Source organism: Scomber scombrus, chromosome 15, assembly GCF_963691925.1.
Source record: "Scomber scombrus chromosome 15, fScoSco1.1, whole genome shotgun sequence".
In the NCBI taxonomy this organism is placed as follows: Eukaryota; Metazoa; Chordata; class Actinopteri; order Scombriformes; family Scombridae; genus Scomber; species Scomber scombrus.
In genome coordinates this window covers 7,831,902-7,933,495 of record NC_084984.1, presented here as the reverse complement: position 1 = coordinate 7,933,495, position 101,594 = coordinate 7,831,902, and the positions used below count along the sequence as shown (strand labels likewise).

The 101,594-nt window shown below is 38.7% G+C and overlaps 4 protein-coding genes across 8 annotated transcripts in view; 1 reads left to right on the top strand and 3 right to left on the bottom strand.

Moving 5' to 3' along the window:
- tmem174 (transmembrane protein 174) overlaps positions 1–1,287 on the bottom strand; it is a 17,242-nt gene extending 15,955 nt beyond the window's left edge. The window contains exon 1 of the mRNA XM_062435181.1: positions 629–1,287. Coding sequence (XP_062291165.1) covers positions 629–1,287 — 659 coding nt within the window. The remainder of the gene's footprint in view (positions 1–628) is intronic.
- A 9,080-nt stretch (positions 1,288–10,367) lies between these two features.
- Positions 10,368–58,253, bottom strand: fcho2 (FCH and mu domain containing endocytic adaptor 2). 3 transcript variants are annotated; one of them, XM_062434229.1, is made up of 27 exons: positions 58,116–58,253; positions 46,055–46,146; positions 40,970–41,044; positions 40,718–40,859; positions 38,202–38,354; positions 36,890–36,994; positions 35,525–35,623; positions 31,160–31,256; positions 27,736–27,780; positions 27,505–27,574; positions 27,373–27,397; positions 27,113–27,169; positions 25,814–25,871; positions 25,438–25,613; positions 22,736–22,760; positions 21,263–21,302; positions 21,004–21,089; positions 18,080–18,195; positions 17,845–17,974; positions 17,241–17,300; positions 16,594–16,705; positions 15,402–15,557; positions 14,454–14,586; positions 13,490–13,689; positions 13,331–13,395; positions 13,040–13,204; positions 10,368–12,949 (listed from the first exon to the last, which is right to left on the bottom strand). In XM_062434229.1, the coding sequence occupies exons 1-27, from the start codon at positions 58,146–58,148 to the stop codon at positions 12,927–12,929; spliced, it is 2,538 nt and encodes an 845-aa protein (XP_062290213.1). In that variant the 5' UTR covers positions 58,149–58,253; the 3' UTR covers positions 10,368–12,926. The 3 variants fall into 3 exon arrangements, with proteins under 3 accessions (XP_062290213.1, XP_062290216.1, XP_062290215.1); XM_062434232.1 differs by having other exon boundaries at positions 58,111–58,213; XM_062434231.1 differs by lacking the exon at positions 17,241–17,300.
- Positions 58,254–61,490: 3,237 nt separating this feature from the next.
- tnpo1 (transportin 1) lies at positions 61,491–83,916 on the bottom strand. Of its 2 annotated transcripts, XM_062434105.1 has the most exons (25): positions 83,806–83,916; positions 83,508–83,630; positions 81,802–81,877; positions 80,944–81,093; positions 80,005–80,111; positions 74,916–75,049; positions 74,164–74,245; positions 73,113–73,235; positions 72,860–72,978; positions 72,468–72,528; positions 71,445–71,613; positions 71,049–71,201; positions 70,718–70,943; positions 70,394–70,565; positions 70,063–70,149; positions 69,850–69,957; positions 69,172–69,330; positions 68,986–69,073; positions 68,800–68,898; positions 68,601–68,696; positions 66,626–66,701; positions 65,548–65,647; positions 65,376–65,450; positions 64,936–65,075; positions 61,491–64,805 (listed from the first exon to the last, which is right to left on the bottom strand). In XM_062434105.1, exons 2-24 carry the CDS (start codon positions 83,610–83,612, stop codon positions 64,968–64,970), a joined length of 2,673 nt encoding a protein of 890 aa, XP_062290089.1. In that variant the 5' UTR covers positions 83,613–83,630; positions 83,806–83,916; the 3' UTR covers positions 61,491–64,805; positions 64,936–64,967. The 2 variants fall into 2 exon arrangements, with proteins under 2 accessions (XP_062290089.1, XP_062290090.1); XM_062434106.1 differs by lacking the exons at positions 81,802–81,877; positions 83,508–83,630; positions 83,806–83,916 and adding an exon at positions 80,626–80,736 and having other exon boundaries at positions 80,944–81,048.
- A 4,294-nt stretch (positions 83,917–88,210) lies between these two features.
- On the top strand, positions 88,211–100,359 carry LOC133995380 (MOB kinase activator 1B). Of its 2 annotated transcripts, XM_062434752.1 has the most exons (7): positions 88,211–88,438; positions 88,816–88,848; positions 90,387–90,553; positions 93,263–93,356; positions 95,273–95,406; positions 97,935–98,098; positions 98,196–100,359. In XM_062434752.1, exons 1-7 carry the CDS (start codon positions 88,425–88,427, stop codon positions 98,271–98,273), a joined length of 684 nt encoding a protein of 227 aa, XP_062290736.1. In that variant the 5' UTR covers positions 88,211–88,424; the 3' UTR covers positions 98,274–100,359. The 2 variants fall into 2 exon arrangements, with proteins under 2 accessions (XP_062290736.1, XP_062290737.1); XM_062434753.1 differs by lacking the exon at positions 88,816–88,848.
- Positions 100,360–101,594: the final 1,235 nt, after the last annotated feature.

The following is a 101,594-nucleotide window of genomic DNA, read 5'->3' as shown; positions in this document are numbered from 1 at the left end:
AGGAGACTTATTTGGATAAAAGGTTAAATTGATTATTGATTTTGACCTCTTTATTACAAAAATCAAGGTATATTCTGCGATTTTTAAAGTGACAATAGTGAGAGCTTTTCTCACAGTACAATAGTGATTTGCGTGAATCCATCCAAGTGTGTTTACTATTATGGAGAGATTCATTGCACCATAATTGGCTGAGAGAGTATTGACGGCCAAAAACACTTTGGGCCTAAGTGTGATCTTGTGGCTAATAAGAAACGAACTCTGGCACACTTTGACTGTTTTAATGAGCGCTGTGTGAAGCCGAGAGTCTTTAACACACTCAAATCTGATTTAAGATTAAGTCTCTCCCAATGCTGGCTTTATCTGCTCTAGTGTCAACATGTTGCATGCTGGGTAAAGAGCAAAAACCCGGCCTCGCAGGGATCTATCGCCTGTAGATGACAGCTGTTTTTTATCTTCGGGAATAAAAAGTGATGCATGTACCTGATCCTCTGTCCTCCAAAAACCACATGCTCATCATAACAGCATGTTTAAGTAATGGGCGACCCCAGCAGGACTAAAACACTGCTTGTCATATTTATGCGTTCACAAAAGTTGGGGCAATGTCAGTCGTGTAAGCGTCGTTCCCTACCTGCTTCCTCTAAGGTCTGAGCCGTCTGCTTCATCTGCTGTGAACGCTGCGTTATCCGCACAGCACGCAGCGTCAAGTGGAGGAAGGGCTGCACTCACAGAGCTGCCAGGCTGGAAGTCACAGTGCTGGCTCGATTCCTGGGTTATAAAGTTATACGGAGGTGGAATACACAGCATCGCCGTGCCACCACGTAACATGATTGGTTGATTTATGCCGCTCAGCGTAAAAGAATGTCCCGCCGAGGTTTGCTCCATGACAGGCATCACCAGCACGTCCTCATCCCACTGTCTGGAGCGCCAGCAGGAGATGATTCCAAATTTGCAGATGCTTGTTAACACAAAAGTGCATCCGACTGAAATCAGGATGGGGCCCAGCAGTTGGGGCCACTCAAAGCTGAGGTTGTCTTGATAGCGTTGCCATCCCATGGTGGTGAAGGTGATACCAACCAGAGTGATGAAGACTCCAGAGAACAGCAAGGTGGCTCCAGTCTTCTCGCCATCCAGCAAACTGTCTGACTGACGAGGGAGCGGAGGAGGTGGACCCAGGTGATCATGAGGCCCACTGAGGATTACTGTAGGATTTCTAGCACCGTTAGTGTCCACTACAGACCTTTGTCCCAAAATGTTAGTCCAGAAACCTTGGGGTACTTGTTGGTCCATGAGTTCCTCTGGGTGTCACATGTGTGTAGACACTCAAACTGAGCCTCTTACTGTGAAGTCAAACTGACTGAACATTGAATAACTATGAAGACAGTCACGAGACAAGAGGACAAGTTATAAATTAACCTGCACTTGCTGGGCACTGTGTTCAAATGGCAACTCCTCTGTTTCAGCATGTGTGAATCAACTCATGTGGACAACAAGATTACTATTATAGTCTAAAGTGGTGCTTGGTGCAGAGTACAGCAGGAAAGGTCAAATTACATAACAATTTTGATGTAATAAAAAATGAAAATTTAACGATGCAGTCAAATATTAACAATGAGAACTAAATGGTTAAAGTTTTGGTCAGATGTCACCAACCCTGAGCGTGATATATTAAAATCAAGAGAGAAGATTTCGTGTGTTTAAGGTCAGTCTAAAGAGACAAAGAAATGGGACATAAGTGAGATTCCTGCATGCACAGAACGTGACCCGAAATCCAAACTGTCACATGTCATTTCACACGGACACGTCTCCCAACTACAGTGTCATGCATAACTTATCAGAGACGCCTCATGCTGCAATAGTTGAACAATCAGTCTAGCATGTTAAGTGGAAGGCCTTAAAAACACATCACGCCATACGTTTTACAGTCAGAGGCGAAATGAGCTGCACACAGAGTGAAACCCAAACGTAACACGCAGGCGGCGTGCTGAAAGAGCCTCAACACTCAAACCAGGGTGTCGGTGAAGTCTGCTGAAGGCAACTGGTCCCGCCATGAAATCCTGTAAGGTGTGGACTTTATGCACATGGTGCTTAACATGTTAAAGGATAGGTTCAATTTTTTTTAAATGTCTGTCATAAAACAACAGTCAGGTGTACATATGAACCTTAAAACAGATTTTGCTTGCTTTAATCATTCCTCCTGTTACTATAGATGTAAATGATGGGGGACAAAAGGTGTTTTCAGCATAAATGTATTTAAGAGTTTATCTTAAGATAATATGAGACTTCAGGTGCCTGAGTTAGCCAAATAAAGGGGATATTTTCCACAGTCGCAGTCTTTTTAGAAAACAATTCCCTCATTGTGTCTCGATGGGTTGTGTTTTCCTGTTCATCCTCAGTGGTAGGATAGTAACAAAAAAAGGGAATCTGGCTCTAAAAACACTGAGACTTGAAAATATGTTAACTTGATTTGACTAATTTGGATGGCTGAAGCCTCATATTATCTTCAAGTAAACTTTTTTTTGTTAATACATTTTGTGCAGAAAGAGGATTATGGGCTGTGTGCCCCATCATTTACTTACAATAAGAATGGATCTTTTAATGGCCAGTAAAGGAGGAACAGGAGGCATTTGATTATTGTTTTAGGACAGACTTGCAAAATTGTGAACATATCCTTTAAGACTGACATAATTATTCTCACCTGTCAAACTGTATTTAATTCTTTTCACATGAAAAACTACAAGTAACCAAGGTAATTTTTGTTTGTATCTACAGTGTGTTTGGCATATTTTACTCTCTATGTCTGTATTTTTTAGTTTAATTCTCTTTTTATTGTTGTGAGACAAAGCAAACATTTCTTTTGACAGTGTGTTTCCTCCAAAGGCTGCAGCAGAGCAGCCTGCAAAAACAGCAAGACATATGTGTGTGTATGTGTTTGTATGCTACAGTGAAGAAACACCTATGTTCATGAATTTTTCATCCTGAATGCAAACACAGTGACATGCAAACATGTTTTTCAGTTGCATTTTATAGCAGTCTGCTCTTCTCCCAGCAGACAGCTTGCATCCGCCTACATAAAAAGCACATCCACACTGCAATGCAATGCGTGTAACAAGCCCGCCAATCGGAAAGAAAGAATCAGGCGCTGCTTATGGCAAAGCAAAACAAAAGTTTTCAGAGGGGGAAACAACTAAACTGCTGCCCTGGTTGCCAATGGCTGATCAAACCTATAACCGGTGTGGTGTGTGTGTGTGTGTGTGTGTGTGTGTGTGTGTGTGTGTGTGTGTGTGTGTGTGTGTGTGTGTCTCAGTGTCTCAGTGTCTCAGTGTCCTTGCATGTGTGCATCTGTCTGTCTTTATGTTTACCATAGCCTCAGCCTCATTTCACTTGGCACTAATGAACAAAGGGACAGATAACTATACAAAGAATCCATATGAGCACAGTGTTTAAAGAACCCCCCAGAATTGAAGCTGCACATATTCTTTCAATTAGAAAACTCCAAATATTTATGGACTGAACATTTCCTCTCTGGAAGGAAGGAGAGCTCTGTATATATGTGTGTGTGTGTGTGTGTGTGTGTGTGTGTGTGTGTGTGTGTGTGTGTGTGTGTGTGTGTGTGTGTGTGTGTGTGTGTGTGTGTGTGTGTGTGTGTGTGTGTCTCCTGTTGACTCACACTATGGGTGTATTGATCCCTAGGGCTTATGCTTCATTTCACTTCAGCTCTGCCACTATCCTGTAAAAGTACATCTGTCCAACATCTATACAATATACTGTGCTTTTAAAAAATAATAAAAATCAGGAATAGTCACAAAGCAGCGACCTGTCAAACATCCAGCAGAAGAGATTATAAAATGACTCTTTTAAACAATGATGCCACTTCACGGATGATGTCATTTAATATCTTTTAAATGCTAACAGATTTGGAGAGGCCAAACTCCTCCTAAATCCGCCTAAATTTATTTCATGCACCAAAGTAGAGCTGCAATGAGTATGAGTCGAGGAATGAGTCGATTAATCAAGAGAAATATAATCTGATATCAATTATTTTAGTTGTTTTTTAAGTAAAAATGCCAAACATTTCCCAGTTGCAGACAATTATTTGTGAGGATTTGCTGCTTTTTATAGTCTCGTGCAATAATAAATTCAATATTTTTGGATTTTGGACTGTTGGGTGAACAAATCAGGTAATTTGAGGACATCTCCTTGGCTTAAAACAATACATTGATTAACTGAGAAAGCAATCTGCAGATGAATCAATCATAAAAATAATTATTAGTTGCAGCCCTACATTAAAGCATCAAAGCTGTACACTCTGCTCCCAGATTTATCCCTCTTTTCATCTGGTGGAGACTGGAGCATGCAGAGGATGATTTTTTTCCCCCATGTATCATTACAGGCTGTTATCCCAAATTCTTAAGAAGTGCTCCAGTATCATATCACCCGTGACAGATGACTAATTTTAATGGCAGAATCTGTCGGGCCAATACAGAAGGACCAAAGGACCATCATAGGAATTAAGATGTGACCATTTCTCAGTCATCCCCTCCCCCCAAACATACACACTTCCCCACACACGCACACACACACACATGCTTACCATGACAAATAGCCTGTGACGTGCCTCTGTGAACATGGCACGAAAGGGTCCACTCCCTTTCCCCAGGGCTGATAGGGCGGTGGAGTCTGAGTGTGTCTTCACTGGATCTTTTTAAAAATTTCTTCCGGTGAATCATTTCTAGCAGCGGTCAGGAAAAAAACCAAAACTACTCTTAAGTAAAAACAGTATACTATTCATGTATCTGTCTGTTTGCAGTTTCCAGGTACCAGCCATACAGTTCCTGCAGTTCGTCATGTCTCCCTGACCTCAGGCTTAGCACACCACCTGACTCAGTGTCTTAATGTGTAAAAAGGAGCAGAAGGGTGAAGGGTTGGAAAAATGTAAATCAGACTGCATGATTTAATTACTTTAAGCTATGATTCAAGCCCAAGAAATGACTTTTAAAATTTAAAATTCGTTTTATGTTAGAAGACAGAAGACAGAAATTTAAATGACAGCCTCCCTATGGAGAGCAGGCTTAGTGTGTGAACATTTTATTGCAAAGGTCAGCTGTTTCTCTCTCCAGGGGACTTTGGAAGATTTAGATTCCTTTTTTTCCACAAACAGGCTCAATTATTGAAATGTGCCATTTTCTGATTTATCAACAAGATTTCACATTATTTGATTTCTTGCCAAGAGTTATATGAAAAAATGGATGCCAATCATTCACTCTAAATTTGTAGCTGTAGTCAGTAACTGATTAGCTTAGCTTAGTATGAAAACTGGAGAGATGGTGAAACAGCAATCTTAATTCTGTCCAAAGGTAAGAAGAATCTACTAGCACCTCTGTGGCTTACCTGGTGAGGACAACATCACAGTGGAAAGAGGTCACTGCTCCCGGCCAAGAGGTAGTCTAGCACATAAAACTGCAACTTGTTTTCAGAGTTCAGTTTTTGTACAGATTACACACATAAGATATAATGTGTTAGTAAACTTTACAAGTGGATTTTATTTACCTTGACGTAGTCGGGTTAGCTATTTCCCCTTTTTTCCAGTCATTATGACAAGGTCTTCTAGCTTTAACTTCACATTTAGCCTCATTTTTAACTTCATATTTAGCTTCATTTTTAACTTCATATTTAGCTTCATATTTAGTGTACAGACATGAGAGACACTGGTATCAATCTTCTAATCAAACTCTTCTAGAAAGTTTAATTCATTTAAAATGCTGTTGAGAGTTTTACACAGGATAAGATAGAAATTTTACCATCACTTCATTGGCTTTTTCTTAGCATTAATATCAAGCTCTAGATTTGTTTCTACATTTATTTAAAGAACAGCACCTGAGATACATTTAGGAAATATTTCAAAAATGCATATCAGGCAGACAACTCAAGGCCTCTCATGACTTACTTACTATATGCTCAAAAAGCCAAAAACTTTAAGCTATGGTGAGACAAACTGTAGGTTGCCTGGTCTCTGGCTCTTTAATCAGGTGTTTGGATGTTTTACTTGTACAGTTTATTACAATTTGAAGCTATTGTGTTCCCTGTCCCAAACTGCTTACAAAATACTCACATGTTCCACTTTTTAAAATATGTACAATTTTTCTGCCTGTTTATGAATTAAATACTGTTATGACATGAGCTGTGTGAGTGACCTAGAAAGTTGGATTGCTTTTAGAATACAGTGCAGCTATGTAATATGTCCTCTATCATCATTTCTCACTTTTTATTTAAAAATCAGGAAATAGCAGAAAGAAACCAAGCTGATACTGTGTTTGCATGACTATGTCCAATTAAAATGTTCTTTTCCCCCATGGTGCTTGTGGATTGCCAAAACCTTTTAAAACATTTGAAATATATCTTATCAGCCTGACTTTAATAGATATTTGTGTTAGGTACAGTCGTCTTATTGTACTCTCATTGTGCTGTCATTTTTCACTTTTATATTTCTCCATTTCAACATTGCTTGTGTTGTAAGTTTGTCGTTGTTTTCTATTTTATCAGATTTTTCACGTGATTGTAACACCACATAACATTGTTCTAATTAAAGATTGATTGATTGGTTGGTTGGTTTGTTGATTGGTTGATTGGTTGGTTGGTTGGTTGGTTGGTTGATTAATTGATTGATTGATTGATTGATAGAAGCTGGTGATCTGCTGATGTCAGGCGGTTAAAGCCATTCAGTCCTTATATGGTAATAAATCCCTTGTCAGTTTTGTTAACAGTGAATTGTGTTCATATTTTTATTGCCAGGGGGGAAAAGTTGTCAAAGTTCTGCTTGCTGAGTGGAAAATGTGACAGATGCCGCTGGATGTGAGTCTGACATGTTCAGGGTTTGAGTTATTCTAAAGAGGTCTTCTGGGTTTTGGAATGAGCGGGAGAAGCAGAGGACAGGAATCCATATTAATGCAATAAACTTACACCATCATTGTTTGTTCAGATGGTTTTCCTCGTGGTGAGAAGCGAGATCAAATGGGCACATCAATTATAAATTGTCCATAAATGTTACTGATGTGGGGCTCGCTCTCTGGATTGTAGAATAACTCAACTCTATGGCTCCTGTGGGCCTTTGAACAAACATAACTATGATGGTGGACAACAAAGACTGAATGCTCCCTCTGCTCCGACTGTTTCACGGAGCTGATTATGACGTCCAGGATCTCTCAATCGATACCAGGCACAGATGGCTCAACCAGCCTAGAAACCATAATTTCCCCCATTTAAGAGAAATTGTTTGGCATTTTGGGTAAATACACTTATTCTTACTTTCTTACCCTCTAAAGCTCAATTATTAACACAACAGTTAAAACTCTTTTGTTAAATCCACACAAAAACCAAAAATGTAAAAGCTACAATTTGTGGTAAATTGAGTTATGTGCAGGACTATTTCTTGGCCGAGTACGGTGTATCTCAGCTGGTTGCCTGGCAACATCACAGTAACAACAAAACTCCAGGACGTCAATGCCCCCGGCCAAGAAATGGTCCTGCACATAACCCCCCAGTAAAATCACAACATGTAGTTTTTACACTTTTGTTTTTTTGACAGATTAAACAAACAAGATTTAACATTTTAATTAATGAGCTTTAGAGGTGCTGGTAGGCAGAGTTTGTTACCTTTGGACCGAACAATGATAGCTGTTTCCCCATGTTTCCAGTCTTTCGGCTAAGCTAAGCTAAACAGCAGCTGGCTGTCGCTTTATATTTGGCGTTTAAAATGAGAGTGGTGTCAATCTTCTCCCTTCACTTCAGAAAGTAAATAAGTGTATTTCCCAAAATGGTGAACACCAGCTAATCTTATCTAATGACAGTAAAGGTAATAAATAATGTTGCCATAAAAGCAACCTATAGTTGCGGGACAGCCGCAGAAGAGACGCAGTTCAGATGACGTCTATATAAGGTGGCAAATTTCCATATTTGGCAATGGTGGATTGGGTGGATAGATAGATAGATAGATAGATAGATAGATAGATAGATAGATAGATAGATAGATAGATAGATAGATAGATAGATAGATAGATAGATAGATAGATAGATAGATAGATAGATAGATAGATAGATAGATAGATAGATAGATAGATAGATAGATAGATAGATAGATAGATTGGACTTGCAGGAGACCACTGTTTGCTTCGTTTCCAACCACAAATCAGGCCAGTTTTTGTAAAAACCATAGCTATGATTGTCTTTCACTGTAGACATAATATCAAAGGTTGCCTAACTTTAGTAGTATAAGAAGTAACTTTAACCCACACCACATTTCAAGTGGTTATTTTAACCCAAATCATGATCTCTCCGTAACCCTAACCAGGTGTTTTTTGTGCCTAAACCTAACCAGGCCTGAACCACAGTGTTGTTACATCATAAAACATCATTATTTTTCAATTATTTGTAATTTGGTTTTGCAAAAGCAAAGACAAATGATGTTGTCCTGCTGATTACGGTCCACTGGGTCGCTCTGGAGTGTATGATACAATCAGCCTTTATATACGGTGTTAATTATGATGACGTATTGTCTAAAACTGAGGAAATCCTGGGTTCTGAGTTTTAACAGGAAGTTATTTGAGGGACTATTACTTCTTGGAGTTTTGTCATTACTGCAAAAAGTCCAGCCAATGAGGGGAGATACATTGTGCCCAGACAAGAAATAGTCCAGTAAAAACCACAACACATTTTGTACAAACAAGATACAGTATAATCACAACTTGTCATTTTTACTTGTACAAATAAAATAAGTGAGATAAAATGTATTCATTAGAATACATGAATTTCTTTTACCTTTCAGATGGAACTTGTTGTTTTGAGTCTTTCTGCAATTACTGCTGGTTGTTAATTAATATTTATTGTACAGACATTTTATCTTCTCATCTAACTCTGAATAAAAAGCCTCCCAAAATTCCTTCAAGCGCTCTCAATCATACCTCATACCTGTACAGCTCTCATACTCAAACTCCCAAATCCTCTCAAGTTGTATAAAGTGCTTGGCCACACACAAGAGTCTTCATATGGCTCAACACAGTTTCTGGATATGACTTCAGCTCACATATCTTACTTTGGTTTTGCAGAGAATAACATCACACACCAGAGACCCTAAGATCTCCTCCTCTTCATCTGAGTGAGGCGGACAGGGAAAAGTAGAGTCAACACTGATGGCTCACACATGTGGCTGTGAACAGGCAGCTCAGACGGTGTATTTCAAACAGCGTGGAGGAGGTTTTGAGGCAGAGGGACACAAGGCATGACTGAGTGTGTAAATATGCACAAGGTGTTGATGTAGTGCTGAGCGCGTACGCACAGTCATGCATACATCCTCCACAGCAAAGCACTGTATGGGCTTCTCTCAGTGCAAACAGTACATTAGTAACACATGTGTGATGGTGTCTTCGAGCTTTGTTTTCATGCTCTATCATTCTGCAAGTCAGTAGAAAGTTTAATACAAACCTTTTGATGTGGATCATAGCCTTTTTATTTAATGTAAAACTGACAATGGAAAGTACAATGAAAAATATAGTTGTCATCTTGCAATATCACAACTTTTGACCTCTACAGTCTACGTTGTGTCTGTGATGAATATTGGTGAGATTTCAAGGTTTTAAAAGCCTCTAACAACTTGGTTTAAAATCAATAAAGAATCATGACTAAATCAGCAATCTGTCATCAGATTTTGATTTTTAAAAATCCTGATTAATGCACAAAAGCAAAGTCAACTGCTCTAACTTTGGTGGAAATTCCTGTTGTATTTTGTCTACGTAGTATGAAGCTGGGTGAGAAAGAGCCAGTTGCCTTTTTGCTATCCCTAAACTATCAAGCAATCCACATTATTGAATCATTGCACTAATTTCTACAAAAACACACACACAACTATCTGTCTCCACACAAAAAATGAAAAAAATGTTCTCATAAGGTTTGCCAAACAGGGCCGGGCTGCAGCTGATGATTATTTTCATTCTCAACTAATCTGCCAGTTAGTGATTATCCACTTGGTCTATGATAAGACAGAAAACAGAAAAATGTCAGTTTCCTAAAAGCGAATGTGATCTTCTACACTATGACTATATATTTGTGTCAAGCTCAAAGAAATCACACAGAACACAGTTAAAGTAGTCATTTTCATATATTTGTATATATTCATATATTACACATTTAATACAGGCACAATGAGAAATCATAAAGTAGAGACAAAAAGTGGCTGATACTGGTAAAAATGTACAATTTATGAGAATCATTTACACAATTTTGCTCTTTTTAAAACTCTGTTTAATACAACAAAAAAGGAAAAAAAAAAGAATGTGAAAGTGACCAAACAAGGAGCCTTGTAAATTCATTTTGAAAGGTTTCTTCTTTCTTTTTCTTTTTTTAGGGACAGCAAGAACCAGCTTGCTAATACTGAATACAATTACACAATCTGCTTGCTTTTCTTAAATGCATTCGGCTCATCTTACCCAAAACATTGGCATAATTATTAATGAATAAAACACTGAGCGACGTGTTGATTTCTCACAGTACAAATGTCTGGTGCTACATTTGAGGATTTTATGTAAACTCAACATTTCAACATTTGGCTGATTTAAGTTCAGTGTGAGATACAAAATTTAAGTTAGACAGACTCAACTTAAATTAACTTTTTCTATTCATTCATTTAAGGTAAGTGTCTCTAAATTATCATTAAAGGCTTTAGTCTTAAACCAGGTACAGATGTCCACTTTAAGTATAAAACATTGTAAAAACTGATGATTACATGTAATTACACTGTCTGGACATGATGACTGAAATCAGATAAATCATCAGTTTCCAGGTGAGACAATGAATCAAGTCGTCACCTGTTATCCAATCATTGAAAACCTACAAGGAGCCATGTTTTATAGTAAAAAAAAAAAAAAAAAATTAGCCTGATATGAAAGATTATTTCCTAAAATCTTATCAGAGAGGTCAGTTGGCCAAGTCATGCACAGTGTATGAAACTCCAGTCCTAAAAAAAAGTTTCATCAGTTTTCAATCACAGCTTCCGAGCAATTAATCACATCATTGAATGATCGTTGCAAGGACGTGGTCAATGAAAAAAAAAAAAAAAAAAAAAAGTCCTACACAACAAAACATACTCCATCAAGAAGTACAACAGCCTCTACAGCAGCAGCCCTCCATTAGTAAATAGACACGAATGGAAACACCAAGAGTCAAACGTGGCAATTTTTCCACCCATCCATCCATGTTCCATTCACCCACTTGTGCTGTTAATAGTTTCGAGGGGCTAAAGCCTTTCCCAGCATGCAACGGGGTGTGAGAGGCAGGACAGTTCGCCAGTCTATCACAGGGGCAATGGCAGTACTGTGATACAATATCTAACCACAGTCAACAACACCGGATTACTCAGTGTCGAGTAGTTGTAATAAGGCATTTCAATCATTAATTTGGCCTTATTGTGCTGCTGACACTAACGTTGTCTACTGCACAGCGAGCGAATGAGAGGTTAAGATCAACCCGATGAGTATTGAATAGAAAAAAGTTATATAAAAAGAGTTCAATGATCAAACCCAATCGCAGAAAGAAAACATAAGTTAATCATTTCTGGAAGACAGTCGGGTTGTAAAAACAGGAAGCCTTTTCCCTTCAGTATCCAAATAAAAGGAGTAAAAAACACAACTGGCACAATGTTGTTGCTATTCTCATTAACTGTGCTGTAGTATATATTAAAAAAAGTAGAGAGAGAGAGTAGAGAAAAGTTAGATTTAGGCACATTTCTCTATTAAGAGGGCACAAATGTGTGATTAAAAAAATGCTTTCTTTTTTTTAATAAAAGGTTTTTAAAAAAACTTAAGTGTGGGGTAACGTCCCTTGAATCTTTTAAAGCATTTTACATTTGACACAATGTTTTACAGTCAAGATCACTGAGCTTTCTTTTTCTTTTTTTTTTTACATGATGATTAAAAATGAAGGGTTTAAAAAAAGTACAAGCCTTGACTGAAAAGGGAATTTGCAAAGACAAATAGTTGAGTTTTAAAAAGACCACACTGATCATAGACCCCATTAAAGGGTGATTGTTTAAAAAAACAACAACTAAAAACTCCATACAGAGAAATGCAGATTAAATCTGGAGACCCAAATCTGGGTAAAAACATTGATGCACTTTTGATGCCTATTGATCCACTGTATAAGAGGAGGCACTGAGGTCGGATATTTTTTTTTTTTTTTTTTGCATTTGTTTGAAAGCACTTCAATGTTGTGCTAAAAGATCAAGCTTGTGCTACGAGTGTGTGAGACAGATTCTACCTTCATTGCTTCATTGCACATGATCAAAAAAAAGAAAAGAGAAAAAAAAGACAATTTGCGAGGAACGGGGGAAAAAAGAAGAAGAGAAACAGAAGACAGAACTGATTTGAGAGTCGAGTCAGAGCTGGTCGAGTGTTAGTATTTACAGTGCGGAGGGACAGAGGGAGAAACCACAAGGTTATTCTTCTCTTCCACGCAGAAATTCATTTGTTTTAGATTCTTTACAGACTCTTGAAAAACGAATATAAAAAAGGGAAGAAGAGCGTCTGAAAGATTTTTAGTGCACTTTTTTTTTCTCTTTTTATGATTTCAAATACAATATAGATTTATATCTAGTCATAAATTGTTTCTGACTATACAAAAGTGAATTGATCAGAAAGCATTATTAGACTTCATATCTACACATTTCCTGAAAGCTCGTCTTAGTTTTCTTTTATTTGTCTTTTTTTCTTTTCTTTTTTCTTTTAACAGTGTTCAATACTCAGTGCTGTTTTATTGTAGTGAGATTCTCGCTTTCCTGGCAAAAGCACAACCGAGTTCAGATGGATCCAGAGGTTCAAAGTTGACGACTTCTGTTTCTAGCGAGATTTTTTTTTTTTTTTTAAGAACCAGAGTGGTTGGTCACCTCAGAAATCTGCCATATAACGACCTAAAGAAATAAACAAATGAGACATAATTTGAGTTAATGGTGCACTAATGAACATCTGATAAGTCTGGTTGATGAAGCTCACATGCATACCTGTGGCAAATCTCTTCTTATTGAGAGAAAGTCTGTATCCTGTCCCCTGCAGCTCCATGTCCACTCCTGACAGGGTGCTCCCCTCATTCATGAACTGCACTGCTAGAGTGGAAGGGTTTGACGGGCCATTTGACAGCTCAAATTTGGCCCTCAGAGACCCAGCGCCTGCAAATCAAACACAAACACACACACACACTCACTCGCCACTGAGTCTACAAGTATGCTTTTAAACAAGCTGTCTCTTGTGGCAAACAAATTTATGTAAACGGAGGGAGAAAAAAAAATCTTTACCTTCATTTTCAGACTTTTCTGAGATGTCACTCAGCTTCCACAGACACTTATTCTGCTCTGAATTCCTAAAAAGGAGAGTATGAACACCGTAAGTTGTTTCTATATACATAAAAAAGAACTATTCTTCAGCGGCTGATAAAACAAAGCTCCACAGCTCACCAGATGGAGTTGGGTAGGGACTGCATGTTGGTGACTCCTCCATCGACAGGCACTAAGATTTGTATGTTGGTGAGCGGCCCAGGGGAAGCCATGGACTCCGGGTTGTAGCGGTAGTCCACCCTCAGGTCTGTTGTGCTCGGTGTACACTTCCAGTAGACGGCCAGGTTGAGAGGAGTGGAATGAATCCCGTCAGAGAGCACCTGAACGCAGCAGCACAACCTCATTATCAAACTTTAAATATGGACAAGACTGCACTGAATTTGAGCAATTACAGCGAATTCAGCTAAAATTACACTATGAATCCCAACTAAGAAGGTTAATTTCACTCTTATACTTCTGACACAACATATTTAGTTGATTTGCTGCGATGAAAAAACACAAATGCAAGCTAAAAATGAAACTCATATTACTTCAAAGCTTCCTGGAAAGCTCAAAAGTTGAAATTTGGCCATTTCTTGGATTGTTTGTTTTACACCTCTCTGATTATTATATTCCTATATTTCTTGATCCATCATACACAAACAAAGTCTTTTTTTTGTGTCAAGAAAAAAAGAAAAGCAGGGCATGATTATGGGGTGGCAGGATGGCCTTAGTGGTTTGTGAGGTTGTCCGCCAACTAGAGGGCCGAGGCTTGATGTTTGATGTCAGTGCGGCTGAAGCAGCTGAAGAATCCCTTGACAAGTTATTTAACCCTTACCTACTCTGGCGCCATAGCATTTGCCGGCTAATAAGAGGAAGGGCAACTTATACACACATACACATAAATATATTCATTGATCAGCTATAATATAGCAAATCTACGACCCTTCTAACTGCTCTATCCTCATTTTCATTTTCTTTTTTTGCTTCTTTCTCAGACGTGCCCGGATTGTGAAGCACTTTGGGAAATATGTTTTTAGAAGCATTCTTTAAATACAGTCATTTTATCTGGATTATGTTCTCAGCTCGCCGTTGGCTGACTGACCTGGTATTTTAGGATGTCCACGTTATAGTAGGAAGCTGAAGGATTCTGATCCAAGGCTTTTCTGAGGTAGGACGTCAGTGCTTGCATGTTGAACCAGAAGTCCTTGGAATTTGAGTCACTTTGGGAAGGATCACTGAATACATTTTTTTTTTAAAAAGCACAGACAAAAGAAGTCAGAAGGATACACACGAATGCACGCTCGTACACACACAAGGAATAATCAGAGGCTCAATTATTCATTGCTCTTCTTGGCTTTGTGTGCAAAGCTCCAATAGCTTGGAAAAAATGACCTTGTTATATCCAACCAGCTACTAAATCATGAATTCCATTTGATTCAATTAGTCCAGCCGTGTGGTCTTGGGATAACCGAGATGAACCAGAGCAAGAAACATTACCCAAAAAAAAGAAAAAAAAAAAGAAAAAAACTTTTTTTTTAGTTTTAAACTGTTCACATAAAGTCAACCAGACCAACCTGACACATTTAGAGCCGTATTTGAAGTTTGCACAGCATGTGAGGTATAATATACTTTCAGCACCTCTCACTGAGACAAAAGAGGTGAGAGGTAAAATTATGTATGTTGAGTGAAGCAGTTGTTATAAGAAGCTCGCTGTCCTTTTTTTTTTTTTTTTTGCTGTTTTAGGGTGTGAAGTGTTTCAGAAGAGACATGGGCTGTTGAGAACCTGGCTGTTAAAGTCTGGTGGAAAATACTTCTCTGACAGCTTAATGATAGGTTTATGTCAGATTACTAATTGAATTTCCTCTCACTGACGCACTCTATATTTCCTCGATTCTCACTCATATCATCAAGTCCAAATCCCTCTTTCGTTTAACCGCAGCTCGTACAAGTCATAAACTCATCAGCTCTGCAAAGTTCTTCACTCGCAAACCTGCATGTTTGTATTTTAGTCGTTTTTTAACGATCGACTTTCCCCCTCCGGACGTCTCACCTGAATAGTAGCTGCTGGTTGGGAATGATCGGCTCCAACCTGCTGGTGTTCTTCAGTTTAAAGGTGAGCACGGCTGGGGAAGGGTTGGTGGTGAACACCTTGATGATGCCCACGGGGAACGAGAAGGTCATGTCTCCCGTGATCTTCACAATACACCTGCAGAAGTGAAGCCATATGGAAATAAATGCATCTGTTGATCATTTCAAACAGTCAATCAATATTTAGGTAATAAAAATGTCAGAAAACTGAACCAAAAGTTATAATTTGCCTAAACTGACATCTTCAAATCAGATGTTTGGTCTGACCAAGAGTCCAAACCCCAAAAAGATATGGAGGAAGCAAGATATTATCACATTTGAAAAGCTTGGCCAGCAGAATATCTGGCATTTTTGACTGAGAAATAAGTTAAATAATTATTAAATTATCAAATGTATTCATTTTCACCAGTATAACGTTGTTCAACGGTACATTTGAAATATTTGGTCTTACTTCAGCCCACTAATCCACCTTTTATATGAAGATCTAATAAGGCCTTAGACTCGATATTCACCCTGTTGTAGTCTTGTGTTTAACATTGGCTTTAGTTTGAAGGTTTAACACATGCCCATATTCACTCATGCCAATCTTAATATAAAGTATATGTACGTGCGTCTGTAGTCTAATGTAGATCCAGACTCTAAACAATTTCTGGGGCAGGAGGAGTCTTGCTTCAGTTGGGGTCCTGCCTTGGCTGCAGTGGCAAAGGCCCACAGCGGGTCTCAACCTTGCACCGTGCGTCTGCTGCATTGCTTATGAAATGTTCCATTTGCTAATCCCTGCAAAAATAAGCCTTTTGCACAGCAGCAATTTAACAGCAGTTAACCAATAAAAGGCTGTATGTTTTCTCTGCCCCAGACTATAATCTGCCCCATGTAGGTTATCCAGTCTGAAAGAATGGTGTCAGACTTAACACAAAACATTCCACTCATACACAGCGCCTGAGAGATACACTCTGCAAAACGCACAACCAACGCACAACCAAGTGTGTGTGTGTGTGTGTGTGTGTGTGTGTGTGTGCAGTGCAGAAACCATACAGCATGTACTGTATAACTCATAACGTCATAAGTGTTATAGTTCAAGTATAAGCAAAAATGTGTATGCGTGCAGGTCCATGTTGGGGCCTTTGAGCCGCAGGAGGTCATGTGAGACTCACTTAGTGGGATCAGCCCCTTTGAAGTAAGCATTAACCGACTCTGTGAAGGCCACGGCAATGGGCAAAGCATCTTGGGATGCCAGGGTCACAGGGCTGGGACCGCGAGACGTTCCTGAGAATGAGAAAGGAGAAAGAGTTGTGGGTTTGTTGACTCAGCTGCAGATCAGACTTTCATAACAGCGAGGTCCTCACGTCAGAGTTAGGAAGGTTTGATCATGCAAAGATATGTTACATAATTAAGAACATTTCTATTATTGCATATTCATTGAGTCAGTCATTCATACGTTGCAAATCAGTACATTGTTATTTCTCAAATGAACAGAAACAGGATATGTTTTAGAGCAGTTTGTGCTGCAGCTGCTTTACCTAAAATTAAGCACTATTAGAAAGTCAGAGTGACCTAAGAGAGCATATTAAAACAAGAGTACAAGTCAAATCATTCATTACTTAATCGTGTTAGGAGTTGATGCTGTTCAAAAGTAAGATAATGTGAGAAACAAGTGAACATATGGATAGCGCGCAAGACAAAGGAATGCAATCACTGCAAAGCATAAAAATGCAATTCTCCATCCGGCCCAACCAACAGGCTGGTGTTAGTTTTAGTTAAATATAGAGGAGAGTCCTCTTATATGAACCAGAACCCATACCTGCTGGTGTTTCACACCGCTTCTCAAAGGTAGGCAGCTTTGCTATGAACACATCATCCTCTTTACACCAAATTAGAGGCGTAAAGGAGAAAAGGAGGAGATAAACAGACCCAGAGAGCACAAAATGAGAGGAGAGATGACACTGATCACAGTTGTAAGCCAGCTCCTACATGTGTGATGGTGGCAGGTGAGCCCTAAGCTGACAAGGCTGATATGATTGCACAGAGATGAACAAAGAGCTAACAGGCCCTAACGATGACATTCTTAGCATCAGCGAAAAATGTATGTATGCAGAGAAGAGATGATAACTATAAGCAACGCGAGTTTGGAAAGGCAGACTCACTTTGGCTTAGCAGAAAGAAAGGAGAGGGGGAGAGCAGCTCTGTCTCTGGAGAGGAGAGGAGGAGAGCAAAGTTGTGCTCAGCTACTGTAAGGAGAGGAGAGGAGTGAAGGAAGGGAGGAGAGTGAGGGGGAAGTGGGAAGCATGGTGGCACACTGTGGTGCAGATACAAAGGCATGTGACAGTTTGGTGAATAGCTGAAGAAAAAAGGAGAATAAAAAAAGATGCCATTTTAATGGTGAGAAGCTGAGGAAGCATTCTTACCAACAGTAGGGGTGTTGCCAGCGCTGAGCGAGGCATTCGAGGACAAGGAGGAGGAGCTCTCTGCCCGGGCGAGTGGTGCTGCAGGAGGCGGGCTGGCGTTGGATGTCTTGGGTGGGCTGAACGGTCGTACCTGCGTGAGATGATATCACAATGTCGAAAAAAAAATCTTTGCATCATTTAATCTATTTTTTAAAAAAAACAATCAATAGTGTTGCTACTGCACATATTTACTCACAATCTCATTGATTCCTGTGAGTTTCCCGGTGGGGAGTTTGGGCCTGGAAGAGGGTCGTGGAGGGGGCACCAAGGCTCCAGCTGTCAAAGGGGTGGTAGGTCTGTTCGGTACTGGCACTGCACGGGAGGAAACAAAAGAAAATGTGACTGGTTGGTGACAGTTAAATAGCACAGAGATTGGGAAGAAATAACATGTCTGTTCATGTTAGAACTTAACTGAAGTAGATTCAAAACCATCATGCATCAAGACCTCTAATATAAAAAAAACCACAGCAGCAAAATTATACATCGACAGTCATAACAAGGAACAAGTAAAAACACATTCCAAAGAAAATATCGCAAAACAGAAAAACAAGGAAAAACAAACCAGGCTGTGAGTTAAATAAGCATATGCCAGTCAAATAAAATAGTGAAAAAACAAACAAACAACAGAAAAAGTTTTTTTTTTTTAAATGTGTCAACTTCAACTATGAAACAAATGCACAAAACTTAAAACAAAACTCCAAACCTCAGGCAAAATGTCTCTAGCAGCGGTAAAGATGTTACCATTGAATATTTTGCTTGATGGAGCAGCTGCCATCGCCCTATCTGTAATCCCAGAGAAGACATCACCGAAACAAGAGCTGCTGTCCTCCCTGCTGCCCGCTGCTTTACAGTCGCCGTCAGCAGAGTCATCAGAGAGGAAGCGACTAGGCCTGCCAGAGGTGGACTGGGTCCTCTGGAGCTCCTTCACGGACGACCCCGAGCCCTGACGACGAGGTGGAGCGAAATTATCATTGAAGGCGATCCACTGACTCTGAGACCAGGACACGGAGGAGAAGGCGTCGACGCTCTTTGGAGGGCTGGCGGCGGCCGGGCTTTTGATGGGGTCAACCGGCTCGGTTGGCAGGGTGATGGGGGCGCTCTGGGCCCGCGCCGGCACAGGCTTGAGTGCTTGGAAAGGGTTTTCTGGCGAGTCCCAGGGGGAGGATGTGGACGAAGAGAAAGAGGAGACATCTTTGGATTGTTGGCTCTCTGCCAAGGGAGGAGAGCGCTCCCGTTGTACCACCGTCTCAGCTGAGGAGGGTGACGCGTGTGATGGTGGAGGGAAAACAAAGAGTATAGAAGGTAGACATGAAGACACACATCTGTACAGATGCTGACATCACAGAGAGCTGCACCGCATCATCTTAAACTGTCGCATAACACTTTTACAACTTTATTACAACACAATTAAGATTTTTTATTGGTAAGGACAGCCATGTGACTCAGTATGAACTTTAAGGATATATGACTTAGTTACATTTTATATTACAGTCGGTTGAGCTTTGGCAAACATCAATAAAACTTCAATTAGTTTCTACAGTTATGACATATTTTCTTCTTTTTAACAGGAAAAAATAGACTGATTGATATAATGGAGATAACAGACTACTGAAATTCTAGTTTTGGTTTCAAGCCCAAGAAAATACTGAGCATATTTGAAACCAATATGCTCGGTTATCAGCAACAAACATGCAAAGCCATGGCCCTGATTTTAAACAAGCATCACAATCCTAATAATCAAAGCCTAATTTAGTCTGACTACACAGTTTATAGTTAAGTTCAATCACACTTTGTCACATGCATCTGAAGTGAGGCTTAAGCAGTAGCCGATGAATGCCTCAAGTTTCTTCAAAAGCTTTAATCTACATCGCTGTCACACACGTTTTACCTGACGTCTCCGGCAGAAACACCGAGTCTGAGTCAATCATCAGAAAAGATGGAGACGGAGGGATTGAGAGGAAAATAGAGGCAAGGTCTAACAGGAGCAGGTAAAAATCATAAAGTCAAAAATCAAACCAATAATACAATACAAAGTAATGAAAACTCAGAGGATGACAATGTAATAAAACAAAAAGTAAAGTAAAACAATGTGTAAAACAAGTAAAAATGTGCAAAAAAAAATATACATGAACATAAAATAAATACATATAATACATGATAAAAAATAAATAAAATCATCCATACATGTTTGAATCGTTTTGATAGCTCACATATTAGACTTCCGTGCATTTTGAGCTGGTATTACTGTTACACTGTACACAGAGATTTAACAGGGTGCAAGCAGGGACTTAATTCCCATCACAGTATCTTAATCGGGGCACTTTGCGCTGCTCTTTTGACTTTTAAGCCGAGACCTTTGACAGTAACGAGACACTGTTTCACAACATACGTGCCAGCGGGCTTTATAGCCAACCTTCTGACCTCAACTAGGTGCCAATTAACTGTGGATTACGCTTAGCCTAGGCTATGGGTCAGTGCTAATGTCACTCTGTTTAAACACTGGTGTCATGCATGCAAAGCCATGAGAATCCCTCTATCAACGCTGCACGCTTCGAAAACCTCAAAAGTCAAGTAAAACAAGCTGAACTGAACTCTTAGTGGAAGTGTGAAACTTGGAAATTTTTTATGAAAGGAGATAGGTATACCTCAAATAACTGGTGCTATTTAAACATAAAGAAAAGGCTGAACAGTGAAAACTTTTAAAAAACAGACTAGCAGCACTAAGCCTGGCATTATATTTCCCTAAAGTCAAGTATTCAGTTGACTTCAGGGGTCAGTTCCTCCATCTGGGAGGAAAAGGGGGCCAACTGAGTAGCTTGGAAAAAAAGAGAGGGAGAGAGGGAGAGAGAGAGAGAGAGAGAGAGAGAGAGAGAGAGAGAGAGAGAGAGAGGGACACTACACGGTGCACAGAGAGATGATGAGATCAAGGAGAGAGCAAAGATGACTGAATCTCTAGCTCAAGTTAATGAATGAATAAAAAAAAAACAGAATACTTGTAGCCCGGTTGCTCCTTTAAGGAATTATAGTAACCTCTTGATGCTGAGAGATACTGTGCAATATAAAAGGAAAGATAAAGTTCAAATCGGAAGTTGTGGGGAAAGATATGTCCACAGTGGTTACCTGTTGATGAGGACACAGAGGAGGAGGAGCCTGCTGCTACAGTCGGGCCGAAGGGGTCCAGAGACAGAAGGTCGCTGTTAGTCAGACTGCAACGAGAGAGAGAGAGGGAGAAAGAGAAAGAGTCAAACTTTATTACATTTGAAGCAGAGATGCATCAGAGTTCAGTGAATAAAAACATGCACATGAAGGGTACTTTCAGTCTTGGCAGACGTTTAAAAAAATGCAGAAAAAGCTTTAAAGTTTTTGCTCTCGTACTTACTCGTACGACGCTGGCACTCTGGGTTTTGCCAGTTCATCACCTGCAGTGGGAGAAAAACAAACAGAAAAAAGTGAAGACCTGCAGACCTGCGGAGAGTGATGACAGCAAATACATGTTCACAGCAAGGAAAAAATAAAATGAAAAAAAAAAAAAAAGCACACAAGAGATTTTTTGACCGGACAGCATTCCAACACATTTGCCAAAAGTAATGTTTTAAATAAATCACACCTTAAACCAGAATATAAACTGAGGTTATGACTGAACCAAGTGAGAACCACCATCTACCACGAGTCATAGAAGTCAAAAAATATATATTTGCAGTAAGAGTTTCAACTCAGGCCATGATATTTTTCTTATGTCTGCCTCACAAAAGTTAAAATCTTACTGCAACCTTTTAGTCTGTTTTTAAACATGGTGGTAGCACTTTAAAAAACAAAGGGATGGGAGTGATTTCGCAACTCAAAAATGAGAATCAGGGTATTATTTTGTTAATTTTGTGCCCCTTCCTAAATTTGCAAAGATCGACAACCTGAAGCAGCACCAGATTTAAGAGGACAGAAACTGAGAGGACCCCGAATATAAAAACACCACACATGTAAGTTAACTTGTTTTTTTTGGTTTAAAAATGAGATACTGAAAGTTTGCGGTGAGAGAACACAGTGTCAGTGATGTTAGCTGGCTGCAGCAGCTGTGTGAAAGGCTCCTATGAAAGGGGGGAGAGCGAGAGATGAGGGGCTGTGGCAGATATTTTGAGCGGAGGGGAAGGAAGGGTTGGAGGCTTACTACTGTAGTGAAAACATACTCACCAGGACCCTGAGCCTTAGAGCTTAATGTAGATACTCCTGTGATCCCTGAGCGTATGTAGAGTATACATCTATCAATGCAATTACCCTTTGTAGATTAATCTAAACTCTATTAACGGTTTAGCTGCAGAATGTGGATATTATTACTATTTAGTGACATACAAACAGTGTGTTTGAAAGACTTTCTAAATGCTTTTTAAAACCTGTGATAAGACCTCATGGAGCATGATACATGACCTGTAGGTTACACCTATGCTTTAAGTATTTCTCAAGCACAGAAAAACACAAAAAACTGTGTCAGTTTGCAGAAAGGAAAAAAGATCATTTCTGACATGTCAAAATATAAACAGCTAATTAAGCAATTAATCTTATTTGTACCATGGGGGGGGGGGTATCCTTCAAACTCACATTCACAGAAAAGAACAGTTATTTACTTTTGCTCGGGATATGTTGGTTTTGGCTTGGTTTCCGAATTTTCCTTCTTAAAGACAAACTTCTTTTAAAAACAACGCCGGCCAAGAAAAACGTAGTTGAGAGGTTGTACAGTCGACCCTCACTCACCCCCCCCACACACACACACCGGCCCCCCTGCACCCCCCACGCCCCCGCTTTTACAGTCCGTCCAGTAACACACAGATAGAGAGGTCAGAGAGACAGAGAAAATACTCACTGGACTGGTTCCTCCGCATCTGCCCCTGAAAACAAAAACAGACATTAATTAATCGGAGACGCATACGGCCCACCAGGACTTTTCAGCTGTTGCTCGGCAGGACTTTGTCAACTTGTAAAACCCCCCCACCCCCAAAAAAACCCCTAACCCTAAGACATAAATGATCATCCTTCATACGTGACCCATAAATCTGACTTTTTCGCAACTTTTTAAAGAGGGTCATTATGCTCCTCTCTGCTTGCACTACTCTCAGAAGCTTGAACCCCTCTCCTTTAATTTTTACATGTCTGACAGGTTGAAACTTTAAGCCTTAAATTGGTTATGTGAATAAATATACAATCTCAAATACATGAAAGCACAATGAAAGTAAAAAAATAAAAAAAAACGTTTAAAAAGGTTGAACACTATATTATTAATTATTCCCAGTGGTAAAGGGAATTTTCCACTTCAGAGTTAAAGACAGTAAATCACAGGGCTACTCTGGACTCACACATACCAGACGTTAAACCTAGGGTGAAAAACTCAGCAGCTCAAAACCGTGCATCTAAGCCCGTACAACGATCAGTCAGGGACAACAGAGAGCGTGCCCCCAACACTTCACCAGCTTCCTTCACACAACCTCTCTTTTTTTCCCCCTCTCCGACCCATAAATCTGCTGTGTCATGCTGCGTAACACAAGATATGCAAGATATGCTCTTGAGGGCCACCAACCCAAATGGAAACTTAGAACATCAATTTCAATAAAGAATGTATTCGCACAAGGAGAAAGGTTGGTGGGGGTGATGAGGAGAGAGAGTGGATGAGGAGTGGGAGGTGGGTGGGGGGGTGGGGGGGTTGTCAAGGGAGGAGGGGGAGAAAGAGAAACAAAATGGGTTTAAGGAACATAGCAAAAGCGTTTAACCACGGTAGAGCTGTGAGGCCAGGGTTTAGTCCCACAGGCGCTAAGCGGCAAATGGGTTCAATTACGGCTCTTGCTGGCCACACACACACGACTTCCATTGCTATTTCAATAAAGGAACACCGCGGAGGGAGAACCAAACAGGAGGAGAAATGAAAAAGACAGAAAAATGAGCGCTGCGAAAAAAAAAAAGAAAAAAAAAAAAAGAAAATCTCTCAATAATTCACCCCAGATGATGCAACGTTCTTCATCACCTTGGATGTATGTTTTAACTTTAATCCAGAACATTTCTGTAAATATTAATAGGAACAGGGTGTGAAAAATAAATCTGAACAGACAGCGAAGAAGGCAAGAATACTGCTATTTAGATGCTAATCAGAGTTGAACACACAAACTGTGGTCTGTGTTTCTTTTTTTTTTTTGTACTTTTAGTATGAGAAAGTAATTGTGGGTTTGAGTCTCAACAACAAGCGAAACCAAACTGCAATGAACAAAGTCAAAGGTTTAAAAGAGAACATCTTTCCTCCTCAATCTTGTCATATTAAATAGAACAAAAAACATCCTCTATAAACTTGTAACTTATCTTTACCATTAATTCCTAGAGTGGAAAAAAGAAAACATTTGTAAAAAACTAGGCAACTAAGCCCATAAAGTATTCATAAATAACCACAACAGAGTCCTGTCTAGAACAAGTGGGCTCCAATAAAATCGAAAGAGTGAAAGCAAACAAAGAAAAGAGAGAGAGAAAAAAAAGAGAAGACTGGAGGTACAACACAAACAGTGAAGAGGAACAGTGGTGAAAGCAGAGGGAGAGAGAGAGAGAGAGAGAGAGAGAGAGAGAGAGAGAGAGAGAGAGAGAGAGAGAGAGAGAGAGAGAGAGAGAGAGAGAGAGAAGATGCCGTGACATTCGTTTAATGTGCAGCCGGGGAGTGTGGCGGGTGAAACCCACTAGACCCCCTTTAGCGACACTGAGTGTGCCCTCTCAGCCGCTGCACAGCAACATTAACAACAACAACAGCTTGGTGCGCATACACACACACACACAACGCATGTTTGCACACAAGCAGTAGTGGTTTTAAATTTTAATGGCGGCGACTATTTTCATAGAGCGGTCGGAGAATGATTCAGAGATTTAGTGATGGTGAGGGACAAGGAGCTGAATGAAAGACTCCACGACTGAGGCCACGGATCAGACCGGGCAGTGTGAGAGTGTGTGTGAGTGAGTGTGTGTGTGTGTGTGTGTGTGTGTGTGTGTGTGTGTGTGTGTGTGTGTCTGTGTGTGTGTGTGTGCCGCAAAGCCTTTTCTTAAGTGCCTGCAAAGGAGTGAGAGAGTGTGTATGTATATGTGTATGTATATGTGTGTGTGTGTGTGTGTGTGTGTGTGAGAGTCTAAAGAAAAGGCAAACAACATCAGATACTTAGCTCACAAATTATTGTTTTATATCTTTTTTTTTTTTTTTAAACAGACATGAAACTGAATTCTGAGGGAAAGCAAAACCCGACATGTGTGCAAACAGGATCTTTACTGAATCAGAAGCTAATCTGGCATATGAAATAAATTAGACATAACACATGTGACTTTCCAATGTAAATAAAATAAGCTTCAAGAAAGAGTGACTAATGGCGTTCATCCACAGGACGTGTACTACAGTTAGATGGCATTCACATCTACTCTAACAGAGGTTAGACATTCTCCTGTTGCCCTCTGGTGTTGCAGAGGCAGAGCAGACATCTGCTGCTGCAGCAGCGCAGGGGCAGCAACAGGTTTGGGATTTTCAAGTGTGCGTGTTAAATCCATACGTACCGAGGTGGAGGGCGACAGGATGATGTTGCCGATGGAGGCTTTGAGCTCGTCGATGGTGGCTCGGTTCTGATGCGTGCCGTTGTTTGGCTGAACGGGCTTGATTTCTACGTGGAACTTCCTGGGTTCGTCTTCATCTTCAGAGTCGCTGGATGAATAGAAGGAATTCTCTTTGGCATGTGAGCAAAAAGAAGAAGTTAAGGAGACAACAAGACAACAGCTACGGTTTTCTTTAGGCCATCAGGGCAACAGAAAAGTACAAATGCAGGTGGGTGTGACGATATAAGAAATCATGATAAATCCTAGATGTCCTACGAGGCGAACTGAGCACTGATTAACTGCTGAATGCACACAGAGTGGAGATAAATGTAAAGGATATCGTTTTCATTTGCTTCTGGTCGGATGCAGAAACCCTCCGCATCAACCTGGGGAACGTTCTGCAAAACACAAGCAGAAAAACAAAAAGTTATGTTTAAAATCAAACTTTTTTTTGCACAGTGTTAAATGTATTATATGTGTATCCTTTACACATTAATTTTAAAAGCAGCTAAATGGAAACCAAATCATATTTATAAATTATTACACATCAAATTTTAACATCATTCATTATGCTTAGTTTTAATGCCACTGTTGCCATTGTCTGCACTTTATTCTTACACACATACTACACGCGCACTTTATATTAATATTGTGTTGTATTCTTTATTTTATTATATATAGTTATATATCTTATTATATTTTTAATCTTATTTAGACTCATGCTCAGCTGCTGTAACACCTGCATTTAACCTACAGGGATCAATAAGTATAAAATCTAATTTTATCAAAAAGAAAAAAAGTTTGCTTTTTTTTCTCAAATTGCATATAAAGTAACATGTAAAAATCAAATTTAGGTGAGGAATTTGTTCAAAATGTTTTAAAGTGCTCAACACATTTTTTTTTTTAAATTATACTTTTTAAAAGTTACACACTAACGTGTGTAATAGTTTAATCAGACTTCCTCCTTACGCTATATTTTAAGATGGTCAAAACGTTCAGAATTCGTCAAAATTGTGTATATTTTCATAAATTCATCAAAGTCAATTAGTTAATTAAGTGTGGATCATGCAGTCTATTAACAGCTGGAAAGTTCTTTTTCATTTACTGCATTCTGTTTCTAACATTTTACATAGAAAAAAAACAATATGACTAACTCAGTATGTTAAGATGGGTACAAATTGGGAACATTTGTAACAACTTATAACCCACTGAGTTAATTTAATTCCAGTCTCCTAGCCGAGATCCCCCAAAGAGAACACAGTGGTAACGGTCCCTCGATATGTCCACACGTCATATATGACCGACAACAAACACGTCATCAACTGCACCGAGAGCTTAGAGGCACCAGCTGACATTTTTACAACTTCTGATCTTTAAGATTTGCTATTTTAATACATACACAACTGTGAAATGTCTTTTGCTGACATTAATTGTTGATACAATTTACAATTTGCTTCCTATTATGGCTAATTGGTTCAATTTTGAATAAGTACATTCTTGCAAGGAAGTAATAAAGCAGCCTTTATGAATATTTATGAAATATATTTTCTCACCATGATTTACAAAAAAAAACACCGAAGGTCTGGACATGAATATTTAGTTTGTGTGTGTTTATGTCTATGTGTATTAACTTGCTTACAGCATTCTGGATGTCTATGGCCCCATAGTATCCAGGGGGAGCGCCATTGGCAGAGTTCTACAAGCATAAATAGAGAGGAATGAATGAATGAGCAAATCTACAAAACAAACAAGAGGAAACAGAGAGAGTGAGAGAGTCACATGTTCCAATAGTGAAATACTGAGCAGAATAAAAACCAACGAGGATCTTTTCCACCTCCTGCTGTTTGAAATAAAAATTACATACAAAGCTGAAATAAAAGAAATGGCAAAGATACTCACAGCAGCTTCAACTTCTGTGGACTCCCTAGAAAACAAAATGTTCATATGATGATGAGAAATTCTTTAAAAAAAGGAAGTTGTATTAAATGTGTTGGTGGACTAAAGATGTAAAAAAAAAAAGTTTTTACTCACGTGGAGTCTGTGTCTTTGTCCTTCCTCCGACCTGGGATGCCAAATGGTTTTCTCTTCCTGGGTTTGGCACCTTAATACAAAAACAAGAAATTTTAAGAAATGACATTATATCTGTTCCAAATCACAATTCAAATTTTTGCAGTGCATATTTAAGATTTTAACACCACTTGCAGTTTATTTGTTACTTTTCTAGTTGTGCATCTTAAACATTGCAAAAGAAAACAAACTTGCCTTCAGTAGCAATGGCTGCATTGCACTCCTCAAACTCAATGGGTCCTAATGAGACAAAAAATAATCATTTAGGTTCATTTGGCACAGAAAGGGTCAATGACCCACTGCTGAGAATGCTGTGAACGAACATCACGCCATAATTACACACTCACACACACACATACACATACATTTGGGGAAGCACACAACATGCAGTCTGGCGTGCCATATAGAGTGTGTATACAAACAGGGTTAGGCTGGTCCCAGAGGGTAGATAGGGTCAATAGCGGAGTCAACTGTGTGTCTGGTGGCCTTCAGAGATATGACACGCCCTCCTACAGTCCCAAAAACCTACTCTACAACATTTAGTCCTTCCTGACAGATAAACACCACCCCCCCCCCCCCCAACCTGGGATGCATAAATTGCAAGTTATAAACCAATTAATCAACTCAGGAGGAGTCTCGGTGCTCACAGCAAACAGCAGGTATGAAGACTAAACCGAGCTGAAACTAACCCTGCCCGCACGGTGCACGCAAAGTCGCTAACCCTATTACAATAAGACAAACAAGTCCGAGATTACATGCAATGAAGTGTTTAAATCCACATGGACAAATCTGCTCTCAGGCTTCAGAGATGCCCTTTTCTGCTTTTCTCTGGCATGTACAAACTGTCCAGAAAAAAAAGAACAGACCTTAAAATAAACAAATAAACATTATCACGCAAACACAACCCTGGTCAATGGATGGAAGTAACACATTTTCATATCTGTTCCAGCCAATGACTGCAATATCACTTGGAGCACAACCAGCCATGGATTTAGATCAAACCACAAAAAAAAAAAAAAGGAAAAAAAGAAAGAAAAAAGAAAACATAGCTTTTGGTTATTCAGATGCATCATTCATGTGATGAGAAAACAGTGAAAAATAACAAAGTTTACACTTAATTTAATGCTCATCAATTAAACACATTTACCTCCAAGGCCCTGCACTTTGGATTGTCACGCTTCGATCGTTCCTCCAGAAACATTTACAGAGGCTTCTTCTAACGGTCTGCGCTTTGATGTACACTACGCTTACACAAACACACACAAACTCACAGGCAAGACGTGCAATGCGTTTATGTGTGAAGTCCGGGTGGTTGGGCTGTGATTTTATTATCTATTACAAAAAGTGACATCTCAGCTGTATAGTGAAACAAATTGAAATGTTATATTACATTAGTGTAATATAACATTAGTGGATATGATCTGATTTTTCAATTATACATGTGGACATGTGCTTCATTTTTTCAGCATGTGACTAGAAGCAACTAGAACTGCCCACTTAACAGAAAACACATCAATACTTTACTGTCATTTTAAGTATTTCTACCTATTTTCTTTTATGACATGACCTCAAAGACATGCAGTCTGTGTTTGCTAACAGACCAGATTGACTGCATATAACTAGAAACCTAATAGCTTTTGTAAGATGAGCAGAAGAGAGAGAGAGAAAGATGGGGCAAGACCCTCTGGCAGTATTTCCGATACACTAACATGCCTTGACCTGAAAACAACAAAGCTAATGATATTTTAACTCTAAACGTATACGGTAGCAGCGGCCCAATACAGCCTCCCCAGAGGATGCCAGTCGCGAGCAGCATTGACGCATTGTTTGGCGTGTGCAATGCTGAGTGAAGCGCAGGGAAGCGGCGAGTCACGAGAGGCATGCATCACGCCAAGTGAAGTGGATAAAGTACACCAATGACCGATCTACTCTACTGTGCAATATCAGGCCTCTTCACCGCCGGCAAATACACAACGGCAGCACGAACCACTTGGCATGCTCATTCAAGAACTTTCTCTCATGGGAGGAAGGGAGAGAGGCGCACGCAGACACTGTAATTTCATCGTCCTCATCGCTGTATTGACATGAAACAGGTAAAGAGTATTAGAGCTTGGATGGTGCGTCTTTTCCTGGAGAGGAAACTCATCGTCATTATCTCATCATCAGCCATCATATTTTGTTAGCTGCATCGGTTGGAGAAACTGTCAAACAAGAGTAATACAAAAGAGCCAGAATGCGGGAAATTAATGGAAAATTACACATTGCGTTTTTTTTAATTCGAGCTCTGGGATGTTTAACAAAAGCTGCTGCGAACCTACGTCAGGACCAGGCAGAGCAGGAACCCTTTGCCGCTAGCATCCTGCTATTGCATCTGACAATATTTATGCACACCAACTGCAAAAAAAGTCTAAACACCAGACACATGAATATTACCTAAATCTGGACAGACATTAGGAACTGTTTAAACATCTCCTAAACAGACAGACGACTTTGTTTATACAGGGGAAGATGTTTCTTTTCTTTCTACTCTCTGTGAGGGAAGCATGCAGTCACGCATGAGCGAAGAATGGTTTTTTAAATTGCATATGCTTCACATGGCACTGGGAGTGGGAGAGGGGCGGAGGGGGGGGGTTTGCGTGTCTGGCCCACCGCCAGTTGACAGCTCAGCTGGATATCGTTGAACACATTTCGAACCCCCCTGCCTCGCAGCGTGTCACTTTGGGATTGTTTCCGCAATAGAAAGTTTATTCAACCTCTCTCTCTCTAAAGGCACTGGATCGGCCATCCGTTCAGCTATTTAATCAGGGGACAGACAGGTTATTTTTCTGACAGGGCCAGGGCTGCTGTGCAATCCCTAATGAACAGCTTGATACAAGAGGAATTTTCTGACCGTTTTTTTAGCCTCAATTAATTCTGCTGTCCAAACAAATGAAGGCCACCACTTCTTGGACGCAGCGTCTGGACACAGGGGTCACCGTTTGTGTACACACAAACACAGCAGAGGTGAACCCTTTATGCCTGTGACCTGACGTAATGTAGTACAAGTACAGAAGACTAGCGAAGTAATTGGATATTTATGACCAGCCATTAAAAACTATTCACATGCTTCACAGACTAATCAATATTTATTAAGCTATGAAAAATCAGAAGCCTAATATCAATGAATGAGCTGGGCGTGTGTGTGTGACTAAGTGTGCGTGTGTTTTTGTGTGTGTCAGAAAGAGGGAGGTGAGGGGGGGTAGAGCCAAAAGGAGTCTGAGGAGTATTCCCTTGATTATTGTGGCATGGCAAAGTTTACACAAGAGTCATTGTTGAGCTCTGACCTCCTGAAAAGGTTGGTTCTGCCTGCTTAGCCTGCGAGCACAGCAAAGCCCCCTGTGTGTCACATGCTTACTGGAATGCCAAGCCTGCCTACCTTTACAGCAGATTACTATGATTGACTCTGATGGTCCTCTCCGACTTCTAATTGCCCCTCTCTATACACCCCTCCCCTCCCCACAAGGCATGAAACGGATGGAGGGCCCATTCTTCGGACCGCTAGTTTGTTTACGCACAACTCAGACGTGGACAAGCGTGTATTTTCAGAATAAAAAAAACATACAAGGCCGAGGCGGCTCACCTGGTCTCTCCTTGCCCGTTCCTTTGCTCTCGGCCAGTTTCTGTATTAAACTCTCCACTGAGGTGTTGTCGACGTTCCTCACAAATTCACTGTGGACCTACGAAATGGAAAAAACAATAACTCATATTTAATGACAATTAAATTAGTTGGAATTCACGAAAACTGATGGAGAGAAAGCACATGGTAGAGAAAAAAGGGTCAACTGCAGCAGACGCTCATATGAAATCCACATTTGTTGCTAGGATTTAAATGTATTTAGTGTTTATTTGTCATTTACATTCACTTTAATCAATTATTTAAAAAGGAAAAGGGGTCAAATTCTCTCAGAAAACGCCAGTACTTTCACTTGACAAAGGCGTATAGCCAAGTGCATTTAACTAGATACCCGAGTACTGGCAACTCAAGCATGTTCAAACTCACCAGCAAATACAGTACATATTGTGGTCGGGTTTGCAGAGCTCTGGGCTCTGACTGAAGTATGATACATTTTCATTTTAAGTACTTCAAATGTGCCTAACCCTTCTCCTGACTGTGCTACTGACATTTTAGCCTATCAATGCTCACTCTACATTGCTTGTTGGTGGTTTTTTGGTAACATCAATTTATTAAAAAAGTGTATAATAATTCTATTTTTAGCTACATATAGTATATACTGGGTTTGTAAATCATTTAAAGCACCATTAAGTGAAATTATTTGATCTGTAGAAGACGTAAAATGACTATGCTGTGTTAAAGCTTATCACATATCTACTGTAGTCAGGACATGAATTTCCAGTTGCCTGTTTTCTGTTTGTTTTGGTAAACTGGAATAGGACTGACATTATCAATCATCACCATAATCACCAGTAATTGAAGGAAGTTCAGTTACATACACCAGTGTCAAGTAAGCTGACATTGAACTTATTTTTCAGAGATTGTTTTAGACTTTTATGTTTTCAGTCCATGTCATAATGTTCGAGTATTTCAAAGACTGAAGAAAAACAGAGGATTAGTGTCACAGGTTGATGGAGAGGTGAGATCTCTGGGCGTTTGTTTTGTGATATACAGGACAGGAGACAAACACAATCTGCTGCTGCTGGCTCTCCCTGTAATTCACACTGCTTAGCCTTTAGTTGATATTTATAACATTTACTTTGTATTTGGCCCGTGGAGAGATACTATTCTTTACTGTCATTCTATTGAGTCAAGTTGAATCATTGTTGTTGGCACTGCAGACTGCTGATGCCCTTTGGGCAGTATCAGAGGAAGCATAGTGTTTGTTTGCTTGTTTGTTTTGAATGTGCATGTGTGCTTGTGTGTTTACTGAGGGGGAAGTGAAAGTGATGTACGTATAGGGATGGGGATGAAGAGCAGCGGCTGATTCTGTGCCATCTCACCAAACCATTTAGATGTGCGTGATACTGTAAACGCATACACACATAAATGTGTCTCTCCCCCTTCCCACAGGCCCCTGTGGCGAGGTGGAGTGCATTAGCCTTCGGTGTCCTGGCAGGAAAGGATGTTGTGAGGGAGAGAGGGTGGTGGGGGTGGTGGGGGTGGGGGGGTTTGATGTGGGTGGGTGGGTGGGGGGCATGGAGGTTGCCGCGGTGAGGAAGTATGCTCACTGCAGCACACGCGATCTGTCAGGTGCTGCTGCCATGACGGCGGGCACTAACACTGGACTCAACCTGGCCTCTCTCTCTCACACACACACACACAAACACACACACAAACCTCATCCCGTCGAGCCTTTTCGCCCACATCCCTGAAACATGCATCTGCTTTCAAGGGATCCTCACTCACACACACAAACGCTCACATATTACAAAAACAAACACGGCACGCACACTGACACGTACACCTGCCTTTATGTGAGTTTAAAGCTCTCTCTACACGGGAGAACAACACTCTGCACTCCTCTCAACTTCAAATGTGAACTGAATACACCTATATAAGGTATTTTCCTCTTTACACTGCTTACTTCCCCCCCCCTCTCATCCTTTCAATCTAACCCTCTTATACTTCACGCCTAGTGAGCTGAGCCTTTTCTGTAAATACCTGCCAGGTCGACATGATTGCTCCTTGATTTTCAGTTACAGGTGCTCTTTGCTTTTACTTTCATGCACTTCAATTCTCTGCAGTCGCTCGTCTCTGGTAGTTTAATGTCTCTGCACAGACAGCAGCTCCAAAACTGAACTCTTCTCTTGGATGAGCTACATATAAGGCAAGAATTTAGTTTAGTATTGCATTTTCTCCCCAATTTCCATTGTACACAGGTAAAAGTCACTGCCAAATCCACTGTTGGCCTCGTGTGTGCATAAACAGTCACGTCACCTCTGATACACCAGTACACAATCCCATTCACCTGCCAGCACGGAGCTTCACTGAGAGAGTGTAACACATGCAGAGATTCATACTATCCCAACCCAGATGGGCAGGAAGACTCTTTGAAGAGCGCTCTGACCATCTATTATAGAACACGCACCAAGAACATGTTCCTTTACCAGCTTCCTACCCAATAAGCACTTCTGGTTTTGCTCACAGCTGTGGTGCAACCAGTTGGAAAGTTGAAAACACCACAGCTGCTGACTTTATTCAGGCCCTCTGGTTTTGGGTGATTGTTTTTCCTCTCTGCACCACAAAGGGAAAACACCAGATTTTATGATAAAGTTCCTGTCTGTACATTCAGTAATGCTACATTCTATACATCAAATATAGTTAAAGAAAAACCCTGATTTCTTACAGTCATTTTATCAATGAGTAGGTGTTTTGACTTGCTAACATAAGGGTGAATATATTATTTTATCAGCCCTAGATTTTATCAGCCCCAGATTCACTATGAATCTCACTTTAAGAATATTCTAAGATCAAGTTTAAATTGTTCAAATACATAACTTAAGCCTAACAATTTATTACACTATAAAAAAAGGAATTTAGGCTCTTTAGTAGAGTCTGTAAATACACTTCTGAGCTAATGCACATTGTAATGTTAGGATGAATGATACTTCTGTGACCTCCTCTGCTGTAATGAACTTGTTTACCTTCCGCTTCCCTACACTCCCTTAGCACACATAACATATTCAACCATTTAAAGGCTTGGATGATTAGGTTCTGTTTACTTTTGGTTTTGTCTTGTGTGGGAAAAACTAACTCACTCTATTCTTGTATGTCGTACAAATCTGAATACAGAGGGAACATTTAACATTAACAGTTGGAGAAGGTCTTGACAGTTGATACCAATGAAAAATTTCCTTGTTGGGGTGTTTCACTTATTGCTTTGATAGTATTTTCACAATGGCTGAAACTCCTCATTTGAATAAAATAATATTATTGACGCAAATGCATGAAATACGTCAGGCACAGCGTCTTTCTCAAAGAAAAAAGAGGCTGAAATCCACAAACATCAACACTATTACTACACAGTATAAAGTTTACATGTCTTCAGTGTGTGTGTGTGTGTGAGACACTGTGTGTGCTGGTGGTTGCTTAACTGAAACAGCACTCATAATATTTGATATTTCAAATTTAAGTATATGCAAATGTATGATGTGGTCAGTGTGTTTGCTTGTCAGCATGAATACCAGTAGACTCGGTGACTAAGCACAATCCTGGCCCTGCTCTCTCCCTCCCCCCTCTCCTCCCTCCCTTTTACCTTACCCGCACAGTCCCTCACAACCTGGTTTTGAGGAGTATTTATCACCAAATTACAATTTCATAAACTGCTTATGATTTGATGGTTTGGTGAGAGTGGTCACTTGTCTTCAAAGCTGTATTTTAATTTGGCTCAGCAACAGGCAGCAGCACTGCCCATCTCCCGCTCAGAGGCACAGGAACTGAGGGGCTGAATAACCTGTGGTAGCCTGTCGCTACACATTCTTTCCAACTTGCCGCACGAGCTGCAGGCAGGACCGAGACGTTCTCACGGTGGAGCAGCGTCGCCCTCTACGGACAATACGGGAACTACAGCGGCAGCAAATGAGGAAGAAAATCTGTAGTTAATGTTGGAAAACTGATTAATATATTCGAGAATGGTGTTTGAAAACCTTCACAATTGAACTTGATGTCATTTTCTAAAATCTAAACATGCTTTTCCAGAAACAAACAGGCCTGTACATGCGCTTTTAACTCGTCAGACACGCTATTTGGCCAGTGTTTGGACTTATGGAGGTGTTTTAGATAGGCCGAGAGGGAGTTTTGATCAGTTTTTAATTGCTTGGCATAAAGGGCTGAATGGACCATTTCCTGGTTCTCAGTTAAATGATTAGTGAGATCAAAGATGACACTAATTGATATGACACACAGTGAACCCAATGAGCACAGCCTCAGGTCAACAAGACACCTACTCCACCCACAGGAATGTTTGAGAGTATGTATGCGCGCACTTACCTCTTCTATTTGAACGTGTGTTTCGTTGACGGACTGCGAGTACGAGTTAATGATCACCTTCATGTGGATAATGTGGCTTTCTTCGATGTCTTGGAATTTCTGGAAACAGCAGGGAGAGGGGGGGGGGGGGGGGGGGAGTTAACGGCACTCACGATGCAACTAATCATCCAGTCGCTTAAATCAAATTAACTGCACGGCAACAAATCTGCATCCTGGTGTCGGCCCAATTAAACAGGCATGATAACAAAAATAAGTCTGGGACAAAATGCAGCAAAGGAAACAGCACTTCCTTATTGTGTCACTGCCACTTCCCATGAGTCTGGGTGGTCTATGGCGCACACACACACACACACACACACACACACACACACACACACACACACACACACACACACACACACACACACACACACACACACACACACACACACACACACACACACACACACACACACACACACACACACACACACACACACACACACGCAGACACAGACAGTTATAGGTCCCTTCCAAGAGATGTCAATTATTGTGTTCGTGAGATGCACTGATGGGAAAACACAACCTTAAATGCTAGTATATACTTCCATGCAAAATCTAACCCGGGGCTTTTGGGGTGAACCATGGAGAATGAGTGTAAATAATCATAAACTGGAAAATCACAGTGGGGATGGAGAGGAAGATGAGCCATTCCTCACCGCAAACACACGGAGATAAAGAGCCATTCGCTCACTGCATACAGAGACAGAGACCCACACGCATTACAATATAACTTTTGTCATTTGCGACGATAACCGCTAGCATACGCTCATACGCAGACACACCCACCCACCCACCCACAGACACGCTCAGACAAAGAGAACACACATGTAGGAGCCCCGGTAATGTCAAGAGAGCACATGTGTTCAGTGTTTATAACTCATATCCACATGTGCGGCGTTTGAGATGAGCCGTAGACTGTGATCCCGGGGAAGGAAATCTGCAACGGCCGCTTTCTCTGGGGGAAAACAAAAACGCCAGGGCTAACTGGAACCTTTTATGGTGGCGGAGCTTCTGCGGTGCAGGAGGATATGGGGGCCAAATTCTGTTGATCTGATTTTAATTTGGAGTTTATCTAATCAGTCCTTCAGATGGATCCAATCAGGCTCTTTCCACAATGATTCCGTTACAGAGGAAAAAACACAATCTGGAGATAATACAGGGCACGAAATGTGGAACACACACACATGGGACTGACAGATTACACAAGGAAAGTGTTGCATAGCACGCGGACAGACAATAGACATAGTTTGTGAGTGCTTTTTTTTTTTTTTTTTGTAAATAGAAAGCACACACATACACAGAGAAACTCTCACATCACAATACCTGTGCAGTTTCTGCCATCTTCTGTTCAAACTCTGACTTCGCTGTGGCATATTTCTCCACATATGACTTGTAGGTCTCTGTGGCTTTTTTGGCTTTCACTCCAGCCTGCAAATTATAAACAGACAGATGAATGGTTATAATTGGTTTATGCACTGTAATGATAATAATAATAATAACTTTATTTATGTAGCGCTTTTCAAAAACAAGTTACAAAAGTGCTTTAAAAATACATAAAAACAAGATAATTTGCCATAAATACCGCATAAAAGTAGAATTGATACAGTAATAATGTCAAGCGAGGTATGAATAAATGAAACACAGTAAAAAACATGTACAAATTGAAGAAATTTAACAAATTCAAGGGAAAGCATCTGTGAAAAAGCGCATTTTTAAGAGACATTTAAAAGAAGACAGCTCCAGCAGGTCGTGGAGCCCTGATGCTCCTCTGGCTTTAAGCCTTGACCTGGGAATTACTAACAGACCTGCTGCTGGAGGATCTCAAGCTGCATTCAGGCTCGTAAGTGGTTAACAAGTCAGTGATATAACGAGGGGCCAACCGCAAATGTGCTTTAAAAGTAATTTTGAAAACCAATCTTAAAAACGTGCAGGTAACCAGTGTAGAGATGGTAAAATAGGCCTTGTGTGGACTCTTTTGTTAGATTTTGTGAGTAGTCTTGCTGCAGCATTTTGAACTACTTAAAGTTTGGAGAGGTTGTATTAATAAAGACGGGAATACAGTGAGCTACAGTGAGCTACAGCAGTCTAAGCGGGATGTAATGAAAGTATGGATGATGGTTTCCAGATTCTTAGCGGATAAAGAAAAAAGATAACATTTTCGAGATATTATAAGTTGCATAAAACATGATCTGACCTGACCTGTTGGTCAAAGTTAAATTTGTTATGAAGGATAACACCCAGATTTCTGCGTTGGGTTTTAGATGTAACAAGATAGAGAACTTAAACCAGAGAAGTGATCGCTGGAGGGGGTCTGGACTTATGACAATGGTTTCTGATTCATTGGAGTTTAACTGAAAAAGGTTTTAATTGAGTCCGTTTTTAACATCTGTAAGACAGGATTGTATTTTGACCAGTTGTGTCGCTGCAGCTGTATACAATAGCTCTCTGTTTTCAGAGGATCAGCTGACGAGGAAACCAAACTCCACTTAACATCTAACAGCAAGAGGCATTTGGGGTTAAAGTTTCTGTATAGACTGGGGTGTTAAAGCACTTCATCATGCCCTATTACCATACCATGATTATGTGGGTGTGGGTGTGGGTGTGAGTGTGTGTATGTGCCAGTGTGACCTCCCACCTTGTCCACATCTCTCTGGGTGGCCCCCTCTTTGCGGAGGCGCTCCTGCTCCACAGTTTTGGCATTGTAGATCTCCTTGGACTTCTGCAGCGCCTGAGACGTGGTCTGGATGTTCTGGACGGCCTCCAGTGTGGACGCCACCTCTTCTTTTGTCTAACAACACACACACACACACACACACACACGTCTTGTATAGTAACTCAGCTAACAATAGGTTGAATATGTGCCAGTGTCACCCATTACTCTGCTATGTATGCAGTTGTTTCTTGTATTGTTTCACATTAGCATGATACACAGAGAACAGTACACTTGTCCTTGAATACCCTTAATTATGTGTAGGGCTGTAACAGACTCGGCTAGACTCAGCTTTGGCTGTTCAATAGGATGATTTGACTACTCTGTTCTGTTTTTTTCCCCCGCATAGACTATCTGGCAATCCAAAAAATCAACTGGCGTGACTTTCAGTGATGATTTCAACCAGATTAATGTAGCCAAATGCAACAGAGTCATGGGAACATGAGCATTTAAAAAGAAAATCAATAAAAGACAGCTGCATATGATGCAAGATTTGAATTGCGGTCTGTCTGAATTCCCAACATATAATGTCAGGGTACCATATGGATTTGTCAGAACAATAAGACGGCCAACACATATGTATTTCTGTTTAAGTCAAGCTAATGTGGACTTCTTTAAATGTCATTTTAAACATTTAACAACATGTAAATTAATGAATGAAACTGCTAAAAAATAATTTATGGCATTGCCAGCTATGAAATAACTAATAATAATAATGATATCTCTCCTTCAACAGGATGGGCCCACTTCTTCATTTCTCTTTAAGCATAAAAAAACAAATAAATAAATCTAAAAAAAAAAAAAGAATAATTTAACAAATGAAATTATTTAAGATGTAATTATTTTTAGATGAAAATAAAAACAGTAGGCCTGAAAATCTTTAATAAATTCACAACAATGTCCGCTTTGAAATAATAAGTTATTGTTTTAAAATGTATTCATGACTTTTATTTATAACCTCATCAACCCCTGAAATGTTATCCCTGCATATTTGTAAGTTTCTACCTGTTTTATCATGTTACTCTAATGCATTCTGACAACCAATAAATGACTGGACTTGAAAAATGTCAGTCAGCTGAGGGATCTCCGACAGATAATCTGACTCATCGACTTTCAGGGTGCGGCACTAATTATGTGATTTTAAAACAAAACATAACAGATACAATCTCAGTGTACATGGACGTCCCTCAACTGCTTCAGTTAAACACTACTGCATTTTCTGTTGGACTCTCCAGCATGTGACACACACACAGGGAACAATTAAAGCTGCTATAAAGTGGCATCTGTTCTACTTCTACAGCTCCTCACATGAACTTTACTTAAAGACATAAAAAGAGAAATATGATGAAGCTGTAATGATTTACAAAGAAAGTGTACACACAGCACTCATCATCATGACTCACTCTCTATATTTTGACATGGTAACTGTGTAATATAAATGATAAAATAAGGAAAACAAAACTGGTAATAGCTTAACTTATGCACATATTTTTAAGTACAATATGCACCATATCTGAGCGTTAGCACCAGGAGGAGAGGTGCAGGGAGTGCAGGGAGGTGACTGAGAGAAACCGACAGCGTTTTTGTCCCACTCCACTAACTCCAAGCTCTTCTTTTACTGTGTTTATTGTGGCTTCATGCATGAGATATGAGCTAATGTTGTGTTTTAGCAGGGGGGAGAGATAGAGGAGTGAAGAGTAGAAAAAATAAAGCTTCATAAAATAATACTGCAGGCTGTGTTTTCTCAAGAGGGAATCAACTATTAAATGAAGTCCTGTTTCTTTAGGATGGTTAACACTGTCAACTTCTTTCAATCTAAGGATGATAACTAGAGTGAGAAACATCTGATAACAGAGAAAAAAAGTGGTGAGGATGAGTTTATATTTAACAGTTAACTCTCTTAAATGAAACTAAAGTGAGGCAACGCTGGAGCGGAAAACTACTTGTGACAATAAGAAGAAAAACTGCTCCATGAAAGGAGTGTCATGAGTAGGTTTTTTTTTTGTCTATTAAATGTCAGAAAAAATGGTGAAAAATGTCAACTGCTGTCTTCCAAAGCACAAGGAGGCATCCTCAAATGCCTTGTTTTGTACACAATCCAAAAGATACTATCAGTGAAGTCTACAGAAACAAGAAAATATTCACATATTTATTCTTTTTGGAGGCTGGAACCAGAGAATTGTGATTTTCTTTCTTGAAAAGTGACTCAAAATGATTACTTAATTATTGAAATAGTTAATTTTCTGTTGATTAAGTCATTAATTAATCGACTAGTTGTTGCAGCTCTACATCAAACCTCAAAGTAAGCTAAAGTACTGAAAGCTGGAATCAAATGGTTGCTCCAGTTTGTTCTTTTCTTTTCTTTTCTTCAATCAGACAGCGCTAGTGACCTTGCCCCAACTTCTACACGTGTGCTCCAGTTTTATTCTACACCTCCTTACCTTTTTGTGTGCTTTGGCCTGCTCCTCCACATACTTCTGAACTTCTTTTATAAGCTCCTGCAGCTTCCTCACCAGCTCCATGTGACAGCTGGCCAGCTTCTCTGTCGAGGTCTTGAACACATCCCAGACTGGAGCGAACGTCCTGGGATAAAGTGCGACAGACACTTCAGAAGCCAGGACAGGACATGGCTTTCATAGCCATTAATTCACACTGTTTTTTCCTCCCTCCTTTAGAAAGCTGTTTATACTCACCCAAGCTGAGAAAAGTTGCCAGCTGACTTGGCAAGTTTGGTCATCGACCTGGCATAGGCCTCTTCAATGGTACTCCTGGGACAGAGCAAAAAGAAACAACAGGCGCACAGATTATTTATTAAATCAATAAAAATTATTTTAAAATAACAGTTCATATTCTCAAGATTATAGTATCATGCACCAATAGTGTCAAGATAACAATTATGTCTTTAAAAACCCTGCTATTGTACGGTATGACACAGTTTTTCCTAAGTATTTTCAGCTAGGTTATGGCTCAGATCGGCCAAGATTGCTGCCAAAAATACCCACACAGAACTTGCAACATAAATGTTTGACCACATGCACTGCGTGTGGGCAAATAAGTGTGGTTTTGGCTTGTGATTAGTTCTTAAACCCCATGTTGAGGCTGACAGAGTGTGAAAGCTGGTGTTTGAATCCGCTGCTTCTCTCAATTTCCTTTTTTCATTTTTATTCTTTCATTCTGCAGCAAAGTGACAGGAGTAAAAAAACAAAGCAAAAAAAAATGTAGGCGTGTTATAATGAAAGGCTAAATTATGCATGTTTCATTTAGCCAGACTCTCTCTGAAGTCACGTCATAGGAATAAGGTCAGCCAAGGGGAAACGGGACAAACATGCACACACACATATACACAAACAAACTCACTTATAGCACAACAACAACAACAACAACAGCAGCAGCACAGAGGATGGGACAGGCTAAAAAAAGACGAGCACTATAGGCTGCATTCACACTCCCACAACCCTGTGTGAGTTCACAACCTCACAATGGCAGCTTGTTTTGTTATTTTTATCATGTCATACATACTGCCACAGTGACAGCAGTACCTTCTACTTTTAAAAAAACGATCAAATCTGAAAAGTTGTCCATGGAAACTGTTCTAAAAAAAAAAAAGAACTTGGCAGGTTTCTGTGGTGTTTTATTTATTTTTCCTCTTTCTGGTGTTTTTTTTTCTGTATGCTTTGAATATATATTGTTACTTTCTTGCATGTTCTCATTTTCTTTCATCTTTTTTCATTGTATTGTATTTTTATATAATGTTTTGGGTTTTTATAACCGTATTGTTTTTCTTTTGTGGACCCCAAGAAGAGTAGCTGTTGCCCAGTGCAATTGCTAATAGGGATCCTATTAAAGTAAAGTAAACTAAACTGGATGAACCGTCTGTCTATCAGCATCTTACCTTGAGAGGCAGCTGGATTCGTGACACTGATTAGTCCGAACCATCGGTGGTTCAGACACAAGCACGTAATTTATATCCCGATGGATTCTAGCGTGATATAGTGATCTTGTGAATCCAGCTGCCTCACAAGGTAAAACAATTAATGCAAGAAAAACTTTAAAGTCCCTTAGAAGGAACAAGTGTCTCTTACTTCAAGCTGTATTGTAGTTCATACCAGTAGTTAATGATGTGCATAGTATCATAAACCAGTCTGTCCCAGTTCAGAGATTTTATGAGGACTTTTTTTTTAAAGCCAACATGCTCTGTGGACTGGTGTCATGGTTATTATAGCTCTGAGCTCAACTAAAGATGTTAAATAACTGAAGACACAGTGATAACCATCTATTCTTCTCATGCAACTCAGTTATAATTGCCTGCTGTAATGAATCAAATGACACTGTGTATATAGCATTCAGAGGTTTAAGGGTGGAGGAAGCAATATGAGCATACAGGATATCTCCATAAACCAATGTGAACATTATGCTTGTTTGTATAATGTGGTTTCTACTTTAAAAAGAGAAAAGAGCTTCCATTTGAATTTTTAGTTTTTTTTGTTAAATATTTGACAACTTTGTAGAACAATCTGCTGTCTAACCCAAGTCCTAAGTATGTATAATGCTTGCTTATATAATTTTAGCCTCTATAATTATAGGGCCTATAAAATTATAGGGCCCTATTTGACAGAATAGCAAAGATGCTGGGAATGTATTAATACCGTGCACAGAGCTGTTTCTGCCACCAGAGGGAGCCCTTATGTCATTTTTTCCAGCTATAAAACATCAGCACTACTCAGCCTGTGAACTTAAAACCTTGAGGCTGACACACTGTGATTGAACTCATGATACCCCAGAACAATATAAACACAATGAATTAAAACCTGACCATGTGTGTCCAGCCAGAAATGACCTTCCTTATAATACATGATAGTAGTATAAACAATTGTATGCCTGCAGGCGGTGAAGTCTAATGTCAAAAGCTAATATTTAAGCAAAGTGAAAAGCTAAAAGATGATTTATTACACAACATATACGAGTGTGAACAGTTAAGCAGTGGTAATCTTTACAAGTGGTGCACCAGCAACGTCATTCAGCGATAGAAAGTCTTAGTTTTTAAGTATCTTTCCTTTCATTTAAGTGTTTAACCCTTAAATATCAGATCAGGTCAAATTTGACCCATTTTTACATTTGATAGCAGTAAAAACGCCCTGAACCTCATCTTAAGTGACGTATAACATAGAAAAGAGAACAATAAAAGCTGTATTTATTTTTTTTAAATATTTGAAAATCCCCATTCAAAACTGTTACTGCATTCTTCACATTCAATAACATTGATTACAATCATGATAGCTATTTTAGGACCATAATAACATGTGGTTGTGAATGGGGTTTGTTTCTCCATTACACTCTCTCTGCTTCATTAAAGATTACTCAACCATTAACAATGAATGATAAAAGCAATTGTGAATGAAACATAGATTTGTGGTTCAGAAGTTTGGAAATTATGAGGGAAGGGTCAGAATATGGATGGTACATAAGGGTTAAGTAGGTGACAATTTACAGGTTAAAACAACTATCAAATGGTAAAAGAAGATGATTTTACATTGTATCAATAAGACTTAATAAGACACAGGTGATTGAACATGTTAAATCTTACACCGAGTCTAACATGAAGCTGTATGAGTGACTAAGTGCATTCCTCAGAGTTGGGATCAGACAAAGGAATCCGGTGCTGAATACCAGTGGTAGAATGTCTATCATGTGGCAGGTAATAAACACACCTCTCACACAGTGAAGCTAATCTTTACAGAGGTGGCAGGAATTTGAAAAGGAGCTATTATTATGGTATTATCAAGCTGCGGGAGGAGGCAGGAGGTGTGTAAAATAATGCCAGGTTACTGGATGGGCTCTGGATTAAGCTCCTGCCACAACAAAGGTAAAGTTTATGTAACATTCACACTTTGCTTTAATTTTACTGGTTCATTTTCATGAGAAATATGGAGACTCTGTCAGATTTTGTCGTTAAAATTAATCCATTAAATCAAAGATATATAAGATAAGTGAAGAATTAAAGGAAAAACCTGAATAAATGAACAAAACAAATGCAGATGCTTCCACACAGGTGACAGGTGCACTGCATGGGACAATTAAGAAATTACCATTGAATCATGCTCTGTGAAGTGTATAAAACTCGTCCTCAGGTGAGTGAGAATGTCAACGCAGGACATGATCAGACTGTGTCATCAACAACAGTCCACTACACAGATAGCGGTATTACAGTAGGGCTGCAATGCATAAACACCTAATTTCATACTTCAATGAGTTAAAAACTATAGGTACTACTCTACAGAGATGTGGAAAAAAGGGATATGGCCAGATGAGCCATCCTTCATCTTATTCTCAACAAGTGGACGAGGGCATGTCGGTACAGGTCTGAATGGTTGACCCCTACAGTGAGGGGATCTGGTGGCTCTGTTGTGCTGTGGGGGCATTTCTCTGGCATGTTTGGGTCCACTTGTCTCCTTAGATGGAAGGGTCACTACAAATCAATACAAAGTTTTTCTGATTCATCACCTTTATCCTATGATGAAACATTTCTATCCTGATGGGAGTGGTCTCTTCAAGGATGTCAATGCCCCCCATCCATAGGGAACGAGGGGTCACTGAGTGCTTTGAGGAGTATAAAAACAATGTGAGTCATATGCTATGATCTTCAAAGTCACCAGATCTCGACCCAATTGAACACCTATGGGAGATGTTGGACCATGTCAGACAGCGCTCTCCACCACCATCATCAAAACAACAAATGAGGGAATACGTTTTGGAAAATTGTGTTCACCCCTCCAGTAGAGTTCAGAGACTTGACGAATCAATGTCAAGGTTCCTACTTCATGTGGTGGTCCAACACGTTACTAAGACACTTCAGAACTCATTATATAAAACAGTAAAGATTTAATGCAGCTAATGATTATTATTGGAAAATGGTCTAGATGGTTGATGATTTTAAATACCTTGGTCCGTACATCAACAGTAATCTTACCTTCAAGAACAATACTGACCACATTTTTAAGAAACGCTCACAACGCAAATGCAGAGATTGGAGTGAGGCAAAATATTCTGGAAACCTTGTTTAAGAACTTTGTGGAAAGGATCCTATCTTTTAACATGATCATGTGGTACAGTAAACTGAACATTAAGAGGAGGAACAAGCTACAGAAAAATAGTGATCATGGCCTCCAAAATCTTAAGGAAGCCACAAAAGCAGCTGAGTAGTATATGTGATAAACTCTTAAGAAGTAAAGCTGACAGAATTATTATTGATTCTTCTCACTGACTGTACGGTGAATTTGAACCTTTACCCTCTGGGAGACGTTATCGATTATTGATAGATAATAGAAACATCTAAAAGAAATCCTTTGTCCCAAGTACTGTCAAGGTAATAAATGAAGCTAAGCTTGTAGTGAATCAAGTCCTAACATCCCTCCTTGCAACTATGCTGAAATGATGTATTGTCATATGTGTGTTTTTATGTTTTTATGACACGTCTTAAGGTGAAACCAAAGGCAAGTTTCCACAATGTAGACAATAAAGTTTTCCTATTCGTATTTTCCTTTAATTTGTCTTCAGTCTGTAGCAGCTAAGCAAATTGAGAGTGGATTAGCTTTATTGGACTGGATTAGTCTTATTCAAGCACAACACAAGGACCTGAACCTGCAGGTGCTGACTGATTTAAATACCAAGAAAACCAAGACAGGTAAGACATTCATTCAAGCACTTTATAACAGGTTAATGAGTAATATATATGTAATAGATTAACTAAGACTAGATGTGTTGCTTTGTACTTGACTCACCTTTCTCTAATGAAGTCTGTCAGCTCCTTGGAGGAAATTTGGCCATGTTTCATGTTATGGTACAGCACATCAAAGCCATTATTTTTTTCACCCTGTATTACAGAGACAAAAAAAGGAATGAAGACAGATTAGTAAACAAGCACCGCCAACAAAAACAACATCTCAGTTATTGATTGTACATTACCGTGAAGGCTCTCTCTACAAGCAGTAATCTCATTGTCTGCATGGCTTCCAGCTGCATTTGAAGCAGCTTCTGGTCAACCATACTCATCTTGGCCATGTTTTAGAGTAATGAATGTAAAATAATATCTTAATTTGTTGTAGATTGGTTGAAAATTTGAGCAAATAATGTCAGAGATGGCCGGACAAGTGTCTGTCTGTGTTGCCGTAACCATGCCACTAGGTGTCTGGTTGCACTGATGCTTTAAAAATGCAAACATACCTCTGAATAATTAATATTTAAAGGAAAAACGTTAGGTTTAGGTTTAATAAAATGTTTGATAAACTAATAATGATACATTAATAGTAATTTAAATACTCAACAATGGTCTACATTGTAAATGAAAGGTAAAATAGATAAGAAAATGGATAAAACTTCATTTGAATTAGTTATAGCGACCACAATAATCCCAATATCATACAAAAACATTGGAATATAAAAGGGACTGACCTACATCCTGTATAATAAAAGACTGATATCATCTGCAGCAGGAAGTTTGCTCAGTATAATCAATCACTTCGACAAACAGACGGCAGAATCAGATAATGATCTTCATTTATAGACTTTACCACTGGACACATTTGAATGTCCTTTGTTAGCGTGACTTTCAAAGCTAGAATCAATAAGTTCATCAACAGAAAATTAACCTTCGATTGTTTCGATAACTCATTCATGATTTAGATCCTTTTTAAGCAAAAACTCCACAAATTCACCATATTTCTAAGGTAAATTTAGTATTTTTCATTTTTTGATGGACACAAAACTAGCAAAATTAAAACACTTGGATTAGCTACAATTGCACTTATTATGTGAATTGCGTGTTGATTAAATGTTTTGATTAATAGACTTGTCAGTTTATAACATGTTAGAAAATCCAAGGTAAGGTTTTCCAATGCCATGTTTTGTCTGACCAACAGTCTCAAAGATCTTCAGTTAACTAAACAAACAAAACAAAGAAAAGCATCAACTCCTCATATTTGAGATGGCAATATTTTGTAATGGAGTTACAAAAATGTCTTTATTGATTATCAGGAAAGTTGCTGATTTATTTGATTTATTTTTCACTTGATTAATCAAATAATCAAGTGATTATTAGCAATAATAATCAAAAGCTCTGGTTGTTGCCCTAAAGGGTTTGTAAGAATTCTATAATTTTATCTGTGTGTTTATTTGGAAAATATGAAATGAATTATCCTAACCCAGCCTCAGAGATACTTCAGTTTCCAGTCTGCAGTCTAGTACAGCTGACAAGTCAGACTTATTGGTCATCTGAGCAGCATCAATTTTTATATCATCTTGTTCTTGACATGACTTCGATCCAAAATGTTCTTGTGACCTCTGAGAAGAGAACAAGAGTCCCTTTACTTCACTTTACTTCCTCATTCCTCAGGCTGTGTCTCCAGTGAAAGGAGGAAACATACAAATCATGACTGGAAGCTAGAAAGCATCCTTCTGTTGAAACATAAATCATCTGAGAGGAGAGGCCCAACAGATTACAATAATAATCCCAATAATCGATTGGGATAATTTGAGACATCTGGTTAGGCAAATGCTTAAACATAATAAACCCTTTAAATCAACATCTGGAGAAATGACACATTAGTTCTACCAGATGGTCTCAAATGGAGAGTTTAAAGAAGACGTACTGTATCAAGCACATTTCCAGGTTGATATTTATATTTTGGGGCTCTATTAGAATATCTCTGCATCAGTTACAGTTTAAAAAAAAACTAATTTATCTTATACTGGCACTTTATGCAGCTCCTCAGTTCAACCTCTGTCTGAACAGGCCGTTTTAGCTCCTGTCTCCTTAATGCTGCGTCCCATTTTACTCAGAAGTTGCAAGTTGGAGCTGGGAATCAATCAATCAATCAATCAATCTTTATTTATTTAGTGCCAAATCACAACAAAAGTCATCTCAAGGCACTTTACACATAAAGCAGGTCTAGACCGTACTCTTTAATTTAATTTAAAGAGACCCAACATTCCCACATGAGCAAGCACTTGGCCACACAGTAGTAGGCATGTGTAGGCCACTGGTAGCAATACCAGTTGATAAAAACCCATTTCGCTGTATTTTACTCATACAAACACACGTAGCAACATGTCCGCAGATAGAAGTCGGACAGTGCTGTTTTAACTGATTTAATGACACACATAAGGCAAAACTGCTAATAATCAGAATATTAATACAACTTTCGCACTGTTGATGCATGGATCTACCATCTTGGATTTTGAGGTCGGGGCTGGTGGAGTGCGACCAGGAACTCGGAAATTCCGACTTCCGAGTACAACTTAAAATGCACCATAAGGCTCCGTAACTAAAGCGCCCACTCTGTCCTGTTTGGTTAGTTTCTGGGAGCTACAAATTAGCAGACATTTGGCATCTTGGGAGGCTACATGAACACACAATAGTAGTAGGATTTCACTTCTTTTTCATGTTCTCTACTCACAATAAAAACGTCTCTCACTTCTAATGGAGCAGTACATGTTTGAGCCTAAATCTATTTTGAAATATAGGAGGGGACAACGCAAAAAACCTGTGGAACAACCTTATCAACAAAGGCTACATGTTATTGTGAAGTCATCACTAGAAGGAAGCAGAGGTAACTTTACAAAACAAATCGATCAGCACAGGTTGAAGCTCGCAAGGAATCTTTTAACATACATTTACCTCAGGTTTTGGAGCTTTGACCATGTTTAACATAGGTATCCAACATCATAACAGTATAAAAATAACAGAAAGCATGATATGTAACCTTTAGGAAACTGTCATTATTTCATGAAAATGTAAGCGGAAGTGAGTATGGTAAGCAAAACCACTGTTCACACCGCATTACTTCCACATTCTTGTCTGATTCTGCACGTCAACCTTTTTTCTTCTTTTCACTTCAACCCAACCATCAAACAGATATTTCCTGGTTCCTGGAGAGATCCACACTCAGCAGTTTGGTAAAACAGGCTACAACATCAGTGCAGCTGTGCAAGTAGTGTGCAGCTTTAAAACACATCGGTTTAGCCTTGTTTTTCTCCCCTTTGACAAAGATGAAAGGTCAGAGGGTTTGTGTGAAAATGAAGCTCAGAGGTAGATTCAATAGGACTATATTTACAGAACAAACAGAGACACTGAAATGAAAGCATCCCTCTCTACGCTGCAGCTCACTGCCGTACATTTTACTCCAATGAACAGACTGCTGAGACGTGTTTCCTGTCGCAATAAGATAAATATAAAAGGTACACGTGTAGCAGTTACCCTGCATCAAACAGTGTGACACACAATCTGCTGAACGACAGCTTCAGATATCAAGATGGGAAGGTGAGACACGGGCCATTACGTTAAGCTTACATAATACTTATACTCAAACTGCCAACGCAGTAAGAAAAACAAAAGTGAGAGACAAACTGACAATTGGCCAATCGTTCCACAAAACAGGGAAGTGACAAAAGTGAGTGAAAACACACCCAAGCTCAAACTGAGCAGAACAGCAACAGGAAGAAAGTCCATTCTGTTCAACAACTGCGCTCACGTGGAATGTGATATCAATGAATACATGAGAAAAATATAAACAAACACAGGAAAAAGTTCTGGGCGTTTTTGACATTTCACCAGGTTACAATAATGGAATTGATTCTAGAAAAAAACTAAAACTTAGAAAGCAGTAGCCAAGAATATAAAATCTTCACCTTAAAAAAAAAAGAAAAAAAGACAAAAGACATGTCTGACATTTAAAGGATAAGTTCACCAGTTTTCAAGTCTGTCTTAAATCTATATTCTGGTGTCTGCATGAATATTGCTTTAATATTTCCTATTGTTCATGGGTCAGTGATAAGGGCTGGCAAGATGAGCAATCAAAAAATATCTTTTGAAAGCTGTCTTAAAATCATGAATCAGGTTATGTACATTTTGTATTTTAGTAGGTTTTATGTAATTTGAAATGACGTTTGCAATATTTTTTTTAATGTGTGCAGTGTAAGTGTAATTATTTGGTTCAAGTTTTTATGGTTACACCACTTAGACATTTTTGCCATAATCCTCTAATATATTCTCCCAAAATGGATTAAAAGCAGAAATTGTATGCTGGGTCCACAAAAAGAATGTGTGCAAGTTATAAATGCATTTTATTTTCAATTTTTAACCCTTTTAAATTTGACTAAAGCACATGGAAACAAAAGAAGTAGCATCACATCATTGACCCTCATACTGACCATTAAAAGAACCCTTCATAATACACTTACAATGTAATTGATGGAGGGAAAAATCCACAGTCCTCCTGCTGTGTAACCTGAAGCTAATATGAGGCATCAACTGTCCAAATTAGTCAAATCAAGTGAATATGTTTCAAAGTTGGTGTTTTTTTTGTACTAAATGCCCTCTTTAGTAACTATTTTTTCTGTTCATGACGCCTGGGGAAACACAAACAAGGACTTTTATAGTAAAAAGATTGTAAATTTGTCAGATACACCTTTGAATACATTTTTGCACAGCTAAGAACTGTGTATTTTGTCCCCATACACTTACATTGTAATCACATTTGTAAGGTATCTTTAATTTTTTAGCAGGAGGAATGATTACAACCTCTTTCAGTGTTCATATGGGCACCAGACGATTGTTACAAGAGAGACTTGATAAACTGTGAAACTCTCCTTTAAACTTAACTACAAATCTCTAATTATTCTATGAGCTAGTTTACATCTACTGGTGCAGCAGCAGGGAGGGGAGGGGTGATACCGGAGTCCCGCACAGTTCCTCAATGTCCTCGTCTGGAGACTCATTGATGAAAGCCGTCGTGAGGCCTGTTTAATATTCCAACCACACATTGTGAAATTCAGAAGGACTTATTATGCTTGGATTTAGATGGAGAGGTTTTTTAGCGCTCCGCCCCACCCCAAAGGAGAATAACATGCTGAGGGGTTAGCACACGTGTCAATCACGGTTTGTTTGTGCAACAGCGCAGTTTGAAAGCTTACAGACCGCTTCCAACAACAAGACTGATAGAGTTCATTAAAAAAAAAAGGATGAGAGTGAACGGTGTCAACTGTCCGATATTCTCTTTGTGCAAATATTATCACAGATTCCAACATGAACCTTCAATACTGGCTGTGAAATATTGCACTATATCACTAAGACTCACAGACTAGAGGAGACTCAGCTTCTTTGTATGCTTTAGGCTGACAAAAAGAAAAAAAAGATGTAAGGTAAGGGCCCCGCAAGTAGACGGCTTACGTCATGGTTGAATGTGCCCTAAAGCTTTTGCTGGGTAGACTGGTTTCACTCAGATGGAGGGAGAGAGAAGGGGAGCTTCGACGGAAATAACAGTCACTTCATCTGCTATTAAATGAAGAATTTAAAATAAAACAGCAGTAAACTATAGCTCCAGGTTATACAGTATTTAGACTAACAGTGGTCTGTTTTTTCCGGGGAGAAAAAAAGACAAATACCAGGACTCAGGTCTTTGAACGCTAACTGAGAAATGTTGAGGTTTCAAGGAACTCTCAACTAATTATTAAGCAAACAATTAACCCTTTAAATTCTGATAATTCCACAACATAAGACTACAACTGGATGTAATATTTAATCTAAACTATGAGTGGGTTACATGGTGTCTGATAAAGTCTCATAAAGAAAGAAAGAAAGAGATGAAAGAAATGATGAGAAAATGAATTATCTAAATGTTTATCAGCCTTTTAGCCCAGAAGAACACACAGTGCTAAAGTGCAAAACACACACTACACCATATTGCTTTAAGTTTGGCATTAGAGCTACAACGAGCATTCAATCCTCTCAGTCAAATGTGAGAATGTACAACCCGTCTTCTCAGTCTACAGGAAGTTAAACTGGCTTTTCCCCACTAATTTCTGACATTTTAAGGATCAAACCATTAATAGACTAAATAAATGGCAGATTACGATAATGAAAATAGGGCTGCTGTTTTCAATCATTTATCAATTTGCCAATTATTTTCTTGATTAATCATCTGGTCTGTAAAATGTTAGAAGATTGTTCCTTACAATTCACAATAATCACATTTTCCCCAGACTCCTTAGTGATGCCTTCAATTGTCCTGCTTTGAACAACCACCAGTCAAAACCCCAGACATATTTAATGTTCAGTGATGTAAAACAGAGAAATTCCCACGTTGGAGAGGCTGGAACCAGATAACGTTTGAAAAAAGAAAAAAAAATACTGAAATGATTAACTGATTATCAAAATAGTTGCAGATGAATTTCCTGGCGATCAAGTAAGTGATTAATGGACTAATCACTGTTCTAAATGAAAATAATTATCTGTTACAAGCCTATTTGGCATGTTAAAGCTTTGAATTTTGCCTTTCAGTAAAAAAAAAACCCATTTAAGATATATCACATAACCAAAATCCCACAGAACAATATCCGCTCTTGTATTAAGATATTACTGTATATTGTTATATTCCTTACTGTTCTCATCAGCACACAGATTCCTAAGTCAATAAGAGACATTAATGAGCAGGATGTGGTATAATCAAGTGGCTTTGTTCTATCTATGGCTGGAAAACACACAGACAACCTCTATTAAAATAATTACTGTACTGTTTTCAGACACAACAATAATATTAATGTAATATCAGCGTTATTACAGAGTATAATCAACATTGAAAAAAAAACTGTAACTGTTAGAATCCATCCCTAATCTGAAATACCACCTTAGAGGACAGATAAACCAAACCACAATGCTGCAGTTTATCATGTAACATCTGCTAGGCAGAAGAGGACAGGAATTCACTCTTTTCAGTTTAGACAGCAATAGCAGTTTCAATATCCTGTGTGTAGGGAATCAAACGTTTTATTGCCTGACAGGCGGTAATGCAACACATGACACAGAAAGAGCCCTGCTTATCTCTCAGTATCACACTGTCCTCTTCAAACGACAAACCACAACACCGAAATGAACTCAGCCTCGAGCCACTTACACTGTTTTACTCATTCATTTGTATTTGTTTGATTTCCAAGTAGCCTACTATATATGGGTCAATGATGTTATTTTGTGTCCATGTGGTTTAGTCAAATTTAAAAGGGGTTGAAGTTTGAAAATAAACGTATGAATAACTTGCACACATTCTGTCTAAGTGGTGTAACCATAAAAACTAAAACACTAAATTCTCAAGAAAACACCATATCAACTACTTTGGCATGATTTAAGATTATAACTTTTTATATTTAATAAAGGCAATGGAATACAATTGTTCTAAATATAAAATTTAATCTGGGGAATCATGTCAATCAGGAACCACTTCTTTTCTTTTTTTTTAATGAAGTAATTATTTGTATAAGTGCACTTATACTGTAGGTGGATAACATATTTAATATTTATCATTCTTTTGTGGTTACACCATTTGACATTTTCAGGAGCATCCAGTCTTACTTTTGATTTCAAAAAATGGTGCATATGTCATTTCAAATGACACAAAACAAACAAAAATACAAAATGTACATTTTAACAAACCTGATGCTGCTTTTAAGACCATTTTTTAAGATATTTTTGAACTTGCCAACCCTTATTTGTCACTGACCCATATGCTTTCCCTCTCTAACACAGCATATGCATAGAAAGGACACTGAATATGATTCTGTAATTAACACTGGTGTGTTATTGTCTAATTTGTACTGAAAATATATGCTGATTATACAGGGGGAAAAAAGAAAAATACCTCAAAAACAGACCTCTTATAGGAGAACTAACAGAGATGACTGTGGTGTATATAGTATATGCATTCATTACATCACGGTGCAAAATGTATCACAGGAAGGCGAAGTGTGTTTTAGGAAGTCATGGTCATATAATTTCCACTTGCAAATGAAAAAAGGGGGGGTATCAGGTGATTTAAAGAGTGCTACATGTTCTGAATGAATGTTAAAGTGAAAGCAGAGGAGAGTGACTGCAGGCAAATAAACAAGACTCCCCTCTCTCCAGACAGGGCTGTAAAATGCTGGCGTGGCCTGGTGTGGCCTGTAGACCCCCAGAGCCTTGAGCATAGAGCGGGCAGACAGCAAGAATGACATCAGAGTGTCTGCCCTCGGTCATGTGACCAGGGAGGTCTGGGAGCGGTGCACTGAGCTGTCGCAACTCATCAGACCAACAGCAACACACGGCGGGCCTTGTTTGTGGTATAAACACAAAGAGCTTGACCGCTGCTCATGGTTAGGGATGTGAGATCAAGTGCACGGCCACCGGATGAATCCCAGAAGAGCTTAGCTTTTTTGTCACAGCTTTACGCCCCTATTATAACCCCCTCTCTCTCTCTCTGAACCTAGTTTGCATGTAGGAATTTATGAGAGCTGAAACGCGAGCAGAAAAAAGCGAAAGACAACAACCACCATGAGGCAGGATTTTTGTTTCAGGCTAAACTGAAAGTCAGTGTTGACCAAAATCTTTTCGCCCTCGGGGAGCGACACACAAAACCAAAACAAAACACACATACACAAAAAAAAGGTCAATCTTTCTCATTCTCATGGCTCCCCGTTCGCCAAAACACAGCTAGACCTTCCTCTAAAAAGACAAAGATGTGAAGCAATGCGGTAGCTTGTGTTTGTGTGTGTAAGGCTCAGCCGGAGAGGAAATGTGTCACTATTGTCCGTCTCTTCTTCTTCTCATTTTCAGTCTTCGCTGTGTTATTGCGACACTTCATATGCCGGTCTGTCACTTTTGGGAGTGCAACTGTGTGAGAACCTATTAGACCACACACACACACACAACACAACACAGACAGCGGGGAGAAAAGAGGCATGTCCTGGGGCTCTTGGCTGTATCAACACTGTTTGCTTATTACACTGTTTGCTTATTTTCCCATGACACGCCATAAGTTCATCATAAATGGGCTATGACTTAAGCACTGTGTTGACTACCTGCTGCCTTTTTAACCTACTGCCTAAGACCTTTTTAGCACATGTGGGAACGATCATGAAAATGTTCAACTACAGACCACAGTAAACGCACCTAGCCATACATATTTCACCCATAGCAACAAAAAAAAAAGGGGAAATAGCTATTAGAGACGGGCAAATAAATCTAGTGAGCGGAAATGTTGCAGCAAGAGATGACCAATCAAGTGCTGCAACTCTGACAAGAAGAAGCAACACAGCAGTAGCATGTCTGTCCTGATTCCTAAAGAACTTGTTTATTCAACTGAGGGGAGATACTGTCTGATTCAGATACTTTAAGATTACATACAAGGAAGAGATCTCTAAAAAAGACTAAAGTGACAGAGAATGGTATGGAACAAATCTATTTGTGTGTCTGCTTGTGCAGGCTGTGCAAAAGTGAAATAAATCAGTTTTAAATCAGACATCCCAATGTGTGTGTATGTGTGTGTGTGTGTGTGTGCTTGCGTTGATGATTTGTAGTCAGGTCAAAAGGAAAATGGACGCATCCCCTAATGCCATGTGTGTGTGTGTGTGTGTGTGTGTGTGTGTGTGTGTGTGTGTGTGTGTGTGTGTGTGTGTGTGTGTGTGTGTGTGTTTGTGTGTGTCCTGCATGTTAAACACACAGCTGATCTTTGCCATCACTGGATGCTCTTGTGGCTCGCAGCGGGGCACAAAGGGTAGATTGAAGAATCAGGAGTGCCTTGGCTCCCCCTCTTTTCCATTTAGTTAATGATGAAGTCCCCTTTATAAAAAATAAATAAATAAATAAATAAATGAAAAAGTCTTTGAGAGGTTGACAGCACTGTACCCTCCAAACTGCTTCGTTTCAGACGCTTCCCTAAAGGTAGTTTTTGCTTAACAAAGTTCATTTTTATTGGCTTTTGTCAGCAGCAGATTCCCAGCTGCCTTCACCACCTGGAACTGAGGTCAACTGAGGCTAAAAATCTACGGTTGGCTTTTCCCACCACAGGGCAAACAGGGATACAATATGAATGGAAGCTAGACCTGCGATAATTATTCAATTAATCCTAGTGACCAACTATTTTGATCAATTAATCATTTTAAGTCAAAATTATCTGATTCCAGCTTCTCAAATGTGAATATTTTGGGGTTTCTTTATTCTTTAGTCTTTATCTTTAAGTTGTAGACTGTGGACAAAACGAGACATTTGAAGACATCAAAAGTGGGCTTTGGGCAAAAATAGTAGATATTTTTCTGACATTTTATGGACCAAACAACTAATAATTAATCCAGAAAATAATAAGATTCATCAATAATCAGAATACTGGTTAGTTGCAGCCTTTATGGAGGTTATTTAAGGACTGGTTGTTAAATACACAAACTAAATATGTATGAACTTATGTTTCAACATATCAGCACAACAGTCATACAGTATGTAGAATATATGTTCTATCAACATGCAATTTGAGTGAAGTTTTTATGTTTTTTATGAAGCTGTAATCATTGAAAAACAGTACAGCAAATCAATAAAGCATTTATCTCTCATAATCTGCCATCGTATGTACCTATGGCTTTTGTCTGAAACACCTCATTCTCAAAAGGGAGATGATGCCACAACCACAGACAACTTAACATTTACAACAGTTCAGATATGACTCTATATATGACTAAAAACCAAAACAAACATGACCGAGTCACGCCGCAGTGATTAAAATACAAGCAATACATGACTTTAGCTTGGAGCAATAGGCCTAATGAAGCTGTAGCCTGGGTTGTTTTCACTTTTAATAATGATGTTGTTAAAGGGTAGGTTCACCGTTTTTCTAGTCTGGTTCACATATGAACAGTGAACGCTGTAGTCATTCCTCCTGTTCATACATACACAAAAATACACCTGAAACTTAATCTGAAGCTTATATGAGGCTTCAGCAGTCTGAGTGAGTGATGTCAAGTGGATATGTGCCACATTTACAGCCTTTTTAGCATCAAATTACCTCTTTGTGTTCCTCTTTTGAGCTGCAGTGAAAGTAGGTAAGCTATAGCAACAAAAAGTAACACTGAAAGAGTTTCATATTAGAAAGTCTTGTGTGTATTTTGGCCCCGTCACTTATATTATAAGTGAATTATGAAGGAATCTAATGGCCAGTATGTACAAGAGGAATGATTACCGCAAGAAAAACACATTTCAGTGCTCATTTGTGCATCTGACTGTTGTTTTAAGTAGACTTGAATAATTGTGAACTCTTCCTTTAGGGTTATACGTGCTTTGCAAAGAACAACAAACCACAAAAAACAGGTCAGGCAGACCAAATTGCAAACAGTAATGAATGTAGTTTCCTAAACTTGCTATAACATAGCCACGTCGAGAGTGAAGTGACCTTTAAGCAGGGGGAAAGATAACACTATAACCTGTGAAATTAGCCTTACACACACAACAACACTGGCCTGTCCATAAGCTTTAAATGTTCAACACAGTATCAGGCTGTATTTGTAGTTCCTTAAAAAAACCTGTTCGCTAACTTACTAATAAAACATCTGGCATCTCACTGAAACTTTGTAACGTACGGAAGGAAAAATGACGCGTACGTCCGAAGCGAAACATGATTGACAGCCGCGGCGTCCAATCGCATTCATGGAACTGACCATAAACATTCCAAGCGAGCCTGGATCAGCCAATTAGCGGAGGCCGAGGGGTGTGTTCTTTTTTTTTAAGGTTTCAAGTTAGATGGGTTTACACGGTAACAGAGGCCCCAAACCCCCGGGGGTGGCAAAATAATAATCGCCGAAGAAAATGAAGCGATGGCCGGGCTGCTGACCAGTCAAGTCTGGCGGCCACATGTAAAAGCCGACGACTGGCTCAATAAAGTGTATAATACGTGGTTGCAGCCTGACATGAACATGGCAGGGAGGGAGCACAAGCAAAGAGAATAATAAAGGGAATAGCACCGGTGAATATATAAAAAAAAAAGCACACAACCTTACCCAGAAATTCTCTAGGAAGTAGGGCGTTATCATCTTGTTTTATTCCTCTTCGCCGCAACTCTCAAATTGGTTGTAATGCAACTTTTTTTAAAAGCGTAATTCATCCGCCGTCCTTCCCCCCCAGTTTCTGTTGTATCTGCCTTTCCCCGTTTTCCTCCTCTCTCTCTCTCTCTCCCCTTTCTTCTTCCCTCCCCACCTTTGAGACTCCACCTCCACTCTGTTGTAGGGCTATATGCTGCGTCTCTCTCTCGCTGTGTGTGTGTGTGTGTGTGTGTGTGTATGTGTGCTGCTTTCTTCCAGTAGAAATTCAGTTTTTTTTTCTTTTAGTGGACGAAACAGCGCCACCGATGGCTGAAAGAATTACACCACACACCGGCTCAACCAACCTATGAGCCGTCACTGGGTGAAAGTGTATGGAGGACCAGCAGTGTCACATAATAATAATAATAATAATAATAATAATAATAATAATAATAATAATAATAATAATAATAATAATAATAATAATAATAATAATAATAATAAAGCATTTCATTAATTAATAACTAATGGAGTATGCGGAGGACCAGAAATATCACAAAATAATCATTTAAAAAAAGCATTTCATTAATTAATAACTAATTGAGAGTGTGGTGGAACAGAAATGTCACAAAATAATAATAATATTAATAATAAAGCATTTCATTAACTAATAACTAATTGAGAGTATGGAGGACCAGCAGTGTCAAAAAATAATAATAATTAAGCATTTCATTAACTAATAACTAATTGAGAGTATGGAGGACCAGATGTGTCACAAAATTGTAATAAAACATTTAATTAATTAATAGCTAATTGATCATATGGAGGACCAGAAGTGTCACACAAATAGTATTAATAATAATAGAGAATTGCATGAATTAATAACCAATTGTACAATAAAACCAGGAATTAATTAACTGGTTTTAAAATGAATTCGCCTAATTAATCCATAAATAAATGATGATGGATTCATTAATTGATATTTTAAACTGCATACAAGGAACTTTCCTTTTGTGTTGATTTGGCGGCCCCCCGTGGACAAAATGGTAATCAACATAAAATTAACGTAAAAGATAAGGTAAGATATTCCTTTATTAGTCCAACGGTGGGAAAATTTACATTATTGCAGCAAGAAAGTGGTTAATAAAAATATAAAGAGTAATGATAAAAAAAAATATAAAGAACAATAAATAATAAGTAAGTACAAAATCAACAAAAACAATAGTAGTAAAACATATAGTTAAAAAATATTAACATTATGTTCAAAAGTAATATTGGTGTTAAATTGGTGAAGACTACATTTCCCATGAGCACCACCATTACAATTTAAAAAGACAAAAGGGCAACTCAGTTTCCCATTTGAATTTGCATTTCCTTCTCCTGTTAACATATTAGGTAATCTATTTGCTGAGTTTTTCCATTTGGCTTCTCAATTTAGCCCAGGGGTGTCAAACTCATTTCAATTCAAGGGCCACATACAGCCCAATTTCATTTCAGGTGGGCCGGACCAATAAAACCATTGCATAATAACCTACAAATAATATATAATATGTATATATATTATAATTTTACTATAATAATTTTACTATTGTATTGTGGAAAAAACCTCCAAAGCAGCAGAAAAATTGGAACTTACGTTTCTGTAATTTTCATACTTGTGGACCTGATTGAACCCCTTGGTGGGCCAGTGGTAGCCCACCAAGGGGTTCAATCATGCTTGACACCCCTGATTTAGCCTCTTCGTAACACTTGTGGTCATCTATAAACGTGTTGCGTTCAAGTGTGCCGTGAAAATTCCTGTACTTATGTAGACTTGAAATGTTACAGCAGCAGATTGAGGATGATAATTTAAAAAATGTCAAACTATGTTGCAGTTTTCTGCTGTTTTGACCTAGACTATATGTTATTATTTACTCATTTAATGACCATAGGGTCTCAATATATAGATGATCTATGATACAGAGGGTATTTTTAGTTATGTAATAAAATCTAATTGAAACTTGATGCATTGACTGCTGTCATGTAAAGATATTTTTGCCTGTAAGTCCCCCTCCACTCAAAAATTAGTTGTTCTTTCTTTTTCTTTCTTCCTTTCGTAGGATGTTAAAGCTTCACCAATGATGTATGTTTGTTTTCACATTCCTCCGCCCAAGGTGGAAAGTTTCTCTGCACTCATTGACAATCTTAGTTAAAGTGGCGTACCCCACATGCTTGATTTATGACATCACATCTTTTTTGGAAGCTGATCCTGGTCCAGTATGTAACTCACAAGCGTGATGTGGAAACTTGAATCCTCCAGTGCACATACATTGAGAATTTACTCATCAGGGGAGTAGGAGTCTGCATGTGTCCATCGGTTAAACATTTTTAATGATGTAATGTAATTTTAAGGATTTATAACTACGTAACAACTATTTTGTGGAACAACCACATCAGACACAAATTATTATTCAACGTACATATTAATTATGTCTGGAGGGGACCTTTAAGATCATTTATTTTAATTTTATAAATGCATAATCAATATTCCTACAAGTTTTGTACATACTGTATTGTATAATTCTAAATAATTTAAAAAGTGAATTTTAAAACACTGATAAGAAACATTATTATTATCATTATTGTTATTATTATTAAGACATTAATCATATGTTTACAATTTTTACCTGTTGAAATCAGTTTTCCTGACAGGGTTCTGGTACTTTAATGTAGCACAGATTCCACAAATAGTGCTACAATAAACAATTTATTTACAATATATTAGTATTGTTACACTTTAATTGACTCATCGTTAGAGTGAAATCAGTGAGTGTGTAATGGATTATTTTTCCTACTATCTAATAAAAATGCTATTTAGCTTCTTGCACGTATATAACCTGTAATGTCAAAATATATGGATTTTTTGATTACTGCACAATGATGTGCCTAACTCCTGATTACGATTTATCTCGAGATAATCCAATTTTGAAAAAAATGCTTTAATTGTAATTTCCCATAAAATATCTAATATTAGTCCTTCTATTATGATGATGCAGGGGAAGGAGCACCAGGGTGGCTCCAGTTAAAGCCAATAACATTTGATTATAATCATGCAGTGTGAAATGTGACGTGTATGCAAAGTCAAATGCAGATATAAAATCTAGGGCTGGAATCTGTGATTCATCCTCGTCAGGTGATCTGAGCCTCAGCCACTGTCTGAACTGATAAACAGTTACGAGACAGCATTTCACAGGAAGACTTGAGAGATGCTACTCAACATCAACATCTTGCATGTTTCTTTGTATGTCAATGTTGTGAAGCTGTAGTGTGAAAATGATCTGCAAAATTTGATAAAGTAGAAGACAAAGGCCCTAATAATGTAAACAATTTATTGGAACAATGTACAGATTCAAGCAATGGTAACCAGTCACACCCACTATATCATCTTACAAATATTACAAAATTACTACAGTACAATATAGATTCTTTGCATGATCCAAAATATTTGGTGGCCCCAAAAGTATTACTTTTTTTTTTAAATTCAGCAGCTTATTTAAAAAAAAAAGAAAATCAAACTGTGTCTATCAAAATTATGTTTTTGCTTTTATTAGCAAAAAAGATGAAGGCAGATAGTCTAATCAAGTTTGAAGGCTAAATGAGGATGAGAATACAGGAGTTCTTTGACTAGACATTCCTTAATATTGGTGGGTGCTTTATAAAATACAAATTTTTCAATAAAGCTTCATAGAAAGTCAAACTTATATTTGCAAACATTATGTTTATATCAAGTTGTTGAACTATTTCTTTGCTTTTAAATTAGGCATTACCTGTCTCTTCAGATACAGTATACTGTATAACTATTGCAAAACACCAACAAAACCTCAAAGTATTTGCTCTCAAGGCATTGTATACATTATACTATATATTAACCATAGTCTGATAACAATCATTGTTTTGAAAAAAGGTACATGAAGTTGGTACAAGTCAGCACAATTTCTTCTCCCCCCTTGCTTTTCAGCTGTAAGTGTTTGATCATACCTTCACATTTGAGAGCTAGCAGTGTTGCACACATATAACACTAATGTCAATTAACACCCATGGGCATCCATTTCTAATATAAAGGGCGAAATTTTACTAATCTCAGTTTTCTCTTTTAAAAGGAGATGCATAAAGGCGTACACATCGGGCAAATGATAAAAACAAATAAGAACAACACTTAACACGGACAACCTGAGGTTAACACATAGAAAACACATATTCAAGTAGTGAAACACACCTACAATGTATAGCAGCAGTCAAGTCAGAAATACAGCACAGTAATGGTGGGGACTATTTCATGTGTGTTCTATAGACCTACACTCTTTCAATGAAAGAATAACAGGACTGTGTACACGCACACACCCCATCAAGCCGTGATCACTCCATTTTTTTGCATGCCAAACAGCTGGAATGTGACAGACAAAATCACCTCAAAACACAAAATGATGTGGCACATACAAGTATTTGCCTCTGTATTCCATGATGCATTAAAATCTATATCTGTATTCAACATCGTTTACCTCATTAAATGCTTAATCTAAGAGACCTGTTATACATTTCATATTGTGGAATACATCAATTTATCCAAGACACTCAACGACTTTTACAGTCTAGTGACCCAATTGCATCACGATTTTCTTTTTTATTGCATTCATTAAATACATTTTTTAGCAGCAATACATTATTATTGATTCGTGTTAACACTAAGGTCATATTCTGAAGGGTTTGGCTACATTGTTAAACTCGAGCACTTGTTATTAAAATGTTAAGTGCCTTTCATGTGCATTGCAAGGGGTTAAAATACTGCAATTGTTACTCTGGCCAGCAGAGAAGTGACTGGCAGGGCATTAAAAAAAACCTTAACAATATTAAAAAATAATCTTCCAATCTCTCCAACCCATCATGGAATACATTCAGGCTATCTGTAACTTATACACTTTAAAAAAACATAATACAACAGCGCAAAACAACCAGAGACAATTAACATTGTTGTGGTTTCACAGTATTTAAAAACTATACATCCAGCTATGGGGTAAAAGTTTAGGGAGAACACTCCAGCAAGATTTATGTGAAGTTAAAAAAGTCTCAGTGCTGCAATACATAAACGGTCACTATGTACTTTTTAAACCTTTAATTGAAGCTACCCTCCCTCCCTTAAATCCCCCTCCCACTATATGTTGGGGTGTGAGGGGCCACCAACATGCAAGAGATGAAAGCATCCAAGTACCCCACAAAACACAACCACCCAAAAACATTACAGTCATCCTCAAGATCATGCTTTTAGCACAAGAAGCCAAACAGCCGATAACAAAAAGAACTTCAGTACATCGTAAAAAGAAACATATCTAACATTGATTCGATGGTTTTGCATGGTTCTGACAGCCAAAGTCACAAAAAATCACCAAGACAGGATTTGCATCGTAGTTGTGCGAGTCCCAAGAAACAGGACCGGTGATGACCGACTCACAGGATGTTTAACCTGCGTGCTTCTCCTTCATTTTATCCCTTCGCGAGAGGCTCAGACAATGTTAAGGATTGTAAGCATCTAAAGCTCTTGATATGCTTGCTGATGAATGTCCATGTCACATTCACGCCACAAGACCAAACTGAGAGATTCACTCCGACGTTACATCACAGCCAAGATTTTGACACATTTTCCTAAAATTTTGGTGTGTAAACCCAGTCATGCTACATTACAGCTGATTGCCGTAATTATCTGGTAGAGGAAACAAAACGAACAAAAGAAGTACTGTAAATAGATAAATTACAAGGTCAAAGAAGAACCTTATCACAGGGCAATGACAGCTGTTAAACGCAACATACATCACTAAAATGTTCTACAGCTTTCCACAATGATACAAGCATGCTACCTATTCCCAGAAAAGCTGCTCTTAAAAAGAAAATCTTGTGCCTCCAGTGACATAATTAACAGCCTTTGCCCTGCTAAGGAATAGGAACACTGAAATAATCTGGTAACTATATGGATGATAACTTAAAATTCTTGGTGATATGCAGCATTATAAAACTATATTCTCCAGGGTCGGCTCCAACTGGATGCATTCTTAGCATCGGCTGCTATCCGTTAGCTTTAAGCTGTTAAATATCTTTCGATGAACCTTCGACTTCACATCGTGTTTCAACAACAGTCTTCCACTGGTAGAATTCAGTTTCATTTTACTGCCACATGCCATCTACATGGCTGAAATGATTACTCTGAAGACCATTTAATGCACTAACCTTTCAATATGTGCAAACTCCTTATCTAACCAAAATTTTTTAAAAAGAGCAAATGCTATAGTGTTTTGCAAAGTTTTTCTCCATTCTTTTTCAGTAGTTCGGGTGACAGAAAATTATTTTTGAGGAATAAATGGAGAGAAAAAAGGTAATAAATTTCATTATTTCTGATTGAGATGTGATTACATGAATTTTCCTCCCATGATAAGGTTGTTCTGCCAGTCCCGTTCCCCCCTTTGCCTGTGCATTGGGGCACTGGGCTCTGCAGGTACCACCTCCCTCCCACCCCGTCCACCAGGTCGGGGAGGGGTTCGCACCCCTTCCCTCCCCTTATCAGGCAGACCCTTCCCCCCAGTAAAGGGTAACATGTTCCCTGGGTAAAAGAGGTTCCCTATATTGTCTCCCATCATGAATGACCTGTGCAGAAAAAGAGAGACCGGCATCAGATGGGAACAGATTCACACAACAATGTTTCTTTCACGTCACTGGAAAAAAGTAGCAAGTGAAGTATTTCCTACAATAACAAATCACGAGATAAGAAACTGACCCCAGTGATGAGGCACACTGCTGTGGAAACAGTTACACCCCGTAAAAGGTTGCCAGCCGCTCTTTCAGTGGCATGGGGAACTGATCCGAGAAGCGCATCCAGTTCTCCTCTCCCACCTGGTTCTTAAACCCGTGAAGGATCTGAAATTAAACACCGGGAGAAGTTCATACCAAGTTAAAACCCGAGCCTTTCAAAATAGATCTAGTGCATGACAGGATTATTGCAAACACTGTTATTCTTCCAGTTGGCCACTAGGGGGCAGGAAGGGTGACTAAGTTAGTGAAAGAACAAATCTTTGTCTGAAACCAAGATGTGCTTTGCATCCTAAACATGGATTTTCTAATGTCAGTTTTTAAAATGTTTTAGTTTGAACAGAATAAGTAAAATCTAAAATAATATAATTTGATTAATTTGTCTAAAGACAGCATTTCAGCTTTTACCTTGTAGAACATGTCTCGCAGATCATCCTTTGGATTTACCCAGGAGGCCACTGCGTCACAGAAGAATATAAAATCCTGTTCCAGAAAAGAGAGGTGAGGCAACTTTTCAACTTCCAGAGCGATTAACAAACACATTGACCACGCACTCTACCATCTTATTGCTGGACCTCACCTGCACTACACCTCCCGGATTCACACTGATCATAGTGCAAATTCCTCTGAACGCAGAGTCTTTCTCCTCATTGTCTCTTATATTTCGTAGAGAGGTGCACCTGACAACAGGGACGGCCAAATTTAACATCAGACATACCAAAAGAATCAAGTAACAATTGTAGAAACTGCTACTATGAATGACTAAAGCAAATACACTCACATTAATATCTCTATAAGAAATATCAACATATTTGTAAGAAATGTAAGAGATATGTAACAAATACAGCTTATTGCTACCCTTAAATGTAACATTTAGGTGTTTTCTTATCATCAGTACTCATCTTCCTTAACAGTAACTACAATGTTAAACTGTACGTGAGGAGACAACTGTGTCTATCACGACCCGAGATAACCACAAAAAGTCAAGCATGCACACAAAACAGATCAAAAATTTAAAAAACAAACATTTTTACTTTTAACACAACTACTCTGAGCTCTATTAACTTCAACGTTTTGTCTATGAGCAGTGTGTTCAGCAAAACCTCATCTATAGCACCTTGAAATGTAATATTACTTTTTATTTATTTTTTTGGGACAGATTTGACTAGAGAAGGTTTGGGGTACTTTTGGGACAGGCACATGCAGCTGGGTGACTACTAAATGAGAAAGGGCTTTAGGGAATGCTCCTTTGCAGCAAAGACTGCATCCTTTCTCTGTTGTTGAACCAGCAGGCATGTGACAAATCTGATCCCATGCATCTTTTAGGTTGTTAGCGACAGTTAACAATGACAAAAAACTAGAAATTAAACAAATTAATGTATAATACATGAAGGTGCTACTGAGGCAAAACAAATCACAAGTAGGACCTAAAAGAGGACAGGGTTAGTCACATGGTTGGCAATGATTACAAACTGATAAGAAACAACGAAAAAATTTAAATTAAAAAAAAAACTGGAAAGACTTTTTTTTTTTGAGAAGGAAAGTGAGGAGAGGAGAGCAACAGGGGAGAAAAAAGGGGAGCAACAGGAGACAGACGAGAAGAGAGGAAGAAAGCAGAGAGAGAAGATGAATTAAATAAAAGATTGAATAATACACACCAGGGTCTTATAAACTGCTGTAGCATGGGTGCCACCTCTTGAGGACAAACGTAACCAAGACGACCAATTGTTATTGCTAAGGTAACGCAATCACGGTTACACACCACCAAACGCCAACCAAGACATGAGCAATGAGGAGGGGAGGAGAAAAATAAAGAAAAAACAAACAACTCAGAGACATAAATCAACAGAATCTGTGTATGATAATAAACAGAAGATTTCACTAGTGTTGATTATTACTGCCCCCGTCAGTCATGGGGAAGAATGTAAAATATGACACTCTAAAAAAAACATACAACACGTTTAAGGGAGAACACATTGACAACTTTGACAAGACATTCATAGAAAAAGGCAAACAATGGCATCTGCTTTCAGAAATCATATGGATCAAACAGCTATTCAAATCTTTTATACTTTTAAACCGTTAATTAAAAAAATTATAGGTTTCAAAATGTAAAGACACAGGCTAGCTAAGCTGTAGCATGTGTATATGTGACTGGCCTAAACAGAAGCAGTTCACTTGGGCTTTCAGATTTCTCCCTTAAACTCACAAATGTTAATTTTACATAAGAAACAGAAATGTTTTTTTGGGGTTTTTTTGTTCTTTTGAAAAGAAATGACAGATTACTCCAAGCCAACTACATGGAGGGAGACTAGTATCCAGCACAGCAGGTTCTTATGAGGCAGAGAGGAGGGAGGACCTAAGTTTAAGAGACACAAAACTATGCAACATTCTCATTAACAAACAGGCATTTATGAACAGTCCAATGACACATGCAGAAAGCAGATGGTATGCTCATTAGAATAAAGTTCAGTGCAGGATCAGCTGATTGGAGAGAAAAGTGCCGCCACGCACTCCAAAAAATGTTCCACCACACCCACCTTTTAACTGTGGTGTTACACTGCTGTTTATTCAAAATTTTAGATCCAGTATTAAACTGGTTATTCTGGAAATCTCTAAAGCAAGCATAACAATTTTGTTTCTTAATTTTGTTTCCTTTGTATCCACTGTCACGTTTTCAATTAACACATTGAAAACATGGTGAAAAGGTTCACTGGTCCAATGCAGACTTTACTATAAAGTCTTATGAAATTCGACTGGCGTGACACAGTTATGAGTATCATGTATCCTGCATCAAACATTGGCCATTCTTAACAACATTTAACATCTATTGGCAGATATGCATCCACATTTAAAGAACAGTAAATAAAAGCAACAAATAAACTGACAGCAAACAAACAGGAACACATCTACTGAGTCCCTAGTTTTTCTTTTTTTTCCTTTTTTTAGGCAGGTTACACTTAACCCTTGCATAAATGTTTTTGATGGGATGGTCGCTGCGACTCATCAAATCCCAATTTCCAGTTTAATTAATAAAACAAGAGCAGAGTGTAAGCTTTCATTTAAGAATGTTCTCAGCTAAGTGCCCTTCATTTAGTCAGTTTAGGTGTTCTCTAAATCACTGATGAGTAGTTCTTGTTGAAGTGTTAATATGTCTGTCTCAAGTCTTACGGTAACATTTAACTATGTGAGGCTGTGAACTTACCTATCTATCTCACACACTGCTTATGCCTTGCTTTTTGTTCTGTCTCTATGTTCTACCTCACCTGATGGTGCACAGTGAAACCACATTAGTTAATTCCAAGTCTGGGCGCTTACATGGCTCGCTCGATTCAAGAGTGTCAAGAATTTCACACCCGGGCTTGCCCAGGGTTTAATTTTCTTTCATCTATGTTTACAGGCCACATTTGTCAGATAATAAATCAGTGGCTGAAATATTTTGCATACTTTGGGGAAACCAGCGCAACCTGTAAGGCTCATTACTTTGGAAGGGTTTTTGACAAGAGATTAAAGGGCAGGGCAGGCACTCCAGTGGGTGTGGTGAGTCCTGGCTGAGTGGACCTAAGTGTGTGAGCACCTTCCTGCATGTGTGGCAACCTGGCTGGCTGGTTCAGCACTGCCACAGAGTGGTACCTGTGTTTTCCAGAAGAGTCTTTGGGGTATTGGGCCTGTTAATGATCTCCACCAGCTGGTGCAGCACCATGGCAACGTACGGCTGCATTTCAGGCCCTAAGAAAGTAGGAACAATGAGAAATGATGGAAAGAAATTTGTGGACAGCAAGCACAGTATACAGAAAATATAGTGTACATGTGTTGCAAATGATGCACTCACCCATTTGAATAGATATCTCTCCAATTGCCCATGTAGCATTGTTGCACACTGATATTAGCTCTGGGTTTAAATTAGTACCCAGTATGGGCATAAAATCAGCTGGAAGAAGGAAAGTGAGTCAATTTAGCAACTGTCTAACAATGTATTGCCAAAACAATGCTTCATAGTCAACTTCAAAGAACATACCAATGCAAGGTTTGACGTGCTGGAAACAAGCCTTAGTCAGATCCCCCAGCAGAGCAAAAGAACTCTGACGCACTTCTGGCATTTTGTCCTGAATGGTAAGACAGAATAACAAAAGGTGAATCATGCAACGTGAGTTTCTCAGTTCATCAGATAAGTGGCATGTTGCACCCTTTCACAGATCTTCACCTGCATACACTGGTACATGAGGGTCAGGATGTTGCTACGAGTGACCAGCTGTTCAATGGTGCCTCCCAAACCCTCCGCCAGTCCACTGAGGAGATCCAAAGCTACGATCATGAAGTCTTTGTCAGGGGCCTCATACTGGTCTGGCTGGGACTGATGAAGCTAGAAGAGTTAAGGAAGGTAGTTGAGTTGAATTAAATGAATATCATAACCACTGGTTCATCACATTATACTTCTTTAAAAAGCTTGAGTTAAGAAGTCAGTTCTCTATTCTGATTATACAATTCCCACCATCTGTAGAATGGGTATATCAAAGCCTCTTCACCAAAAACAGCTGCGTCTGAAAACAAGTCTTTTTTTGACAGTGGACCAAAAAGTTAAAGGCCATAAAACTAAAACAATGAGATGAAAGAGACACAAAAACTCTTAGCTGAGGGGAACTAGAGTCAGGTTATAATTATTGGTGGGTTTGTCACTACAAGGAACTCCTTTCACATTATAGTTGTTTGATCCTGTGTTGGCATTAAAATTACAGAGTAGAGCAGCTTTAAGTTTTACCTGGCTTTGCAGGAAGTAGGGTCAAGAATTTAGGAGTCCAGGGGTTCAAATATGCCCCTTTTGTATATAAAAATAATAGTGGAGTGTATGAATCGTAAACATTTGATGGGCTTGAACACTCACCATGGCTTGAGCAAGGGTCTTCTGGACCAGGTTAACACAGCGTTGGTACACAGGCTCACAGTATGGCAGGAAGCCGCTCTGTAGGGCAGTGGCTACAGATGACAGACACTGAAAAAGGCAGACAGGAAGCACATACAGTCAGAGGCATGTCCTCACTCTGTTATCATTATACAACTTAGCTATGCCTGGTGTAATTATGCATTAGAAACTCACTTCTAATAGAGGGAAGAGATCTTTGTCTTCATCTTTCAGCTGGTTCCATTTCTGGATCAGTGGAGGCATCAACATCTGGATGTACTCCTGATAAATACATTGAAACACAGTATGCAACTGACGAGTGAGTGATAATTACAGACAGTAATTAATTAAAAGCAAATAGATCTTAGAAGCATTGGGCGTCCTCTATATTTAACTATAACTTCTGAAAGTACGCTTACCACCACTAGCACTACAAAAGTAAAATGAGGAAGAAGGGGTAAATAGTATGTGCCAATGTTACACATAGAAATGTGAAGTGAAACTGATATATTTTTGTTCTGCATACCGGTTTATTAAGATGATGCCCCACTGAGTCTGCAAGTGTTCCTATGGCGTCGTAAAGAATCAGCAGGTTTTTGTGCTGGTACTTGTTGAAAGCGAACACCAGTGTGTCCAGGATGAATGCCAGGTAGGGCACCAGCTCTGTGCAAGCCTCCTCCTCCAGTGTGGCAAAGGCACTAGCAGGGGGAGGGAAGAACATATTGTTACCAAGAAATCTGAATGCATCTCCAACACCTAAGGGTAAACTGTGTGGGTGGCACCGGTCCTAATGCATTACAGGTTTCCTAATTTGTAAAATTACATGGCTTTATCAGGATTTCTTGCCCACCTGCAAGCAGCCTCCTGCACACGCTTGTTGCTATCTAGAATACGTTTGAGTAACTCCGTCATTAGAGGCTTCAGGTAAACATCTGGTGGCTGGCTAACGACCCAGTGGGCGTAGCGGCTCAGCGTCCAGCAGGTGATAGAGCGCACCAGGGCCTTCTTGTCAGCCAGACAGAGGATGAGATGGGGAATGAGCTCAGGCAGGTATGGGATCATGCCCTGCATGCAGCCTGCAGATAAAAGGATGAGAACAGTGTCTTTTGAAGCAAGGATTTCATGTGGGGGATCTTACTCCCTATGTTTTGTTCCTTAATTCATTTTCTTTCCCTTCTTACCTTCAGCTATAGCTCCCAGCACGAGGATGCCAGACTCTTTAACTACCCACTCCGGATGGAAGAGCAGCTCTTTGAGTAGGGGCAGAAGGTGCAGCAACAGATCATCTCTGAACACATTGGCCAAAACGTCCAAAGCTGCTGCCGAACATTTACCTAACATTCAGAGAAAAACAGAGAGACATACACAAAAACGTAGATGTTTGAAGACAAACATCATACAGACATCACAGATACAATAAAACACAAACACAAGACAAGTAATCAGTCCACTTCCCAGTACTGACTCAGAATATAAGGGGAAGGGAGACTGTGAAAGAGGAAGATTTATATCAGCAAGGAGACCATTGCTGGAGAGAGATATCTAGACAGCTCCATTTACACAGGCACTGAACTCACGCAGGTTCCAATCAGAGATAGTATCATCATCGTCCAGCTCATCGTCATCATCTTCCTCTTCCTCTATCCCATCGCCCTCATGCTGCTGGGCAACTGTGCGGGAACGATGGAAACGGGGTCTGATGTCTTGCTCGCTGTCGGGAATGGCCTCATCTTCCTCAATGTCCCCCTGACGATGAATGAACGAGAATAGAGGTAAACTCGTATGTCCCATAAAGATATTTCAAAAATGTTCACGTTCTGTTTCATATTTTAAAACAAAAGTCAGGAGCCAAAATGAACATTGACACATTTTTCTTGTTGTATTCATTCCTCCTGTTCATACTGACCATTAGAAGATTCCTTAATAATATACTTTAAGTGTGAAGAGCTGGGGGACAACATCCACAAGCCTCTTACAATATAAAACTATATTTGAAAGTTTACTCAAATCTAATGAGTGGCCTGCAGCTGCCCAAATTAGTGAAATCAAGTCTTTCAGTTATTTTCCCTCTTTGTGTTACCATCCTTCCAATGTAGCTGAACAGGAAATACTGTCCAATGAGACGCAAAGAACATTTTCCCGTTACTACAAAGGCTAACTGTGAAGGATAGCAATGTTATTTGTCTAACTCAGCGGAAGCCTCATACTTAACTTTTAAATAAATGTCCTCCTTATAACAAGGATTAAGATTTTGTCCTCCATCATTCAGTTGTAAATACATTTAGTGGTTCTTGGCCAGAATGAACAGAAAGAATCATTAGAGTGAGCAAAAGCTGTTTCAATATTAATTTGGGCACCTGATTATTGTTTTAATACAGACTTGAATAATTGTGAACTTATCCTTGGCATGGCTGAATGGTCTACAAACATCACAGCGTACCAGCGTCTACAACTGACTGCAATACAAATGTATTTAACTCAAAAGTACTTGCACCACACAGTCACACAAACAACAAAATTGAACTGTGTGTCATCTTGAGTCATGGGGGGCAATTCATCGCCTTACCTACAGTCGCAAATATTAAGCTATATAAACTGACCTTGAGCAGGATAATGTCAATCTCAGAGTACTTCATCCCGTTGACAAGGACCGGAGTGAGCCTGGAGCACAAGCCAGAGGAAAAAAAAATGATGAGAACAAAGGGCAAGGATAGGTTAGAGCCCAGGAGTGATCACTCACATCTGATTCCTGCTGGGGGCACACTTTAATGTGACAGCAGGGTGACAGATGCTACAGCTAAGGTCAACAGCCACAGTTCTTAATCAGCTGTCCAGAGGTGAAGAGGAAGAATATCATCCAGGGACAAGGTCTTTACTGACTTACTGCCAAGGTTGCTATGAATCAACAGCTTTCAATATTTGTACTGGAGTGTTAGTCTGTGAATTGTATATCCATATGTGTGTGTGTGTGTGTGTGTGTGTGTGTTCTTACTGTGAGAGGTGTCCACACAGCACTTCCTTGCACACCGGTTGCTCTGCCAGAGTAAGCCAGAACTCACAGGCCTCCAGCGCCACATTTTCATCTTGGTCCTGAGTCCTCTGCAGCATGTACTAAGATAAAATGAAAATAAATAAAATGTTACATCCTTTATGATTTGTGTTTACAAAAAAATAACACTACATTCTAAAAGTACCACACTGAATTACTCCTACATCCTCCTACATCACCGCCAAGCTTCACTCACCTCTACGATGTTATGCATGTGAGGCAGCAGACGGTCCAGACGAACCTCCAGCAGCATGACCAGAGCTCTGCACACGTTCTTCCTCACTTCTGGCTCCTCATCTGTCGCCAGTGCAAACAGGTTCTATAGAGGGCAGAAAGACACCACGATCAAACATCTTCTTTACATAGTGTGAAACAATAATTCCTACTACTACCAAAACAACAACTGCTAACAGTAACAGTAATATGTGAATAACACACAAGTTACTAAGTGAGTTCAAGAACAAATATGAATAGGGGTGGAAGAAATCTTGCACCACCAAGTGTTTGTACATTTTTTTTTGTACATATATGTTTTAATTTGATACCACGTGTTCTGCCATGTAGCATCACTACAGACACCTTACGTCTGTCACTGTTCAGCTATTTTATACTTTAGCTTCCTTCCACTCTATTACATTTTTGACATTTTATGGATAATGCATGTGTACAGTACATGTTGCTAATAAAAGCACCAACATTCTAGGCATTTTTGTTATGATGTTTCAATATAAAGTACCAGAGAAATATTTGGACACACTTTCTCATTCAATTGAATGGGAAGGTGTTTTGGTACTGTAGGTTCATATCATGAATTAATAAAATCTGTACTGTGATACACATATTACTATGGGTAAAATTGCAGGCTAGCATTTCATAGTTAGTTATTACTAATGTAAAACCTATAAATATGAATAACATATGCATGAATTAAAAACAGCAAAAGTAAAAAATTATGAAACTAAAAAAAGTCTAGGTTAATGTTTGGGGCTAAAAACTATCAACATTCAAACACAGTCATGACTTGAATCTTTTCACGAAGGCTTTTAACTAAGACTTTAAGAAAGTGTTTAAAAGAAACTACACACAAACCACAACTGTGAGGTAGCTAGTGTCTTATTTACTGAAGTGGTGAATAGTGACCTGAAAAAGGAAGGTCATCTTTATTGGGGATAGACCAACTGTTTGTGTGTGTTTTTTGTTTCTACACACATGACAGGACGCTAGTGTGAAGTTACAGCCAGACTTGCCTCAATGAAAGGGTCGATGTGCAGCATGAGAGCCTGAGTTCTGCTGATGATGAACTGATTAACGCAGGCGATGGCATGAGACCTGCAACACAATAACCACCACTTAAGAGTCACAACAACATGTTTTTCCTCACATGTTTGCACACTATGAATGCGGCCTCTGTCTTCTCCTTTACTCCCTCTCCTCTAATTTAACCTCCAAATATGAGAACCTCTTTTCTTCTGTCAAATGAACAGACTGAGACTTCAGCTGTATAATTATATATATTATAAACCTTTAGTCTTGTACATAATACTGTACGATATACAGATCTAAATAAATATATTTGAATTATAAAACATACTTATAAGTTGATGATTAAATGCTGAGTTAAAAGGTGGGACTAAAAAAGGAATTTTCCCACTTAAACCTTAATAGTTTATAATTCTATGTAACAAATACAATAAAGGTTGGACCTGTAATTCATATAATTAGAGAGCAGCAGTCAGGAAAATCTAGAGCTAATTCTTTAAAATAAAATAAACAAATAAACTCTTCACTAACTAAACATACAGTAAATGATCAATAAGTAAATACAGTGACTGGGATTCATAATCATTTTAATAATGCCATAGATTCTTCAAAAAAACTTATCAGTAGCAGATTTAACAAATGTGCCTTCACTGGAAAGCAAAAAGTTGGATGTAGTCATGACTCAAAGTTGTTTTTATAGTCACCAAATCATGTTAAGTATTGGAAGAAAATATGATACCTAATCTTGGGGCTGTTGTGCTTGAAAAACTGCAAGAACTTGGGGATCATGATGTTAAGAGGACGATCCAGCATGTCGCTGTCCAGGATCTCAGCAGAGTCTTCACAGATCTTTTGCAGGGCTCCAAAAGCTCCCTGAGGGATCGAAAAGGAAAAGAAAGAAGCACAGAAATGGATGAGACTTCCATTGCAGATTTAATAACTATGTAATTCTAGTAGGCAGGTTATAGCTATAATATAATAATAGAATCATTTCTCCTTTTGCTCAGCCTCCACCCCACCTCGAGGCAGGTTTCATTGCAGGCTCAGCTGTACAGGAGGGGTTGTGGAGGTGGAATGGATTAAAGACTCTGTTCAGCTTTTTAGTTTTGTGCTGACGTCCTATTTTCCAGTTCATTCTCAACACACTGTTAATATCTTCATATTTTATTGAACCTCATTGAAGAAATCTTATAAATTAATCTAATCTTTTATATAGATAGGTTAAAAGATCTTGTTTTATTTTTTATTTTTTTGCACAGTGCCAAGTGCCATGAAATGTGTTTAACCTGCTTATCCGTGATCTTAAATAGGATTCATCCACTTCAGCTCTAATAATCTTCAAACAGTTGAAAAGCACGCACACACACACACACACACACACGTCATCTCTCTTGCATCGCCCTTTCTTAATACGAGCTGCTTGACTGATGGTTAGTATGCATGCTCACGATATGCTGCAGACGTCAGTTTCTCTCTCTCTCCCACAAAAATGCAGTGTGAGGAAATGATAGGAGAAACGGCACGGCAACGACACCGACGCCGTCTGAAACGTGTTTCTATGGAAACCGTTCCCATGTCGGCATTCCTTTCAGATGACAGATACAGAATGGTTAAAAAAAAAAAATAAAAATGTGGGGGAGCTGAAGGGATGAAACGAGTCGAGGAGGGTAACGGCTGTGGCTGTGTCAAGGTCGCTGACAGGAGGAGACAAGGTGAACGCATTCGGCTTGTACAGCATTTGGAAAACACTTTAGTCATTGATTCTCTATATTATTCGTCTGTGAAATAAAATAATACAAGTATGAGCTGCAGACCTGATGAAACTGAATAGCACACATTTTGATGAGCTAAAAAGCTGCCTTAAATGTTCCAATCAGTAAAAAAAAAAGTCTATTCTGAATCATATTTGGGCTCTTCAAACAATAACATGCTGAAATATGGCTTCATTAAAGCTGGTGAAAATGTATGGAGCATGACATGGAGCCCCTCCCGTTGACTTCAAAACATAATATAGTGTGTTTGAGTGTCCACAGCGAAGGGCAGAGGAATGGGAGTGGCCTTAAAGCATTCCAGTGACGCTGAGTGTTTAAAGTGTAATCCTCCCTCCAAGTCCTGCTATGGAAGGTCATTAAAGGCGAGAATGCAAGTTATGCAGATGACAGCGAGCCGGGGCAAAGACAGGCATGCATTTTGTCAACTAAACAGCTCCCCTTAGACTTTAGCCCAGGAAATTTTAATGTGCCGCTGTTCAATAAGCACTGAGGCAAAACAAAAAAAACATTTACATGCATGATCCTTTACCCTGTGGAGTGTAATCAAACTTGACCCAAACAACACACCCACGCGAACACTTTCCAAATGTCGTTAATCAAAACGGTAAAAAACTGCTCTCAAGCAAAACCTATATAAAGCCATCCGCCAACATCACACTTGGCATCCGAAACACCTGCTGGTGTCTTTTTATAGTTACATGCAGACAGGGGCAGAGTGCGGCGGCACGGGGAGCTCATCTAACAACTGCTGCTCATAAAACCACAAACACAACCGGTGCAGCTGCAAATCCTGATGTTACCAATGTGGTGGACTGGTTTTGTATCACCATTTTATTTTAAAACTATGTAGGTTTACAGTTTGGGCAGTGCATATGTGCATGTACAGCCACATATTCACCCCTCCACCCATCAGCAATAATTATGGCTCAGTATGACACTTTTGCATCACTACAAAAGAGGGATGTTACATGCATACATATATATATATATTGCACACCACAGAACATGCAGACTGATAAAAAAAAAAAAAAAAAGTCCGAAGTCAAGAGATCAAGAGATTTGTATTCACATGTCCTGACTCGTCCTCATTGTTTAAGTTACAAAGTGCATACATCTCCCAAAACCTATTGCTAGTGTTCAAAAATATCCCCAAAACAGATGTGGATAATTTAAAGGTTCTTTTGTCTTTGTCTCTGGAACACTTACATGATCAATTGTATAGATCCTGGTTTAAGTAAACTCTGCCATCCATTTAAGCTTTACTGAAGAAAATATATTCAAAAAAGAAGAACAAGCAGCTACTAACTCCGGAAGAAAGCCAAACAAAGCAGATAAGGCTATTTTCCACAGAAAAGCTCCATCACTTTATTTATCTAGCATTGTCTATTTTCGTTCACTTGATTATATGAGAGCAAACAAGAGGAATAGCTTCCAAATGAAGACTCCGCATTGAGTTTGACAATGAAGGAGAAGCATGTGCTAAAGAAGAGTAAAAGTATCCTTTATTGCCCCTTTAAAATTGGGCAGAAGTGGTCGCCTTTTGTCATCATTTAAATGTATTAAGTATCACCACATATATTCAAACAAGACTTGAGTCTATAACCATAAAAGTATTAAAACACTTAATATATAAACAGTATAAAGAGACCTCTGGCACTGCTTCCCTAACTCAATGACACTCAGTGGTATAAAACATTTTCACTGAATGATTAAAAGACACTTCTTTTTTTCATTCCAGCACCAATTGAACTATCTTCAACATCAGATGCTAAGGAGCTTTCCAGCCTCCAAGCTGCTTCAAAAAAAAAAACATAACAAGTCCTATGAGGAGCAGCTACATTTGGCTGCTGTTCAGTGTTAAGCCGTGCACACACATACACTTAAAGATCCTCTGCAGTAAATAGCTGACCTAAATCTCTGCTTCTGAATGAGCTTTATAAGAGAGAGGCGGGCTGCGGTGCCACACGGAGAGCCATTTTTGTGTCACCCCCCCAAATTTCAGATAATAATCACCTGGACGTTGCTGCTTTAAGCGGTAACGAACAATTACTGACAGGATGCTTTTTCAACAATGCTGAATTGAGCGTGACAACTTGACATTGATTTTAATTTGCACGTGTTCTCCGAGGTAATGTATCCACCTTACCTATTGAGGCTGATGTCACGGGCACATGCAGCTGACAGCGTATTAACGACTGCAGACTTTATGTGAGTCTAAGTATGGGTGCTGTATCATTACACAGATCAGATGATCCAACATACTACAAGCCTCTGTACCGGCTGAGCCACAATGGAGCATTTATGCACCATCCCCATCTTGTAACTGTAGAAGTGTTTGATATCATCAGCAGCGGATGACATCAGGCACTCCTACTTGATACAATCAAAGATACACGCTATACTACAGAGCAATCACAGGCGCTAAGACACTGCTTTTGTTTCAAATAAAAGGTAATGATGGACTATAGAGAGGAAAAAAACTTGCACACTAAGATAGATTTTAAGGTTCTTTTACTTGTTTTTAAAGCTCTAAATCCGACATCACAGACTCTCTGTCGTTTTTACAATCCTTCACAAGCTTTCATCTTTAAAAACACACATATATGTGCACAAAAAAATAGAAATAGTGTTGCAGCTTTCTTTAATTATGCTCCAAAATGATGGCAAACTCTACCTAAAGCCATAAGAGTCCTCTTCTGCAAGAGTGTAAAATGCCTGACTTTGATTTAATGGTGCAGGTCTGCAGGGTGGCTGGGTGGATGCTTGAGATTAGCTGAGTGCTGTTTTTATTTTCTATATTGTGAAAATCTGAAATAAAAAAAGACCCTGATCAAAAGAGATGAAACAACACATTGTTGTTGTTGTTTTTTGCTGATGTGCACGTTATCAAAGTTATTCTGGGTAACCGAGTGGGCCAAGTCAGAAAATGAGGTCATATGTTTTTTTTTTGGGTTAAAGGGATAAAAAAAAAGAGAATAAAATGATTCCGTGTTGAATAATCTGTAGCTGTGGCTGCCGCTCCAGCTGTGAGGCCGCCTTTAGCTCATCTGGCCAGCGGGATGCTATCCAGATGCTGCTTTGTAGCCGACCCAGCTCTTTCCTCTCCACAATAAATAAATAAATGAACAGACATGCAGCGCTCTTTGCGCACACATAGAAACATGGTTACTTATTGCATAAGTGAGCAATGACAAATCTCCGTCTCCGTCTCTCCCTCACACACACACACACACACACACACACACACACACACACACACACACACCCCAGACCACAGTCTATTTTAAAGGACATTACATATACTTACATTCATTTTTTGGAGATTTACCCAAACTCTAACCTTAACCACTAAGCAAAAACAATTAACCTTTTCCAAATTAGGGACACAGCTTTTGTCCCCAATTACATGAGCCAGCCCCAATTAACTGATCCTATGTCTGAAATGTGTCCCCAAAAGTAGCCTATAAGAGAGCACACACACATGCAGAGATGCAAAAACACTTTTTATCTGACTTCCGATGAGAATTCAGAAGAACTCATATGCATGAAACTTTAATACTGCCAGCTTCCAATAAAAAAAACAAGGTTAGGGTTACCATTCACTGTAACCCCTAAAAGACGCTGCCATATAAAAGCTCTCACTGCTTTTCATTTTTGAGTCTACTTCTTGCCAATTAAGGCCATCATAACATGACAGACATGTCCTGAATGAGGACAACTCGTGATACTTGAGAAAAGCATCAAGAAATGTAGCAACGTTCAACTTTTCATCCATTTTTAGTGCTTGCCAGTTTTGTCAGAAGATATATTTTATTCTGGTAAGTATCATCTAATATCTCTGATTCCTGCAAAAAGATTTTAGCTGCTGTTGCCATCTATCAAATCCTGTGATTTCATGCTTAATATTAAGAGTTCCATTCTGTAACTTAATAGTATTACAACGTGAAAAGATTTATCTGGTCTCGTTTGCCAACAGACAAGCGCTAATGTCTGTAGGGGGACATGTTTTCTGTCATCGGTAAACTAATTATCACAAGCTTCACTGCGTCTCCTCACCTCGCATGTGTTGTAGTCCTCCGAATCCAGCAGCTGGCACAGTTTAGGCAGGAGCTCTGGCCAGTTTTGTAACTCCCCCTTGGAAGCGATCGTGGTGATGAGGATACCTGTTTGGGGAAGAATTGACACTGGTGTGACATAACTACAGAGAAGGTGCAGGCGCTGCTATTTCTGTGAGTTGAACAAATACAAGAACATGCAGAAGCCAAGAGTTAAGAGATACACACTTTCTACTATCCATTTGTAGCCATATGCTCAATATAAATATGCATCAGGTGAGCATTCACAAAAACATATTTAATGTGGTGATTAAATAGCTTTAACTTTGGTTGAATGACTGTGTGGCCACTGGTTGTGCATGCATAAATATCAGCATGTTGCAACTCTGTTAGTCACAAGTCAAGTTGAATGCAGCGATAATAATAATAAACACAGGGAGAGATTGGGATATCAAACCTGACTTCTCTACAGATGTGTAGTATTTGAGAGTTGAGGCATTACAAGCTGGCCTGAATCATGTGGATATGTTTCAAGTGCTAATAAGACATAATATCTCCAGACACAGAACTGTTTCAAGATTTGGCATTTGAGAGTGGTAATTAATTTCCATGGTAGACTCACTTTCCTTTAACCTGCTTTGTTTACTGCAGATGCTGACATTATTGATGTGAAGCTGATGCATTCAACTGTAGATTCAATGTGACAGCGCGATGTGTCAGCAAATAGGCAAATCTGCATCACCGGACAACCAAACAAGACAAATAATGCAAGATTCATCACCAAAAAAATAAATATATAATTAAAATTTAACAGCCCTGAGCTTCAGTATTTGGGGTAGATTTTTTTTCTTTTGTATATATAAAGGATCAAGTTATCACTGCTGGTCTAAATGTGCACGGAAATCAGGAACAGTCAGTGGACCCCGAGGACGCCACTTACCCACTGTGGCCCGGATGAGCGGCGAGGAGTCTCCGATGTTTTGGAGGCACTCGCTCTTGATGAAATCAGACACACCGTTAGGGAAGTTCTGATAATGGGCTTTCACATTGTTCTTCAGTATCAGCCCACTCAGGGAGCGCGTTGGTTCATCTTAGGTTGGGAGGGGGCGGACGAGCAGGAGGAGGAGGGGAAATAGAAAAGAACAGACATTCAGAATAACATTTCTGCTGAGCACAAATACACTGGTAGAGCGGAGACAAAGGTTACAGTGCAGTGAAGGTTGGTGACTCAGTCATTAATGCGCTCACAGGATCCTATTACCATCTCATTCTGTTTCCTGCTTTACAACACGGTGCATGCAAGCATCACGACATAAAGACAGACCTGCTTTCAATGTCAAATGCTAAACTAAATACTGAAAAAAATAACCACTCGCAACAACTGTTTGTTGAAATAAATGAAAATATAACTCATAATAAACATGCAGTCATTTTGGACTGATTATTTCTCACTTGCTGTATCTCATTTGAAAGCAATAGCGCAGCAGCATCCTAAAATGTCTTAACACCACTTAACATTTGGGTCGTCTACTGTGCAGACAGTGAAGCCAAAAGTTGAGCGGTGCCAGGAATTAGGTTTAAAATTAGAGTGACCCATATTCTGAGTGCCACATCATCTGTGGCAAAGATGCCACCGGGTCGCACGAGTCACGGCCAGACAAACCTGTCACTGAACAGTTACATAAAAAATGACATATCTGACGTCGACCCTGTGCAGCAGCATCAGATGATCGAGGAACAAAATACGAGCACAACAAAACAAAAAAAAACAGAGTACTGAAACAGTCAGACGGCTCACCTTCTGATTTTAACTTTGTCAAAACAAATATTAAATAGTTGTTGAAGTCTGGATACTGGTTGAGCTGCTCGAGTCTCTGGGAGAAACGGTTGAGGAAGACAATGTGCTAACAGAGCATGTTGGCATGTTAAAAAGGTCGTGAGCATGTTATTGTCACATGATTGTAACAGCAGGTATGTGTTTTTTATTTCATCTGAAGACACTTAGAAATAGCAGGTGTTTGTGTGGTCAAGTGGCGGTGTAATGTAACAGTGTAATGGTATGTGTGTGTGTGTGTGTGTGTGTGTGTGTGTGAGAGGGAGAGAGGGGAGTGAGTTTATGTTTGTAGGTGGTGGTCATAAATTTGTCATCTGATGTGACTGAACCCAGCAGCCAGATGGCATATTTATTACAGCAGGTCGTCTATGAGTTAATGATGCAGTGAAACGTTACATAAGCTAATCATTTAATATCAGCATGCAAACGGACAAAAAACCAAAAAACATTAGGGTCAGAAGCATGGAGCACAGGACGGTAATTGTTCTCTGATGCAAAAGAATGAGATGACGGACTTATACAAAAAAATAATGTAGCCCATTTGCGTCAACAATAACAGTAACCTTGCACAAGCTATACGACAGTTTTATAATGCACTTCGCTGTCGCACAGTTCAAATGACTAAAGCAAACATCATTCAGCCTGTTTCCTGTTTGGGTCTATGCAGATGACGCTGGTTGGGGGGGGGGGGGGGGGGGGGGGGGGGGGGGGGGGGGGGGTCATCGTAGTTTTGATTTTTAGAATATGAACAAACCCTGACAGTCCTCTGTAGAGTGAAATGGAGCAAATGCCATTGAAAGCTTTGACAAACAGGATTTTTCATTCATTATTAATGCTAACCAAGTTTGCCAGAAGATATTTTTACCTCCATTTTCATTTTTAAAGATTTAAATCCAAATCCTTTCTCTAGTTTTCATTTTTCCTGCCGCAAGAGAACTGTAAATGTTTAGACGCTGATGCATATCTAGGGATTTCGTGCTTATATGTCTCGCTCTTATTATATACATGTTGTGTATGCTTTTCAGGATTTCTTTGAAGATTGCTTTTTATGTTTCCAGTGTAAGATAATTTAGGAGGGCACGGCCTACTGGATTTATGAGGACACCTGTTCTGTCACCATTAATCATCACATCATTATTGCTTTACAGTAGATTTTAATTGCACCTATGACCTCTGACATGGAAACCTATTATAATTAAAGAGATAAATCTAGATAAATCTATATATGAGACACTTTGTAAAAATTAATATTATGTTGAACTGTTACCTGGTTAGTTCAGACTATAATCCTAAATGAATACCGTAATCAATGTAAGCATGCATGTTTGAAGATTAATATGCCTTTTTTACATGAGGGTTGCATGCATTAGCTGTTAAATTAAACATTTCTATTGGAGCACAATGAAAAGCTTACCTTAAAATAAACCTGGCATGTTAAATATGACCAAAACATACTGCTTTTCTACTAGCATGGTTGAGTTGTTATGCTTTTAGAGACAAAAAAACACCAAGCACGACCAGCACCTGCGTATTATACCTGCTCATAACGGTGACCACCCAGGCTAGTGTTGGCTATCGCTAGCCTGTTGAGTCTTATCTCACCCGTTATTAAGCGCTTACTAACTCGTAACAAAGCATGTCTCGTCGTCTATGCGTGAGGAAAAGGATACTTGCTGGACGGATCTCTGTGTGGACGTGTCTGGCGACTGAGACTCTTTCAGCAGCTGTAATATTTGTTGAAGTCCTTGCTCGTCTGGCTTCCACGCACACTCCATCTTTGCTGCTGCTGCTGCGGATAAAGACATAACATTAAGCTAACACGGAGGATTTGACATCAAACGATGAACCAATTACTACATTAGCTAGGACACGTAACACTACTTAGAGATACAAGATAGAGGCTGCTTTTTTTTTTTTTTTTTTTTTTTTGCCCCCTTCTTTTTTTTTTCTTTTTCTTTTTTTTTTACCTGTTTTGATTTAGCCGACGTAATCTAGTGTTGCTGACTTTCTGGTGAAATGTGAGCGTCTGTCTGGGTTTTCAGACATGGGCCTGTAGCAGCAGGAACATCCGTTTTCGCAACAAGCTGGAAAAGCTGCGGGCCTTACGGGCTCCCGTCGCATTTAACGGGCTGCGTCATCTGCTGAAAACGGCGCCGAGCGGTCCTAGTGCGAGACTCTCCCCAGTCACATATGTAAAAAAAAGAAAAAAAAAAACAAATATCAATTTTTATTTTGAGGAATTGACAAGTTTTAGTTTAGTTTTAGTCAAAAAGTTAAAATGAATTTGACCCTAAAAATAAATAACTTGTTATTGTATTTTAACTGTTAGAGATGGGACAAACACTTATGCTACAGATTTAAATGGTTTTATTTTAACAGGTCTAATGTACTTTGGATAGTTATGACATTAATATTGCGTTTCCCTCAGGGTTCATTAACTATGTTAGAGTCCTCTGTAGAAATCTGATTGTTTATTCTGAACCATTATTGTTATACATTATAGTAGACCACTCTACTATGTATTAATGTAATTTACGTTATCCAGTTAAATGAATTATTTAGCAGTACGTTTGAACACTTGCAGGGCATTGAATGTCAAATTCTCATTAGGAGCTGAGCCCCACTAAAGGTCTTATCCTCCTATCCGAGTCCAATTTGACCCATTTTGACATTTTGGCAGCTGTAAAAACACCACAAATGTTGTTCTTTTACCCTGAAATGTATAATAATATAATAATAACATGCACAAAAATGAAAATATTTTAAAATGAGTGTTACAAATTTGTGTCCATTGAGGCGCTGTTCCAGGTCAAATTTGAGCCATATCTATTGGCTTTTTGTTTACATAAATAGTTAATTGTTCTAGTAAGATAGTAGTAGAGGATTTCTTGGATTGGGTCAAATTTGACACAGAATATACTGCGAGGGTGTAGAATATGGACAGTATGTAAGGGTTAAAATTTAGTAAGTAATGTAAATATTTCAAGGCCTTTAGGAGACTTGTGCTGCCTTCAAGTGCTGTCGGAAATATGCCTCATATTTTTAAAGGCTGCATTTCAAATCTTTCTTCCCTCTCTTACAACCACTCCTTACTGTCTGAATTGGGTTTGAGAGTAAGCCCAGCTTGTCAAAAAGTTGAACCCTTTGAACCTGCTGATGTTAAATACAGGGTTGGGAAGGTTACTTTGGAAATGTAGTAGGTTACAGATTATTAGTTACCCTATTTTAAATGTAATAAGTAAGTTAAATTACTTAATCAAAGTAATGTAACTTCTTACCTTCTATGACTTTTTGATTACTTTTCTAATATTCAAACAAATGTTTTCAACTGTAAGTGTGAGCGTAGCCCACCAAAATCTAATTGCAGGTGTTTTTCATGGATACTGGCATGATTTATAAGGGAGATCATTTCTTATAAAGCAATATATATCTTAATTCATGTAGATTTTGGAATATAAAAGATATTTTATGAAGTTTAAAGTCTGGCATGGGCTTAATTGGTATTGTGACACCATTTAAGCCCATGTGTTCTTCAAATAAGGTCCAAGTTATGATTTATTTACAAAATACATAAAAAATATTGATTTCAAAGAATTAAAAACAGCAGTATATGTATTAAGTAACAAAAATGAAGAAAAATCCCTCCTCCTGAGCAAAATCTTAAATGTCTGATTGTCACTGTTATTAATATTTAACCAGTGTTGGGGAGTAACTGATTACATATAACGGTGTTTCTTAATTTGATTACAAAATAAATGTAACTTTAATCTGTTACAGTTACTGACAAAAAATGTGTAATGAAATTACAGTTATTTATGAAAATGTTGATGATTACAAAGGAGGGTTAGATCTGAAGTCAGACCTTTAAGATTTTGAGGGCATGTTTCCAACAGCCCATGAAGGTAGCATAAGTCACCTGAACGCCTCATGATGTCGCTGTTGTTTTTTTTGTGTTTTTTCTTGTTTTTTTTTGTTTTTTTTCAATTTGCACAACATAATTGAACAGTAACAAACATCAGAAGACACAAGGGTCAAGAGGCAAATAAACTATGGTAAAAGAAAAAAAGAATAAAAAATCAGGTTTAGCTCTTTAGCTTATTTGTTAACATCATTTTCACTTGTAATCACAAATATGATTCAGCCTTATTTGCTTCCATAAAAATCGAACAACAAAAAAGTAAATAGAATTAACTAAATGACCATGTAAATAAATATACATATTAATATAAAAACATGTAAACAACTATGTAAATAGATGCAAATGTAAATATGTAGATACATAGATAAATAAATAAATAAATGTAAATGACTAAAGAAATGAACAAAATAAACAATTGGAAACATACCACATGCATGACTTGCTTCAATATTTGTCAAATAGGATTTGTCCACCTAGGGTCAAACCCTGGACCTTTGTGCCAGTGGCCTAACTCCTGGACGAGCAGCCCAGCTGGTGAACATGCTGTCTTTTGTTTTCATGACCTCAAAGTTGAATACAAACCATGTGGACTTAATGCAGCCTAAATTCAAATATTCACCAAAACTGCAGATTTACAATCAAAAAGCTGGAAGACTAATCACATGTTTGTTATTAACAATGAAAAATCTTATCCTTTCTCATTTAATTGAGTCGTTGTTTTGTCCATAAAATGTCAAAAATGTTTTTTTTTAAACTGTCATAGAAGACTAAACAAACCAGAAAATATTGACATTAAAGGTCGAACCAGGGAATTTGAACTTTTCTCTCAAAAAATAACTCAAAAATTATTAATTGAGTGTCAAAATTGTCAACTCCATAAAACGTACATTAGATCCCCAGTTTAGTGTAATATGATATATAAAATAGTATGTCACTCCCTATGAAAGCCTCTCAGAAGCAGCTTTGTGTCACTGTGCGTCACAGGAGTTCAGTAACCTTTAGAAGGAGGTTATCCTCTGGAGTTCACTGAGAACAAAGTGTATCCAAACTGTCAGCACTCACAAAAACATCTGCAAACAGACACAATGGAAAGAACATGCTCTGGAGGAGAGGGAGCAGGGGGGGGGAGTGAAGAGTGACACTCTCCAGACAACAAAGAATGAAATATTGGTCAAGACACCCAAACTTCCTCCACCATTAACTTCCTCCTCCTCCTCCTCCTCCTCCTCCTCCTCTTCCTCCTCCTCCTCCTCCTCCTCCTCCTCCTCCTCCTCCTCCTCCTCCTCCTCCTCCTCCTCCTCCCTTCCCCCTGAACATGATGTGCTTGGATTTCATATGAGTTTCCTATTAAAACTTTATCTTATAGCTTATATGAGGCCTCACTCTGAATTAGTTTTATTAAGTGGATTATTTGGTGTCAAATTCCCTCTTTGTGTTTCCCTGTTGAGCTGCAGTGGAAGTATAGTAACAAAAAGACGGACTTAAGAACTAAAAAGACTGTAACATTGAAAAATATCTTCTTAATTTAACACGTTTAGATGGGTGAAGTTTCATATTAGCTTCAGATAAACCTTTAAATACATTTTTGCACAGAAGGAAGACTGTGGATTTTGTCCCCTATCACTTACATTATAAGTGCATTACTATTAAGTGAATATCAGCTATATGTAGTCTTTTTAGAGTCTCTTTGTGTTTCTTTGAACAGTGTTTCACTGTTGAGCTGTGGTAGACTATAAACTCAGAATTACAAGGTGCTTCACAAATACAATGTATAAGCAAACAAATAAAACTAACAAATAAGAAAACGGAAACATATATAATACAACATTTTTTGAAGTCCTGCATAAAGCTCATATCACCACCTTCAAACTTTTTTATACATGATAATAATACATAATGCATGAAATGCAATAAAATGACAACTGACAGATTTACAGATAAATGACCCTCTATACCTGCTGTATCTAATTTGATACACACATTTTCACACAATTGAAATTAGTAGTATAATGTATAATTTGTAGTATACATGAAAAACTAACATTGCAGATCTGTGTACTAAGATAAGATAAGATCCAACTTTATTGATCCCACAGTGGAGTAAAATTAATTGCTACAGCAGCTCAAAAAGATAGTGATATGAGAAAAAAACAAATCTATACAACAATAAAATTACCTTAAAGTGCAATTATAACATATATTTACAACAATAAAATAAAAAATAAAAAAGATTGTACACACCAGGTTTTTTCAGGGGAAAAAGATCACACTGATGATTACAGGTCTCTAAAACTCATGTATCAAATATGATTGACTTGGTGATACAGGGTTAATGAGTGGGTGTGTTTTACATCATCATCCACTAGGTGGCAGCACACACAACAGAAGTGCGTATAGTTTTCCTTGCAGCGTCACATGAAGAAGTTAGTATTGCGTTCAGTACGCTGCTGCCTCTCAGCGTACAGAGCAGCAGACAGTGAACCAAGCTTGTCTTTAAAATCAACCTATTTACACTCACACTAACTCAGTAGTTATTTATGTTACGGTGATATTTATTTTGGATATTTTCTTGAAGAAGAACAGCAAGGAAACCCTCTTTGAAGACGCCTCCACTCTGCTCGCTTTAAGCTTTTTACCAACAGAGTCATTTTCAGCAGTCTGAGGAAACATGAGCTTCCTTTTGTGAGTTTACACCTGATTGTGTGATGAATGTTTATTGTTATTATTGTTTGTCTTTGCTTTAGAGTTGTGTGTTTTTTGGGGAAATGTCACTACCTCGTAGCTAACTGGCTGTGCTAGCCATAGCCTTAGTACACGGGCTAAGACTATTTCCTGAATTGACCCCGACTATCTGACGTAATTCGCGTTGATTTTTTTTAAAATAATAAGAAGCATTGGTAGTGATTGTGTGTTAATACCAATGAAATAATAGCTGACATGAAATTATAACCCCTATAACATCTACCCCAGATCAATATTTAACTGTGAGAGGTATGGCCTGGGTAGTTGCTGGTGTGAACACTTTGTTGTCATGAGCTAATCCTGCCTTTATGTTACAGGATGCACAAACCTCTTATCCATTGTTTTGTGTCGTAAGTATCATGATTATCTTGTGTGACATTTAGATGGTTACATTAGAAGAAATATAGCCTGCGTGTGGATGAAATGAAAGGGCGTAGGAGAAACATACTGAATGCGCCCTCTGGTGAGGATGTAAGTATGTTTTTAGGTAATTAGAAGAAGAAGAAAAAAAGAGAAGCTGAGTTTAAAAAAACCAAAACAAACACGCACCGCTTTTTGTTTGTCATATAGATAATCATGTTGTAGTTTCACTTAGTTGCAGGGTTCCCACGGTCATGTAATTCCTGGACAAGTTATGCAATTAAAAAAACTGTTTTCCAGGCCTGGAAATGGTTTGGAAAAGTTTTGAATGACCTGCTCTGATATCAAAGATAACAGATATAAGACAGGCTGTATGAACTTGGACCTCCCACTTTTACCATGTCAAAAATCTGTAGATTCATTTAATAGGAATATACTAATCGTCAACTATGTTTAACTTTTTAATATTGTCTAATTTGTGATCTGGGGCCAAACGCTTGCTCTGGCATGTAATTATAAAATGCACCCATCATTTAGTGAGATCAAAGTGTCAAAACACCCGTTAAAAGGCACCAGAGTACAGGAAATTACATCTACTCTGTAGAGATTACTCTTGCTGTAATCATTCCTTCTGTTCATACTGACCATTAAAAGATCTCTTCATAATGCACTTATAATGTAAGTGTCCTTCTGTGCAAAATTGCATTTAAAAGTTTATCTGAACCTAATATGAAGCTTCAGCCATCCAAATGAGTCAAATCAAGTAGATATCTTTCAACATTAGTCTTTTTAGTGCCAAAGTCCCTCTTTTTGTTACTATACTTTCACCACAGCTCAACAAGGAAACACAAAGGGGGAATATCCACTTGATATGAGTAACTCAGACTGTTGAAGCCTCATATAAGAACATTTGAAGGGGATCTTTTAATAGCCAGTATGAACAGGGGAAAACCTCTTTCAGTATTCTATGGAGCAACTGACTGTTGTTTTAAGACATACTTGGAAAAATGGTGATTGTATCCTTTAATGTGAAATATGTGTCAAAAAATCAGTTTTTCAATTAAAATGACAATCATGGGGTAAAAATGATGTTACCCTCTAATATCGCAAATCATATCACAATGAGATTTAGAAATTTTCTCAAAATCTTTGGGGTCTTAATTAAAAGAAAACCTTTATCTTCGTGTGTAACCTACCATGTTGTGATTTACTCTCATGGATTCTTGTTTAATGGGGCAGTGAGAGAGATTGAACACAGCACCTCTCCAAATGGCCTCGTTACACAACAGACACTCTTGTTCTGTTCACTATTCTGTTTTTCTCTGCCAAACACATCAAGTCATCGACGGCTCTTTTGCTAGCATAAAAAAAAACCCACAATCTTGACTTCTTGTTAACAAAGGTTCCTCACGTACGGGCCCCATGAACTCATGATTTGTCATCATATCTGTCTTGACTACCTCTGTGTTTACCCCTCTATTTGTCTCTCTCTCTCTCTTGTTCTCTTGTAAAAAAATGTGACTCACAGTGGAAATCGTTCCTCCAAGACATTCAAGCCCAAGAAGAATATCCCGGAGGGTTCTCACCAGTACGAGCTGTTGAAACATGCAGAGGCCACACTGGGAAGTGGAAACCTGCGCATGGCAGTCATGCTGCCCGAGGGCGAAGACTTAAATGAGTGGGTCGCAGTCAACAGTAAGCACAGCCAACTTTACCTTTTTCCCTTCTTTTTTTCCTTTGATACACCCTTTTTTTGGTTCCTGGAAAAGTGACCTCACATGCCTTTTTTATTTGTATACCTCCCTGTCTCCTCTTTTCTCCTCTCTTCTTCTCCTTTCTTCTCTTCTCTTTTTCTCCTGTTCCCAAAATCTCAATGAATCCACATCGAGAGTCATTTGAAAGTGAACTATCGCTGTGTAAGATCTTGGCATCCCCTCTAAAGACCATGTGCATTCATGCTGGAAAAACCACTGTGAATGTTAAATAGATGTTATTGTCTGTGCTGCGAGGGCCTTGTTTACTTTCCTCTAAATTGAGACTAATGGTTGGTCAAGTCGGAGTTTAATTTCCTCTAGCGTCAGAGCGCCCTTTAGGGAGGGATGGAGCTGTTCAGCGGCTCAGCATGTCAGCTGAATAAAGATTTCTATTTGAACATTTTTTCTACATTATGACGTAAAAGATTAGGATTAATTTTGTTTCCCTGGTGTGAATTTGGGTTTTGAGTGTTTTGAAGTTAATTACAAGAAAAGTGGGGCCAATTTACCTCATGTTTGTCAAGTTTTGATGCATTTTGTAGCCCCAAATATGTGAAAACTAAAGTATAATGACTATATTTATCCACGATTTTTACATAATAAGAGGGTCAACCAATATTATCGGCCAATATTGGTCTATCACAGATATTATGGTATCAGTGTTTATGCCGTCTGATAAGTGCCGATATATGTATTTTTAAAGATATATAGAGTTCAGTTTATGTATATTTGATCCTTTTCCTTAATTGACGTTTAATATATACGTTAAATTCCAAATGCCATTTATTTTTAAACTGTAAAATATTATTCCAAATTTGTTTGGTTACCAAATTTGAGGGACCATTGCAATTAATAGGTGTTTATGTATATATTCTGTATATATAAGATTATCAGCCGATATATTGATGTCAGAATTTTTTACTTTCTAATATTGGTATTGGCATTGGACCCATAAATCCAATATCGGTCAGGCCCTAATTAACAGAAATTCTCACACAAGTTCACAGACTTATTAGCTTTTTTAAACCTCGCCGCAGTTAACTGGCTTAGCTTCGTGGCATTACATCACAGTGAAGTAGGAAGTTAGTTGGAATAGAAGGACATTGGTCAAAACTGAACTGAAAACTATGTTAGTGTTTACAATGAAGGGAAGTTGCTGTGAGTGTAACTTCTGCTACCACTGATGACTTTCCTCATGATCTGTGTTCACGTGAAGCAGGTTTTTTTTTAAACTTTTTTTTGGTGGGGAGGGGGCATTTTACTTGTAATAAATAGCAACAGTGGCTAGCTCTCTCTCCTTTTTTCTCTCTCAACCTCAACCAAACCGATCAAGACAGATGGCCGCCCACCTAGAGCCTGGTTCTGCCTGAGATTTCTTCCCGTTAAAAGGGAGTTTCTCCTCGCTGCTGTTGCCAAGTGCTGCTCATGGGGGAATATTGGGTCTCTTTAAATTAAATTAAATTAAATTAAAGAGTACACTCTTGACCTGTTCAATGTGATAGGGCACGACTGATACTGGAGTTTTGGGGCTGATGCCAATATCGATATTAGGGAGTCAAAAAAATGCTGATATCGATATATCTGCCGATAATCTTTATATATACAGAATATTTATATAAAACACATCTTTTTGAAATGTGATTATGATTTGGCACTATTTAAATAAAGATTAATTGATTGAGAGAGGGTTATGACATGCAACAAAGCTCCCAGACCAGAATTAAACCAGGGAGGTTTTACAGAATAACCACCAGTGTTTTTTCTCTCTTTTGCCTGAACAATACCATCGATTTTATTCCCTATCACCGGAGCATCTCTGATATCTTGTGGCTCTGCTGTCTCGTTGCATACAGCTCCCAGTTTAGACCTTAGGAAAAATTAGAGGACGTTGGCACCTGTCATGGCAAAGTCAACATGTTTACCAGCTGGGAGCACGACGGAGACAACACACCTGTTATTGTTTATAGTTTTTCCCATTCTTAACACCCAGGAGGAAGGTTTTTTACTCTTGGCTGACTTGGCAGAGCAATAAGAAGTTTAATGAGAGAAGGTGAAATGAAATATTAGTACAGTGCTGCCTTGAAATTGAGGTAACTCTAATTCTACTTCCTACACTGGTCATTAGAAAGCAGCTGAGGCTCTAATAAGTTCAACAACCTTAGTGGCTTTTAGGAGACACTAAAATCTAGTTTCCTTCATGTTTTTAGTTAAGTTAAAGTTTAGTTAAGTCAGGTTGTCACCAGGCTATGAATAAAAAAGTATTGGACTCAGAGCTCATGTCTCTTTTTAAACAAGACCTCAAATAAAACATATCAGCTGTTCAATATGTTTTTTTTCCTCCCCCCTGTGAGATTTGCAAATCGAGCACCAGCATTAACGCTGCCAACTCTTTAAATGGATCTCACCGACTGATGGAAAGCCAGAGTTGGCTGTATGCCTCTGGGAATGAGTGATAACACCATTTGTGCCAGATAACTGGAGAGCGTACTGGTCTTCAGTTTGGACTGGGCGGTGAAGTGGGGGTGGGTGTAAAAGCCGTGGGTGGAGGGGTGGTGGGGGAACATGATGCCGGCTGTTTGAGCTGGTATTTAGTCTCATGCAGAGATGATTTGAATATGTTATTAATTTTTTTCCCCTTCTTTTTCTCCAGCTGTGGATTTCTTCAACCAGATCAACATGCTGTACGGCACCATCACAGACTTTTGCACAGAGGAAAGCTGTCCGGTCATGTCCGCTGGTCCTAAGTAAGTTTATCATTACAGGTCTGGGAGAAAAAAAAGTTCCCAATCTCATAAAACCAGCCCACCAGTTTAGCTTTACTCATCCAGATCTGACCCTAACTTGGATCAATTAGACTTTTAAATAATACTTTATTTGTACGGCACCTTTCATACAAGAAATGCTGCTCAAAGTGCTTTACAACACAACAAAAATTACATTAAAAGGTGCTTCATATTAAAAGAGCCTAGAAAGAACATAAAGCAATGTTAAAAAAGAAAGAAAAATAAACATTCATGTAATATCCATCCATCCATCCATTTTCTGCGGCTTATCTGGGGCTGGGTCGCAGTGGCATTAGGCCGAGCAATGAAACCCAGACCTCCCTCCCTCCCTCTCCTCAGCCAAGCTCATCAGCTCCTCCTGGGGGGATCCCGAGGCGTTCCCAGGCCAGGAGAGATATGTAATCCCTCCAGCATGTTCTGGGTCTGCCCCGGGGGTCTCCTCCCAGCTGGACGTGCCTTTAACACCTCCAAAGGGAGGCGTCCGGGAGGCATTCATGTAATGTAAGATGGAACATTTTAAAAAAGTAATCATTTAAAACAGTACAGTAGAAGTAGCTGAACAATAGAATAAATACAATACAAATCAAGTAAAATACAACATTTTAAAAGAAGTTCAGTAGTGCATTAGTGTGAAGATGACTGTTAGAAAAGCTAATTTAAGGCTAAAGTGTTTAGCCTTCTTTTAATAGTATTTAGCAAAGTGGCTTCCCTCATATCTAAAAATAGTTTTGGGGCATAGTTGACAAAGGCTTCCCCCACTTTCCTTCAGTTGTTGCTGGGAACCTCCGATAAACCAGCAGCAGATGATCGCAGTGTTCTGGAGGGCAAATAGTTAACAAGTTAACAGCTTAATGAGCTAGCACCAAGCCATGTAGCTCATTAAGAGCTTTGGATGTGAGGAGTAGGCCCTTAAAGTGAACTCTGAAACTCACAGTAAGCCAGTGCAGAGCAGCTAAAACTGGACTAATGTGTTCCTCTTCTCTTAGCTCTGGTTGATAGCCGAGCTGCAGAGTTATGGATCAGCCAAAGTTTATTTGGGAGGCATAAAAAGTGCATTACAGTGATTGAGTCAGCTTGAAAAATGAAGGCATGAATCAGTTTTTCAGCATCTTTCTGATTTATTATTGGTCGTACTTTAGCTGTGTTTCTTAGGGGAAAATAAAAAGATGTTTTCGTCATCTTGTTTATCAGACAAACAAATCAAATATGACAATTAAATAGTTTGTGTTCAAATCCAGCACACTTGTTGTAATCATCTTAACCCTTACATACTGTCAGATTTGACCCATTTTTTACATTTAAGAGCTGTAAAAACACTCAACACTCATTTCCTCTAGGTGGAATGTTTGCTAATGTGACCATGAATATACAAAAATAGAGATAAAACGCATCATTTTTAAAATTTTGTGCAGCTGATAAACATTTTTGTGTATGAAAATGTCCAACTATGACTTGTTTTTATTACAAAATTCAAAAATCACCATTCAAACCTGTTGCTGTATTCTTTATATTCTAAAAATGTTCTCCTGGATCATAAAATACAGATTAAATGTCTTTTTTCCCCCATAAATAAATAGAATACTCTCTTCATTCATGACTGATGGGGAAATGTATTTAGTCAGTACTGTGGCCTCGAGCTGCCATACTGAGTAGACTGTCAGTTGATGTTTTACATGCTGATATCTCTCGTATGGAAAACTGAGCTCGCAAAATTTAGATTGGCTTCTACAATCAGTCTTCAGTGTTTTGTAAATGAAGCAGTGACAATATTGTCTGCCGCATCATAAAGTTTTGTGGTGTATGAAATGGCATCAGTTGTGAATGACTGCTCTGAATATTTTTTTATCAAACATAATATTTCTCTATATTTTCTGTAGGTACGAGTACCATTGGGCTGATGGAACCAACATCAAGAAGCCCATCAAGTGCTCCGCTCCCAAGTATATCGATTACCTCATGACCTGGGTGCAAGACCAGCTCGACGATGAGACACTATTCCCTTCAAAGATTGGTATGCTTTGTGTCTGTTTTCTATTTTTTTCCCTCAAAGTCATTTTTTCTGATGTGTTTTTTATGCTTTAGTTTCTGGTTCCCATTAATGTTCAGCTATCAAGAAGAGCAACTTTTATACACCTGCTGAATGTCTAATGATAAGGTCTAGTGCCAAGAAACTGTCTGACATTAGAGAAAAAACCCTCTCTGCAGCCGACCCAATGACCATCACCAGCAAGCAATGTCCTGTGAAATTTAACTGCCATGCAAAATAAATGGATATTAAAACAATATAATGTAGATTATGCACGTATATCTTGATAGCAGTACAGACTGTCTTGTTGGTTTGCCGTTCTCATGTAATCAAGTAGACTAATTAAAACATAGAGGCTTCATTATTCATTAAGGTTTGCTTGAAATTAATGTGAAATAAATAATGGAGTACAGAGAATAAGTGTTACATAAGTGAACAAAATTATTACAAAACTCTATGGAAATGTGTGTGTTGTATGCAGCAAATATAAATATTGTTTGTTATTGAAATATCTAGTATAGAGCTGCAACGATTAGTCAATAAATCGATCATGCACCAATGAATGAACATAATCTGCAACTATTTTGACAATCAAATAACTTTTTTTTAAGCAAAAAATAGTTGGTTGCAGCTCCTCACCCTCTTCATGCGTGACAGTTAACCAAATGTCTTTGGATGTTTGACCTTTCATCTAACAAAACAAGACATTTGAAGACATCACCATGAACTCTAAGAAATTATAACAGACATTTTTTTCACCAGAAGACGACAAGAAAACATTAGGCAGATTCATTGGTGATGAAAAAATAATAATCAGTCGCAGTTCTAATCTAGTAATAATGTATTTCACGCTTTCAGAAGAATACATTCAGTGTAAAAGGCCACAGAAAAAGCGTTCACATACATACCAAGTCTCAGCTCTCAACCCCCGAAGCCAGCCGAGGCTTGTGCTGTCTCGGGTGGAGCCTTAATAGAGCTGGATGGCAGCCAGCACAAATAAATGTCAGAACTATCCCTTAGTACATCTCTGTGGAGGGAGGCAAAGACTAAAAGGGCTCCCCTGGGGTGACAGAATTAGCTTCATTGTCCGCAATCAATAGATGTACTATTCATTTTGGCCCGCAGTACCTCAAAAAACCTCTCAACCCTCATCAAGCTGGGAGTAAGCTGTGGGTTAAACAGCATGGGAAAGAACATTTTCCACCATGTTATGATAGAATATGCTCAGAAGCTTGTTGCGCATGTTAAAATCTCTATCATATAAATGGTTGATGTTCCTGGTATAGTCAAATTTGGTGCCAAATTGGACAAGTTGGGTGGTATCATTCATTTAAAAAAACTCACAAGCTTCTTTTGAATAATTGGTGTTGAATTATACTGCAGGTAGCTGCCTGCACTATGTGATAAGAAGGCTGCTGTGCTGTAACTTTTCACCCCTGCAGTTGAGGGATGGTAGCAGCACAGCATGTCTGCAGGGTAGAGACACTGCTGTTGTAACAACATCAAAATTCCTACGACTACAGACCAGCACTTTACACGCTGTTGCCACGAGAAGATTCCCTGTAGCAGTCACGACTGTTTGCTCTCCCCTTCAATCATGCTGAGGCCTGCCTGTGAAGACGTGCGCTCCAGGAGAACACGGTGTATCTACATCAGCTGTCAATGCTTTGAGGTTTTTTTGAGCTTATTGAAATGAGCAGTGGCAACAGGAATGAAAGGGAAAAAATCACTCCATTAATCCTCTCAATGTTGACTTTATTTTAAGGCTACAGCTGAAGAAACCACTTATAATTAGTGACATGTCAAAGACTGATATGCCTGTGTCAAATTTTCCTGCTATGTTTATTTTAGCCAAAAATATCACAGTAAATGGTATCATTACGACGATCATCAAACTTTTCTGAAATCCTAGTAAATGGAAAAATTACTTCACAACTTCATCTTGGTTTTACTAAAACTGAACAGAGAACTGTGTATTTTGGTACCCAAAAATAGGAGGTTAGCTTGGCAGGAATTTACTTTAAATGCAGCTCGGTGTCTGTTAGATCCTGTGCATGTTCTGATATGTTTTGGGTATTATTAGTTTTAAAAAAAATCCTGCACACTGTCAATCACTTGTACTCAACTGTAAACTAGCTGCATTTCAGTCGTGTTTGCATGGAAAGTAATGCTCACAGGAGCTAGAGGTACATAGACAAGGAACCTGGTTCTGTGGTCCTGCTGTGTTTCTGTTTGAGTGGTAAAAGGTGTTTTTATTGTCGTTTATCAAAATAAAACTGCTAATAAAAATGGAGAGAAGTGATGGTAAACCCTGGAGAATGTTCACCAAGGAATGTAGTAAAAATGGTATACCTGCATGTTGTAAATATTATAGTGTTTGGGTGTTTTTAAAACTCTAAAAATCCTAAATATTCCTTTTTCTGATTTTCCTGTTTCCGTCAAGTACTTTGCTCTATCTGACTAGTGACTGTATCGATGAGTCTTTTCTTTTTTGTCTCTCTTCTGTTCCCAAGGCGTCCCCTTTAAGCGAAACTTTATGTCCGTGGCAAAGACCATCCTGAAGCGCCTGTTCAGAGTCTACGCCCACATCTACCACCAGCACTTTGACTCCGTCATGCAGCTCCAAGAGGAGGCCCACCTCAACACGTCATTCAAACACTTCATCTTTTTTGTTCAGGTAAAGAAACTGACAAACATATATTGATTTTCTGTTATTTATCCTACCAGTAGATATGAGCGATTTTAAAATACTCTCGTTCCTTTGTCTTGTCAAGGAGTTCAACCTCATCGACAGGAAAGAGCTGGTCCCACTACAGGAGCTGATTGAAAAACTGACAACCAAGGATAGATAAACAGCGATGTAATTCTTATTTTATTGGTCTTCTAGTTTTTGCACAGATACCCACCCCACCCTGGCTATATGTATGCAGTATATACTATATTTCCATTTGGGGAAATGTTTTTAATAAGGCCAGGAAGAAGGAAGGGTCTTGATAGGTTTAAGGCACCAGGACTAATGCTATCAGGGATTATACACTTGATTGAACAAACCACAGATTAACATATTAGAGTAAATGGTTTTATCTGAATGGAAAGAAATCCCCAGTATTCAGTCATGGCTTACATTTAGGTTAGCATACATATATGTTGATTAGTTTTATATTAAACTGCACAGATGTTTTTTTTTTCTCACTTGGATTTATAGCAACAAGAGGCATTTTCATGCTCTCAGATTTCCAGCTTGCCTGCAGGGAAGAATAGTGTGTACGCAAAGTTGCTGTATCATAATAGGAAAGTGTTTTTTTTTGGTGTTACGATAAGAATTTAAGCCAGCCTTTTAAAGCCGATTCAAGAGCTAGTTATATTATCCGCTAATCTGCACAGAATGAGCTGGGTCGCAGTTTTGCTATCTATCAGTAATCGCCCACATCTGTTAATACAAGAGAATCCTAAGTGCCTAGCATGGCTCATAATTGCCCTATACCAACAGTGAGAACTGTAACAAGATAAAGGCCATACACTACTGAGATGATTGACACAACTTTAAATTTGACACCCCCGCCTCCCATTTAAGTTTCTCCACTTATACCGCTGATCTACATGTACTGTAACTTAGTTGATTTTTTTTCTCTCTATTTAAAACCACACTACTCCTCAACATGATCCGTACTTTATTAACAAGTGTTCTGTGCAGGTTATGATAAATGAATGTGTTGAAAGGACATAGAAGCAAGGCTAGATTATCGTCACGTCATAGCAGGGACTGAAAATTAACGAAAGTTTTAGCGTGTTACTAGTGACATGTTTTATGTGTACTAGTTTCTCCCCCTCTCCTACAACTTAAATTTGTTTAGAAAAAGGCATCGAAAATCTTAAATTGTACATAAAGGTCCATAAATAGAAGTATAGACCTGTGTTCAAAGTCACAAGCTCCGCTGTTCTATATACAAATACAAGCATTTTATGAATTGGTTAATGCTGCATCCCTTGTTATCTCACTAGCCATAAAGCACTTTGAACAATTTTCCTGACCTCTCTTGCCTGAATGTGTATTCTGCATAGACTGTGCTTTGTGAGAAGCTGTATCATGTGACTGATCATAGTTTCTTTCCTCTTCCACTCTTCCATTCCCCCCCCCCCTCCCCCAAATGAATGTTGAATTGCTTAAGTTCCTCTGAAATCGGCTGTAAGGCACAAAGTGAGATTTCTTACGCTTTTGTACGGTCGGAGTCGTTTGAAGCGCTGCGACAAACGACAGATGCGTGTTTTCCCCCCAAACTCAAAGTGTAGTTTACTATGCAATAATTGACACAACGCTAAAAAGGGTTACCAGTTGGCTCACTCGTACTTTATCTAATATTAATTTTCCTTCTTTTTCTTTTTCTAAATTGTGCTTAAAGTTTGGTTTATGATAGAAATAGATTTGCTTCTCCTTCAGGTTTGGTTTCAAAATCAGTGACATGAACATTTTATATATCTTACTATTAAAATTTGTCAGAGAGGTGTAATACTTCAATGCACACATGTAAATACTGAGGGTTAGACCTGTCTTTAAAAATAAGTTTAAGCGAGCATGGAGTGGTAGCGTTTGGTTAAAAGAATGCATTGAGTCTTTTTAGAGGCTGCTTTCCCTTCCTCCCGATTTTTGAATATTAAAGTCTGTTTGTTTGTTTTAATTGTTGAGTATATTTTCCCCCCAACTTCCTTAGCTAACTATTACGAATGTTACTGCTCACCCGATGTCTGAAAATGTCATCCTGAAAGCATCTCATCCTTATGAAATGCCCACAGCATAGCCTATTGCCTACAGTTTTTCTCCTTTTGACTGTAATAATTGATGAAATGTTTGTAAATAATGGCTCGGTAAGGGGTTTTCAATGCTACTGAATTGATTTATGCTGTTTACAAGGCAAATAAAGATGGTCTTGACTCTTTGAATGGTTGGTATGTTTGTTTACAACAAAATGAGTGTATGAACAGAAAAACAACCAAGCCTCGAGTTGGAGATTAGCGATGTATTGGTTGCGATTGAGTTGCCTCTAGTAGGCAGCTCCTTTTAATTGAATGATTCCTATCTGAGAGACAGTTTCTCTTCCCTTTTTACGTATATTAATAGCAGACAGAATAATAAGATGATCTTTCCACCACACAGCTTGACCACACGCACTGACTAAATGTTGTGTTGATGTGACAAAGTTGCCTCTAGTAGGACAGATAAAGGTTCTCAAAAGTTCTCAAAAACTATGCTTTATTTCAGGCATAGAGTAGTTTTGAATTCTTGTGAAACTTAATTCAATAAATTGTACACATTTCCCCCATGTTTTCTTGTTTTTATCTCTGGTGATCATACCATCAGGTTAAAATCAGTGGGAGGCTGGGTGCATACAGATCTAAAGGACTGGGACTGCCCTGTGCTTTCTCTTTGATTTACCCATTTATTTCATTTAACCTTTTTAAAACTGGTCTTGTTTTGGATAGTTCAATGTAAATTAAATGTTCAATACATACAAATTATCTTGTTTGGTGTGACATTTAAAGGCCATCCACACTGAGAACAATAACGATCTGTAAACAGCTGTGTCAAGCACACGCTGCGTGCTCCAGCTGTGTCTGCAGCTAATTATTGATGAGCTGTTAGTAAAAAAAGAAAACCAGAAAAGTTCAGAGGTGGGTGCTAATTCAGACACTAGTTGCTGTGATGTTTCAGTATTTACAGACCAAACTGACTCAACCGACAGCAGCAGATGTTGAAGCGTGGTGTGTAAAAATGTACCGCTTACAAAAATCCGCCAACTTTGATGTTTTTTTACATTATAATAGAGGACAAAGTTCCAGCATCTTTGTAATAATAAGGACCTATCTAAATAAATCACCTCTGTCACCCTGTTCCAATTTACAGTGCGTCAGTCCGTGCTGAGTAAGGAGCAAGACACATTAAAATAAATAAATAAATCAGTCAAGGGAAGGATTTTGATTGGCTGTCAGTGTTTTTATCGTTCATGAAATCGCTCTGAAAGTAATCCCAACGATATTATTCTCCTCTATCGTTATTGTTATAGTTGTGGTGTGGACTCCAACATCCAATTGAATCAGAACGATATATAAAACTATATATTTATAGTTATAGTTATCATTCTCAATGTGGACGACCCTTTATACCAGTAAAGGTTTTT

Bases quoted from the DNA above. Each gene is read 5' to 3' on its own strand.
- tnpo1 (XM_062434105.1), bottom strand. From the start codon at position 83,612: ATGGAGTGTGCGTGGAAGCCAGACGAGCAAGGACTTCAACAAATATTA. The intron at 71,202-71,444 runs GTGAGTTCAGTG...TCTGAATGTTAG, and splicing joins TATCTCTGATTGGAACCTGC to GTAAATGTTCGGCAGCAGCT. The intron at 65,451-65,547 runs GTGAGGTCCAGC...TTTCTGGAACAG, and splicing joins ATCCGGGAGGTGTAGTGCAG to GATTTTATATTCTTCTGTGA.
- LOC133995380 (XM_062434752.1), top strand. The intron at 88,849-90,386 runs GTAAGTATCATG...TGTGACTCACAG, and splicing joins CTTATCCATTGTTTTGTGTC to TGGAAATCGTTCCTCCAAGA. The intron at 90,554-93,262 runs GTAAGCACAGCC...CTTTTTCTCCAG, and splicing joins TGAGTGGGTCGCAGTCAACA to CTGTGGATTTCTTCAACCAG.
- fcho2 (XM_062434229.1), bottom strand. From the start codon at position 58,148: ATGATAACGCCCTACTTCCTAGAGAATTTCTGG. The intron at 31,257-35,524 runs GTAAGTGCGCGC...TCCATTTCGTAG, and splicing joins CACACGTTCAAATAGAAGAG to GTCCACAGTGAATTTGTGAG. The intron at 27,398-27,504 runs GTGAGTAAAAAC...TTTGTTTTCTAG, and splicing joins GACAAAGACACAGACTCCAC to GGAGTCCACAGAAGTTGAAG.